Genomic DNA, 106,583 nt, shown 5'->3' on the forward strand with positions numbered 1-106,583 from the left:
ACAGCAACGCTTGTCTGGCAGTGCACGTGTGATGAGGGGTTGGCTGCAGCCTGAGTCGACACCCAAGGCTGCGCATTGGGCTTCGACACCCCGTGCTCCTTAGCGTTCCTCTTGCAGTCGGCCACCATATAGCCCAGGCACCAGCATTCAGAGCAATATGCAGGCAGGTCCTCAGGCACAAGTTTTTGCCAGAAGCCAGACTCTCCTTCCACTGCCACCCAGACTCTGGAGCAAAGCGGTTTTATCAAATCCACTTCCATGTAGACCCGCGCCACGCTTGGCCGCGTTCCAGAAGCTGTGGCTGCATCCTAGAAGAGTGGCTTCCCCACAGGACTAACAATCGAGTAAAGAGAATGTTTGTCGAAGTAATGGACCGGCAACGAAGGCAATGAGAATCACACTGGAGCTAGGGAGGACTCCTTATGAACGTGGAAGTCTCTCGTCCATCGGAAAACTTGCATAGGAAATTTGCCCAGCTGCAAAATCCCTCGTGTCTAGATTCTGGTAAAGTCCGATTCTGCCGTGCATCTCAACAACACATCACGATAGTCCAACAGGCCAATGGTTACCTGGTCCTTCAAGTTGAGCGTGGAGAAGAACTTCCGTATCTCCTCCAGTGATGGTCTGCCATGGGAAAATTTTCCCACTAAGGCTCATCGAAATAGTGTAGCGAGTTTTTCCGCCTTAGCTTTAGGGAAGAATACCGCTGCCTTTCCTTTGTAGGAAGTCACTTGTCGAAACTGAATGGGTGAGGCGGGTGGTTGGGTAAACAGTTGGGCAAAGGACTTCCTTGTAGATAGGAAGTCCTCTAGCCCTTTATTCGGAGGCTGAAAGTCAAGCATGGTGTCCAGTCGTAGTCCTTGGAGATGGTTATTCTATCAGCCCCTGATATGTCTTAGAATCTCCTATTTCTGCTAATTTGGACATTTTCTCAAACATGTGGAAGGCAAGGTTTTAGCTCACATGTTTCTTGAAAATTGTCCAAATATAAACCCCAAAAATTTTTGCCAGCAATCAAATATACAACAATTGAATGGGCTGAATAATTCTTTTAAGGATGATGTTGTATGTGTGTAGGTGTGGCCAGGGAGAAGAAAAGACCTTTAAGAGCTGAGGTGGCTAATGTCCTTGAGGTCCACCTTACTGGTTGAGCTCGTCAGTTTCATTCGAATATCTTAAAAGAGCTTAGTGAGGTGATTCCCACATTGTACTCCTTCAAGCAATGAATCACAACTTCACTCGTTCACTCTTGAACACCACTAATCATGAACTGAGATTCTATAAATTTCAATCCAGATCAGTGAGACTTGGACCAAGGAATCCGAAGACCCTTCCACAACCATTTGGTACCAGGATATCGCCCCTAGCTGATAAATGTCACTTCAATTCATAACCTTAATTTAACCCTAAATACGATGTTTAGTCTTAAATTCAATGAGTCAAATACATCAATTTAATGATCGTAGCATTATGTCTAAATTCATCCTCCGAACTAGTGATTCTTTTTTATGAGTTAACTTATATGTAATCCAATGTTTTTGCTGATCTTTGTTTTCTATATTTTGGTATTAAAATTAATAATAAATAAAAAAGAAATGGCTCAAAACCACTACTAAATTATGATAATCCTACTATTCAAAAAATTCATAAACTCTAAATGAATTATGTTAACATTTTCTTTTCTATCTTATAAATTTAAATCCACAATAAAATACCATCAAAAGTATCCTATCATAGTGATAAAATTATTATTATAGTTGTATACCAAATAGTAGGTATGAATATGAAAAATTTGGTACCTTTTTTCTCATAATTATACTAGATAATCTTATAATTATATAGGAAAATAAATTAAAACTGATTACACAAAGGTTTTTTTGGGTATTCATTTAAAAATGTGACCAAGTCAATATTATTTTAAGGTTTAGTTACTAAAACTATCAAATCAAAGGAGATAGGTGTAATTTTTCAAATCTCAGGGGAGTTCAATGAAATTGTCAGAAACCTTAAGAGAGGTTTCTGAAATTATCCCTAAACTATAATGAATGCGCAAGTTTAATTTTCCAGAAAGTGCTAAATGCACTTTCTGCACCATAAACTATAATGAATGTGTAAGTTTAGTTTTCCAGAAAGTGCATTTAGCACCCTCCCCGCAGATGTATATTCGGTCATAAAATTAGACATCCCCTCCTACGGTTTCTAGGCACCTCAACCTCCCTTTGGCTTCTCTCTAAACGCTCTCTAAGCATGCATTTCTCTTCATCTGTTTTCAATTGAGCTTCTCGGGCAGCTGCCTCCGCTTTCAAGCGAGCATCTTGCTCATCTTTCAATTGCTGTTCAAGTCTACGTCTTGTATCCATCAGCTTTGTCTCAACCTGTACAACAAGACCAAGACAATATTGAAATGTTTTCAAAAGTATCCATCCAACTGCTTAAATTCGTGCACCCTAATGCACGAGTCCTCGTTTCAAGCAAAGACAACTCAAAATCCATCATTTGTGTTCCCAGCGCTCAAATCGAAAGTTCAGTTAATCATATCTTTACAACAAATTTGTCAAAAACCAACAAAATATCCCTCCATAGCATTGCATGCAAAATATAAAGTCAGGGTACATACATAAACGGGGGGAAAACCCATCAAATACCGATCCTAAAAGTGAGAACACTATCACTATGTACTATTAACTACGAAATAAAAGTTATTTGAAGTACACCAGCTATACATTCATAAACAAGAGACAATCGGAATGAAAACTCTGATTACTAAAACTCCTAGGATATCTTTTAGAAGGCAACAGACTGTAGCAATATTGATTGAATATTCCAACAATCAAGGATCAAAGATAATGAAAGATAGCAAATTTTAGCTCCGATAAAGAATAGGTTTTATTCAAGGGCAAAATACAATTTGCCCCATGTGGTTTAGCATTTTTTTGTATAACCCCTTTATTGGTTTCAAAAGCTATATAGAACCCCTTCATAATTTGAATTAAAGTGTCAAAATGACGGAATTTATATTCTATAATGGAGTCAACTAAAATATCAAAAGTACTCCTATTTAAAGTTGAAAATTATTTATTATTCACGGGAGTTATGTATATATTTTGAAGATCATAAGGGGTTTATATATTAAAACACTAAACCATAAGGGAGCTATATGGTAAAATATAAAATCATACGTGGTTAGAGTATCATATATATTATATTTATATAATTTTGTCACTTCAACCATTTTGGTTTTAAATAAGGGAAATTTTGACATTTTTATAGGTTCTATTACAAATAATCATTTTTGTCACTTTAAGATTTTAATTCAAACTATGAGAGAGTTATATATAGTTTTAAAACTATAGGGGATTATGTGAAAAATTGCTAAACCACGGGAGGTAAAGTATATTTTGCCTTTTATTCAATTGAAGGACTTCAGCAATGCTTGTGATATGTTTCAATTGAAGGACTTCAGCAATGCTTGTGATATGTTTAAACAAATAGTTAGGCAGATCTTAGCTATAATTCGCATGCATAACTACGCATTTTAGAAATAGGGCTCAAAAAGTAAAGATGTATGCAATCTTCCCACATGTATCGTTGTTCCATTCCCCACTTTTATCTGCCTAAAGGTGGAAGAAGAATTGCGTACAAAACAGATACAATTTCAGGCATTTCTTATTACTTGATGGTGTACTACAAAAGTGGGAAAGGAAATGCATTATTACATCTGAAGGTTTAAATGAGACTCTAACCATATCCAGAGGCATATGATGTTTAGATCTATGGGGTGCAAACTGAAATTAAAAGAAGAGGAAAATAGAGTAATGAAAATAAAATTGAAACATGTCAGAAAAAGAACTACCATGTCAGTAATTTGTGTCAGATGTTTCTCATACGATTGATGTATCTGCAACCCCCGCTCAGATTTCTCCTCTTTGGAGTAACCTTCCAAAGAATTAAGCTCTGCAGCTTGATCATGAAGTTTTGCGGCTGCTTTCTGTTGAGAAAGGAATTTTGCAGGTGTCATATGTTTCGCAAACTTATGCGTATCCTAAGATTGGAAAAAACAAAAAAAAAAGTTTCCAGGATTGCCACCACGGCTTACCTTGAACTCATCAAATAACTCATTAGTATAAGGTTTGCCTCCGTGTTTCATCACAATGTCGTCCACTAGGGAAAGAAGTTGCTTAAGTTGTTCAGCTTTCTTGGCTGTATCTTTTGTCTTGTTATCAAATAACGCCCGCCTGTTTCCACAAAGCTCAAGCATTCCCTATATCATCACCATAATACGTTTCAATTGCACAATTACATTTCAAAAAGGATGAAACATTAGTAAAACAGATCATGGTGAAAATTGAAGAAAACATTCTCTCAAACTCATCATTCTCCACTCAAAAGATTCTGAGAGTTGCATTGAAAAATGTCAGCTTGTGTTGAAAGCCCATTAACTGGCATAAATGTTGAGAGTGTCTGAGTTCCAAGACCAGTGACAACTTTGAATTGCCTGATAAGCATTTATTCTGCATGATTTTTAGTATGCTTATTTATTTAGTTTGGGAATGTTTTTAGGGTTTTTATGGATGAATTTTGTTCTTTTAAGCTATTATTTTCATAATCTCCATTTTATAACCCAAACTTGCATTTGAGCAATTTAATGTTCAAAACTTGTTACATTTGTAGGTTTTGGCGATTAATGATCAATTAGGACGGAGGAGAACTTTGTTATGTCCTGGCAATATCCAAGAAGATCATTTGTCGGTTGTGCCAAGTTGGCATCCTGGCTGGAGTAGTCGGTTAAGGAGTTAGTTAGGAAGAATCTTTCTGTTAGCTGGAAGTTTCTGCATGCATTAAGTACAGTTTTGTAGAAATAACCGAATGATGTATTGGTTCAGCAGCTTAGAGATCAATTATATTCTCATTCTATCTCAGATCATCTTTTCATACTCTCTCTCTCTCTCTCTCTCAAATCTGCTCATTTTCTTTTCTGCATTCATCTAATACTTCCTTGCTCAGGAAGTTAACCACAACAGTGGTATCAGAGCTGGTGGTCCTTGGACTATCAGCTGAAAATAATCATGGCCGAGGGAACTAGAATGAAGAGCTTCGAAGAACAATTGCGCAAGCAGGAAGCACAGATCCAAACCATTTTGGATTCTATTTGTTTTGGATCTTGAACCTTATGACATGATAATTGGAGTTGATTGGATGAAGAAATATAGTCCCCTGACATTTGATTTTAAAGCTTTACAAATAATTTTTGACAAGGAAAGAGAACAGGTGCTGTTGAAGAGGGACTCTGATACTGCACAGGTGAAGCTCAGGAAAGGAGAGGCTACTGGCAAAGTCATCAGGCACAAGGTCAGGAAAGCTCTGCAAAAATCCTGCATGGTGAAGGTCCACAACTGCCAGGTGACTAGTGTACCTAACTCTCTTACGGAATAACTAGCTGAATATGAGGACATTTTCTCTGATCCTAAAACCTTGCCCCCATCCAGAGCTCATGACCATACGACACCTCTTAAAGTAGATGCTAGACCCTTCAAAATTGCTCCCTATAGGTACCCCCATTCACAAAAGACAAAGATAGAAAGACAAGTCAAGGAAATGTTAACCTCTGGTATCATTCAGAAAAGTCATAGTCCTTTTGCCTCTCCAGCCCTTTTGGTAAAAAAGAAAGATGGCAGTTGGAGACTCTGCATTGATTACAGACAACTGAACAGCTTGACCATCAAAGATAAATTTCCCATTCCTATAATAGATGACCTCCTTAATGAGCTACATGGAGGCAAAAATTTTTCCAAAATAGACCTCAGATCAGGTTATCACCAAATTCGAATGGCTCTTGATGATTTCCCAAAAATAGCTTTTAGAACACATTCTGGATTGTATGAGTTCCTTGTCATGCCTTTTAGTTTAACAAACGCCCCTACCACCTTCCAAGCTCTAATGAATTCTGTATTTGAACCTTATATCAGGAAGTTTGTCCTTGTGTTTTTTGATGACATCCAGGTTTATAGCCCTGACCTTACAACTCATTTACACCACCTATCCTTGCTATTGAATACCCTCAGAACACATTCTCTCTATGCCAAATTGTCCAAGTGCACATTTGGCCAGAATCAAGTAGAGTATTTAGGTCACATAGTCACTGAAACAGGTGTGAGTGCTAATCCAGCAAAGGTTGAAGCTATGCTCTCTGGGCCTACTCTTACCAATGCCAAGGCACTCAGGGGATTTCTGGGGTTGACAGGTTACTATAGGAGATTTGTGAAAAGCTATAGGGTGATTGCCATACCTCTTACTGAGCTGCATAAGAAGGGGCAATTCATTTGGAGTACAGAAGCAGATCAAGCATTCCAGAAGTTGAAAGAAGCTATGAGTACTACACCAGTTTTGGCTCTACCAGACTTTACTAAACCATTTGTTTTGGAAACTGATGCAAGCCAAGCTGCAATTGGGGCTGTTTTGATGCAGCAAGGGAGGGCCATAACCTATATGAGTCAGGTATTGGGTAAGAAGAATCACACCATGTCTATATATGAAAAGGGGCTGCTATCATTGATAACAGTCGTACAGAAATGGAAACATTATCTGTTGGGAGGGCACTTTGTGATTAAAACTGATCATGAAAGCTTGAAGTACTCACTTGACCAGAAAATCACTACATCCTTACAACAGAAATGGTTGGCCAAGCTTATGGGGATGATTATGAAATTCAATATAAAAAGGGAAAGGAGAATATGGTGGCTGATGCTCTATCTAGAAGAGTAGAAGGAATGGAACGAGAAGAAGAAAATGTGAAGGTAAAAGTGCATGCAGTGTCAGTAGTTGCACCTCAGTGGCTCTCATTAGTTGCTGACAGTTATGTTGATGATAATAGCATCAAGGAGCTAGTGGTGGCTTTGACCACAGGTACCAACTCTCACCCTGAGTACACCTACCAGAAGAGAGTCATAAGGCATAAGGACAGAATTTTGGTAGGCTCAGGATCTGACCTCAGGCAAAATCTGATTTCTTGTTTCCATGATACCTGTTGGGGTGGTCACTCAGGAATTCAAGGCACCTATCAAAGAATGAAACTTTTCTTTTACTGGCCTAACATGAGGAAGGATATAGAGACTTATGTGCAGAAGTGTGATATTTGCAGTAGGAGCAAGTCTGAGAATTGTCCATACCCTGGACTGTTATAGCCCCTACCTATTCCAGATCAAGCTTGGCAACAAATTTCAATGGACTTCATAGAGGGATTGCCTAAGTCCTTAGGCAGTGATGCCATCTACGTGGTTGTGGACAGGCTCACTAAGTATGCATATTTCATCCCTATAACCTCTCATTACACTGCTACGGGCATTGCAGAAGTTTTCTTTGATCAAATCTTCAAGCTCCATGGACCACCTTCTTGCATTGTGTCTGATAGGGACAAGGCTTTCACCAGCATTTTCTGGCAAGAGCTCTTCAAATTGCTAGGGACTAAACTCAGCTTCTCTTCTGCATACCATCCCCAATCTAATGGATAGACAGAAAGAGTCAATAGATGTGTAGAAACTTACCTTAGGAGCATGTGCATGCAATAGCCAAGCAAGTGGAAGAAGTGGCTACCTACTGTTGAGTGGTGGTACAACACCAACTACCATACTAGTCTGTTAATGACCCCTTTTCAGGCTCTCTATGGGTACAAACCTTCACAACTCACTCTATCACCTACAAACACACTGGCTGCTGCAGTGGAGGATTGGACCAGAGAAATAGTGGATTGGAATACCTTACTTAAGGAAAACTTGTTGCAGGCACAGAATAGAATGAAGCAACTAGCTAACAAGGGGAGGACTGATAGGAATTTTGAGGCAGGAGATTAGAAGTACCTGAAGTTACAGCCCTATAGACAAACTTTTGTGGCTTTGAGGAAAAATCTGAAGTTGTCTACCAAGTATTATGGACCATACCAGATTGAGCAGAAGGTTGGATTCGTGGCCTATAAACTTAAGTTGCCAGATGGATGTTCAGTGCACCCTGTGTTCCATGTTTCTCTTCTTAAGAAGTCTATCAATGGGAGCCCAATCCACCCTACACCCACCCAAGCAACTGCAGAAGGAGAGTTCAGGGTAGCTCCTGAGGCCACTCTGGACAAGAGAGTTATTTACAGGATGGGTCAAGAGGTTGAGCAAGTGTTGATTGAGTGGGAAAATTTGGATAGAGATGACTCTACTTGGGAGGACAGGTCCTTCGTTCGAGTGCAATTTCCAGAAATTGGATCCTAGAGACTAGGATTTTTGAAGGGGATGGCAATGTTATGTCTTGGCAATATCCAAGATGATCATTTGTCAGTTGTGCCAAGCTGGCATCCTAGCTAGAGGAGTCGGTTAAGGAGTTAGTTAGGAAGAATCTTTCTGTTAGCTGGAAGTTTCTGCATGCATTAAGCACAGTTTTGTATAAATAACCGAATGATGTATTGGTTCAGCAGCTTAGAGATCAATTACATTCTCATTCTATCTCAAATCATCTTTTCATACTCTCTCTCTCTCTCTCTCTCAAATCTGCTCATCTTCTTTTCTGCATTCATATGATACTTCCTTACTCAGGAAGTTAACCACAACAAATTTAAGTGACATATATGATATGGTTCACTGTCCATCATCGATCGCAAGAATAGCTGCAAATGCTCAAGTTTGAGACCTTGTGACCATACAAAGACAGAGTCATTCCACCCCTTGATAAATTATCCTCCACTTTTGTTAGTTTTCCCATGGGAGTAATGTTAAGCTTCAAGAATGAGGAGATATTAAGGCAAATTGTTATCCCTTAAATCATATTTTTATCTGTCCTTTCCTCTGCTGGCATATTGAGCATGGAAGTGGAATGAAACTGAAACTAGTAGGTCCTTTTTGCTTTTCTCAATAACTAGCTGACTCACTGCAGTACAAACTCTTGATTCTTTGAGTGATCTCGTTAACAATGTTTTTCACAGCAGCATCATCGTCAGGGGGAAAGTTAATATGCATGACACAATTTACAGAGGAGCATGGGTATAAGATAATTCAACTCTTTCAGGAATAAGAACAACTGAAGCTAAAACACAGAGCAAATGATATATAACCAAGCAGCATTGTCTATATCTCAGACATCAAAGGTATAACCCAAGAAACACATGTATGACCTCATAACTAAATCGAACAAAAGTAGACCTTACACAGGGTACACCTCCACAGAATAGTCAATGAAAAATTCATTGAAATAATAAAGTCAGATAGTTCCCCTACCTTTATGGATTCTGAATGACTCAAGTAATCGTCAAAATCTTGGTCCTCTTCAAGTTCATCGCCCCCTGTAAAAACCAAAATCATATATTCTGCGATTTTGTCTCCAAAAATTTTTTGTAAGGTCTCAATAGTTGCTGCTTCCTCCATTGAGACTCTGCTTCTAAGTGACACGACTACGAGGACTGCGTGGATGCCATCCTTCGCCATGTCAATGCATCTCACAATCTCTTTTTCAACAAATTGAGGTTCAGCCGATTTGTCAAATAACCCTGAAATCAAATCAGTTTAACATTACATAAAAAATTGTACAGCAGTCCTCTAGATATTTGTTTTTGTGAATATTTAGGGAATTTTCCTCTTAAACATTCGAATTCTAATTTTACCGCAGACATAATGAATGAGAAATACCAGGGGTGTCTATCACATTAAGGACTTGGCCATCTTCCAACACGGCCGTCTGTAGCTCAGTAGTTCTGGTAACGCCATCAAAACTACTCATTGACTTGAATGCCTTTCTTCCAAGCATACTGTTACCAGTTGTACTTTTTCCATTGCCTGTACGCCCAACCAGAACGACTGTTCGGACTTTATTTGAAGCAGAACCAAACTTGCAATTGTCAGCAATGAAACTTCCACCCATTTCTCAGGAATCAGAAAAATCCGTAACAACAATATCAAAAGTACTTCTGTCACACAAAAGGAAGAAAAGTTAAAAAATCAAAAGTCACAAGGGGGTTTTTGTAATGCAGCCATCCAGCGAACCGGGGAGGGGAGCATCCCAACCCCGCAAATTTAACCACTTAATTGCCTGGAAACGGTACCGGGTAAATGAAATAAAAACATGGACTACAGAAAAACAGTAGGGTAGAATACCCTTTTAGAACTAAAACTACTATTTACAGATTGACTGAAAATAGCTGTTATTCCTATAAATAGATAATCAAAGAATAGAATACCTCTCTGTTTTTTTTGTTTGGGCAAACCAGCAACATTTCATGGATAATAAACACAGTTACAAAATTATGCAAAGTAACGGGCAAATTAAAGGCCTGATCATTCTTATACAATCTGTGCTATCCACAGAAGGAAGGAAATGATCCATCATACTTGAAATGCTAGAATTCAATTGGGCTGACCTTTTGAATTTGGATAGAGAACTTGCAGCGACCAGAGATACATAATACGAGAACATAAGAGAGTTGGATACTAATAATGGAGGGGACAAGGAGGGTCGGGCACGGATAACTTTTGAATTCTCTAAGGTCGAAAGGCAGGAATAACTTCCTCTAAGGTCAAAAGGCAGGGATAACTTTCGGACAGAACCTTCTTTTTTTTAATTGTGTGAAAATAATCCTACTTTTAATTTAAACTCCCCGTATCTTCTATATAATCTGTAACTCAACGTGATCAACTTTTTAGATCAAGGTGCACAATTTCTAATCGTATTTTTTATTTACTTATTGACTGTGGAAGTTGTGGGAATATTATTTCTAACTCCTTAGTGAAGTTAGCCAACTTACCTGTAGAGAAACACCTCAAACCTTATAGAGTGGGTTGGATAAAGAATGTAGATCCTGTGTGAAGGAGACTATGAGGTGTAAACTGCTTTTGTCTATAGGTAAATTTTACAGAAATGATATAATTTGTGATGTGGTTAATATGGACTCGTGCAATGTATTACTTGGGAGGCCTTAACAGTATGACATGGACGTAAGTCTAAGCAGCAAGGTAATATCTATCATTCTGTCAAAGATGACAGGAAGATTACATTATTGCCTTTGAAGTCGGGTTTCAGTTTAAATCTATCAATTTTATTGCTAATAAATTAAATCTATCAATTTTATTGCTAATAAATTATCGACTATCTTGCCAGTAGAGTGTGATTTAGTTACAGGTGTGAAGAGAGCTGAGAGTGCCACCGTTCATGAAGTGACCCTTGCTAAATCTATCAAGTTTACTTAATAGGATACTGAATCCCTATCCAGAACTAAAATTTGGAAGTTTTATAATGGGATGGCTAACTAAATTTTTATAACGCATTCATGTCGAATCCCTATCCAAAGCTATAAGAAGTTTATTACCTTAACATTTTAAGAAAAAGGTTGAGAAGTTTAAATCAATCAGAAACTGTCAAACTAAGCATATTGGATTATAGTCTAATTTATTGAAGAATAGCAGGAGCATATATTTTCGTCCAGTTTTGTTAGGTTGTGTTACTTCAAAATTTTAATTTTATGGCCTTTATTTACTTTGTGTTGCCATTAAATTTTCTGTTAATGGCAACACAAAGTTTGATCATTTAAGCACGAACAATTTTTAGACATATAAATAAGAAACAACAAAATAAAGAAAGGTTTGAGACAAATTAAGGCTCCTTAGTCATCAATCGGCAAGGTATTGTGATGATTTAGCGCAAACTTAAAACATAATTCACTGGACTTAATGATGCAAATATACGATTAAACTTTTAACTTCAATAATTGCAAAATTGGAGAAGTTTTATGTTTGTTCGGAGCAACTACTAGACATGTCTAGTGGTTGGTTCAAGACTAGTAGGAAAGTTTCATATGGACTTACTAATTCACATGCTAAACGAAGTTCACTTGATATGTTAAATTAAATCAAGCGAGACCTTATATATTCACGTAGAACTCTTTTATTGATTCAAAAGTAACTATTAGACATACCTAATAGTTGCTCCGAACTGATATAAAATTTTTCCAAAATTGCAAAGAAATCGTAGAGCATGTCATACAAAGAAAATGAGGAAACGAGAGAGAAGAGTTAATGTATTTATGTTTTAACCATGCTTGGTATTATAGTCGTATGGTTTGATTGGAAACAACATTTGGTTTGGGAAAGCAATCTGCTTCTTCTTTAGCTCAAATTTTTATTCGGAATTGAAGAAAAAGGTTCCTAAAATATGGTCCATCCCTACTCATATTATGGCAACTTTCTTTTAAATTCTTAAGGGACAAAATATGTTTTTTCCCATTTTGGGTTAAAGGAACTAAATCCCCCTAATGTTTAGTGCCATTTACACTTTCCCTCTAATGTTAATTTTGTTACACTTCGCCTCATCTTTTAAATCACATTAACTTGTACCAAAAATAATTTCAAAATTTTTTATTTTGCCCTTATCTCTATTTTCCTTAATTCTTCTTTTCCGAGCCCAAGCTTCTCATATTACCCATTTCTAGCGATGCAATTAATTTTTTCATTGAAAATCAAGAACTAAGTCTTAAGAATATTCCAGTTCTATTTAAAAAACCTAACCATAATGAGTAAATTCAAAAATTTGCTATTGCTAAAAATATTTTTCATTAAATTATGAACATCAATAAATGGAGGTAATTACATGGTATTTTTTTGTAATTATTTTATGATTTTAATGTACATGAAATGATCTTATATACAAGGAAACTAAAATGAGCTATTATAAAACACATTTTTAAAGAGAAATTAAAAGATAACATGTTAACCAATCAAAAAAAAAAAAAAGAGAGAACTTGTTGGCGGGGCAGAATGATAGAGTTCAAGTTTAAATCTAATACACCATGTAGAATTTTGGAAAATTTTGGGAGGCGCCCCCTTCCTCCCCTTATGTCCGTCATTGGTTATGAGGTTGTTAAACCAGGAGGAGGAAAAGAAGTAGAAGAAGAGGAGGAGGAGCTTATTTGCGAGGTTTGCCTAGTGATGAAGACAACGAGTTCTTTGGCATATTTATTGAAGAATGGATAAACTGTATGGAGGAATTTGCAGAAAAAGGACAGGAGGAGGGAATAGATGCTATAGAATTAATCAAGTGCTTTAATATTGGTACGATGCTGAAGAGGTGCTTGAGAGCTGACCCTGATTATTGTGTCCCACTTTTGGAGGCTGAGAAGGCTGCACGAAAGGAGGAGGGGGCCACCAGGAAGGAGAAATTGGAAGAAGCAGAAGAAAGCGAAGAAGATACCGAGGAATCAGCACCGGTTGTAGGGGAAGTTTCCGATGAGGAAGGTGACGATTGAGTATAGTCTCTGATCAGCAGCAAAAGCGAAAGAGTGAGGACGAAGAGAAAATTAGTGAGGAATGCATAAGCCTGGATTGAATTTTGCATTCAGAATTTACAGCAAAGTTTAGCTCGGAATTCTAGGAAATTGCTTTATAGTGTATAAGAAATTGTGTCATTAATTCACTGCAATGTCCATCATTGTTACTCGCATAACATTTTCCTGCTATTACTTGCATGATGTATACATAAAATTAAGGGATAATTTCAGAAACATCCCTTGAGGTTTCTAACAATTTCACTGAGCTTCCCTGAGATTTGGAAAATTACACTTATCGTCCTTGATTTGATAGTTTTAGTAACAAAACCTTAAAATAATATTGACTTCATCAAATTTTTAAATGAATATCCAAAAATGCCCTTATGTAATGAATTTTAATTTATTTTTCTATACAATTATAAGATTATCTCGTATAATTATAAGGAAAATGTGCCAAATTTTTCATGTCTATACCTACTATTTGATAAACAACCATAATAATAATTTTATTACTATGATAGATACTTTTGATGGTATTTTATTATAAATTTAGATTTATAAGATAGAAAATGTTGAAATAGTTCATTTAGAGTTTATTAATTTTTCGAGTAATGGGATTATCATAATTTAGTTGTGATTTTGGGCAATTTCTTTTTGATTTATTGTTAATTTTAATACCAAAAAATAGAAAACAAATATCATAAAAAACATTGGATTACATATAAAATTAACTCATCAAAAAAATCACTAATTCAACATTTGGTTACAATAGAAACTAGAGACAATAGTGGTAGTTCTACAGTTTTATTGGTAAAAAATTAAAATAAGGAATAAGAAGGAAAAAGAATGAAAAAATAATTTTAAAACTCAATCTAAATATAAGCATACAAAATAAGGGAATTTTATTAAAATATTTAAGGGTCAAATTATCATTTTAAATGACAAGGGAGGTATGTGTAATTTTTCAAATCTCATGGGAGCTCAGTGAAATTGTTAGAAACCTCAAGGGAGGTTTCTGAAATTATCCCTAAAATTAAGTACCCTTCAATTGCCTTAATCTTCGTCTAGGATCAATTAATGTAGTTTCCATCATCTCTATTTTTTTGTTGTGACTCATAATTTTGGATTAATTTTCTATACATTGATTTGAATGCATGACAACTAATTTGAATTTGAAATCTAATGTATTTAGTTGTGATAATATATACACTTTTAATGTATATAAAATTAACTCTATAAAGAATACTTTACTTACGAAAACTGATGCTTTTCAAAAGAAAGAATGAGAAGTAATGAAAATCCAGCTTTTTGGTGTTTAACATAATTATTTGCTGCAGAGTTTGTCTCTAACTTCAAGACTTGCAAATACACACCGAGATTGAAAGAATGTGAAATTTTTGGTCAATAGAGGAAGCCATCGAAAAAAGCTCTAAGTTATTTATTTTTGGATACATGAATTATGACCCCCTATGATTTTATATAATGCCAAATGACCCACTTAAGGTTTCAAAATTGCCACAGAACCCCCTATAATTTTACATAATGTGAAAAATGGATGAAATGCACAATTAATTACAGCATTTATACCAAACTCGCATTAAAAATGCGTGTGATAAAATCTTAATTTCCACGTAACCCCCTCAGAATTTTATAAATATCTACTTTATCCCCCTGTGATTTTTGTATTTATTCACGTAATTCCTCTATGCTTTTATACAAGGTAAATAAGCATTGATTGATTTAGCATTTAAATAAGGGCGGTATTGGTATTTCAATTAATGATGTTACACAGCCTATTTTCCATCAAGTTTCTACTTTACATAAAATCATAGGAGGGTAAAGTGGACATTTTGAAACATTAAGGGGGTGCTTGTTTCACATATTGGAATCGGAAATGAAAATGGAATCATAGACTCTGGTTTTGGAATTAAACTTTTCATTCCAATATCTAGTTTGGTTCACACATTGGAATTAGCATCATTCCAATTCCTGATGCTTGGTTTGATGAGTGTTTCAGAATTAAATGTAATTAAATTCCAAATTTACCCCTAATATAACAATTTTTATAAAACAAAAGGATAATTGCAGAAACCTCCCTTGAGATTTCTGACACTTGCACTGACACTCCCTTGAGGTTTCAAAACAAACAAATTCATTCTAAATTTTGGTTTGGGGTAATTTCATAAACCAAATTGTGGTCACTTTCTGTAAAGTATCACTTTCCCATAAAAGACCAGCTTTTTATAGCTTTCCTCCATTATAACAACAAAGTACCCATTTTCCTATAAACAAATTTATTTATCGGATAAAATAAAAATAAACCCGTTTTTCAATAAAACACCAGTTTTTTATGGTTTTCCTTTATTATAAGAACAGAATACCCTTTCAAAATACAAATGGGAAACTGCAAAAAACATAAACAAGGGGAGCTTCCAAGGAGTCAGGGCGTCTGCACAGTTGAGTCCTTGCATTTGTTCTCTTCTGAAGATGGCCGATTCTCCGAGTCAGATTGCCGGACCTCTTCAATCATCGTAACTACTTCATCCATGTTTGGTCGCATATCTGGCACCTTGGCAACACATGCCATGGCTATTTGCAGCATCTGCACCATTTCTTCTTCAATATTTTGGAACCTCGTCAACTCGACATCAAAAACTTCGGCTGTCCATTCCTCCCTGACAACTTATTGGACCCACCTTGGGAGATCAACCATGTCATCCCGTCCTGGAGGCTGAATTGGTTGTTTTCCAGTTAGCATCTCCGCCATTTTTTCAAATCGTAAATTCTACCTTAGTATTAATTATAGGAGAAATTTGGGTGGAGGGTTTTCTTCAATTTTTCTTAGAGATCTTTCTCCTAGAGATTGACGGGATTTTTATATCAATGCAAGTTTAAATCCGATTTTATACCCGTTGACTGCAAGTGTACAGGCCGAAATCGTAATGTAGAGTATGTATCGGGTCGATCTCACGAGGAGCAAATTAAATAAGTACTAGACCCTTATTTTTCTCTATTATTTAGACTTACAATAAATCTGAACAAGAAAATTATAATTCTATTGTCTACAAATCTGGTTTAATCAATGTTAAATGCAAATGGAGAAATTTCACTAAAGATTGAATCTAGGGATGTAGATTCCACTTATGGCATAAACAACACAAATGAATAGATTTACCTCTTGTTATTTTTCTTGTTTAACCAGGGATTCATTTCCAATATTACCAAATCTCATTCTCATGATGAAATGGCCTAGAGCAATATAGTTTTCCCTATTTTCATGGTGAAATACTAGTTCTACTCTGTTTTCCTTCATCAAATGCTGGAAAATCCACTCAAGTGTACATCTATTTTCATGAACATACAACTCAAGCTCTACCCATGTTTTTCCATTGTTACTGTCAATTCTCATTGACTAATAACAACTATGAACATGCTATTGGTGATCAAACAATGACAAGTAATTACAACTGCACAAATAGACAAGTTAATACAAGATATAACAAGTGTAAATCACATTCAATTCATATTATTTAGCCATAAGTTTCATCTACTCCCTAGATAAAGAAAATTAGCTACTCATGAATGAAATAAAAATCAAACTCACAAGTTTATTAATGCAAAACATCATAAAGTACAATTACAAGAAAGATAAAAGAAAACTTAGCCAATTAATGGTGAAGCCCTCAAATTTCTGCTATGTTCTTGTACAAGATGATTACAAGATGAGTCTCCAATTACTTCCTCAAGAACTTCTAGTTAGAGAGAAAATGTTACCAGATGAAAAACTCCCTATGTATGGTAATCTGACCTCTCCAATGTCTCTGCATAAAAGCTGGTCCAAAACTCCTTTTTCCTGGTCAAATTTTCCACCCTTTGATTCCCAAATCTGAAATTTGTTAAGATAGTCAATAACCAATGTTTTTGACTTGAAAATAAGCCATATTGTCTGCCCTTTTGTCTTCTGAAGCATGTGCACCTAATTCCCTTGCAACTTATAGCTGAAAAGTGGTATGAACACAAGAGAAATGGCTGAGCAAATTGCAGATTTTCGGCTACAAAACGCGACTACACAAAACGCGGCATCAACTCGCGTTTTCAACTTGGCCTTGCTTCAACTACTATTTTCTCTATGATGAAGGCTGAACTAACTTTTGTGCAATCACATAAATTGTAGCCCTTTGAGTTAGCTTTGCAATGCTTCAAGAATCATCCAAATCAGAGCTTTGTAGCCTGAGATATGATCGAAATACTATCACCTGGTCAAACCCCTGTTTCGATTTTCGACCACAGAATGTAGCTTCTGTATTCTGACTTTTTGTCCATGAAAACAGCAGAATTGGATTTCGATATATTCATAACAATTGTAGATCTCTCTCTTAGCTTTAAAATGGTATAAAGATCACCTCAATCCGATAAGTGTAGCTCCAGATATAGTCAAAATACCGAAGAGTATCAAAACTGTCTTGAATTGCATTTCCTCACTTTGAACGTTTTTCACTTCATTTCTCTTTTAACCACTTGAATTCATCACCAATTATCTATTTTTCACCTCACTTGACATCCTTTGGTGATTGAATCATTAAATTTGCATAAAAATGAAGTTTTTATCACTAAAATCAATAGAAATGCAATAATAGCCACTTTTACCAAACAATGTATATTTTTACCAAAATCTATTTATTTTAGTTATAAAACTAAATAATCAAACCAAAATCAACTAATAAAATGCACTTAAAAATACGTAAAATAAACCCTTATCAAATACCCCCACACTTGAACCATTGCTTGTTCTCAAGCAACATGAAATTCCAATCATCAATGATCCCAAGATTGAAAATAAACATACGTAGTATTTCAACTTCATTTCCTTGAATCAAGGTAAATAACCCTTATGTGATCTTTCAATTAACTTCAAGTATTCATAATATCAAACAAAGAAGAGCCAAGTATACCATAATTTTACTAATTCAACTCAACTTCTCATTTTTATTCAATTTCGCAAACAAGCAACTCCTATAGTCAATAAAGATGCTAACTAATCTCATGATCAACTTCTTATTTTTCTTAAAGAGGGCTTTATTTTCTTCTTTTTTTATATATATATCTTTTAAGAGTTAAATACTACTTAAGTTGTGAAAAAATGCCTTTTGACGCGAAGATCGACATTTTTAGATGAAGATTACCGGTTACTCAACATTTCACATACTCAAGTTGCTGTTCATACTCTTAATTCAAGTACCGTTTTACGCGAAAGTCGACATTTGTAGATGAAGACTCCCGGTTACTAAGTACAAGAACCATTGGAGTAGAATATTTTTTTTTATAAATATATATATAAAGAAATAATAAAATTTCCTCTAAGAATAATCATGAGAAAAGTATAACACTTATTGACCATATTAATTTCTTAACTTATAAAATCAGATAAAAATAAGAATTTTCATCAAATATGCAAAATGTAGGCATAATTTTCTCCACTTTACTAGATATACTTTCCTATAGATGTAAAAATTATAATCAAATAATAGTCATTTTCAAATTAAATGAGAAAAGAAGTTTCAAAACCACATATACTTATTTCAAAAGGATAAGTGATAAAATTTTATTTATTTATTATGATTATTATATATATATGTATAAGGTTTTGGAAAAATTTTGACAGAGTCTCCCCTTAAAAGTGGACTAAACTCCCTGCCAGCAACCACAAGAAACAAATTTGAAGCACAAGAAATATAACCAACATCAAACACAACTAAAACCACAAGTACTACACATATTTCTCCCCTACACTTAAAATACACATTGTTCGCAATGTGTAGGGAAGGAAAGAAAAGAAAAGAAAAGAAAGAAATACTTCCCAAGGCAATGGCTGAGATCCTTATCAGCCATTAATCACGAACCACTGCCAAAATACAAGTACCTACCAAATAGAAAACAGAAAAATAAAATGAAGTTAAACAACTTAAGTTCCACAAGTTAAGACAATCAGGCAAGCAATCTAGAAACAAAAGATGGCATCTTCAGTGTGCCAAATCAGTCAGCCCCCTCGGCATCATCGTCATCCTCTGCATCACGATTGGGCGGTGGATGAATGCCCAAATAATTTTCAATTCGGCTTAGACGATTCCTAATGTCAGCAAACTGGTATGCAAAGTTGTCGATATGGTCAAAAAGTTACTGCCAATTAGTCTGTGGCGGAGGAGGAGGTGGTGCTGCAGTAGATGGTCCAACTTCATCGCGACCATGTCTAGCCTTCTGTCTCTGCTCCTGAACAGAGCGTGGAACGTCCCCCGTGCCAATTCCAAGCCGGCGGAGAGTAGTGATAGATAATTCAACTCCCGGTGGAACATACTCCGGCCGCATGCCTTTTAAGCGAACCTCAAAACGCGGGAAGATCAAGGTTAGTAGACGAGGGAATGATAATTTGAAAAAAGTTGTCTTACGCCTCGCCGTAGACCGAATGTGGCTAATGATAATGTTAGGCAGTGAAATGCGAGCATATGGAGACGTCCGGTTATGGAACATGTAATTCAAGAAGTAGATATCACTCTTGCGAACCTCCGTATGCCCCGTCTTCTTAGGAATTACATTGTGAGCCATCATATAAATGATAAGACGATGACGAGGTTCGAAAACATTCGCCACTATGGTCTCTTTCCTTGTAGAGATAAAATGTTGGTACTCGAGACCAAACCTAGCAATGGCCAACGAGGGATCCCACTTCCTATTTGGGGTCCCAAATTCCCAAATTCCTTCTTCAAATCTACTGGACGTCCGTCATCCATACACCCCAAAATAGCGGCCAAATCTTGACGTGACAAGACGATTCGTCTTTCACGCACCTAGGACTCAACCATTTCTTCACTATGGCGCGCCTTACTCTCAATGTTGGCGTAAAATTCTCGCACAAAGTCGGGGTAGTAATGGTTTGGTAGGGTGAGAATCGAAACCCATCCAAGTTGAGCAAAAGCCTCCGAGATGTTGTACATCATCTTAACTGGTGGACTCATGTGCATTTCAAACAAAAACTCCAAATTAGCATGCTCCTCATGCCACTCCTGATTCCTGCGATTGTTGAACCTAGCACTGTTAAATACCGATTTTTCAGCTCCACGAGAGGTGCCCTCACCAGGTTGTCGGCTAACTGGTGGAGGAGAAGGTGACATTTCCTCCTCAGTTACCTCCATTTCCTCATTCACCTCCCTCTCATCACTACTAGAGGATGAAGGTATCACTCTTCTTCCCCTTGGCATAGTACCTAAAAAAAAATTTCAATTAACCACATGTACTAGGACATGAATCATTATTTGGCAACAAAAATCCAGAATTAATCCAAATAACCGCAAATACATTTCCTCAAGTTCTAATCATTCAATGATCATACAAAAAGAAACATATTTTCTGCTTAAAATTGCCCAAAATCACCAACTTAAACAAGATATGTATCAATTATAATTCAATCAGTGAAAGTAGCATCAATCATGATTATAGCAATCTATAATTAATAATAATAATGTGCAATTAGCTATAACCATGATTAGGCAAAAATTAAACTAATTAACTCACAAAGTGTTAATAACCAAATTGTTCACTATATATAATGCACATGCTAAAACATCATCAACTAACCATTCTTAATCATAATTAATAATCACCAATGACTCAAAAACATCCTAAATCCATTTTCTAATTTCTTCTAAATATAGCAATTGTGAATTTTTAAAGTAATAATGACCAACAAATTGCTACATTTAAACATATAAACATGCTTAAACAATCTTAATAAGCATGAATAACTTCAAAAATAGTCATATACATCATCAAATTTTCGAAATTAAAAGATGTCAGAAAACTCAGGATAAAAAAATGAACTTCTAAAATCAAAAGATTTGACGAAGAAACTTACCTCAATCTCGTAGAAGGATGTTTTGGTGATGCTAAAAATGTGAAAAGCCCTATGAAACAACCTCCAATTGAACTCCAATTGAAAAAATTAGAATTCACAAACCCTAGCCTTCAATTCCTTAAAAACCGAATTTAAGGTGATTTTCTTGGATTTTAATCGGTTAGAAATGTTGTTTGATGCTCAAAAGGTGTTGGGTTGATATTTTCTAGCAACATTATGGAACAAAATTGAAGATTTGTGAGTTGGGTAGAACAGAAGAGAGAAAACGCGGTTGAAAGTTCAAGAGAAGAAGGAAAATGAACTGGAAATCGCGTTTTTGGAAACTTTATTCGGACACAGAAAACGCGACTCAAAACGTGCCTTCAACTCGCGTTTTTTAAGTCGCGTTTCCTTCCCAAATCTTGCAGCACTGAAAACACGGTTTAGTGAAGAAACGCGACTTAAAGTCACGTTTTCTATATCGCGTTTTTGCGATGGCCTTCAAAACGCGACTTTGAGTCGCGTTTTGAAGGCGCGTTTTCTGTTCTGCTGGTGCAGAATTGAAAACGCGATTTTGCACAAACACGACTCTGAAGTGCATTTTTGTAAAAAATGTGTTTTCTGCTGCAAATTTTAGTAGAAATTCAACTTTTACAAAATTACAAATGGTACCCCAATCACTCAAAATTCATCATAGATCATTTATTTGCCAAATTTACCAATGTATGCACATGTAAAACACTGAAAACATGCATTTTACCCCTTTTTAGCGAATCAAAAACACCTTTAACGCAAATCAAGGGTTTGAGTTGTTTGATCAAAGTTCGCCTTTTTCACCTCAAATGGTAACCTTTGCTTCCATATGTCAACACTATAACACAAAAATAACAAATCAATTAAAATACATATATTAAACACAAAATCACTACAAATTAACACATATAACTTAAACATTGGGTTGCCTCCCAATTAGCGCTTTTGTTTATAGTCGTTGGTTCGACTCTCTTATAACTTTTTTAACTCTCCATTGCATTTTCTAAGGAGTAAATTACTCTTTTAGGAACCTTTTCTTCGACCAAATAGGGGTTCAATCTTTGACCATTTACTTTGAATGGGGCACCATTTTCTCCTTTTATTTCTACTGCTCCATAACGAAACATGCGAACCACTTCAAATGGCCCGGACCATCGAGACTTAAGCTTTCCAGGAAATAATTTAAGTCTTGAGTTAAACAATAACACCTTTTGCCCTTCTTCAAAATGCTTAGGGAGAATGTGTTTATCATGCCAAAATTTCACTTTTTCTTTGTAAATTCTGGCATTCTTATACGAGATTAATCGCGATTCCTCCAATTCGCTTAACTCGAGCATTCTCTTTTCACCTGCAGATTTAAAATCAAAATTAATAGCTTTAATGGCCCAATAAGTTTTATGTTCTATTTCTACAGGTAAATGACACGCTTTTTCATAAACAAGTTTATATGGAGACATTTCCAACGACGTTTTAAATGCCGTTCTATACGCCCACAAAGTATCTTCAAGCTTGTTTGTCCAATCCTTTCTCGATTGGTTGACAGTTTTCTCCAAAATGATTTTAATTTTTCGGTTGGCCAACTTTGCTTGACCATTAGCTTGAAGATGATAGGGAAGTGACTTTTTATGCCTGCATCCATATTTAAGCAACAAGGTGTCAATAATTTTATTACAAAAATGCTTACCTTCATCGCTTATTATTGTTTTTGGGACTCTAAACCTACAAAATATGTTCCGTTTAAGGAACTTAAGCACAACTTTAACATCATTAGTTTGTGAAGGAATGGCCTCCACCCATTTAGAAATATAATCAACTGCTAAAAGGATGTACTTATTATTATATGAGTTAGAAAATGGCCCCATAAAATCAATGCCCCAAACGTCAAATAGCTCAACTTCCAAATATGTAGTAAAAGGCATTTCATTCTTTCTCGAGATATTACTGATTCTTTGGCATTGATCACAACTTTTAACCTAATTTCTAGCATCTCGGTACATAGCAGGTCAATAAAATCCAGATTGTCATATCTTTGCTATGGTTTTAGTTGTACTAAAATGACCTCCCGTTTCAAGGGTATGACAATGCTTTAAAATACTATATACCTCTTCTTCCGGAACACATCTTCTAATTATTCCATCTGCACAATGTTTGTAAAAGAACGATTCTTCCAAAAAATAATGTTTAGTATCATTTAAGAATTTTTTCCTTTGATGAGAATTCAAATCATTTGGTATCACTCCACTAACTACAAAGTTAACTAGATCAGCATACCATGGTGACTTATAAATTGCCATTAAAAACACATTTGAAAATTTTTCTTTAATGGCTGAATGATTTTCTTGAGATATGTTTTCCAGTCTAGAAAGATGATCAACGACTAAGTTCTCGGGTCCTTTTTTATCTTTGATCTCCAAATCAAATTCTTGCAATAATAAAATCCATCAAATTAGTCGAAGTGTTGCATCTTTCTTATTTAAAAGATATTTGAGTGCTGCATGATCGGTATAAATGATAACTTTAAATCCTACTAAGTACGATCGCAAATATCACTACTAGCAACTCCTTCTTTGTAGTTGCATAGTTAACTTGGGTTTCATTTAACATTTTACTTGCATAATAAATGACATAAAGTCACTTATCATGTTTTTGCCCAAGAACAACTCCAACTGCAAAATCACTTGCATCACACATCAATTCGAATGGTAAGCTCCAGTCCGGTGATGCTATTATGGGTGCGGAGATAAGTTCCTTTTTCAACCTATTAAAAGTAAATAAACACTCATCATTAAAGTGAAAAGAAACATCTTTTGCAAGTAATTCATATAAAGGTTTAGCAATTTTGAAGAAATCCTTAATAAACAACCAATAAAATTTCACATGTCCAAGAAAGTTGCGAATGCCTTTCACATTGATAGGTGGAGGCATTCTCTCAAGAACCTCTATCTTGGCTTGATCTATCTCAATACCTTCTGAAGAAATTTTGTGGCATAGTACAATACCCTCACAAATCACGAAATAACATTTTTCGCAATTCAATACAAGGTTTGTTTCTTCACATCTCTGCAAAATTAGATCTAAATTGTTAAGACAATGATCATAAGTAGATCCAAATACAGAAAAATCATCTATGAAAATTTCCATAATTTTCTCATTAAAATCAGAGATAATTACCATTATGCATCGTTGGAAGGTAGCCGGTGCATTGTACAGTCCAAAAGGCATTTTTCGAAATGCAAAAATGCCGTAAGGACAGGTGAATGTTGTTTTCTCTTGATCTTCCGGTGCTATGACTATTTCATTGTATCCTGAAAAACCATCCAAGAAACAATAAAATGCATATCCGGCCAATCTTTCTACCATTTGATCAAGAAAAGGAAGAGGGAAATGATCCTTTTCTAGTGGTTGTATTCAGTTTTCTATAATCTATACAAACTCGCCACCCAATTACAACTCTAGATGGAATCATTTCATCATTGTTACCATATACTATGGTTATCCCCCCTTTCTTTGGCACTACATGAATAGGAGAAATCCATACACTATCAGAAATTGAAAAAATTATACATGCACCCAGCTATTTAAGGATTTCTACTCTTACCACTTCTTTCATATTTGGATTTAACTTTCTTTGAGTTTCAACCACCGGTTTAGAGTTTTCTTCCAACAAAATCCTGTGCATACAAATAGTTGAACTAATTTCTTTGATATCAGAAATCGTCCATCCTATTGCCTTTAAATACTTTCTCAAAACACGTAAGAGTTTGCCTAGTTGTTCCTCATCTAGTGCAGTATTTACAATCACCGGTAATGTCTATTTTTCTTCAAAAAAATGCATATTTGAGGTGTTTAGGCAGTGGCTTAAACTCAAGCCGTGGTGCTTGCTCACATGACGGTGGAGATAGCCCTTTGCTCAGTCCTAACTCCTCATATGCATTTCTCCTTTTGTAAGGAATCTGTGCCTGCAAAAATTCAGTCATTTCTTCAACTTGTTCCTCTTGTAAACCTATACCATTAAGACAAAATTCAAGAGAATCATCATCAAGATTAACTTGACTCATTTCTAATGCCAATTCATCACATATGTCAATAGAATAAACATGATCGATAAAAGAGGGATACTTCTCCACTTTACTCAAATCAAACTCCACTTCCTCTTTACCAATTTGGAACTTAAACTTACCACATTTAACATCTATTATTGTACCTGCGGTGGCCAGAAATGGTCTACCAAATATAACCGGTATTGACATCCTCCTCCATATCTAAAACAACAAAATCAACAGAAATAATGAATTTTTGTACTTTAATGAGCACATTCTCCAATATACCCATTGGATATCTAATAGACCTGTCAGCTAATTGCAAGGAAATGTTAGTACGCTTTAACTCTTTCAACCCCAATTGCCTAGCCACAGTTAAACGAATTAATGAAACACTTGCACCAAAGTCACAAAGTGCTTTAGAGAATTCTACATTAGCAATAGTGCAAGGAACTGTGAAACTCCCCGGATCTTCCAACTTTGGTGGCAATTTGTTTTGTAGGATGACACTACATTCTTCCGTTAATGTAATTGTCTCGCAATCTATTAACTTCCTTTTCTTAGTTATTATTTCCTTAAGAAACTTTGCGTATGAAGGAATCTGCAAAATAGCATCAACAAAAGGAATGTTAATATGTAATTGTTTGAAAATGTTGATAAAATTTTCAAATTCTTTGTCATTTCTCGAAAGCTTCAATCTTTGAGGGAATGCCATCGGTGGAGGAATTGGTGTTGTATCTCCCATTTGTGGTTCATTTTCCTCCATCTTTTCTTTCCCTTTGATTTTCTTGCCGTCCTCTCCTAACTCACTCAACTGCTTGTTCTCTCTTCTTTCACATTCAACTACTAGTGGCTCACCTACTTCCTTAACACTACGGAGGGTTACAGCCTTCACATGCTCCCTTGGGTTTACCTCAGTCTTACTAGGTAAATCCCCTTAGTTGTAATTGTTAATCGCATTTGCTATTTGCCTTAATTGGACCTCGACATTCCTGTACATATTGGTGAGTTGATCCATCCTTCCTTCAATTCTTTCAAACCATTGAGTAGTGGCACTGGCTAACTTTTTAATTTTATCATTTGATACATTTGTCAGTTTCTCAATTGCCAATTCTCAAGCTGATTTGGATTCCGGAAGTGATTGTTTTGGTTGAAAACCCGATGGATTACTTAGTCTTTGTTGGTTCCCTTGATCCTTCCATCCAAAATTCGGGTGATTACGCCATCCTGAATTGTAGGTATTAAAGTATGAATTGTTTTGGAGTGGACGGTTGTAATTATTGAGGTATTGAACATGTTCGCTGCTAGAACATATAGAATCATCATGATCTTCGCCGCAAGTAGTACAACATGCAACAACTACTCCTTGATTAGAGTTAGAACCAACGTGTCTATTAAGTATCTTAACCACATTATCCATTTTTGCACTTAACATATTCAAGGTATCTACTTCAAGCATACTTGCGGTTCTCCTTGTATTACCTCGTTCATTGGTCCATTGGTAGTTGTTAGCAGCCATTTCTTCAATCAATTGTTGAGCTTCCTCAGCTGTCTTTCCAATCAATGCTCCTCCCGCTGCCGTATCTACATGCATCTTTGTTGGATAGGTGAGACCATTGTAAAATGTTTGGACTACTAGCCAATCTGGTAGACCATGATGAGGACATCTTCGTTGCAATTCCCGATAGCGCTCCCAAGTTTCATACAATGTCTCTCCTTCCTGTTGAGAAAAACTAGTTATATCCATTCTAAATTTAGCAGTTTTTTCAGGTGGAAAGAATTTATTGAGAAACGCCTTAACTAATTCAGCCCAATTAGTAAAAGTGTTTGGATGATGAGATTGTAGCCAAACCTTGGCTTTGTCCCTTAGTGAAAATGGAAACAATCGAAGTTTAATTATATCATTACTAATACCATTAAACTTAATTGTATAACAGATTTCGAGAAATGTTGACAAGTGAGAATTTGGATCTTCGGTGGCATTACCTCCATATTGAGATTGTTGTACCATTTGAATCAGTGATGGTTTAATCTCAAAATTATTAGCATTTACCGTTGGCCTTGCGATGCTAGTTTGAGAATCTTGTGTTCCCGGTAAAGCAAAATCTCGTAAAATTCGCCTATTTTGGTCATTTTTCGCCATTTCTTTTTCAAATGGTAATTCTATCAAGATTTCTTCTATCGGCTGCCAAACCTCTTGTTCCTCTTGATGCGGTGTATTCCACCTTTGTCTCTGTAGTGTCCTCTCAATTTCAGGATCAAAAAGTGCAATTTCTCGATTTGATCGGTGCATACACTACAAATAAAAATCAGAAAAATTTTACAGTTTTAATTATTAAAATCAACTATAATCAGCTTGAATAAAAATAATAAAAATATCTAAATTAATAGAGATGATTAGGCCCTAATATTGCCGCTCCCCAGCAACGGCGCCAAAAATTTGACGAAATTTTTATATCAATGCAAGTTTAAATCCGATTTTATACCCGTTGACTGCAAGTGTACAGGCGAAATCATAATGTAGGGTATGTATCGGGTCGATCCCACGAGGAGCAAATTAAACAAGTACTAGGCCCTTATTTTTTTCTATTATTTAGACTTACAATAAATCTGAGCAAGAAAATTATAATGTTATTGTCTACGAATCTGGTTTAATCAATGTTAAATGCAAATGGAGAAATTTCACTAAAGATTGAATTTAGGGATGTAGATTCCACTTATGGCATAAACAACACAAATGAATAGATTTACCTCTTGTTATTTTTCTTATTTAACCAGAGATTCATTTTCAATATTACCAAATCTCATTCTCATGATGAAATGGTCTAGAGCAATATAGTTTTCCCTATTTTCATGGCGAAATACTAGTTCTACTCTGTTTTCCTTCATGAAATGCTGAAAAATCCACTCAAGTGTACATCTATTTTCATGAACATACAACTCAAGCTCTACTCATATTTTTTCATTGTTACTGTCAATTCTCATTGACTAATAACAACTATGAACGTGCTATTGGTGATCAAATAATGACAAGTAATTACAACTGTACAAATAGACAAGTTAATACAATATATAATAAGTGTAAATCACATTCAATTCATAATATTTAGCCATAAGTTTCATCTACTCCCTAGATAAAGAAAATTAGCTACTCATGAATGAAATAAAAATCAAACTCACAAATTTATTAATGCAAAACATCATAAAATACAATTACAAGAAAGATAAAAGAAAACTTAGCCAATTAATGGTGAAACTCTCAAATTTCTGCTATGTTCTTGTACAAGATGATTACAAGATGAGTCTCCAATTGCTTCCTCAAGAACTTCTAGTTAGAGAGAAAATGTTACCAGATGAAAAACTCCCTACGTATGGTAATCTGACCTCTCCAATGTCTCTGCATAAAAGCTGGTCCAAAATTCCTTTTTCCTGGTCAAATTTTCCACCCTTTGATTCCCAAATCTGAAATTTGTTAAGATAGTCAATAACAAATGTTTTTGACTTGAAAATAAGCCATATTGTCTACCATTTTGTCTTCTGAAGCATGTGCACCGAATTTCCTTGTAACTTATAGCTGAAAAGTTGTATGAACACAAGAGAAATGGCTGAGCAAATTGCAGATTTTCGCTACAAAACGCGACTACACAAAACACGGCATCAACTCGCGTTTTCTCAACTCACATTTTCAACTTGGCCTTGCTTCAACTGTGATTTTTTCTATGATGAAGGCTGAACTAGCTTTTGTGCAAACACAAAAGTTGTAGCCCTTTGAGTTAGTTTTACAATGCTTCAAGAATCATCCAAATCGGAGCTTTGTAGTCTGAGATATAATCGAAATACTATCACCTGGTCAAACCCCTGTTTCGATTTTCGACCACAGAATGCAGCTTCTGTATTCCGACATTTTGTCCATGAAAACAGCAGAATTGGATTTTGACGTCTTCATAACAATTGTAGGTCTCTTTCTTAGCTTTAAAATGGTATAAAGATCATCTCAATCCGATAAGTAGCTCCAAATATAGTCAAAATACCGAAGAGTGTCAAAACTGTCTTGAATTGCATTTCCTCACTTTGAACGTTTTTCACTTCATTTCTCTTTTAACCACTTGAATTCATCACCAATTATCTATTTTTCATCTCACTTGACATCCTTTGGTGATTGAATCATTAAACCTGCATAAAAATGAAGTTTTTATCACTAAAATCAATAGAAATGCAATAATAGCCATTTTTACCAAACAATGTATATTTTTACCAAAACCTATTTATTTTAGTTATAAAACTAAATAATCAAACCAAAATCAACTAATAAAATGCACTTAAAAAAACGTAAAATAAACCCTTATCAAAGATCTTGTTGAACAATTTGCCCACTGAAAATATTTACCCACTATTAATCTATTTAGATCTACTTTAGATCTTCTTTTTTTCAAGAGATTTTGAATTACGTATGAAGACTATATGATGAAGAAGAAGAGATAGGAAAACTGATGAAGAAGAAGAACAGAAAGAACGGCGTGTAATGGAGAGAAAGAGAGGGTAGAGGAGTTTTGTATGTGATGGGTAGGTCCGTCATAAATGTTGTCCGAGCTAGGGAATAAGTTGAGGGTTTTGTCCAAAACCTCCCAATTTGTTCGGGAATGGGATAAGTCCCATTTTTTAGAAATGATTCCAAAAATTGCATTCCAATAGGCTTAACCCAAGCAACAACTAAGGGGTTTATTCCATTCTGTAATTCCCAAACCCTTTAACCAAGCAGGCACTAAGGATTTCATGTAACAATAGATGAAACTATATAGGGGTTATTTACCCTCTATTTTTTAGAAAAAGGGCATTCTGGTACAGGTTTGCTACTCCTATTGGGCTATTACTGGTGGTAATCCAAAGTCCATTAACCTATCGGAGATGAATCTGAGTTGGGAAAGTAATCTTAATTATATTGATTCTTCCATCTTCTTAGAAAAGGGTAAATTACAAATAACCAGTTGTAGTTTCATCTATAGTTATGTAAACTCCTAATATTTTAAAATATTAGGAGGTCATGCAGCAATAGATGTTCACCCCTGCGATTTTGTGCAAAATGGAAATTTGACGAAAAGGTGAAATACTAATAGTGCCCTTACTTAAATGTTAAATGAAATAACGACTTAATCACCTTATATAAAATTGCAGGGGATTATGTGAATAAATGCGAAAATCACAAAGAATAAAGTGGATATTTATGCAAAACCATAGGAGTTTAGTGGATATTATAATTTTACCACACACCCTTTTGAAACGCGTCTCACGTAACCGTCGTAACTGATTGTATATTTCATCCATTTTTCGCTTTACATAAAACTACAAGAGGATTATATGGCTATTTTGAAACCTTAAAGAGGTCATCCGACATTCTGCAAAACTACAAAAGGTTTATATATAATTTACCCTTAAAAGGCAAGGGAAATAGTTACCAAAAACTCTAACTCTTAATCCCGAAGTCCGGTTGGTATTGCCGTCAACGTCATCAAGTATTTAATATCTAAGAAAACCATATTCAAATTTTGATTCTATGGACAGCAAGAAACATGACTTATAATTTGAACGGTACAAGAATAATTTGCACATGTGAAGCCGTTGTGGAATGGGATTGCCCTAGAATCAATTTTTTTCTTTTGGAAAGCTAAAATGAAAATGAAAAAAATCCCTAAGGTAATTTGTTTCTATTGACCAATTCGGGACAATTTTTAGAAAAATACTTGCACGAAAGCAATATGAAATTTATGAGCTGTTTGTGTTCAATTTTTTCCCTTTTTTTTGTTTGGAGGGTAGAAGAGTAATTTGCACAAGTGAATCCGTTGCAGAATGGGATTGCCCTGGAATTAGTTTTTGGAAAACTAAAATGAAATTGAGAAAATCTCCAAGGTAAATTGTGTCTATTGACCGATCAGGACATTCGTGAGAAAAATATGTGTAGGAAAGCAACATCCTTTTTTTTTGGCACTTTGGGAAGCCTGGAAGTCAATGCATGGTTGCTATTTGTATCTCCCTCCAGTGGAGTTACGGCGCCAGGATATGCAAAGATTGGAGACTCTGAAATGGCATCATCCAGAATTTCGAATTGATCGCGTTGATTTTGGATGAATTTAATAAAATAGGCTCGGTTTGGATTGGAGTGTTTTTTAGACACAAGTTTTTCAAATATAATACTACACTAACACACTTCAAAAACACCTATAATGATTATAATTGAAGTAGTTTTGGTGTTTTGTTCACAAATTTTTTGTTTTGAAATCTTCCTGAAGAGTAGTTAGAGTATTGTCATGGTCTCGTAGCTGATGCAATGACATTTGTACCCTACCACACCAGCCATGTAGCCTGTCTCCTACAATTGTCAGAGAGAGGAGGGATAGATTGAGCGGTTTAAGGAAAGACAGTATAAGTGAGAGGTCTCGGATTCGAACCTTCTCATTTACACTTAAAAAAAAATAAGAAAAAAAATGCCACCGCAACCCCTACAAGTGTCAAATATGCAATGGATTCAACTATACAGCAAAAGATTATGCAGTGAATTCCACTATATAGAAAAAGTTCATCAAGATAAGCTATAGGTAATGAAGTAGGCGACAGGACCACAATGCACAAAGCCAAGCTGCAAACTTCAGTACCATAAACATTATAATGTGTAAATTTAGTTTTCCAGAAAGTGCATTTAGCTGCACTTTCTGCACCATAAACTATATATAATGTGTAAGTTTAGTTCTCCAGAAAGTGCATTTAGAACTTTCTGCACCACAAACAGTAATATGTAAGTTTAATTTATCCAGAAAGTGCATTCAGCACTTTCCGCACCATAAACTATAATGAATGTGTAAGTTTAGTTTTCCAGGAAGTTGCATTTAGCACCCTCCCCGCAGATGTATATTCAGTCATAAATTTGGGCATATCCACGACCACGGGCTACGCTCCTTTTGGCTTGCCGCTAAACGCTTTCTAAGGTCGCTTATCTCCTCATCTGATTTCAATAGAGCTTCTCGAGCAGCTGCCTCTGCTCTCAGCCGAGCATCTTTTTCATCTTTCAATTGCTGTTCAAGTCTACGTCTTGTATCCGTGATCATTTTCTCAACCTGTACAATAAGAGCAAGACAGTAATGAAATGTTTTCGAAAGTATCCGTCCAACTATTAGAAGGCAACAAACTGTAGCAGTACTGATTAGCAGTACCGATTTGAGTATTCCAACAATCAAGCATCAAATACAAAGAAGGGTAGCAAATTTTAGCTGCTACAATGAATAGGTTTTATTTAATTGAAGGACTTCAGCAATGCTTGAGACGTTTAAATACAAATGATAGGCAAATCTTATCTATCGTTTGCATGCATAACTATATTTCTTAGAAATAGGGTTCAAAAAATAAGGGTGTATGCAGTCTGCCCTCCTGCATCGTTGTTCCATTCCCCCCATTAATCCACCGAAAGGTTAAGGAAGAATCACACACAAGACACATTCAATTTCAGGCCTTCCTTATTACGCGCTTGTTTACCACAAAAGCGGGAAAGGAAATGCATAATTACATCTGAAGGTTGAGAGGCATATGATGTTTAGATATATGGTGTGCAAAATGAAATTAAAGGAAGAGAAAAATAGAGTAATGAAAACAAAAAAGAAACGCGTCGGAAAGGAACAACTACCATATCGGTAATTCGTTTCAGATGCTCCTCATATGATTGATATATCTGCACCTCCCGCTCAATTTTCTCCTCTTTGGACAAAGAATTCAGCCCTTTAGCTTGATCACGAAGTTTTGCAGCTGCTTTCTGTTAAATAAGGAATTTTGCAGGTGTTTCCCAAACTCAAGCATATCCTGAGATTGAAAAAAAAAAGGAAAAAAAAAATGTTTCTCGATCGGATTGCACCCACGGCTTACCTTGAACTCATCAAACAACTCATTAGTATAAGGTTTTGCTCCATTTTTCACGACAACGTCGTCAACTAGGAAAAGAAGTTGCTTAAGCTGTTCAGCTTTCTTGGCTGCATTTTTTGTCCTGTTATCAAATAACACCCGCCTGTTCCCACAATGCTTAAGCATTCCCTATATCACCACCATAATAAGTTTCAATTGCACAGTTCAAATTCAAAAAGGATGAGAGATTGATTAGTAATACAAGGGCAAAACATATCATGGTGCAAATTAGAGAAGACATTCACTCAAAACTCATCATTCTCCACTCAAAAGATTCTGAAATTTGCATTGAAAAATGTCAGCTTGTGTTGCAAATTAACTGGCACACATGTTGATCAGAGTCTTTCATCGAATGCAAGAATAGTTGCAAATGCTCAAGTTTGAGACCTTATGAAAAATCTAGACCGCACAAAGTCATTTCACCCCTTGATAAATTATCCTCCACTTTTGTTAGTTTTCCCATGGGAGTAATGTTAAGCTTCAAGGTGAGGAGATATTAAGCCAAACTGTTATCCCCTACGATCATATTTTTAGCTTCCCTTTCCTCTGCTGACATGTTGAGCATGGAGGTGGAATGAAACTGAAACTGGGCGGTCCTTTTTGCTTTTCTTAATAACTAGCTGACTCACTGCAGCACAAATAGAAGAGATCAAATTCTTGATACTTTGAGTGATCTTATTAACGATTTTTTTCATGTCAGCATATATCATCATTAGGAAGAGAGTTAATATGCGTGAAACATTTTAGAGAGGAGCATGGGTATAAGATAATTGAATTCTTTCAGGAATAAGAACAACTGAAGCTAAAAACACAGAACAGATGATATATAACCAAGAGGCATTATCTATATGTCAGATATCAAAGGCATAACTCTAGAAACACAGGTATAACCTCATAACCAAATAGAACAAAATTAGACCTTATACATAAAGTACACCTCCACAGAATAGTCAATGACAAATTCATCGATATAACTAAGTCAGACAGTACACCTACCTTTATGGACTCTGAACGACTCAAGTAATCGTCAAAATTCACTTCCTCGTTTTCAAGTTCATCACCCCCTGTGAAAACCAATATCATATATTCTGCAATCTTGTCTCCAAAAATTTTTTGTAAGGTCTCAATAGCAGCTGCTTCCTCCATTGAGACTCGGCTTCTAAGTGACACGACTACAAGGACTGCGTGGATGCCATCCTTTGCCATTCCGATGCATCTCACAATCTCTTTTTCAACAAACTGAGGTTCAGCAGCTTTGTCAAACAACCCTGAAAGCAAATCAATTTAACATTTCATAAAAAATTGTGCAAAAGTCCTCTAGATATTTATTTTTGTGAATATTTTGGAAAATTTTCCTCTTAAACATTCCAATTCTAATTTTGCCGCAGACATAATCATTGAAAAATACCAGGGGTGTCTATCACATTAAGGACTTGGCCATCTTCCAACACGGTCCTCTGTAGCTCTGTAGTTTTGGTAACGCCATCAAAACTACTCATTGACTTGAATGCCCTTCTTCCAAGAATACTGTTACCAGTTGCACTTTTTCCATTGCCTGTACGCCCAACCAGAACGACTGTTCGGACTTTATTTGAAGCAGAATCAAACTCGCGGTTGTCAGAAATGAAACTTCCACCCATTTCTCAGGAATCAGAAAAATCTGCAACAGTAATATCCAAAGTACTTCTGTCACACAAAAAAGAAGAAAAGTTAAATATCAAAAGTCACAAGGGGGTTTTTGTCATGCCGCCATCCATCGAACCAAGGAGAGGAGCATCCCAACCCCGCAAATTTAACCACTTAATTGCCCGGAAACAGTACCAGGGAAATGAAATAAAAACATGGACTAATACTACTACTTACAGATTGACTGAAAATAGCTGTTATTCCTATAAACAGATAATCAAAGAATATAATACCTCTCTCTCTCTCCCTCCCTTTTTTTTTTTTGGCAAACCAGCGACATTTTTGTAGATAGTAAACAAAGTTACAAAATTATGTATAAGTAACAGGCAAAGGCTTTATCATTCCTATACAATCTGTGCTATCCACAGAAGGATGGAAATGACCCATCATACTTGAAATTCAAGAATTCAAGTGGGACTGACCTTTGAATTTGGATAAAGAAATTGCAGCGACAAGAGATAGATAATACGAGAACACGAGTGAGTTGGATATAAATAATGGAGGGGACAAGGAGGGGTCGGGCATGGATAACTTTTGTATTCTTCAAGGTCTAAAGGCAGGGATAACTTCCTTTAAGGTCGAAAGGCAGGGATAACTTGTGAAGTAGAAGAAGAAGAAGAGGAGGAGGTTTTTGCGGGGTTTGCCTAGTGATGAAGACAACGAGTTCTTTGGCATATTTATTGAAGATGGAGAAACTGTATGGAGGAATTTGCAGAAAAAGGAATGGAGGAGGGAATAGATGCTGTAGAATTAATCAAGTGCTTTAATATTGGTACGATGTTGAAGAGGTGCTTGAGAGCTGATCCTGATTATTGTGTCCCACTTTTGGAGGCTGAGAAGGCTGCACAAAAGGAGGAGGCGGCCACCAGGAAGGAGAAATTGGAAGAAGCAGAAGAAGGCGAAGAAGATACCGAGGAATAAGCACCGGTTGTAGAGGGAGTTTCCGATGAGGAAGGTGACGATTGAGTATAGTCTCTGTTCAGCAGCAAAAGCAAAAGAGTGAGGAGGAAGAGAAAATTAGTGAGGAATCCATAAGCCTGGATTGAATTTTGCATTCAGAATTTACAGCAAAGTTTAGCTCGGAATTCTTGGAAATTGCTTTATAGTGTATAAGAAATTGTGTCATTAATTCACCGCAATGTCCATCATTGTTACTCGCATGACATTTTCCTGCTTTTACTTGCACGATGTATACATAAAATTAAGTACCCTTCAATTGCTTTAATCTTCGTCTAGGATCAATTAATGAAGTTTCCGTCATCTCTATTTTTTGTTGTTTCTTACAATTTTGGATTAATTTTCTATATATTGATTTGAATGCATGATAACTAATTTGAATTTGAATTTGAAATCTAATGTATTTAGTTGTGATAATATATACACTTACTTTCAATGTATACAAAATTAACTCTATATTGAATGCTATATTTACGAAAAGTGATGCTTTTCAAAAGAAAGAATGAGAAGTAATGAAAATCCAGCTTTTTGGTGTTTAATATAATTATTTGCTGCTGAGTTTGTCTCTAACTTCAAGACTTACAAATACACACCGAGATTGAGAGAATGTGAAAATTTTGGTCAATAGAGGAAAGCCATCGAAAAAAACTCTAAGTTATTTATTTTTGGATAAATTAATTATAATCCCCTGTGATTTTATATAATGCCAATGACCCTCTTAAGGTTTCAAAATTGCCACATAATCGCCTATAATTTTACATAATGTGAAAAATGGAATGTGTAATCAATTATGGCATTTATACCAAACTCGCTTAAAAAATGCGTGTGATAAAATCTTAATCTCCATGTAACCCCTCATGATTTTATAAAAATCTACTTTAAACCCGTGTGATTTTTGTATTTATTCACGTAATTCCTCTATACTTTTATACGAGGTAGATAAGCATTGATTGATTTAGCATTTAAGTAAGAGTACTATTAGTATTTTAATTAATGACGTTACACAGCCTATTTTCCATCAAGTTTCCATTTTATATAAAATCATATGAGGGTGAAGTGGACATTTTGAAATGTTAAGGGTTTCATGTGGCAATAGATGAAACTATATAGGGGTTATTTACCCTTTATTTTTAGAGAAGGGCATTCTGCTACAGGTTTGGTACTCCTATTTGGTAATCCAAAGTCCATTAACCTATCCGAGATAAATCTAAGTTAGGAAAATAATCTTAATTATATTGACTCGTCCGTCTTCTTAGAAAATGGTAAATTACAAAGTTTCATTTATCGTTATGTGAACTCCTAATATTTTAAAATGTTAGGAGGTCATGCAGCAATAGATGATGACCCCCTGCAATTTTGTGCAAAATGGAAATTTGACGAAAAGGTGAAATACTAATAGTGCCCTTACTTAAATGTAAAATGAAATATCGACTTAATCACCTTATATAAAATAGCAGGGAATTATGTGAATAAATGCAAAAATCACAAAGGATAAAGTGGATATTTATGCAAAACCATAGGGGTTTAGTGGATATTATAATTTTACCACACACCCTTTTGAAGCGCGTCTCACGTAACCGTCGTAACTGATTGTATATTTCATCCATTTTTCGCTTTACATAAAACTACAAGAGGATTATATGGCTATTTTGAAACCTTAAAGAGGTCATCCGACATTATGCAAAACTACAAAAGGTTTATATATAATTTACCCTTAAAAGGCAAGGGAAATAGTTACCAAAAACTCTAACTCTTAATCCCGAAGTCCGGTTGGTATTGCCGTCAACGTCATCAAGTATTTAATATCTAAGAAAACCATATTCAAATTTTGATTCTATGGACAGCAAGAAACATGACTTATAATTTGAACGGTACAAGAATAATTTGCACATGTGAAGCCGTTGTGGAATGGGATTGCCCTAGAATCAATTTTTTTCTTTTGGAAAGCTAAAATGAAAATGAAAAAAATCCCTAAGGTAATTTGTTTCTATTGACCAATTCGGGACAATTTTTAGAAAAATACTTGCACGAAAGCAATATGAAATTTATGAGCTGTTTGTGTTCAATTTTTTCCCTTTTTTTTGTTTGGAGGGTAGAAGAGTAATTTGCACAAGTGAATCCGTTGCAGAATGGGATTGCCCTGGAATTAGTTTTTGGAAAACTAAAATGAAATTGAGAAAATCTCCAAGGTAAATTGTGTCTATTGACCGATCAGGACATTTGTGAGAAAAATATGTGTAGGAAGTAATATCATATTTATGAGACTCCTTTTTTTTTTTTTTTTCGCACTTTGGGAAGCCTGGAAGTCAATGCATGGTTGCTATTTGTATCTCCCTCCAGTGGAGTTACGGCGCCAGGATATGCAAAGATTGGAGACTCTGAAATGGCATCATCCAGAATTTCGAATTGATCGCGTTGATTTTGGATGAATTTAATAAAATAGGCTCGGTTTGGATTGGAGTGTTTTTTAGACACAAGTTTTTCAAATATAATACTACACTAACACACTTCAAAAACACCTATAATGATTATAATTGAAGTAGTTTTGGTGTTTTGTTCACAAATTTTTTGTTTTGAAATCTTCCTGAAGAGTAGTTAGAGTATTGTCATGGTCTCGTAGCTGATGCAATGACATTTGTACCCTACCACACCAGCCATGTAGCCCGTGTCTCCTACAATTGTCAAAGAGAGGAGGGATGGATTACGTGGTTTAAGGGGAGGAAGTATAAGTGAGAGGTCTCGGATTCGAACTTTTTTACTTACATTTAAAAAAAAAAAAAAACCACCGCAACCCTTACAAGTGTCGAATATGCAATGGATTCAACTATACAACAAAAGATTATGCCGTGAATTCCACTATGTAGCACAAGTTCATCAAGATAAGCTATAGGTAATGAAGTAGGCGACAGGACCGCAATGCACAAAGCTAAGCTGCAAACTTCAGTGCCATAAACATTATAATGTGTAACAGTTTTCCAGAAAGTGCATTTAGCACTTTCTGCACCATAAACTATATATAAATGCACTTTCTGCACCATAAACTATATATAATGTGTAAATTTAGTTCTCCAGAAAGTGCATTTAGAACTTTCTGCACCACAAACAATAATACGTAAGTTTAATTTATCCAGAAAGTGCATTCAGCAGCGTCCCTGCAGATGTATATTCAGTCATAAAATTAGACATTCTTTGTCTTTAAGCCGCTGAATCTCCTTTTGGCTTTCCGCTAAACTCTTTCTAAGGATGCGTATCTCCTCATCTGATTTCAATAGAGCTTCTCGGGCAGCTGCCTCTGCTCTCAGCCGAGCATCTTTCTCATCTTTCAGTTGCTGTTCAAGTCTACGTCTTGTGTCCGTGATCATTTTCTCAACCTGTACAATAAGAGCAAGACGGTAATGAAATGTTTTCGAAAGTATCCGTCCAACTATTAGAAGGCAACAGACTGTAGCAGTACTGATTTGAGTATTCCAACAATCAAGCATCAAATACAAAGAAGGGTAGCAAATTTTAGCTGCTGCAATGAATAGGTTTTATTTAATTGAAGGACTTCAGCAATGCTTGAGACGTTTAAATTAAAATGATAGGCAAATCTTATCTATCGTTTGCATGCAAAATATATTTCTTAGAAATAGGGTTCAAAAAATAAGGGTGCATGCGGTCTGCCCTCCTGCATCGTTGTTCCATTCCCCCCATTAATCCACCGAAAGGTAAAAGAAGAATTACACACAAGACAGCTACAATTTCAGGGCTTCCTTATTACACGCTTGTTTACTACAAAAGCGGGAAAGGAAATGCATAATTACATCTGAAGGTTGAAAGGCATATGGTGTGCAAACTGAAATTAACAGAAGAGAAAAATGGAGTAATGAAAACGAAAAAAGAAACGCGTCGGAAAAGAACAGTTACCATGTCAGTAATTCGTTTCAGATGCTCCTCATATGATTGATATATCTGCATCTCCCGCTCAATTTTCTCCTCTTTGGACAAAGAATTCAGCTCTTTAGCTTCATCACGAAGTTTTGCAGCTGCTTTCTGTTAAATAAGGAATTTTGCAGGTGTCATGTGTTTCCCAAACTTAAGCATATCCTGAGATTGAAAAAAAAAAAAAAAGGCTTCTTGGATTGCCCCCACGGCTTACCTTGAACTCATCAAATAACTCATTTGTATAAGGTTTGCCTCCATTTTTCACGACAACGTCGTCCACTAGGAAAAGAAGTTGCTTAAGCTGTTCAGCTTTCTTGGCTGCATTTTTGGTCCTGTTATCAAACAATACCCGCCTGTTCCCACAAAGCTTAAGCATTCCCTATATCATCACCATAACAAGTTTCAATTGCACAGTTCAACTTCAAAAAGATTCTGAAAATTGCATTGGAAAATGTCAACTTGTATTGCAAATTAACTGGCACACATGTTGAGAGTCTTTCATCGAATGCAAGAATAGTTGCAAATGCTCAAGTTTGAGACCTTATGAAAAATCTAGACCGCAAAAAGTCATTCCACCCCTTGATAAATTGTCCTCCACTTTTGTTAGTTTTCCCATGGGAGTAATGTTAAGCTTCAAGAATGAGGAGATATTAAGCCAAACTGTTATCCCCTAAGATCATATTTTTATCTTCCCTTTGCTCTGCTGACATGTTGAGCATGGAGGTGGAATGAAACTGAAACCTGGCGGTCCTTTTTACTTTTCTTAATAACTAGCTGACTCACACTGCAGCACAAACAGAAGAAATCAAATTCTTGATTCTTTGAGTGATCTTATTTTTCATGTCAGCATATATCATCATTAGGAAGAGAGTTAATATGCATGACACATTTTAGAGAGGAGCATGGATACAAGATAATTGAATTCTTTCAGGAATAAGAACAATTGAAGCTAAAAACACAGAACAGATGATACATAACCAAGAGGCATAACTCTAGAAACACAGGTATAACCTCATAACCAAATAGAACAAAATTAGACCTTATACATAAAGTACACCTCCACAGAATAGTCAAAGACAAATTCATCGATATAACTAAGTCAGACAGTACACCTACCTTTATGGACTCTGAACGACTCAAGTAATCGTCAAAACTCACTTCCTCGTCTTCAAGTTCATCACCCCCTGTGAAAACCAATATCATATATTCTGCAATCTTGTCTCCAAAAATTTTTTGTAAGGTCTCAATAGCAGCTGCTTCCTCCATTGAGACTCGGCTTCTAAGTGACACGACTACAAGGACTGCGTGGATGCCATCCTTTGCCATGCCGACGCATCTCACAATCTCTTTTTCAACAAACTGAGGTTCAGCAGCTTTGTCAAACAACCCTGAAATCAAATCAATTTAACATTTCATAAAAAATTGTGCAAAAGTCCTCTAGATATTTGTTCTTGTGAATATTTTGGGGAATTTTTCTCTTAAACATTCCATTCCAATTCTAATTTTACCGCAGACATAATCAATGAAAAATACCAGGGGTGTCTATCACATTAAGGACTTGGCCATCATCCAACACGGTCCTCTGTAGCTCTGTAGTTTTGGTAACGCCATCAAAACAACTCATTGACTTGAATGCCCTTCTTCCAAGAATACTGTTACCAGTTGCACTTTTTCCATTGCCTGTACGCCCAACCAGAACGACTGTTCGGGCTTTATTTGAAGCAGAATCAAACTCGCGGTTGTCAGAAATGAAACTTCCACCCATTTCTCAGGAATCAGAAAAATCTGCAACAGTAATATCCAAAGTACTTCTGTCACACAAAAAAGAAGAAAAGTTAAATATCAAAAGTCACAAGGGGGTTTTTGTCATGCCGCCATCCATCGAACCAGGGAGAGGAGCATCCCAACCCCGCAAATTTAACCACTTAATTGCCCGGAAACAGTACCAGGGAAATGAAATAAAAACATGGACTAATACTACTACTTACAGATTGACTGAAAATAGCTGTTATTCCTATAAACAGATAATCAAAGAATAGAATACCTCTCTCTCTCTCCCTCCTTTTTTTTTTTTTTGGCAAACCAGCGACATTTTTGTAGATAGTAAACAAAGTTGCAAAATTATGTAAAGTAACAGGCAAAGGCTTTATCATTCCTATACAATCTGTGCTATCCACAGAAGGATGGAAATGATCCATCATACTTGAAATTCAAGAATTCAAGTGGGACTGACCTTTGAATTTGGATAAAGAAATTGCAGCGACAAGAGATAGATAATACGAGAACACGAGTGAGTTGGATATAAATAATGGAGGGGACAAGGAGGGGTCGGGCATGGATAACTTTTGTATTCTTCAAGGTCTAAAGGCACAGGGATAACTTCCTTTAAGGTCGAAAGGCAGGGATAACTTGTGAACTTAACTTTTAATTTAAACTACCCCATATCTTCTATATCATCGTGATTGGAATCAAAGATAGGTATATGATCGTGATGATTGGAATGAAAGAGAGGAATATGATCGTGATTGGAATGAAAGAAAGGAATATGATCGTGATTAGAATGAAAGAAAGGAATATGGGTCCGTTTATGTGATCAGTAAACGTTGAAAAGGGTGATACAAACAATTTTTTTTTGGAGGGCTAATATCAATTCTCCAGGTTAGTTGAAGAACAGATTAATTAATTCCCATCCACTTTATTTATCTATTATTTGGTTCATGGGAGAATTCAAGCATTTCAACAGGCCAGGATGGGGATGGAGGTCGTGAAAGGACTTAGATTCAGTATCCAATTCTCACTGTTAGTTTTCTAACAATTAGAATAGGAACTTTGTTGAATTTCATTTCCATCTTTTGTGTAAATCTATTTTGTTCAAGGAATTATCAGCCATGTTTAATTTTTTTTTTTTTTTACCGAAATGGATGGCAAGTTCAAATCCAAGAAACTTTCATCGACATCTTTCACCATCTATTTCCTTATCATTACGATATTTCAGTCCTTGAACTGATCAAGGAAAGACAAGAAGCAATTCTGATTAGTTAAATTTAGGCGCGTGTTTCAAACCCCATCAAGGAAGGAGAACTGAACTCTCCATCGTCATGATAAGCACTTCCATCCATTGTCCTGCGAATCAGATCACCTCTAACAAGAGTAAAAGTTTTCTTCAATATATGCATATTTCTGCTGAAAATTTTGAAAACTTCCAAGACAAGAATGGGTCCATTCCTCATACAACTTTGCAATAGGACAAAGGAGCACACTAACGTTCGGTGACTAATTTATTGAAAAAGCAGGAGCATATATTTTTGTCTAGTTTTGATAGGGTATGTTACCTCAATTTTCGACCAACAGGCAACACAAAATATAATCATCGCTGCAAAAAAATTTACTGAAGCTAATTTATTATTATTATTATGAAAAGTTTGGACAGTTTCGACTTTAGTTATTCATCGGTACGACTCAGAACATGTCTTTGAAACCATAAATGATCACTTAGAAAAGGTACTTACAATAGATTACTCTCCAACCCGATACTCACACCGAAAATGGAGAATTTGAACGTGCGACCTTCTACGAGAAACTGATCGTCTTTATCATCAATTCAGCTAACATGAGATGGTTTGGAAATGCCAAGTAGAGCAAGGATTCCACTATATAACAAAATACCACAATGATGGACAAAACACGCATAGGCGATGATAAGACAACAGATCGAACCACCACAGTTCCATGAAGATGGGCACAGCTAAGTTGCAAACTTCAGTGCCATAAACTAATAATGTGTAACAGTAAATTTTAGCTTCCCAGAATATGCATTTAGTCGCCCCCCAGATGTACAGTATCTAGAATATCCAGTCACATAATATGACAACCCAAATTTTTACCAAACTTTTTGAGCTGCTCAGCCAGCCTTTGGCTCGTCTCTAAATTCTGTCTCAATTTACAGATCTCATTATCTGATTTCGCTAGAGTTTCTCGCACAGTTTGCTCTGCTTTTAAGCGAGCATCTTGCTCTTCTGCCAATTGCTGTTCAAGTTCATGTGTTGCCTCCCTAAGCTTTGTCTCAACCTGTACAACAAAATTAAGACAAAGAAAAAACTACTGATAAATATTCTTGATAGGTTCTGCTAATTAAGTTTACAGCTTAGCACCTTCGTTTGCCATGGATAGAAAATACAACTGATAAATGGCACCAAGCCTCAGTAAATGACAGCATCCATCAGATAAAACTTCTTAAAAAGATATAAATATGCTTCAACAATAGCTATGACATAAAGAAATAGCCAAATTGGAATCATGACAAAGAACAGGCCAAGTGGAATTTACTGCCTTAAACTAAGAAGTATATGTGTAGCTAGAAGCACCAAAGAGGGTCAGAACAGCAAGTATGTTTAAATGGGAACCTGAATCAAACAACACAATCTCAGAATTACTAGACATCCAGTATAGAATGTTTTGGATGATACCTTTCTTTCCACTCGAGAAATAAAGAAAGTATTCTTCTTCTCATTAAGTAAAAGATCATCTAGAAATCCTCATCCAGCAGGAAGGTGTCACCAGCAAGAAAGTTGTATATGATGCTTTTCTTTGCACTGGAGAAAAAGGACATGTATGTTCCCATTTCACACTAGGTGAATGGAAATACTAGGAAGAGCCCATAGCACATTGTTTATTTTCTTCACTAAATACATAGCCACCACATCTAGATTATAAGAAATCAACCGTACTGTCTTTTTTATCCGGCCAAATTCTGATCTAAACCAACGCCAGAACAATAGTTATTCAGGTAACTGTTCTTTAAAGGGTGAAACAATCAAGGCTCCATTGTCATGAAGAAATCATGCCGACAGGAAGAGACAACTTAATATTGAGAACAGTATCACTACCCACCAATTAAAAGTTCTACAAAATTCAACCAGCTATACACATAAAACATGAGACAATCTAAATGAATATTCAGATTCCTAAAACTTTGTTAGGATATCTTCTAGAAGGCAGCAACATTCAAGCATCAAATATGGACAAAGATAGCAGATTTTAGCTCTTACAAAGGATAGGTTTTAATTCATTGAAGGAATAATCAATCGATTGCACTCATTAGTATATTTCTTGGAAATAGAGTTCGCAAAATAGAGGTGTATGTAACCAGCCCTCCTGCATTGCTCATCGTCTCCCCCCTCCCTTTTAATCTGCCATAAAAGAAGAATTACATACACGACAGATTGAATTTCAGGTCTCTCTTACTACATTCTTGTTTCCTGCAAACGTGGAAAAGGAAATGCACAATCACAGCTGAAGGTATAATGAGACTCCAACCACATCCAGAGGAATATGCTTAGATTTATTGTATGCAAATTTAAATACGTGAAAAATATAAAGTAAAATTAAAGAACCAAAAAATATAGTAATAACAAGAAAAAAGTAAGATGTCGGGGAAAAAAAAAAACTACCATATCAGTACTTCGTGCCAGATGCTCCTCATATGATTGATATATCTGCACCTCCCGCTCAATTTTCTCCTCTTTGGAGTAACCTTCCAAAGAATTCAGCTCTTTAGCTTGATCTCGAAGTTTTGCAGCTGCTTTCTGTTAAACAAAGAGTTTTGCAGGTGTCATGTGTTTCCCAAACTTAACCTTATTCTGAGACTTAACTCAAAAAAGAACCCAAAAAAAAAAGGTAGAAGTTTCCAGGATTGCCACCAACGCTTACCTGAAACTCGACAAATAACTTATTAGTATAAGGTTTTCCTCCATTTTTCTTGACAACGTCATCCACTAGGGAAAGAAGTTGCTTAAGTTGTTCAGCTTTCTTGGCTGTATTTTTTGTCTTGTTATCAAATAACACCCACCTGTTTCCGCAAATCTCAAGCATTCCCTATATCATCACCATAATAAGTTTTCATGATACAGTTCCACTTCAAAAAAGGTGAAAGATTAATAAAACAAGGGAAAACAGAACATGGCAGCAAATTAGAGAATCTCAAACTCATCATTCTCCACTCAAAAGATTCTGAAATTTGTATAGGAAATACTTCAGGTATATCAACTTTTATTGCAAGCTCATTAACTGGGAGTCTTATTAAGCCACTCTTGTTAGTTTTCCCCTGGGAGTAATATTACAAGCTTCAAGAATGTGGATATATTAAGCCAAATTGTTATCCCCTAAACTCATATTTTTATTTACCGTTTCCTCTGCTGACATGTTGAGCTTGGAGGTGGAATGAAACTGAAAATAAGAGGGCCTTTTAGCCTTTTTCAATGACTGGCAGACTCACTGCAGCACAAACAGCCGAGAACCAACACTTGATTCTTTGAGTGATCTTATTACCAATATTTTTCATGGCAGCATCATCATTAGGAAGAAAGTAAAAATGCATGACACATTTTACAGAGGAGCATATGTATAAGATAATATAAATTCATTCAGGAATAAGAACAACTGGAGCTAAAACACAAAACAAATGATATATAACCAAGCAGCAATATCTATATCTCTGACATCAATGGCTTAACTCTAGAAACACAGGTACAACCTCGTAAGCAAATGGAACAAAATTAGACCTTATACATAAGAGTACACTCCACAGAATAGTCAATGACAAATTCATCAATATAACTAAGTCGGATAGTACACCTACCTTTATGGACTCTGAACGACTCAAGTAATCGTCAAAGTTCACTTCGTCTTCTTCAAAGTCATCACCCCCAGTAAAAACCATTATCATATATTTTGTAATCTTGTCTCCAAATAATTTTTGCAGGGTCTCAACAGTAGCTGCTTCCTCTAATGAGATTCGGCTGCTAAGTGACACAACTACAAGCACTGCGTGGATGCCATCCTTTGCCATGTCAATGCATCTCACGATCTCTTTTCCAACAAGCTGAGGTTCGGCCGATTTGTTAAATAAACCTGAAATCAAATCAATTTACCATTTCATATAAAATTGAACAACGGTCCTCAAGATATTAGTTTTTGTGATTATTTAGGGAATTTTCCTCTTAAACATTCCAACTCTGATTTTCTTTTTCAATTTTTTTTTTTTTTTTACCGCAGGCCTAAACAATCAAGTTAGTCAGGATGAGAAATACCCGGGGTGTCTATCACATTAATGATTTGACCATCTTCCAACACGGCCGTCTGCAGCTCACTCGTGCTGGTAATGCCGTCAGGACTATTCATTGACTTGAATGCCTTTCTTCCGAGAATACTGTTACCGGTTGCACTTTTTCCATCTCCTGTACGCCCAACCAAGACGACTGTTCGGGCTCTGTGTGAAGCAGAACCAGACTCCCAATCATCATCAATAAAACTTCCACCCATTTCTCAGGAATCAGAAAAATCTGTAACAACAATACCAGAAGTACTTATGCCACACAAAAAGAAGAAAAGTTAAAAATCTAAAGTCGCAGGGGGTTTTTAATCATGCAGCCATCCATCGAACCATGGAGAGCACCAGACCAACCCCGCAAATTTAACTACTAAATTGCCTGGAAATGGTACCGGGGAAATGAATAAAAACATGCAGTACTAAAAAAAATTAGGGTAGAACAACTAAAACTACGACCTACAGATTCACTGAAAATAGCTGTTAATCCTTTAAATAGATAATCAAAGAATAGAACATCTTTTTTTTTTTCTTTTTGGTTTCTTTGGCAAACGCGCAACATTTCATAGATAGTAAGCAAAGTTACAAAATTATTCAAAGTAACAGGCAAAGGCCTGATCATTCCTATACAATCTGTGCTATCCACAGAATGAAGGAAATGATCCATCATACTTGAAATTCAAGAATTCAAGTGGGACTGACCTTTTCAATTTGGGTAAAGAAATTGCAACGACAAGAGATACATAATACTAGAACATAAGAGAGTTGGATATAAATAATAAAAGGAAAGAGGAGGGGTCGGGCACGGATAACTTTTGTATTCTTTAAGGTCTAAAGGAAGGTATAACTTCCTCTAAGGTCAAAAGGCAGGGATAACTTGCGGACAGAATTTTTTTTTTCTTTTTAACTTTGTGAAAATACTCCTGTTTTTAATTTAAACCACCCTGTACCTTTTACATCATCATGATTGAAATGAAAGAAAGGAATATGGGTCCGTTTATGTGATTTGAAAACGTTGAAAAATGCGATATAGACAATTTTGGGAAGGCAAATATCAATTCTGCATATCAGTAGAAGAACATGATTAATTTCTATCCACTTTAGTTTTATTTTTTATTTTTTGGTTCAGGGGAGCATTCAAGCATTGCAACAGGGAGAGGAAGTAAAGCGGATGGAGATCATGATAGGATTTAGATTTAGGATCCAATTCTCACTTAGTTTTCCCACCAATTAGAGTAGGAGCTTTGTTAAATTTCATTTCCATCTTCTGTGTAAATCTATTTTGTTCAAGCAATTATCGATGGCAAGTTCAAATTCAAGAAACTTTCATCAACAGCACAAACACCATCCTTGGCTAATATCAGGTTCATCAGACCCCGCAAATGAAACTTAGCATTTAACTTTTGTATCAAGTATCCAAAAAAACAACGTCGATTTATGGAATTCAGTTCTTATGACAATTCAGCACCATGAGAAATGAGAATTGCCTGGTGTATGTGTCGATCGCATTGATGACATAGCCATCTTCCAATATAGTACTCTGTAATTCACAAGTCTTTTTGTTACACAGGAAAGATCAGCCATTTACTTGAATGCCTTTCTCCTGAAAACACTATTACCAGTTGCACTTTTACCTCTGCCTACAACCCCAACAAGAACGATATTCCGAACCACATCTGAAGGAGAACTTAACTCCCCATCATCATGAATTGAACTTCCAGCCATTGTCCCGGCAATTAGAGAATCTCTAGCAAGAGTAAAAGTTTTCAGTGCATGTATATTTCTCTGCCAAAAGAAATTAAAAACATCTAAGACAAGAATAGGTCCACTCCTCATTGAATTTTGCAGTAAGATGGCTAGGTACTAATTTCTTTTGACGCTTGGATACTGAATTCCTATCCGTAATTAAGAATTTCCTTTGGAAAAAATTAAGAAGTTTAAATCAATTAAAAACAGAAAAAAGAAGCACATTAAATCAGGAATCAGGCAAGAACATAAACTTTTGTCCAGTTTTGTTGTTAAAGTATGTTAGTTCAATTCTTCAAATATCGTGGCTACTATATACATCATCAACAGGCAAGACAAAATAAAATCATGTCTGCAAATAAGTTTTAAACGTGTAAAACAAATTTGCAGCACAACAGCACAAATCCCTCCAAAAGCACAAAAAGGGACAAAAAAAAGGCATAACATCCAGGCAACCTAACAAGAGTACTCGAGTTAAAAAGGTGCATGGAAAAATTCAGCCATATAAGATACACCAAATGTCATTGGTCTCATGGTGCACCATTACTAATTAAATTTTACACCACGTCTAATTGTCACATGATGCACCATAATTAATTAAATTTGAATAAGTATTCCTCAAGGTCCAACTTGGCTTGTAGAGAGATTAGATAGACGACAGTGAGATCCCTAGTTTGCCTACCAAATCCTCTCCGCTTCTCCATTTCTTGCATAAAATCTGGAGTCTCTTAATTTTCCTTTTCAAATCCTCACCCTTTTCTCCATTTCTTGTATAAAGTCAAATTCAAAATATATAACTAGATACAAATCAAGAAGTTAAAGAACGACGAAACAGCTTGATACTAGATAGCTTTAAGACAAATTAAGGGTCCTTAGTCATCAATCAGGAAGGAGGTGTGTATCGGATTTACTTGTAACGCGAATTTAAAACATAACTGACCGAACCTGATGATGCAAATACTCAATTGAGCTCTTAACTTCAATAATTGCAAAGAGGCAAAGAAATCGGAGCGAAAACAAAAAGATGGAAACATAGAGGAAACGAGAGAGAAGAATTAATATTGTATTTGTTAGTTAAACTAAGTTTGGTATTATAGTTAATTTGGGTTGGGAAAGCAATTTGCTTCTTTCCTTTAAATTATACTAAAGTTCCTCGACCCTACCGTCTATATCCTGCGCGAAATATGGCGCGACTTGCCTTTAGACTTTTAAAAATATGAAATTATGTAAAATTCATTCTACGAAACCTACCTCACATTCCAAAATTGATAAGAAAATTTAGTTGTAACATGATAGCATTAAGCATTAACTCACACTTTGAGATAAAATTTTTTTTTTTGAAAGAATTGTAGTTTTAGTCCCCAATATTTGACTGGTGTATTAAATTGGGTCCCTAATGTTTCGTCTAAAACAAGATTAGTCCTTAACTTTATGAATTTAGGCACATTTAGGACAGCTAGCGAAAATTCAAAAGTGAGTCAACAACTTCGAATTTATACTTTTTGCTTCTATATAGATTTTGAATCATTATACTCTCCTAAATTTTAAATAGTGATATTATGGGTTTTAAAATGAAATGAGATGCAAACTAGAATGAAATAGTATTAAATGGGTAATCGAAATTCTAATTAAATCAAATTTTCTTGAGTGTCCCATGAGTTCTCGGTTGCGTCTTGGTACTGATGTTAGCCGTAAATTTTGTAACCTTAGACATAATTGAAGAGGAGGGTACTTGGCGAGGATTCCACTACATAGCAAAAGTTCATGAGAAAATTTGAAGTTTCGAAACCAGCCTTTTCATTGACTTGGAAAATTTGTTTGATCAGAGATCACTAATTCAATTGTTGGGTCAACCGTAATTGATTTGTGATGTCATTATTATGTATTAATTATTAATTATTAGTTGTAAATATCTATATTATGAAGAAGATAAATGGAAAATAAAACTATACCGATTCAACCATCAGTTTAACTAGATTAAATGCCATTGTTGATCATTCTAGGTTTAAAGGTCTAACTAGATCGGACAGCAGATCGGATCTGACCAACCAATAGGGCTATCAATAGGGCTGAATTGGCCTAATCTTGGCTCACTTGACCCAAAAGAAGAGGGGTCGAGTCTTTTATAATTCTAGGTCAGGCAAAACTTGGGTCTAGGCTTGAGATTCGATTAAAATGTGAGCCAAACTTAGACCTCTATAGGGTCAACCCCATTAAAGCCCAACCCATTATTATTATTATTATTATTATTATTATTATATATATACATACATACATACATATATATATATATATGTATATACACGCACACCTTGATATATATAATTATAAATGTATTATTTTTAAATATGTAATGTATAGTTAATAATTTGCAGAAAGAGAATTAGATTCATTAAATATATTTAGAAAAAGAATTAGTAGTGTATTGACTAATGACTATTATTTTCCGTGTATTTTAAAAGAATTGGATACAATTATTGTTAATTTTTTTCATTTATTTACTTTTAATGAACTTTTTACTAGTTTATGGGTAGTTTTAATGTTGTAGATTTCAAAATAACTTTATTACTTAATGATTATAATAATTATATTAGGGAAATTAACGAGTAATAAGCGAGTTTAGATTGAATTGAATTAGGTTCAAAACTCAAATATATTGTGAGTCAAGTATTAGGTAAACATGTATTAGTCCGATGCTCATAACCCGAAATCCGAATGTCTTACTAACTAAGTGAGTCGAATCTAGATTTGTTAAAACTCGATTCACATAGCCTGATTGACAACCCTACCAACCAATCCCAATTGAGTTTTAAATAAGAATGTCAACGGGATTGGGCCAACCTGAACTCGACCTATTCAACTCTAGAAAAAGTCTGATGAGCCCATCCTTTTATTGAGCTGGGCTGAGTTTACTTCTAAATATTAGGTCCGAATTAAATATGAACCAATTTTAGGACTTATTAGGCTCAAATCTGATATAGGACCAGTCCATTAATCCGCATCTATAAAGATAATTATATATAATATATTTATATTTTAATATATATATATAATTATATATCTAAATATATAATATTAACACTTTATACTTATGTGTCAAAATATATTAAAATATATAAGAAATATTAAATATACAAAATTATGTCAAAAGATTCATAAAAACAAATCTTAGTATGAGCAAATTGAGAACCTTTGAAGATGTATTAAATGTTGATCATGTGTTATTACTATTTTCCATATACTTAGAACTAATTGGATATATTATTGTTGAAAATTTCTTGGTTCATATACTTTTTAATATATTGATTCATGCGTAGTTTTAATGTTGTAGTCTTGTGTATGTTAAATTAGTTTTAAAACTTAATACTTATAATAATTATATTAAGGAAATTAAGGAACAATAAGTAAATTTGGCCTAAGCATGAATTAGGCTTACAGTCCAAATATTTTATGAGTCGAATATGAGTTTCACATTTATTAATCCAAAACTCCTAATTCAAAATTTAAAAGTGATACTAACTACATGAGTCGAGTCTGAACTTATTAAACCCCAACTCAAATGGCTCGATCGACAAGCCTAGTCTTAAAACCATGGAAAATACCTCAAGTGATGGATAGGTGACAGGACCGCAATGCACAAAGCTAAGTTGCTGCTTCAGTGCCATAAACTAATAATGTCTTAACAGTTTAGTTTAGTTTAGTTTTCCAGAATATGCATTTAACCTCCCCCCAGATGTACAGTATCTAGAATATCCAGTCAGAGAATTTGGCAACCCTGGTTTCTACGATGCCTTCTGAGCTCCTCCGCCGCCCTTCGGCTTCTCTCTCAACTTTTTCGGCTTCTCTCTAAATTCTCTCTCAACTTACGGATCTCATTATCCGATTTCGCTTGAGCTTCTCGGGCAGTTTCCTCTGCTTTTAAGCGAGCACCTAGAGCTTCTCGGACAGTTTCCTCTGCTCTTAAGTCAGCATCTCGCTCTTCTACAAATTGCTGTTCAAGTCTACGTGTTGTCTCCCTAAGCTTTGTCTCAACCTGTATAACCAGGTTAAGACAATGGTAAAATGTTTTCCCAGGTATCCATCCAACTGCTTAATTCCCTCCTAACGCACGAGTCCTCATTGCAGGCAAATCAAGACAAACTCAAAATCCATCAAATATGTGTTCCCCAGCACTCAATTGAACATACAGGAAAAGATAATAACCATCGACAAATAATTTGTCAAGCAACCAACAAGACAATCCTCCATGGCATTGTATGGCAAAATAAAACCCAACCCGCCTTTAATCTGCCGTAAAAGAAGAATTACATACAAGACGGATTCAATTTCAGGCCTTCCTCATTGCATGCTTGTTTCCTGCAATAGCAGGAAAGGAAATGCATAATTACAGCTGAAGGTATAAATGAGACTCCACCACATTAAGAGGCATATGTTTACATTTATAGGATACAAAGCGAAATTAAAAGAAGAAAAAACTATAGCAATAACAAGAAAGAAGAAACATGTCGGAAAAGAACAACTACCATATCAGTAATTCGTGTCAGATGCTCCTCATGTGATTTATGCATCCGCTCCTCCAACTCAGATTTCTTCTCTTTGGAGTAACCTTCTGAAGAATTCAGCTCTATAGCTTGATCATGCAATTTTTTGGCTCCTTTCTGTTAAACAAGGAGTTTTTGCAGGCGTTATGTGTTTCCCAAACTTAACCTTATTTTAAGACTGAACTCAAAAAAGAACTCCAAAAAAAAAAAAAAAATGTTTCCAGGATTGCCACCAAGGCTTACCTTAAACTCAACAAATAACTTATCAGTACAAGGCCTCCATTTTTCATCACAACATCGTTCACTAGGGAAAGAAGTTGCTTTCTTGGCTGTATGTATCCTTTGTCTTGTTATCGAATAACGCCCGCCTATTTCCACAAATCTCAAGCATTCCCCATACCATCACCAGAATAAGTTTCAATTTTACAGTTCCACTTCAAAAAAGATGAAAGATTAGTAAAACAAGGGAAAACATATCATGGCATGTTGACTTTTTCAACGCCCACCACGGTTGAATTGGTGGCAAAATTTTGCATCCCACATCGACAAAGGCTTGAGGAAAGTCTTCTTTGGTTTCCTATAAATAAGGAAGCCTATTGAAGGAATAAAATTGCACCACTCAAGAGAGTTATATGGGCTATTAGCTTCTTGAGTCATCTAGCCCATTTAGTCAAATATTTTAGGCTCTCTTGATTTGAGTTTAGGAATATTTTCTAAACTCTTTTGTAAGTGCCTATTGGCCTAGGAACCACTTTCCTACGGTCTTTTGTATTTCTTCTTCATAGTAGAAATATTGCTCCTCCCTCGTCCGTGGACGTAGGTCAATTTGACCGAACCACGTAAATCTTCTGTGTCTTTTATTTGCTTTGTTATCCGTCATTATATGGTCGATTTTACCGCCTAATTATTATATGGCTGGTATCTACCGCCTATCTATTATATGGTCGGTTATACCGCCTAATTTGTGCTAACTTGAGTTTGTCTATTTCCTGGCCCGGTCCTAACAAACTGGTATCAGAGCTGGTTATTATATTTTGCAAGACAGGTTCATCTGGTGGGGTCCGTTCATCTAGTGGGGTCCGTCCATCCTGTGGGGCCCACTCATCCTGTGGGGTCCGTTTATCCGTGGGGCCCGCTCACCTTGTGGGGTCCGTTCATCCCCGTGGGGCCCGCTCACCCTGTAGGGCCCGCTCACGAGACTTGCATATTTGTTTGGCCAGTTTTTTGAGACAAACTTCACGTTACAAATTTTGTGGCAACAATGACGATAACAAAGACGGTTGTCGAGAAATTCGACAGGAATGTCAACTTCGGAATGTGGCAGCTCAAGATGGAGGCCATTCTTGTTCAAGACGGAGTTGATTTAGCGATTCACGGAATCGAGAACAAACCAGAAGATGTAAAGGATGCGGATTTCGCCGATATGGATAAGAAGGCCAGATCCAGCATAATCTTAAATCTCTCCGATGAGGTATTGCGTGAGATAGCAACGGAGACTTCGGCCAAGGCGATGTGGGATAAATTGAAAGCTTTGTATATGAAGAAGACAGTCGAGAATCGGCTATATTTGAAGCAGAGTTTGTACATGCTTCGGATGTCTGAAGGTACATCTATACTCTCCCATCTTGATAAATTTGATTCCATTATTATGGATTTAGGGAATATAGATTCGAAAATTGATGATGAAGATCAAGCCCTATTGCTTTTGTGTTCCCTTCCCCAATCTTTTAAGCATTTCCGCGATACTATGATTTATGGAAAGGAAACAATTTCGTATCGGGAAATTAAATCTGCATTAAAATCTAAAGAGCAGATAGATAGGGACATTACTGGGGAAACTAGTGGGAGTCAAGCCGATGGCTTGTTTGTTCGGGGTAGATCTGAAAAGAGAAACACAGAAAATAGAAGTAGATCCAAGTCCACACATAAAAATGTGGTGTGCAATTATTGTAAAAAGAAGGGCCATGTTATCTCTGATTGCTTTAAATTGAAAAATAAAGAAAAGCAAAAAGGGAAATTTGTTGAGAAAAATACTGAATCCGCTGAAGCTAGTATAGCAGCTGATGAGAATGATGGAACCATTTTCTGTGCAACGGAAAATATTTTTAGGTCTAACAATGAGTGGATTTTAGATTCGGGTTGTTCATATCATATGTGTCCCAATAGGGACTGGTTTTCAACATATGAATCAACTGAAGGTGGAGTTGTCTTAATGGGCAACAACGCTGTTTGTAAAGTTGTTGGCAAAGGCACAATCCGGATTAAAATGTACGATGGTATTGTGAGGACGCTCACAGATGTTAGACATGTTCCAGATTTGAAGAAAAATCTCATCTCTTTAGGCACTCTTGAGTCTATTGGGTGCAGGTATTCAGGTGGAGACGGAGTTCTCAAAATTACTCGAGGAGCTCTTGTTGTTATGAAGGCACACAGATCTGGTACTTTATATATTTTGCAGGGATCTACTGTTACAGGTGCTGCTGCTGTTTCTACATCAACTTTGTCTGATTCTGATTTTACCAAATTATGGCACATGAGATTGGGGCACATGAGCGAGAAAGGCTTATCTATTTTATGCAAACGAGATCTTCTTGGTAGTCAAAGTATTGGAAAGATGGGACTCTGTGAACATTGCATTTTTGGAAAGCAGAAGAGAGTTAGCTTCCAGTTGCCGGCAGTTCACAGGACAAAAGGAACTTTGGACTACATTCATTCAGACCTCTGGGGGCCTTCTCGTGCTTCTTCTAAAGGAGGTGCCAGGTACATGTTGACTTTCATTGATGATTATTCAAGGAAAGTTTGGGTCTATTTTCTTAAGCATAAAAATGATGTTTTCCTAACTTTCAAGCAATGGAAAGTTTTGATTGAGAAGCAAACAGGAAAACACATTAAGCGGTTGAGAACAGATAATGGCATGGAATTTTGTGAAGGTGAATTCAATGAATTCTGCAAGAATGAAGGAATTGTTCGGCATCACACCGTCAGGATGACGCCTCAACAAAATGGTGTGGCTGAACGTATGAACAGAACTCTTTTGGAGAGAGCAAGATGTATGATCTCCAATGCAGGGTTGACAAACGACTTTTGGGCAGAGGCGATCAATATGGCCTGTTATATTGTCAACCGTTCTCCTTCTGCATCTCTTGATTTTAAAACTCCTGAGGAAGTTTGGTCAGGTACTCCTGCTGATTACTCCAATTTAAAAGTTTTTGGGTATCCAGCATACATGCACGTGAATGATGGAAAATTGGAGCCTAGGGCTAAAAGGTGCATTTTTCTTGGGTATGCTTCTGGGGTGAAAGGATACAGATTATGGTGTCCTGATCCCAAATCCCCAAAATTTGTAATCAGTAGAGATGTTACTTTTGATGAATTGTCTATGTTATCTTCCAAGAAGGAGTCTTCTAGTCCTTGTACTACTGATAGTACACAGAAGCAGGTGGAGCTTGATATTGGCAGTTCTGGTCCTTCTCAGTCCAAATCTTCTATTCAACAAGTGTCAGTAGATGCACCTGAATCTACTGTTGAAGATAGTTCAGAAGAAGAGGAATATTCCATAGCCAGAGATAGACAAAGGAGAGACATTCGACCACCACAAAGATATGCAAATTTAGTTGCATATGCTTTGTCTATTGCAGAAGAAACTGATGCAGTTGGTGAGCCTTCCACCTATTCAGAAGCAGTTTCTTGTGATGATTCTGCAAAGTGGTTGATTGCGATGAATGAAGAAATTGAATCTCTTCATCGTAATGAAACTTGGGTTCTTGTAAAGCCGCCGTCAGCTAAGAAAATTGTTGGATGCAAATGGGTTTTCAAGAAAAAGGAAGGTATTCCAGGGGTTGAAGATGTAAGGTATAAAGCACGATTGGTTGCAAAGGGCTATAGTCAGGTACAAGGTGTTGATTTTAATGATGTGTTTTCACCTGTTGTTAAACATAGCTCTATTCGTGTTTTGCTTGCTTTAGTTGCTATGTATGATTTGGAGTTAGAGCAGCTTGATGTTAAGACAGCTTTCTTACATGGCGAACTTGAAGAACAAATTTATATGAAGCAACCCCAGGGTTTTGAAATTGAAGGTAAGGAAGACCATGTTTGCTTGTTGAAGAAATCCTTATATGGATTGAAACAGTCTCCAAGACAGTGGTATAAAAGGTTTGATTCCTTTATGTTGGGTCATGGTTATTTGAGGAGCATGTATGATAGTTGTGTTTACTTTCGGAAGTTAAATGATGGTTCTTTCATTTATTTGCTGCTTTATGTTGATGACATGCTCATTGCTGCCAAGAATTTGTCAGAAATTCACACTTTGAAACTGCAGTTAAATAGTGAATTTGAAATGAAAGATTTGGGAGCAGCTAAGAAAATTCTTGGCATGGATATCAAAAGAGATCGAGGAGTAGGGAAGTTATTTTTGACCCAGAAAAATTACCTTGAGAAAGTTTTGGAGCGTTTTGGCATGAAAGATGCTAAACCAGTATCTACTCCTCTTGCTAGCCATTTTCGGCTATCTGCTGCTCAATCACCAAAATCAGATGAAGAGGAAGATTATATGGCACGGGTTCCTTATTCCAGTGCAGTCGGCAGTATTATGTATGCAATGGTTTGTACTCGTCCAGATATTGCACAAGCAGTCAGTGTTGTTAGCAGATATATGTCTTGCCCTGGTAAAACACATTGGCAAGCTGTGAAGTGGATTCTCAGATACTTGCGAGGTACTTCAAATGCATGTTTGGAGTTTGGAAGAAAAAATAACACTTTGGTTGGTTTTGTAGACTCAGACTACGCTGGGGATCTTGATAGGAGAAGATCACTTTCAGGCTATGTATTTTGCATTGGCGGTTGTGCTGTTAGTTGGAAAGCTACTCTACAACCTGTCGTAGCTTTGTCTACTACTGAAGCAGAATATATGGCTGTGACCGAGGCAATCAAAGAAGCCTTGTGGTTGAAGAGTTTATTTAGCGAGCTAAGTCTATATCAAGGTGTTACTGATATTCACTGTGATAGTCAAAGTGCCATACACTTGACTAAAGATCAGATGTATCATGAGAGGATGAAACACATTGATGTGAAGTATCACTTCATTCGGGATATCATTGCTGAGGGAAAAGTCCTTATTCAGAAAATCAATACCAAGGACAATCCAGCCGATATGTTTACGAAGCCTCTTCCAGTTTACAAGTTCAAGCAGTGCTTGGACTTGATTGGTGTTCGTTATTGGTGATTTAAGCCCATTGGGGCTTATGTGAAGAAGGTGGAGCAGTTTTTGGGTGGAATCCAAAATTATGCCAAGGTGGAGATTTGTTGACTTTTTCAACGCCCACCACGGTTGAATTGGTGGCAAAATTTTGCATCCCACATCGACAAAGGCTTGAGGAAAGTCTTCTTTGGTTTCCTATAAATAAGGAAGCCTATTGAAGGAATAAAATTGCACCACTCAAGAGAGTTATATGGGCTATTAGCTTCTTGAGTCATCTAGCCCATTTAGTCAAATATTTTAGGCTCTCTTGATTTGAGTTTAGGAATATTTTCTAAACTCTTTTGTAAGTGCCTATTGGCCTAGGAACCACTTTCCTACGGTCTTTTGTATTTCTTCTTCATAGTAGAAATATTGCTCCTCCCTCGTCCGTGGACGTAGGTCAATTTGACCGAACCACGTAAATCTTCTGTGTCTTTTATTTGCTTTGTTATCCGTCATTATATGGTCGGTTTTACCGCCTAATTATTATATGGCTGGTATCTACCGGCTATCTATTATATGGTCGGTTATACCGCCTAATTTGTGCTAACTTGAGTTTGTCTATTTCCTGACCCGGTCCTAACATGGCACAAACTAGAGAAGTTCATTAACCCTGGGCCAAAGAGTGCTTGAGAGTGCTCAAGCTCCAAGCCCGATGAGAGGCTTAGCGAGAACTTTCAATATCACTGTCCATCATGGAGTGCAAGAATAGTTGCAAATGCTTAAGTTCAATACCTTGCCACATATCTAGACCATACAAAGATCTTTTCAAAGCATACAACGTCTTTCGACCCCTTGAAAAATAAAGCTACTTTGGAGTTCTAATTCCTCAACAAATTAGATACTTGACTTTACCCTCCATATTTATTAGTTTGCCCATGGGAGTAACATTGAGCTTTCAGAATGAGGAAAATGTTGAGCCAAATTCTTAGCGTTTAATATCATAATTTATTTGCTACTTCCTTTACTGACATGTTGAGCTTAGAGGTGGAATGAAACTGATTAAACTAGAAGGTCCTTAAAACTTTTCAGTTACTAGGTGATTAACTCCAGCACAAAACGTGGACAACGCACTTTTGATTCTTTAATCCGTCTCATTAATAAGATTCTTCATGGTAGAATCATCCTCAGGAAGAGAGTTAAAGTGCACGAGATGCATTTGAGAGGTGCATAAGTACAAGATCATTCAATTCATTCAGGAATTAGAACAACAGAAGCTAAAACACAACTGATATATAACCATGGTTCAAAGACTCGGGCGAGTCTCGGGCCCTCCCGATACGATACCGGGACGATACGATTCCGAAATACTTGACTCGCCGAGATGTCACCGTAAAGGGTTAAAACGGTCGAGTCACACCGAGTCATTTCGAATCATCCCGAGTCAACTCGAATTTTATTATTTTTAATTATTTTTTATTATCATATTTTTTACAATTTTTAGAATATTAAATATTTCAAAAATTCGCGTCTCGCCGAAACCGCGATCGATATGTCGAGACCGATGTGGAACGATCCGAGCCGCGACCGCGACTTTGAACCATGTATATAACCAAGCAGCATTATCTATATCTCAGACATCAAGGCATAGGTCTAGAAACACAGGTATAACCTCATAGCCAAATCGAACAATGGTAGGCCTTACACATCATAATAACAAATGCATCGACATAATTGAATGATCACACCTTCCTTTACAGACTGAGAACTACACAAAGTAATCGTCAAACGTCACTTCATCCTCTTCAAGTTGATCGCCTCCCGTAAAAGCCAATATCATATACTCAGCAATCTTGTCTCCAAAAAACTTTTGCAAGGTCTCAATAGCAGCAGCTTCTTCTATTGAGATTCGGCTTCTAAGCGACACAACTACAAGCATTGCGTGGATGCCATCATTTGCCATGCCAATGCATCTCACAATCTCTTTTCCAACAAACTCAGGTTCAGCCAATTTGTCGAGTAACCCTAAGATCAGAGCAATTTAATTTCACATAAAATAGAACAACGGTCTTCCAGATATTAGTTTTTTTTAATAAAGGGAATTTTCCTCTTGAACATTAAAACCCCGTATTTTTTATTTTTTTTACTGCAGATCTACACAATCACCCCGTGTCTATCACATTGATGATTTGGCCATCTTCCAACACGGTCCTATGTAGCTCACTAGTATTGGTAACACCATCAAGACTGCTCCTTGACATGAATGCCTTTCTTCCAAGAATACTGTTACCAGTTGCACTTTTTCCATTACCTGTGCGCCCGGCCAGAACCACCGTTCGAACTCCATCTGAAGCAGAACTCCACGTTTCGAACTATTTTCTCTAATGAAGCTGTCTACAAAACAGCTAGAACAAAGAAATACGTGATAAAGATTCCACCAAAAAGCTTTAACTACATTACATCCAAAGAATTATTACAATTTCCCAAATGTCCATTAAATATCAGTGAAAATTTATGCATGACTAGAAACAGAAAGGGCTAAAATTATCTGATAATGTATCTACTCAAACATAAAACATAATTAGAATTAGGCTTTATTCATTTCAAAATAATGGGTAGTACACAGACAATCTTATCATCAGATTCAATATTAAAATCTATGCTACTGATTTTGATGCATTTGCAGAGAACTGAGGCCAATAAAATGTAGGTAGGAAATTATCAAAGCTATGACTTGGAAAATATATCACTTACAGAATTTTAATTAGCAAAATCCAAAGAAAAGCATGAAAAGAAATAATTATTTCATCAACCTAAAACTCCAAATTTGAAAGGTCCTGCTAACCTATTAAGATGGTGACATCAACCAACTTCGTCGGCATGGTTAGACACTATTGTTTGGATTGTGTATTATTTGCAAAAATTTATTTGTTTATATTATCAACACATTTTTTAACCACCTTTTATTTTACATACATTATATAAAAAAAAGGTGCTATAGTATTTTTTCAAAAAATTATTCCAAATAATCATCAACACATTTTCTGTGAATTCATTTCTCAATTGCCATTTGAATCTCATATATATTAAATTGTTACAATGCATTTTTCTACAAAAATTCTAGAAAATAACAATCCAAATAGTGTGTGAAGTGTGAACGAGGCTGATCCATTTTTGGAGAAATTGAGTGTGTTTGGATAGAGTATTATTTAAAATATTATTTGGAATAATTACTGTAGCACTTTTTGTAATGTGATGTATGTGAGATAAAAAGTAATGGAAAATATAAAAAAGTCAAATGAACAAAATGCAAAACGAAACTTCTTTCCTTTCAATTGGAGGTCTTGAACCAAGATCTCTTATCAACTATCCCTTCCATCTTATTACCCAACCCAACCCTCTGACTTGGAAGTATGGATCTCAGTTCCTCTAATTTTTTTTTTTTTTTTGTTTTTTGGATAAGAAGAGCACCAATAACATCCTTGGACTAACATAAACTAATCAATACACAAATTTGTTAACATATTTTTTCCTTTTTAATCTTTTTAAGTTTTTAGTCACTTAAAAAGACATTCATGCCCCTATTACGACGCAGGTAATAGCCTGTGCTAGTGAGTATTTCTGTACTTTCACCGTCAGTAGAAAAGCTCGAGGAGATTGTCGTCAACGTTTGACAATTCCCCTTTGGACTTTAATACCGACAGATGAGCGAGCGGACCTCGTCGGCTTAAATTCTCCAACAGTCTTCTCGTCTCCTCGAGTTCTATCTCTTTTCAATCTCAATCTATCTCGCCCCTGCAATTTCTCCAAGGTTCATCAGTAAGTCCCAAGATCTTGAAAAATTCGTTTATTTCTATTTGAATTCGCACTGTTAAGAATTATTGTGCTTATATGAGTATTTGTTTTACGCCTTACTTCAATCAATCTGTGATCAGTAGTATTATTAGGGTTTTATTTTCATTTTTTTGGGTCACCGGTTTGATGGATGGCTGCATGATGAAAACTCCTATGACTCGGATTGTGAATTTTGCTATTTTATTTTATATGTGCCCTTTAAGGTTTTTGTGATGTTATATTGGTATTAATGTGCCTAAACCTCAAGTATCCTGCAAATTAAAACAGAAGTAAATCGGTAAGTTCGTTAATTGTGGATTTTTCCCCTTGTTTCTGCACAAGCAAGTTGAGATGGAGCTGATGTTGGTGACTTTGTACAATATGTCAAAATCTAATCTTGGTCTTTATTCTTGGGTGCTTAGTTATTGACACAGTAATGTATTATGTGCACAAGCACTAACTGAGAGTGGGGTTTAGTGTTCATGATATTCTTAACTATCTTGGATAATAGGAACGCGTGCTACTTTTATTGGTTTATGATTGGTTTGAACTGATTTAAGCAATATTGGTATCTGTTGTGATCCTGTTTCATCTACCTTTATCTTGAAAATCATGACGATATTGTTGTTAATGACATAAGATTTTGCTATGTGTGCTACATAAATTTTGGATTGTTATTGTCCATTGAATTGCTATGACTTGGTCTATTTTGTGACAGAAAGATTTTTGACATTGTTGGTACAGATTCGCTGATTCCTGAGAGAATGGGTGGAAGTTTTATTGAAGATGATTGGGAGTTTGGGTCTGCCTCAGATGGAGTTCGAACTGTTGTTCTGGTTGGGCGTACAGGTAATGGAAAAAGTGCAACTGGTAACAGTATTCTTGGGAGAAAGGCATTCCAGTCATTGAGTTGTCTTGATGGTGTTACCAAAACCAGTGAGCTACAGAGCACTGTTTTGGAAGATGGCCAAATCGTTAATGTGATAGACACACCGGGTATTTCTCACCCAACTAACTTGATATTTGTGGCAAAAAATTGTAAAGACAATTACAGCTAGAATGTTTAAAGAAAAATTCCCTAAATATTCACAAAACTAATATCTTGAGGACCATTCTTTTGTTTTATATGAGATGTGAATTGCTTTGATTTCAGGGCTCTTTGACAGATTGGCTGAACCTCAGTTCGTAGGAAAAGAGATTGTGAGATGCATTGGCATGGCCAAGGATGGCATCCATGCAGTCCTTGTAGTTGTCTCGCTTAGAAGCCGAATCTCAATCGAAGAAGCTGCTGCTATTGAGACCTTGCAAAAGTTTTTTGGAAACAAGATATCTGATTATATGATATTGGTTTTTACGGGTGGTGATCAACTCGAAGAGGATGACGTGACTTTGGACGATTACTTGAGTCATTCTAAGTCTGTAAAGGTAGGTATATCTGATTTAATTATTTCTATGAATTTGTAGTGGGTGTTACGTATCATAATGTGTAAGGTCTAGTTTTCTTCAATTTGGTTTTGAGGTTGTACTTGTGTTTCTAGAATTTTGCCTTCAAAATCTAAGGTATAGATACAGCAGCTTTTTAGATTCTATTGTTGTTATTCATGAATGAACTGAATTATCTTGTATTCATGTACCTCCATGAAGTCTGTCTCTTGAATTTTAACTATATGCATAAGGATGATGTTACCATGATGAACATTGTTAATAAATGGCCCAAAGAATAAAGAGCATTTTGTCCACCTTTTTGGCTGGAGGGAATCAGCTAGTTAAGTAGAAAAACTAAAGGAACTGGTAGTTAGTTTCATTTCACCTGCAAGATCAGTCCGTCAGTAAAGGAAGCGGCAAATATAAATATGATATTAGTGGCTAGGAATTTGGCTTAATTTTTCTTCATTCTTGAAGCTTAGTGTTACTCCTATGGGAAAACTAACAAAAATGAAGGGTATTCTGAGGGATCAGAACTTGATTTTATCTATCAATGGGTGAGATGATGTCATAAATTGTGATCTGAAAAGATCTAAGTGTGTTCTGGATTTGTGATCGGGAGTGGACCATAAGCTTTTGCAACTATTCTTGGACTGCCTGATGGCCAGAGATTGTTGAAAGTTATCACTTGGTGTCTCGATGGGCTTGGACCTGAAACACTTTCAAGCACTTTTTGTCCTAGGGTTATCAGATCAATGTTTTCCAGTTAATGTGTCTGCAATACAATTACAAAAACTTAACATTTTGTGAGCATTTTCAGTGTCAGGATCAGTAGGTGAAAATGATGGGTTGGAGAGAATTGATTTCTCTAATTTGCACCATGATCTTTTCTCCTTGGTTTCACTAATCTTTCTCTAATTTGCACCATGATCTTTTCTCCTTAGTTTCACTAATCTTTACCCTTTTTGAAGTCATACTGCATGATTGAAACTTTCTATGGTGATGATATAGGATATGCTTGAGATTTGTGAGAATAGGCGGGTGTTATTTGATAACAAGACGAAGGATGCAGCCAAGAAAGCTGAACAACTTCAGCAACTTCTTTCTCTTGTGAATGATGTTGTGATGAAAAATGGAGGAAAACCATTTTCTAACAATTTATTTGTTGAATTTAAGGTGAGGTTTGTTGGCAATCGTAGAATGTTTGTCTTCACTCTTACCATAAAGCTTGTGAAACCCATAACACCCTGCAAAATTCATTGTTTTAACAGAAAGGAGTCACAAAACTTCATGATCAAGCTGCAGAGCTGAATTCTTTGGAAGGGTACTCCAAAAATGAGAAATCTGAGTTGGAGGTGCAGATTCGGGCTTCATATCAGGAGCATCTGAAACAATTTACTGATATGGTACTTGTTCTTTTTTTGACATGTTTCTTTTTTTTTTTTTGTGATTACTATTTTTTTTCTCTTCTTTTTGTTTTGCATCCTATGAATCTAACAATATGCCTCTAATATGCTTGGAGTCTCATATATACCTTACAAGTGTAATTATGCATGTCCATTCCCTTTCCCGCTTTTGTAAGGAACTTTCCCACTTTTGTAAGGAAACAACCATGTAAGAAGAGAGGCCTGAACTTGTTTCTGTTTTTGCGTAACTTTTATTTTGCCTTTGGGCAGATTAAAGTGGGGAAAAGAGAACTAATCAACAATTCTGTCAGGCAGATAACATGGATCTCTACTTTCTGAACTTTATTTCAAAGAAATATATAGTAATGCATGAAAATGATGAAAAGATCTGCATAATTGTTTGTTTAAACAGCTCAAGCATCACTTATGTCTTCCAATGAATCGAACCCTATTCTTTGTAGGAGCAAAAATTTTCTTTCTTTCTTCATATTGATGCTTGGTTGTTGAAATACTCTATCCAGTATCCAGACTGGTAGTATGATCTGTTGCCTTCTAAGAGAGGTTTTATATGGAGTTTTAGAATTCCGAAATTTTATTTTGGTTGTCTGTTGTTTTTATAGAACTTTTAGTTTGTTGTTATTAACAGATGGTGATGTATTCCCGCAAGGTTGCTAGGAATTCTCTTCTTGTTGGCATGATGTTTTGTGACAATTGGAGCCTTGAGAAGCTTTTACCGTTTTAAAATGATTTGAATAACTGTTGTCATGGTGTTGGTTGGGATCAGAATTTGGGCGAATCAAAAATTAGTCTGGGTGATGGAGTTCTTATCATTTAGATTTGGTAGCTATTCATTTAGTTAACAAAATGAGCAATGTGCTATCTGTTCATTCCAAGCATATTTATGCACCTAGTATGACAGTGAAAAAAGTACACTTTTTTTTTTTTTGGCTCCAGTGGAAGGAAAAGCATCATATACAACGCTGGATGATGATTTCTAAATGATCTTTTCTGTAATGTAAAGAAAACAAGTTATGTTATTTCTCGACTGGAAAGAAAAGCATCTACAATCTTCTGTGCTGGAAGGAATTCTGGGTGATCGTTTAGCAATTTAGTAATTTTGAGTATCTTTGTTTTAAATCTGCTATTCAGGGTTTCCTTTTAAATATAGGTGGCAAACAAATCCATTTAGTTAAATTTACCCATACCCGCCAATGAATAGATGGATATGGGTATTTTAAGTTTATTAAATGGGTATTATTAGATAACCTATCAAACTCAATTAATCCATTTAGAAGTGTCTTCCCCAAGCCTCCTCTCTTCCCCCACCTTTTTTTTTTCAAATTTTTCATTTTGTCATGATGTTCACTACTTTTGTTTCATTATTATTATTATTTGTTGGTTTTATCTTATCGTTTTATTTTCTCTTAGTTTATTAACTTGCTCATTTTTCAGCATTACCAATTTATGACAAGTTTTAGCCTCTTTTCCTACCTTTCCAAAATGAAATTTTAAATTTACACATGAAAAAAATGCTAGAGGTTTAAAATTTTTGGATTAAGTTTTTATGTTTACTTTTATAGTACTTAGTTCAAATTTTTATATTCTTATTGTTCAATTATTAAATAGTATGTAATTTTGCGACAGAGAGTACGGATGGAAAAAAAATTGGTAATTAGGCTTATTGAGTATTATTAGTAAATATTTAAAACTAATGATGGGTGCAAAAGGTGGTATAAATTGATAACTTAGTTTGCAAAAATGCATTTAAATGAGTTTACAAAAAGTTAAAATGAATGGGTTATAAATGGGTAATTGGGTTACCCAATTCATTTTTTAACTTATTCATTTATACCCATTTAATTAGATGGGTATAAATGAGTTGACTCACTTATACCCATTATCCATTTTAACCAACACAAATCCGTTCAAGTCATCCATTTTGACACCTCTACTTTTAAATATACTGTGCTTTTTAGAGTTATTTGTTTTTTCTGGTTAAATATTTTTTATTTTTTAAGCTTTAAGCAGTGAACATCATCCACTTGGGCCTACAGACACTTCTCCAGCATAATCTATATCTCTCTATGTGATTGCTATTGTTGAAGCATATTCGTATCTCTTTAAGAAGTGTACTATGTGATGGATCTTTCAGCTGTCATTTGCTGAAGCTTGGTGCTATTTATTAGTAGTATCGTCTGTCAATGGTTTATGAACGGTGCTATGCAGTAAACTCAATTAGTAGAACCTATCAAGAAAATTTTTTCTATTTGCTAATGTTTTCTACATATTCTGGCTTGATTTTGCCATACAATGATATTGAGGGTTGTGATGTTGGATTTAAACAATTTGTTCATGATTATGTGTTGATGTATGATACAAGGATACTGGGGAACACATTTCGGAATTTGAGTTGTCTTTGCTTGACATAAGGTTCTGTGAATTAGGATGCAATTAAGAGCGGCTAATATGGGTACCCTTTCAACATTTTCTTGTTGTATTCTTCTTGTCCAGGTTGAGACAAAGATTATGGATGCAACACGTAGATTTGAACAGAAACTGACAGAAGAGCAAGCTGCTCGCTTAAAAGCAGAGGAAGCTGCCCAAGCAGCTCAAATGCAATCAAATGATGAGATCCGTCTGTTGAGAGAGCATATAGAGAGAGTCGAGAGTGAGAATAAGGAGCTCAGAAAGCATGCCGAACGTGGGGGTTGTCAAATTTTATGATGGGATACTTCAGATACTGTGCACATCTGGTGGGAGGGTGGCTGCATGCACTTTCTGGAAAAATAAAGACATCTTACGGTTACACATTATAAATTTTTAGTTTGCATTTTAGTTCTGTTCATTGTGGTCCTGTTGCCTACTTATCACTGTAATGTTATATAGGTGCCCATCTTGAGTGGCTTCCTCGTAACCTATTTGCTAGGTGTGGTGGTATGAGTCGTATCCATCCCCATATCCTCTTTTGCTGTATAGTGGAATCCGTCCGTGTTCGACACTTGCAGGGGGCTGGCAAATACAAATTTGACTTATAATATGGAGGCTGTGTCCCAAAGAAAAAGTTTCGCCGAACTAAATTTTGAATACAAATCTAGGTTTGGCAAGAACAAGAGAAATCTCTCTGTTTACTAGAAAAACCAACAAAAGCTTGGTAATAATGATGAAAGGAATGATAAAAACATTCTAGGGTTGGCCTATTTATAGGTTACAACTTTTATTTGGAAAAGAAAACGAAAATAGGACGACAATGGCCTGCTCAATGACCGGCCCCGATCTTCTTCTGAGACAATAAAACACGACCAACTTTTGGCGATGTCCAGACCAATGTACCTGCTGATGTCCCGCTCCGGTATTGGTCTAATGAAGCTCTACTTCGTTCCGTATCAATCCCCCCCCCACTTGAGAAGAACTCGACCTCGAGTTCCCAGGGAAATTCACAACAGAAGCATGAACAAACACCCCAACAACCCTCTTGCGAAACTTGTAAGGTCGCCAGATCATCAAGAACTGGAGTCTTGCATGAAAGTGTAACTTGTTTGGATCCACTTTTGCCGCAAACTCAATTGTAGAAATTGAGTCGTTCATCAAGGTTAGGATGAGCTAGCAATGGAACTCTCAAACAACTCAAACTTCTATTTGTTGAGCTCCAACAACATCATGGGTTGAATCTCCTCCACACCTTTGTCAAGAGACATTGCCTCAAACTTAGTGCATTTGTGTTTATCTGTACCTGCAAACGAACCATCCTTTACAGACAAGATAGTTAACAATTTATTTGCTGCAAGATTATGAGACTGTGACCGAGACCCCGGTTTCATAGGCAACAATGTAATTTTTCGTCCATCCTTGACAAATCAGTGTATGTTGTCTCGCCCACTTTAAACTCGCATCCATGTCACACTGTCAAGGCCTACCAAGCAACATGTGACATGCGTTCATGTTAACCACATCACAAACTATCTCATCCTTGTAAAACTTTCCTATGGACAAAGGCACTTTACACCTCTTGGTTACCTCCATGGGATCTACATTCTTTATCCAACCCACCCTATAAGGTTCAGGATGCTTCTCTATAAGCAATTTCAATGAACTAACCAAAGCTCTAGAATGATGTTCTCAGTACCACCGCTATCTATTATCAAATCAAAGATGTTACCAAAAATAGTGCACCTAGTTTTAAAGAGTTGATCACATTGAATTGCTACCTCCTCAGCATGCTTCAATTTACACACCACATAGGCAAGCTACACGTAATTATCATCTTCGCCGTCTGGGCCACTCATATACTCTTCTTCATCTTGTGGCTCCTCTATATCTCCAATGTGCTCAGCCAAGTTAATTTGTCTCCGACAATTAGAGGATAGTTATTAGACATGTGTCCAGACTGTCTACACCTTAAGCAATAGTCACCCCAAGGTTTGGAATATGAATTGTTTGCCGAATTATTTCTATGGGGAGGTATCAAATTGGTATTCTGATGCCTAGGAGCTTCTCAGGTTTTAGCCATAGGTCTCTTATCGGTTTTATAGATCCACGTGGTGGCTCCAGTGCGGCACATGGCTTCTCTTTATGAGGAGGTTCTACCTGGCCTTCAACGTACATGTGGGACACACTACTCCTCGAATTTCTCTTTCTAGCTAACTTTATTTCAGCTTTTTGGGCCATATTTTAAGCCTTAGATAAATCAAAGATAGTTTTACAGCCAATTTCATCACTAATACCCTTATTCAGACCATCTAAATATCTCGACACTAAATGATTTTCTAACTCCATAATATTATTTCTGGACATTAATCATAAAAATTCAGAATTATATTCAAGAACCGAACGAGTACCTTGCACGTAGTGTTGAAATTACAAGAAAAGATATTGCTCATAGTCCGTGAGCAAGAAACGTGCCTTCAACTATCACTTCATCTTTAACCAGGATTGAACGAGCTATTTCCTTGCCTTCGCCTATTCGTCTGCAATTGCTCCCACCAAGAGGAGGCACCATTTTTTAACGTGTAAACGATCAATTTAACTTGCTTCTCTTCTGGTATTCATATAATCAGAAAATCACTCTCTCTCTGCTATCCAATCTAAAAAATCTTCTATGCCCAAATTTCCATTGAAACTCGGACCATCAACATTTAATTTCAACTCGTCGAATTAATGATTTTATTGAAACTTAGGGTTAGGGTTTTTGACATGAGTGCCATCATCCGATGAACTATCATCATAGGAAAAAATCTTCTATGCTCAAATTTCCATTGAAACTCGAAACATCAACATTTAACTTCAACTCGTCGAATTAATGATTTTGTTGAACCCTAGGGTTAGGGTTTTTGACATGAGTGCCATCATCTAATGAACTATCATCATAGGGTTGTTCCCCGTGGGATGGCACCTGATCTTGGCAAATCAATGGTCGCTCATGGGCCACTTCCTTCTATGCCCAAATTTCCATTGAAACTCGGAACATCAACATTTAACTTCAACTCGTCGAATTAATGATTTTGTTGAACCCTAGGGTTAGGGTTTTTGACATAAGTGCCATCATCCGATGAACTATCATCATAGGGTTGTTCCTCGTGGGATAGTACCTGATCTTGGCAAATCAATGGTCGCTCATGGGCCACTTCCTCACCATGATCATCTCTTTTATCACGACCTCTTCCGCCTTGCAATCCACTCTGTCAAAACATATCGGCTATTTCATTAATTGTTCCCTCCATATGATCAACATGAGTGGTTAATTCTCACAATTCTATGGATGTTGCAAAATCCCCCACTCCATCATTGGGATTAGGGTTACAGTTCGCATTACTAGCTGCCATCCCAAGAGAAGTCTGCTCTAATACCAACTAATATAGAAGCATGTCCCAAGTAAAAGTTTCATCAAACTAATTCCTGAATACGAATCTCAGATTAGATAAATCCCTCTGTTTATTGGAAAGATCAACAAAAGTTTGATAATAATGATGAAAGGAATGATAAAAACGTTCTAGGGTTGGCGTATGCATGGACTACAACTTTTATTTGAAAAAAGGAAACAAAACGAATTAAAAAGCTAAAGTTCCACAATGACTGAAGACTAGTGCCGGTGTTCTAAGACAACAAAACATGACCAACTTCTGTCGATGTCCAAACCAATGTCCATCCTGATGTCCTGCTCCAGTCTTCGTCTAATGAAGCTCTACTTCATTCTGTATCAACTTAATTGCCCTAGATTAGTTTATAGGACATAATATGTTTTATTATTTTTTTGTTTTATTTGTTCTACAATAGTATTTTTCTATTTACATGAAATTTTGATATTTTTGCTTCAAAAATAAATGAGAATTGATATCAAATTTAATTGTAAAAGTTGATGCATTCTAATATATAGATTTTCAAGTTAAAATTTTACATTTACTAGCAATATAATTAGCAACATAAAATATAAATTACATGAAGTCCAAAAATTATAATTTATTTTTAGTCTATCTTCCATTTTGATATGATTCAGGAAAAATTTTCTTGCATAATTGCTCAAAAGTCAAAAAGTAAAGTATCTTCAAACATTTGTTTTCTTGTATAAAAGAAAAGAGTTATTTTAAATACAATGAAAATTAATTATTATGAAAAATTACATTCAAATATTAATTAAGCTTACACATGGTCTAAGACATCATGATACAGTATAAAATTTTATAAGGATAAATTTTATATCCTACTATTTAGGCATTCTAAGATGAAGTTAGAAAAGCCTTCCATTGGTTTTTTTAAGGAAATGAGCATTCTAGAGGGAAAGGGTTTTTCCACTTAAATGAACCATACTGAATGTTGAAGGGTACATTTGGAATAACATATAATGACACAATTTTTTAACATCTAACCCCTTGGTCATACTTTGTACAGGGATAAAATTGGAAAATCAAAAAATAACACAAAATTTTAACACCAAACCCTCTTCTCATACTTTATACATAGAAAGATGTATATACTAGTAGGAATATCATACCCTACGTATGTGCAAATCTAAAAGGAAATTTTTTAAAAATATATCAAATTGTTTTTGTAGTTGTTGGAGCTTTTGTATTAGAAATTTGGATGGAAAGTTTGTATTTTTCTTTCTTTCTTTTTTTTTGTTTTCTTGAAACTTTTGTATTTTTTGTTGATAGGAAGTTTTGTTAAGCTAAAAAATGGGATTTGTATATGTGTTTGTGTGTGTTTATTGCACTAATAGTTAATAGTGGAGGACTAACATGGTAGTTAGTAGTGAAGGACTAACATGGGAAGAATGTAGTGATAGTTACGTAGGAGTGAAAAATTTAGTAGATAAGATGTGCATAATGGAAAGGTATATTTGGCAAAACAAATAATGACACCTTTTTTTACACCAAACTCTGCTCATGCTTTATATATACTAGTGTTAAGGGCACACCTAATGTGTGTGCAATTAGAGAATAAATAAAATGAACTAATTTTGTATAAATTTTATTTTATACTAAAAAATTTTATAAAATTTTCGTGAAAAACTTTGGTTTATATATTTATAGTAATTTGTTAGTTATAATATTTAGGGCGATTATGAGTTATAATGGCAAAATGTGATTGGGTGCTTAGCGTAAAATTTAATTTTTTTAAGGATAAAATTGGAAGTTCAAAAGATTAAAAAAAATTTACACAAACTGTCATTGCTCAGGCATTATATAAGTTTAATCCATATAAGGCCAGATCATCACAACAGTTTTTTGAGTAGAGGTTTAGGGTGATCATCTAAAAAGATTAATCCATCTGAGGCCAGATCATCACAACAGTTTTTTCTTTTTTTCCCTCCCCTCATCTAGTTAAGTAATTGCGTTTTAAAACAAAAGGAGAAAAAGTAAAAGAAAGGGCAAAAAACTGCGGCGGTCCACAAATTTTCAACTTTGCGCACTTTTAATCCTCCAATTAATAAGTGCGTAAATGTAGTCCTCCAATTAAAAAAATTGTATATTCGTAGTCCATCCGTCCAATGTGGCTGTTAAGATGGACAGAAAAGACCTCACAGACTACTCACATGACATTTATTGGGGGTAATCTCGCCAATATGGTACAAAAAACAAGAAAGCCCCTCGAAAGCTTCAAACGTCGGATGCACTTTGAACTTCTTCTTCACCAGCCTCTGCAAAAACCCTAAAATACTCCTTCCAGTCATGAGATTTACAATAGGGAAAAAGATCGGTCTGGTTTGAAGTCTACCCAGAAGAACAATATAATGGAAAATTAGGAGAAGGGGCATCGACTTCGACCCCCAGTTAGTATATAGTATATGCGCTTAAAGTGTACAAAGTTCTGCAAAAATTTTCAACAATTTATGGATGTGTGTGTTATAGTGATTGCTAATGACATAGGAAGTTTTATTTTGGTTGTGGGGTTGAATATGAGGGTGTTTTATCTTAAATGTGAGAGGAAAGTGGTCTCATATATGGGTTTTTATGTAGCTCTCATTGTTTATAAATAAGCACCAGTGATCCTGAAGCATATTAAAAACATTACTGGGCCATGGCTATTTTGTCTTGTTGAGCTAGCCTAATTATTTAATTTCTATTGTTGATTAGTTTAGTATATTTTATTTTAATTGTGCCTGTTGACCTAGGTTTGGGATTAAGGTTTTTTATACGAAATTAATGAGTTAATTAATTAGTTACCAAATTAATGATTACTCGCAATTGTTAATGTAGATGCAGGATCTGAATGGTCTCCTATAAGAATGCATCACGGGGGAAAGATTCGTTGGGAAAGTTACATAAGTTATGTTGGTGGTTATGTGGACCATGTAGACTTATGTGATTGTGAACGACGTCAATTCATGAACTGAATGAAATGGTAGAGAAACTAGGTCATATTGAGGAAACCATAATGTCTTACTATCTTGAACCAACCAAAGATCTTAATAGTGGGTTAAGGAAATTGTGTACAGATGCTGATATAAACAAATTTTATACTGGGCTTATGAATACAAAGTGATGAAGGCTTACTGTAACCACTTAACAATTGAAGAAAGTGATCAAGTGTTGATGGAGTCTGGTAGGGGTAATTCAGAGGCGCAGAAGAAATGTGGTGTGGTAATCGAAGAACTAAATGATGAAGTAGGGTGGTTGCGGAACCTTGTCTTGAAGTAGTATGTAGTAGAATAGGGCCATCACAGTCAACTTGGCAAACTGTTGACAATGGCACAAGTACTTTAGCAAAACCATTAAGAGAGAATGAGGCAACAGTTGAAAATGTAAGGAATGAACAAAGCACTACACATGAGGGGCCTACAAAGACAAAAGGAGATATTGACGGTGAAGTTTCATCTGACTCAGATGCTAAAGTAAAGTGGTTTCCTTGGGATGTTGATTATTGTGGAGATGAACAGCTTCTTTATAATCTCATTAGAGAAGGAGACCAGCCGCAAGTGAATACAAGAGGTGAACAGCAGCATGATACACCTGAGTCCTCTCGGTAGGCTAGAAACAAGAATTAGCAGTCTAAAAACCAATTAGAAGCTGACCAATGTTCAGTAGAGAATGAAAATAACAACCAACATCCACAACAACCCTCAGTTCTGGAGAAAACCAACAATCAGCAACCATAGCAACCAAAATTAAGGAAGAAACAAGTAAGGAGAAGAAGAGAGAAACCTGTAGATGAAGTTTCACATCCTGAGGGGCAGACAAATGCATTGGATGAAGACCATGTAGCTGATCACTTAAGCAATGATTACGGATCATCAGATAAAGATAGGGACCAGTTTGAGGGAGATACAAGAGATTTGTATGGGATAAATTCATGATAGACCCCAGATTTGAATTAGGGATGAAATTTGAGTCAAGGCAACAATTTAAGGTAGCAGTGACCAAATATGATATCAAAAAAGATACACCAGTCCGGACATGCAAAAATTATCATCAAACTTGACTATTGGATCCCTTTTGACTGCTATGTTGGCTTTTATCCAATTGTAAATGAATGAATATAACAGGGCATTTTATTAGTTGTTTCTGTTATTTTTAGCATTCATTAAATTGTTCCCATTCTACTGTCATCTTCATGTGGCTGCCAGCCTGCCACAACAATTTCAAAGCTACACTAGTTCAAATCAAACTTCATTCCATTACTTCCATTCTTCCAAAAGTATAAAGTACAATTCAACTTCATATTCGTTAACCTAGCTAACACTACAAAAGGCCAACACAATATGGCAGGATTACAACACAATTTTTACATGAACGCAATAAACCAGATTACTCCATCATCATCTTGAGGAACACAATTTTCACATGAACACATTTTTCATAGAGCTCCTTCAATTTGCAGCATTCCAGAAGTCCATCTTTCATCTCGATGCCAAACCACCATTAATAAGATTAAAACCCAAGAGAGTACCAGTAGCCTTACAAGCCACCTCCTAATATGCTTTTGCCTCGCCAATTTTTATTCTAGGTTCTTCACTTTCACCTTCAACTTTGCAACTTTTGAGTCCAATTTGCTCAATAAATCTTGCAATTCATCCCTTTGTTGCTCAGTTGCATTCACCCTTCTTAAAAGATCGGGTATCACCTCAATTGACCGACGACACATTTTCCCGTCGATCCAATCCCAAAACTCGTAGCCCCCCATCTGCGCATACTGCATACCTCCTGCCAGGATTCCGAGATGTCTACGAAGTCACCATCTTTGTCGATTTACCGCAGGGGAACACAGAGAGAGTTGGAGTGTTCAATCTCCTCATTTTCGGCTCAATTGAGAGCCTCTCAATCTACTGCTACCAGTCCTACAAGCTTCGGATTTCGATTGGAGTGAAAAAGGAGAAGAAAGAGATTTAAGGTAAGTCTCTCTGCTGTGCTGACGAAATTGCTCCCAATAAATGTTATGTGAGTAGTCCGTGATGTGTTTTCCGTCTATCTTAACAGCCAGATTAGACGGATGGACTAGGAATACACAATTTTTTTAATTGGAGTACTACATTTACGCGCTTATTAGTTAGAGGACTAAAAGTGCGCAAAGTTGAAAGTTTGAGAAGCACCACGATTTTTGCCCTAAAAGAAATGTAATTCCTTTTTTTGGATAAAAGCTATACATATAATGCCTAATGGGACTTATGGGATTGCATCATTTTCTGAACTACCAACTTTTGCATGGCAAACCACAGCATCCTAATGGCTAAAAAACCTGCAGGACTTTTGTGGCTACAACTTACTAGAGAAATCATTTTCAGTTACTTCTGTCTAATTTTTCAAAAAAAATTTATCCATGTTCGATGAAAGAAATCAACTACACTAATTTTCTTTTATAAGTTTTAGAACTTAGTATATAACTAGTATTTATAATTTTCTATTATAAGTATGAATAATATGCAAGAATATATTAATCAATTATGAGTAAAATATAAAAAAGTCTTCTGTGGTAAATCTAATACACAAAAAAGTCCCCCGTGGTTTCAAAATATACAACACAACACCCCGTACTTTGAACTAAATTGTAAAGGTGACGGAATCTATTAAACGTAATGGAAATGACTTATTGGAACATAAAAAAAAATTTATACCTAATTTTTAACAAATATACCTGTTCTACCCCTTAACCCTCAATTCTCTCTATCTAGAGAGTAAAACAAATGATTTTTTGAGCTGTCTTTTGCTTAATTATATCATGGCATTTTTGTCATTTCGTTTATTTCCGTTAAGTTTAACGGATTCTGCCACATTTACAATTTAGTTCAAAGTACGGGGTGTCGTGTTGTATACTTTGAAATCACGAGGGACTTTTCTATGTATTAGATTTACCACAGAGGGTTTTTTTTTTTTGTTTTTACCCATCAATTATTTATACATTGCATCAATTCATAACTGGCAGGAAAAACTATTCCGTGCATTAGAATTGCCAAAAATTTCATTAATATGCCAAACGTTTTTTTTTATTAACCACCCACCTGATCAAAAATAAAAAATCAAATTCAGTAAATTTGTCGACAATGGATGGCTATTATTAGCACAAGCAAATTTTTGAGTTATTAACACAACAACAATAATAATTTTTAGAATTTTACGCTAGGCATTTTGAATCAAGTGGGATGTGGTTAATTATACTTCATTAATTATCTTGACAAAATTGGATAAAGGCAATGTTGGTCAGCAGTGGATTGCTCTTTAAGCATTTCTCTTTCTTTTGCCTTTCCCCAAGTTTTCTTCATTCTTGTTCACCTTCTTCTCTCTCCCATTTATCTCTCTCTTTCTCTCTCTCTCTCTCTCTCTCTCTCGGTAATTTACAACTATTAATAGTAATAGGATTTCAACTTGCTTTTAGCTCAAAAAGAGAAAAGAAAAAAAAAACCTTGCTTTGAGCAAAATTCTCAAGTATTGTTCTTAAGGTTTTCTTTTCTATTTAAATTAATTTCCAAATTTAATCCTAGTGAGACCCACTCAACACAACAATTGTTTTCTTTCTTTCCCTCCAACTTGAATATTTCCGTTTTGACAAAACTATCCTCGTCTTCTCATTTATTCTTTTTTCTGCCCCGTTGGTCATGTATTTTTTGACTTCAGGACCTCCTTCATTTACAATCAGCCAAGAGCGATCTTCTTCAAGTCTTCATAGCTCTGCTTCTTCTCTCGCATCCCTCCATTTCTACTCCTAAGCCTTTACAGTCGAATATGGCCACTAATTTCAATAATTTTGCTTTCTTGATTCCCTGCTTCCTTGGACAAACAAAACTTTAACATAGTAATTCTGCTCAATTACTCGAATTATTAAAACACTACTTAAATATGTAATTCTACGCTTCTAGAGAATATTCGAGCATGATTAATGTTCGATTAAAATACTAAGAAGATTCATAGAAAATTATCTTTGTTTGTTAGAAGACGGAATTTATATTAATGGCGAACTTCACCTATCCTTTTACTTATTCTTATTGTATTCTGTTAACTCTCATTGACTTAAAGCCGGCAATGGATCATCAATTCATCATTCATCAGCAATTCAAGTCATTGTTTATATTTTATTCCATTTCTTGGTAGGTTCTTACAGAGGTAAAAGGTACTCCAAGAAAAAGTTAGGAAGTTGAAACTTGTGTCTCTAAGATCTTGACTAATTAAAACTTTATAGTATCATCATTATGATCATGGCATGGTTCGAAGACTCGGCCGAGACCGAGACGTCTCGGCCGAGTCGTAACCGTCTCGGTCTCGGCCTAGGCCGAGACGATACCGCGACGAATCGCAACCGAGATACTCGTCTCGCCGAGAAATCGGCCGAGACGTCACCGCAACGGGTTGTCACGGTCGAGTCACCCCGAGTCATCCCGAGTCAAGGTGAATTTAACAAAAAATCTATAGAAAAAAAGCAAAAAAAGAATTAAAAAAGGGAAATTCGAGGACCTCTCTACTGCCTATATCGAACCATGGCTAGTACTGATGATCCTTCATACGGGGAAAGAAATGCGAGTGATGGGAAATAGAAACAAATTTGCCACAGTACTATCACGTGAAAAGATGCGTTTTCTTTTCCACCTTGGAGGTGTACTACCTTCACTTTACTTTGAAGGTACTACCTTGAATAGTCCACGTTAAACATACTACCTTCACTTTACTAAATTATTGGACTAGTAGTGTTGCAGAACGTAGTAATCCTTTCCGTTTCCTTCAATTCTTCTTCATGGTAACTTAACTCTGTCTTCTTGCCGAGCTTTGGATTTCCGCCCTCTGAAACAAAGTAGAATGTTGCAAAAAGATAGTGCCCAATGGAGTCATTTGGCCATACCTTCACAGAGATAACCCAGATGGTTGTGATTCATGTCCTTTTTGCCTTGTTCTCCCTTGCCTTGTCAAGCTTCAGCAGGTAATTGATTTTCTTATTGTACCTTTAGATATTCTGCTTGTAAGGTGCTCTAAGACATTAGAGTTATTAAAAGAAACTGATCCATTACAAGGGCCAACTGTAGCTTTCCCAGAATGAGGTGGTGGATTCTCATCTGAGGGCAATCACGACATTATTGCTTTACTCATGTGTTGTTCAGTTGATGCCAGTAGGGAATTCTTGGGGGCCTAGGTTGTTGAATAGCTGGCCGTCCTGCTCTTCCCTCCTGCTGATAGGTATCCCCAGGTGGAAATTAGCAATCTGCATTCACAAGTGACTCCAAAGCGTGAGTAAATCGCGTCTTTTTACCGGCTTTTTAATGGTTAGCAATCTTGGAGGTTGGATTTGTACTTTGCTTACTAATCCATTGCGATGCTTACTAAATTATTCTTTTTTCCAAGAATAATTTTTCCTCTATAAATTTAGTAATCCTTATGTATAAAACAAAAACTTTTGTAATTCTTGGACGACTAGGTTGCAAAGTGAGTGAAAAATCATGTGTAGTTATATATATATATATATATATATATATGATGATGGTTAACAAAGAAATTGGAGAGATATGAGAATTGCTTCCACTGTACGTGTATATTTTTGTGCTAATAGAGAGGGACATTTAGTATTATCTTCCAACTTATTATAATACATAATCATCCTGGTGATCATGATCATGAACTAAAAACTATAGGAAGATGGAGAGCTAAATTATATGTTTAAGTTAATCACCCATCAACAAACAAAATGCCGAAGTTCTTATAATAAATGAAAAAATGATCATTGTTGCAGGTTTACATTATAGATTAGATGTTTAACTTACTAATATAATAGAAATAAATTATTATAATTATAAAATGTTAGAAACTGCTTGTTGTATTTTTTTCATATATCTTTAATTATTTTGTGATGTATTAACCATTTATATTGATATGTGTAATAGTTACAATGACGAGCAAGGATATTGGTTGGGAACATGGTAAACCCGTGGGAGGGAATAGAAAAATTGTGAGATGCAATTATTGTGGAAAAATAATGCATGGTGGCATTACAAGGTTGAAAGAACATGTCGGTCATGTCATAGGACAAGTTGAGCCTTGTCTAAGGGCCTCAAGTGAAGTTAGAGATTTAATGAAAATGCATCTAAAGATTGGTAAGATTCAAAGAGCTACAATAAAACAGAAAAAAGAAGAAATATTGAATTCTTTCCAACAAGAAAGTATGCATGGTAATTTCAACATGGTTGGCGACGAGGAGGACGAAGTCTTTTTTGAAATTGATGAAGAAAGTCGGATGGCGTTGGAAAAAAAACAAATGAAGCAAGCAATTAGAGAGAGCCAATACTTGCAATTTTTAGACGAACAACGAAGGCATTCGGTATCTGGGAGTCGACCTTCTATGTTTATGTCAGGTATGATTTGTAAACTAAAATATTATAACAAATTTGATACTATTTTATTAAATATAATTACATAAAGTTGCAATTTAGTCATTCATTTTTTATTTGTTAAATATTGTGAATTTTAGGGAATATGGGTGTTGGCACTTCAAACCCAACGACTTCTGAAAATAAAAGAGGATTGTCACGTAATTTCAGTGTCAGACAAGCAGATGAAATGACAAGCAGAGGAATTGAATCACATATGTTTCCTTCGAAACAAAAATCAGTCAAATTAATGTTTGCGAAGGAAAATATAAAAAGAGTTGGTAAGGCAGTTTCAAAGTTTTTTCATTTCAATGCTATACCATTTCATGCAGCTGACAATCCTTATTATCAATCGATGATTGATGAAATTGCCAAAGCTGGTTCTGGTATTAAAGGCCCTTCAGCTTATCAAATTGGAAATGAATATTTAGATGAAGAATTTGAAGAGCTTGAGAAATATCTTCGAGATATTTATGATAAATTTTCAACTTTTGGTTGTACACTTATGTGTGATGGGTGGAGCACTCGTACAAAACATCCAATAATAAATTTTATGGTATACTGTGATAGGCACATGATATACCATAGTTCAGTTGATTGTACCAATATTAAGAAAACTGCTGAATATATTTTCAAGTTAATGGATGAGGTAGTAGAGGTTGTGGGGGAAAAAAATGTTGTGCAAGTTGTGACAGATAGTGAATCTAGTATGAAAGCTGCTGGACAACTGTTGATGAAAAAAAGAAAAAATCTTTTCTGGTCACCTTGCGCTGCGCATTGTATAGATTTGATGTTGGAGGATATTGGCAAAATGGATAATGTAAAAGAAACTATTGCTCAGGGGAAGAAGATAACAAGTTTCATATATAACAGTGACAAAGTAGTGAATCTGATGAAGACATATACAAAAAAAAAGGGAACTGCTACGTCCAGGTATCACTAGATTTGCAACTGAATTCATTTCTATGGAAAGTCTTCTTCGGCATTGTACAGAACTAAAAAGAATGTGCACCTCAGATGAATGGGCAGAGTTTAATAACACTACCAAGAGAAAAGCAGAAGCTATTAAAGTAGCTGAGTTGATATTGTCAGAGAAGTTTTGGAAAAAAGTTAGAAATGTGTGTGCAATAATGGAGCCTCTGGTCAAAGTTTTAAAAACTATTGATCAAGATAATAAGCCAACATTGCCAATTATTTATGAGGCAATGGATAGAGCAAAAATGGCTATTCAAAAGTCGGTGAAATCTTGGAAAACAATTTGGGAAGTGATTGATAATAGATGGTACAATCAACTTCATCGGGATTTACATGCGGCAGGTAATTTAAAATATTACATCCAATTTAAATATGTAATATTTATTTATTTATTTTCTAATTTTGTTATTTTATTGTATTTAGCATATTTTTTGAACCCGATTCTTCAATATTCTGGAACTTGTGAGTTTAATCTGGATGAAGTTCGAAGAGGGTTAAAGAACGTCATTGCAAAGTTGGAGCCAAATTTAGATGCACAAGTTGATTCAATAAATGAGGTATTCTTTTGATTATTTTATTTATTTATATTAATCAACAAATTTTAAAATTTTAACACTTGTGTATACATTATTTTTGTAGATCAAAATTTTTGCAGACAAAAAGGGAGGCTTTGGAAGTGCTATTGCAGCAAGAGCATTACCAAAATCTTTACCAGGTTTCAACTTAATTCATACTTACATAAACATCCAAATCATATAAATGAAGTTAATATTTTTATAATATTAAAATAATAATAATAAATGAATGTTATTATTACTTTGTTTGTTTAGCTGAATGGTGGCTTAACTACGGTGAAGATGCGCCAAATTTAAGGAATATTGTAGTGAAAATATTGAGTCAAACCTGCACATCCTCTGGTTGTGAGCGAAATTAGAGTACATGGTCATTAATTCATACAAAACTACGCAACCGTTTGGCAGTTAAAAAATTGCATAAATTAGTTTTTGTGCATTACAATATGCGATTGAAGGTGAAAAATTTGATGCATCAAAGAGATACTGATGATTTCTACAACCCAATTGACTTGAATCACATTTTTCACCAAGATGATATATTGGATGATTGGATAAGAGAAAATGAACAACCCACATTGCCTGAAGATAATCTGGATTGGTCGGATAAGGGCATTCATCAAACTGAATCAGAAAGTAGTGAATATCAAGAACATGACAACGATGGTTTTGGTGATACATTGTCCCAATATATTACCAAAAGAAATAAGAAAGGTCTTGTTGCATCCTCAAGTAGGAAACAAAAAAGTAAGACTAAAGAACCAGTAAGCAGACTGTTCCGTCATCTTCAAATAAAAGTGACAGCAGTAATGATGATGATGACAATGGTGACAATGGAGATGGAGAGAACAATTCTTCCAGGCATAGTGGTTACAATCGAGATAGCCAACAAGCAGGAGGTATGTCATGGGCTCAAGGACAAGATAATTATTATGCCACTCAAGATACTGATCATGGCTATCGTCCTGGTATAGAAGCACAACGTCAATTCCTCAATGATTTAACTCAATTTTCAAGTGAGGATACTTTCTCTCACCATTCAGGGTCACAAAGATATAGAGGAGTCAATGATCAGATGCAAAATTTGGGTATATACTCAACTTATGAGCATGAATCTAATCAAAACCGTAGTACTAGTCAATTGGGATATGGCTATAACCAATCATATGGAATCACTCCTGACTATTACAGTGGATATCGGCCATTTGACAGACCTGGACAGGTTGAAAGGTCTACTAGCATTCATGGTAGTGGATACTATGAAAAAGAAATAGATAAGTCTCATGATGGTTCTTCTTTTGATTCCAATAACATTGGATTTTATGGTCATGATTCTACTGCATCATATGGTACCAGCGATAGTGTTAACTATCGAGGGTTTGGATACTACCATCAACAAATCATCTCCAATTCAGAAGTTCTTCCGTCCAATGATTATGGAACATCTAGTCAATCCTCACATCCAGTAAATACACCAGATAACTCGTTTACACTACCTACTCAAGGTCCTATGCCACTTCCACATCTGTTTTACCATTCATCGACCAATCACGATGATTTTGAACCACATCCTCATTCTACTTGGTATTAACAGGTACGAAAATATAAAGTACTAGTATATCTTTTTACATATTTACCTTTTATCTAATATGATTTCTTTTTATTTTTGGCAGGAGATTGATCAAAATATTCCAACTTTATGCTATAAATAAATCTTTAGTTTGTATTGTTAATGGTTGATATTACTTTTACAATTATTAGTTTTAAAATTGTGGTCTATGTTATTTTGATTTTATTTGTGATGCCATTGTTTTAAATAATTAAAAGTACTTATCGTGTGTAATATGTATAAAAATAGTACATTTTACAAATTTTCTTTTGTTATTTTTTATTATTTTTGTTTAGCATACTTTTTTTTATATTATTAACAGTTTTTAGAATATTAAATGCTTTAAAATTTGCGTCTCACCGAGACCGTGACCGATATGCCGAGACCGATGTGGAACGTTCCGGGCCGCGACCGCGACTTTGAACCATGGATCATGGACGTTTATAGACAGCAGTCTAGCACCTAATATTGATCCTTCTTTGTAGTTAAACATCTCCGCTCATACTTTAGAGTGAATCATGGCCACCGAATTCAATAGTTAAACAAAATCTGAGTGTTTTCTGGAGTTATGGATCAAGTCCTAACTCTAGCCTCTCTTCAGATAGATTTGAAGGAGATTCTTCGTCAATGGGCTATAATTGGATTTTCAGCTGCCACAGTTCAGTGTGTTGAAAGACACACACTCGAATCATGGGAATTTAGTTCAAACCTTGATATTACAAAGACAAGCGGGAGAAAAGCAAAGGAAATTGGGTTAATTGTAGGCTTGACAGCAGCTGGAGCAATCTTACTTGCAGGTGGAGTAATAGCAATTGTAGTTTTAAGGAGAAAAATACAATCTGCAAAGGGGAACCCAGAGATGGCTGCCAACTTGACAAGTTCTATTAACGATGATTTTGAAAGGAGGACAGGACCAAAAAAGTTTTGTTGCAAAGATCTTGCTTCAGCTACTAATAACTTCTCAAACGAGAGAAAGTTGGGTGAGGGAGGATTTGGAGAGGTTTATGAAGGTCAATTCATTGATTTGAATAAGTAGTCTGAGGTGGAGTAAAGTTCACAAGTAGTCTGAGGCATCGAAATTTGGTCCAGCTTATCGGCTGGTGCCATGATCAAAATGAGTTCTTGCTCGTCTATGAATTCATGCCAAATGGAAGCCTGGATACTCGTCTATTTGGCAGGAAAAATCTTCTGAGTTAGGAGCGTGAGATACAAAATAGCAATTGGGTTGGCATCTGCTTTGCTGTATCTTCATCAAGAATGGGAACAATGTGTGATACACAAGGATATCAAATCAAGTAACGTAATGCTAGATTCAAATTTTAATGCCAAGCTTGGAGATTTTGGCTTGGCTAGACTTATGAACCATGAACTAAGCCACAAACAACAGGTTTGGCTGGAACGTTTGGCTACTTAGCCCCTGAATATGTAAGCACAGGCAGGCCTAGCAAGGAGTCCGATGTACATAGTATTTTAACATGGGCTCAACTGATTGTATAAATGTTTACCTCAATAGAAGTATCTTTGTGTCTAGTCATGGCTCAACATTCTGTTAGGATCCTGATGGTTTGTTGCTATGACATGTATGACTCGTTAGAGGTTGAAATTGAAGGGGAAAAATTGACAATCGAGGAGAGTAACTATAGAACTAGATGCCATTGCTAAATCAACAGTAAGACATGGTAATTACTAATAGCTAATTAACATATTTTTTATGCTCAATTATGCTCTTTCTTCTGTCAACATAGAAAGAAAACTTTTTAGGAAATTTCATATTTCACTCCTTATGTACGTTAACATAGACTTGGGCCCTAGTACTGTGAAAGTTTGATTCAACAAATATGTGCTCATTTTTTAAAAGATTTTTTTATTAATATGTGCACATTTTAAGATGCACATACATTTAAGTACTCGATTAATCACTCCATGTTTTCAATTTCAAATCAAATCGTGGCTGGAGTTATTGGGACCAATTTAGTACTTAATTAATATTTTAGGATGCACATAGATGTAAGCACTTGATTAATCGCTACACGTCTTGCTTTTATTATTATAGTGGGAGTTATTCCATATATTGCCTAATGTAAAATAGATAGTGAATTTGTTTCTACCTTTTGTTGAATCTTTTTTCACAATGTGATAGATAATTTGGTAAGTTAATGATTTTTTTCATGATGTAAAATATGATTAACCTTAGAAAGGATGAACACCACTACATTAAGGAGCGTCTCCCACAAATTCTGCAATACAAAGAAGGAGGAACAACCTGTATTGCAATAACAAAAAATCAGAAAAAAAAAAACACAAATGAAGAACAAAATCTTTGAAAAAACTAAGGAAGCTGATACACTGAAAAACACATGCCAACAATACTGATAAACACCTCTATTTGTTTAGCATTTGACATTTCTTTCCACTTCAACCCACAAAATAGCACATAACCTATTACTACCGCCAATGTCGAGAAATTTCTAAATTTATGATGAAATTTAAAATTTTTCTACAAATGGGGCTTTTTGAGTGTAGCATTCCGTCTAAGTGATGTTCGCATTTGCAAAATGTGAGTTCACTAAGTTCGCATTTCGCAAATGCGATTTATTATTGAATTTCTGATTTTGCAAAAATTAAAAAAAAAATTTACTTCAGACCTCGCATTTGTCAAATGCGAGGTTACCTTGTCAAAAGGTTAGGCAGCCCCACATTTGACAAATGCGAGGTCAGCACTGCATATGCGAGATTTGAAACCTTTTAATGTTTTAATATTAATAAATTCAAGCTCATTAGAAAGCTTCTGTCACTGGACAATAGCATCTTCTTCCGTCACTAGCATTTCAGCATCTTCTTCCGTCATTGGACAATAACATCAGAAAGCTTACCTTATTCACCGAAAGATGGCTGTAGCTTCAACATTTTCCGGTCTCCGTTTTGCAGCTTTCCGGGGATTCAAGTTTCTGGCTAGAGCTTCTGAAATGACCAGAGTTGGACTCCTTCCCTCCAACAGCTGCACTCGTGATGAATGCTGCTACTTCCGAGGATTTCAATGACGGATTTGGGATGCAATTTCCCCTCAATTTGTATTTCCCAATTTTGTCGTTTATTAGGATTTTCTGGTTAAATGAGTCAAAGAAAGGACTGAGGTTGAAGGAGCTGGGTTTCGTTTTTGACCGACAGACAAAGGACCTCGCATTTCTCAAATGCAAGGTCTATTTAAAAAAAATGCTACCTGGCTTTTTGTTAGCTCGCATTTGCTGAATGCGAGCTAAGCTAGTTCGCATTCAGCAATTGCGAACCACCTGATTTTAGAAATCACCCTACAAATAGTCTCTCTTGTAGAAAAACTTTTTTTTCATAATAATTTAAGAATTTCCTCCGCCAATGTCACAAGAAGAAGTATACTTGGTGGAACAATAGCATATTCAATACTCAGCCAAGCAAGACATAGGATAGAGTCAAAGTTTGCAGGAGGTAGATAAGGGAGGCGGAGAGGATGTTGGAGGTGGGAAGAAAGTTGTTGGAGGAGCAGACAGGTACATTAAGGGTAAGGGAAAGGGGAAGGGTGGTGTAGACACCAAATCTTTCCCAAAAATTTTGTAAATTTTTATTATTTCTTTGTTTAGATCATTGTTTAAATAATCATTTTTATTTTTATTTTTGCAGGAAAAAGCTGAAAATAAAAGAAGGAAAAACAGGAAATGAAAAATATGGTTTTGGCAAAAAAAAAAAAACTGTCTTCTGCATTTTTTTTGTACCAGCACATGAATGTTGCAGCTGCAAATTTTATCCATTTCCACTCTTTTTTTTTGGCATTTTTCTTTCCCTTCAAGCCCCCCAGTACAAGGCCACCTAACCTTAATCCGAATCATTAAGAATCTTCCGGAGTCAAAGCCATCTAATGTCTCTAAAATTGCAGCAAAATCTGGTTTTTTTGGGAGCCATTGATATGAGGGTTCAGCAACCCTTGTTTCATATAAAAAGGCTTCAAAAACTTAGCATTGGGGTAAGAAAACAAGTAGAGAGCGGTGGGGGGAAAGGAAAAACAGCAAAAAAGAGAGAAAACAGAGAGAGAAGAAGAAGAAAAAAGAGCAAAAAATTTTGAGCCAGGGTTGAGCGTCCTACCTCCTTCATGAACAAAATCCAATCTCGATTTTAGTCCTTTAGGTGTGTTCTTTATTTCTACACAATCTATGGTAGTAAAGGGACAAATTTCATTCATACAACTTTCAGAGAAAACCTCTTTAAGATCATCAAATCCGGGCTTGAAGTCTCAGCATTGTAAGTTCTTGAAGCCAGTTTCCAAGAAACTTTCAACTTCATCTTTCTGATCTTGGATCCATCTTTCTTTGAGGTTTACTGCTTTTACTCATTTCCTTGTCAAAGGTGGTTCCTTTTTACTCATTTCCTCTTCATATTAGTCTGAATTCTCACCCAATATGTTAAAATTTTTCTTACACTTGTGCTTGTTTTTTCTTCTCTTGATGTTTTTCTTCCTTTTATGAACCACTAGTTCAGGTTTCTGTTGTAATCTTGAGTAGAATATAATATTTAGATAAAGATTGTGTGTTAATGATGAGGTTTGCATGACCTTATATATTTTGAATCTGAATCTTCTTAGGAAATAATTTGAGAACGTTTGCAGTGCTTGAAGAGTTGTAGAAGAAAATTGCCGAAAGAACAGGCTTCGAAGCTTGCATGGATAAAATCTGGAAAATTACAATCCGACCCTCATTTTTCATATAATTGTACTATGGCCCCAAATCTGGAAAAATTGAACCAATTTTGCCCATCTTAAGTTTTAATCCTCTTTTTCATGTTTTAAATGTGTTTTTGAGCAAATTATTCCTGGATTTTAACACATAATGAGGCCTTAATAATTTTTGGAAAGATTTATTGTCTTGTTGGGTTTAGTAAATAGTTTAAGAATTTGGGTAATGTTATTTGGTTGTAGAGCTGTTAATCGAACCGGGCAACTCGCGAGCCGAGCTCGACCCGGCTCGATAAGGGCTCGGCTCGGCTCGTTAACAGAGAGAAACGAGCCGAGCTCAAGCTCTAATGAGTACTCGTTTATTAAACGAGCCGAGCAAGCTCGGCTCGTATAAGCTCGGTAGGCTCGAAAGATAGGGACATTTTCGTCATTTCAGCGTGTATGTGGTACACTAACTCACTAAGTCATCTCCCGTCTGCTGTAGCCCTAATTCCTCTTTTCCTCTTTTGGTATTTCGTTTTCCCGTCCCACAGGCCAGAGTCGTCACCCCGCAGCCGCACCCCAATCCCCGCAGCCCCCATTCTCACCGCCAAGCGCCATCCTCAATTCTCACCCCACCCCGCAGCCTCCACTCTCACCATCAGCCTCCATTCTCCTAATTTTTTCTTTTCCCCTTTCTGTCAACTTTTTTCCCATTCCACACCTGCAGCCGCAGCCGCAACTGCACCCTTTTGACAAAAGCAGCCCACTGAATCAAGCGACTGAATTCCTTCCTTGGCCAGTAGCTCGCCTGATTCTTGCCACCGTCACTGACTCATCATACGGAGCAGCCATACGGAGCCACCTCGGTAGAGCCAGGGGCCTCTACCATACCCCGATTCACTGCATTCTGGTAAGTAGTGACCCCGATTCTTTTTTTCTTTTTTTTTCCTTTTCTTTCTTTGTTTTTGGGTTCAAGAATTTAAATTTCAATCAATTTAACAAGCACACATGTATCGAGCAGATTAGAATGTGCTTGGTGATTATATACTGATTGTTGTATCTGAAAAAGATGGTATTGAAGACTGGCAAATATACTAGTAAATTAATAGTGAATGTCGAAATTGTCTTCAAGTACTGTTTTTTTTTTCTGGAGTGTTTGTTACAATATTTATATAGAATGATTATTGTTCACATTCATCGAAATTGTTCTATTTTCTATCGCTGGAGTTGGATGTTGACGTTAATAAACGAGATAATGTTTTTGGCCCTATGGTTGTTTCCAAGTTTTGCACTAATTAATTGGCCAAGGATGGTAACATCTGCATCAGTAGGTTCCTGCTGATTGCTATTTGGGTCATTAGTTTGTTTAATTAGTTTTTCTTTTTGTGGTAAGAGATGTGTGTTTAATTGGTACCAGTTCCTCTGATTTCCGTCTACTTAATTTCTTTTTTTTTTTTCCTTTTCTTGAAAATTAGCTAGCAAATTTAGTATAGATATCCACACACACACATATACTGGGACCATTATATGAAGACGTGGGAAAAATTGCAACTCCGATTGCTATTCGATTATTGGTCTGGGCAAAGCCTGAGCATAGCAAATTTTAACAACCTATGGCTTGATATGCATCACTCTGTACATCATTCATTGAATTAGCTTGATGAATTTGGTCAAGTTAATTACGATTAATCATAAGTTCCTTTAAGAAGATGAATGAATGGCAATAATTAATGCCACTGCCACTTAGACACTTACTGTCCAATATGTAAAAATCTTGGATAGCTGTCCCCATACAGCTCTGGGCTAGCCTGCTAGAATTAAATGAATTTAGGATCTATATATGGCTCCGCAGTCTTCATGGCCTAAAGAATAAGTCTCGCGTAAGTAACTAATTGGATGTTTTTGTTGTTGTTACAGTTTCCTTATATCTGATTTTGAAGAATTTTATAACTTTCTTACTTTTGTTTTGTAGGAATCACTTGATGCGGCCGAATCAATCACATTTGAGGAAGTTGAACTTCCTGAATCATTCACGAGCTGATTTGGTGGCTGTTGATGTTGCTTGGTGGCTTCTGATATGTTTGGTGGCTGTTTATGTAAACTTTTGATGTTGTAATCTGATATTTGGTTTGGACATGTTATCTGATATGTTTGGGGGCTGTTTATGTAAACTTTTCATGTTGTAATCTGATATTTGGTTTGGACATGTTATCTGATATGTTGGTGCCTGTTTATGTAAACTTTTCATGTTCTAATCTGATATTTGGTTTGGATATGTTAATTGATATGTTTTGGACATGTTGTAATCTGATTTGGTTTGGATATTGTAATCTGAGTTTTTATATTCGACCTGGCTTGCAATATTTGTCTTCAATTCGAGCTTGTGGAATTGAAGATGATATATTAAGGAATGTGCTCTTCTTTTGTCCGGCTAAATATGAGTTTGCCAGGAACTGATATGCTCTCACCCGTAAACGAGCTCGAGCTCGAGCAACTCGGCTCGAGTTCGTCTCGAGTTCGAGCTCGAGCTTCGAGCTCGACAAGACCGGCTCGATCTCAAACTCGTGTTCGAGCTCGAGCTCGAGCTCTCTACCTGTATATCGAGTCGAGCTCGAGCGCCTTGTGAAGCTCGAATTAGTAATAGAGCGAGTTCGAACCGAGCTCGATTGTCCTATGCTCGAGCTCGACTCCGCTCGTTTAACAGCTCTATTTGGTTGGCCTTTAGAGTGTGGGTTTGTTTTTATTTTCTTTGGGTTTTAATGTGGGCTTGAGAGGCCAAAACCCCAAACTTTTCGGTTGGGTTTGTTTGGATTGGGAGCTGGGCTGAACCCTAAACTTTATAATAATTATAATTTGACCCCAAAAACTTGTCTTAATTTTTGCAATTAAGTCCCTAACAGTTTTAATTTCTTAAATACAAGTTACTTTTCTTCTTTAATTGTTAATTATACTTCATTTAAGTGTTTTTATTGGTAGATTTCATGATTATTTCCATTTCTTTATAATTAAATTGGTGTCTTGATTATTTTGTTGATTTTGGAGCATAAATATGACAAATTTCACCCCATTTTGTTGATTTTGTTTATGTGCTCCAATGTGTTTTTTATGTGTAATTGCATGTTTTAAGTGCTTTTAATTACTCATTTTATTCATTTTAAGTAACAATTTTGAGAGGCATTTAAATGCCAATTTGTAATAGATAGATGTTCAAGACATGTATTTAACTAGACTATATAATAGATATATTTTAATTTTGTCAAAAATGTAATAGTTAGATAAATGTAATAGTTAGGTTATTATTTTTTCATATTCCCCCTTAAATTGTAGTTAGGATCCCAAATGTAATAGTTAGGTCTTTATATGCGTTTCTTTGCTTGTATGCTTGCAGGCTTGTATGCTTATATGTTTATTCACTTTCTTTAGGATCTTTGCATCTAGATATCATGTCTACGTGTTATGTGCTCTATGTGCTTTACATGTTTACTTACTTTAATTATGTTTTATATGATTTATTTAGTTATAATAAATGCATGAAATCACCACACTAGTCCAATGCTAGTTGTGGCCTTGTTTCCCGATTTCTCACTAGTCCAACGCTAATGAGGACTTATAGAAATGGGTTAATCAAATGCAAAACCCTTCAGATCGTTTTTGCACTAGATTCACATTTTTTGCGTGACATTCATCACATTTCATACATGTTTTTCATTTTTAAGCCATTTTCTCATCTTACATGATATTTCTTCTATATATTATCTCATTTACCCCTATGTGCATGAAACATAACATTTAGACTTGCATTCTATTTAAGAAAATAAAAATAGGCTAATCCATTTGCTTGATTAAATTAGGAGAGTCACTTTTTAAATATGGGAAATGAACAAGTGTGCCTTCTTAACCTTAGCACGCTCTCATCCCCTTTATAAAAAGAAAAATTGAGTAACAAATCTTAGTTCTCCGTACCCGTTATATTGCATTCCTCTCTTTTAGATCATGTATATTTATATATTATAATTTTTCTTTTCTTCTAGTCTCATCTTTTGCATATTCGTGACATCTTCTAAGAATCATTCTAGGCATTACAATTAATGTGATTTGTACCAATTAAACTTTGAAGAGATATTTCAACCCTCTCGATATCCTTTAGATCTAGATTTGCAGCAATGTAGAAACATCCAAATGTGATAAGTTTTATAGACTACATTAGAAAAATTTTCGACTAAATCTCGCAACTAACCTTGGTTAGGTTGAAATGGTGCCTTAAGTTTGATCCTATCGAATCTTTGCCTCCCCTTTCTTCAACCGTGACTCCCGAACCCTCTTCTCTTGTTTTCAAAGATTTGGAGTCGTCTAAAAAGGATTTTATCTATTTTTTATTAAAAATATATTTTTAGATGACTTGTTACAGATAAATTCAATATCAAGTGGCGACTCCTTTTTTTTCTTAAAAACTCTTTTTAAACTATTATTTTGGACTCAAATCGTCGCACTTTTTAAGTCCCATTTTAAGCCCTCTTTTTTCTTTTATTTTTCAAAAACTCATTTTTTTAATTCATTCAAAATTAATCAAAAATTCTTTTTTTCTAACGCCATAAATTTTAGTATTTATTTTCAAAAAATGGGGCACGATAGGTGGAATGGAGAAAGGGAAGGAAAGAGGGGGTAGGGCTGAGAAATGGCTGGAGGTGGGGAGGAGATTGGTGGAAAAGGAGCGGGCGAGTAAGGAAAGCAAAAGGGTGGTGGTGGGGGGTGGAACGGAGAAGGGGAAGGATACAGAGAGCACGGCGGCAGAGGGAGGCACAGAGAAGGTTGGAGGCAGGGAGTTTGTTGGTGGAGGAGTGGAGAAAGATGGGATAGGACGTCGGCATCTTTTGGCTTTTTCAAATGCGTCAAAAAGAAACAAAAAAATTAGGAAAGCATTACATATCGAGACACAGCAAACCAATTTTTTTTTAATGCAAGGCAGAATTAGTGTATTGAGACTACCGCCTGTCAAAAACTTTTTAACAATCTATTAATTCATACAAGTAGGTGGGACATAGTGAATTTCTCTTTTATTTTCTTTTTCGAAGCAAATCGCGGTTGCCTTTTATACTCTTTTTAACTCATTTCTTCTTGGTCGACTTAACTCCTCTCGATTTTATCAATTGTATATTCAACTTACTCTAACATATTATCCTTACCTTTACAAAATTAGTAAGATTAAAATGAGATCAATAGTCATTATCTTTTGTTTTGTAAACCATGGCGAGATTATTATGTGTTTACCAATCACCTATCTACCTATTTATCTATAATTAGTTTCTTTACCAACGACAATATATAAATTAAATGGTGGGTACAGGTCGAATACCCGTCCTACAAGATACATATTTAACATGGTAATTTGTGTGTTAACAAAAGCCCATTCATAATAAATAGTTGTCAAAACATTTGCTCCAGATACATAAAAATAATTGCAAATGAGCTTAAACAAACAAATGTTCATGACTTCATTCATGGTGCGTATAGACAATTATATTATAGGACATGACATCAATTTAAAGGGAAGTAGGTTATTTGAGATAAATCTTGCTTGTTGTTTCAATATCATTAGAAAGTCTAGAGCTACTTTCAGAAAGAGAAAAGGTAAAAATTGGATAAGCTTAATGGTTATAAATAAATAAATAAAACACACACAGAGATTTAAATCGAAAGAACATAACCACTTATTTATTTCTATTTTGCTTTCCCTCTTAGTAGTGTACAACAAAAGAAGGGTTCTTGCAAAGATGGCGGAAATGTTCGTTGCCACTAACCTCAGAGATGACATAGTAGAGGAGGCATAGGCACAGAGCTGTATGTAGCCTGAAAGCAACAAGGCATTGCTGTGTCTTTCTTGCTTTGCTATTACCTCTAGTAGAGATGCTCCACGCAGATAGTGTAATTAATCTACTAGTGACCATTTTAGCCCCTGGTTGTAATTCCAGAGTTTGCACTTTGTAGCAAATATTGACATTAAGCATAAGAAATATTAAGGCGGTAACTGTACTTTAACATGTTTTAGTTTTTTCAAATTAAGTCATCTAGAAAATATTTGAAAAACCAACGTGAAGTAATTTAACGCTAATCGAAATGGATCATTTGTTTTTTGTAATGTTCTTGCACTTCACTCATTATTCTTCTCATGGTCAACCATTCCAATGACTTTTTTTTTCTTTTTAAAGATTGAATAGGAGAAAAATTGGTTTTGCTCACTTGCTTGGTGACTGGTGAGCTTATCGAGTTTGAAACAGAACCCTTTTCTAGATTCGTCTTCCTTCATTTGAATCTTGTAACTTTTACATTAGTGAAGTTAAATGATGAATGGAGTTCAATTCCGCCAAATTAAATTGAGTTATTAGTATTATTGTTAGCTATTGTGACTTGTGGCATTCCAAGGGTTTTGTTAACCCTAAAATTAGCCTATGTCAATTAAGTACTTTTAGTCGGTTACATTAAATTAATGCAACTCCTCATATGCTTTCTCGCGGATAGGGCTACCTCAAATTATCTAAGTTGTCATAAACATCAACTAAAGACTACCCTTTTTTTTTAATCCTTGGGAAGGTCATAGACCCTTACAAAGAAACCAAGCGGGGTGTAGCAACTCCATTACATCTAAGGCAAGTAGGGACCTCAGAGAACTTTGTGGAACTTCAAATCTTGTAACACCTGCCTGCATTTGAAGACTCATCTTGGGTAGATTGTCAGTGTACGAATTGCTCTCCCTCTATGGAAGGACCAATCTGCATTCCCAATCTCTGTATAGCCTATCTTGCACCATTCTGATTAAGTTGTAGTGGGGGCTTTCCTTAATCAAATGAATTCCTACTTTAGAATCAGATTCTACCAATATCTTCTTTGCACCCTTTTCCCATGCTAAATCTAGCCCATGAATTATTGACCAGAGCTCTGCCACTATGTGACTGGCCGTTTCAATATTCACAAGAAAACCACCTAGCCAACAACCCAGCTCGTCTCTCAGTAGACCACCTGCTCGAATTACCAAGGTTCCCTATCGCCACCCCATCTACATTCAACTTTATCCAACCCGTGAGTACTTTTCAGTGGTTGTGTAGAAGTTATCAAGAAGTTCTAAGCAGGGAAAAAAGCAGTATGTAACTAAAGTGAAGGTCATAGTAGTTTGAGAAATCGAATTTAGTCCAGCTCATGGGGTGGTGCCATGATCAAAATGAGTTCTTGCTTTTCTGTGAATTCAAGCCAAATGGAAGCCTAGATTCTCATCTATTTGGCAGGAAAATCTTCTAAGCTGGAGTGTGAGATACAAAATAGCAATTGGGTTGGCATCTACTTTGCTGTATCTTCTTGAAGAATGGGAACAATGTGTGATACACCGGGATATCAAATCAAGTAACGTAATGCTAGATTTTTTTTTTAGTTCTATTTGGAGGGTACGTAATGCTAGATTCAAATTTTAATGCCAAGCTTGGAGATTTTGGCTTGGCTAGACTTGTGGACCTTGAACTGGGACCACAAACGTCCGACTTGGCTGGAAAGTTTGGCTACTTAGCCTTTGAATATGTAAGCACAGGCAGGCCTAGTAAGGAGTCCGATGTATATAGCTCTGGGGTGATTGCTTTAGAAATTGCCAGTGGAAGGAAGTCAACCCATCCAATGTCAGACACATGAGAAATCCAAAACAGGACTCCTAGAATGGGTTTGGGACCTGTATGGATCACCAAAACTTTCATCAGCTATGGACAGGAGGTTAAAAAAGGATCTTGATCTTAAACAAGCTGAGTGTTTGTTGATAGTAGGCTTGTGATGTGCTCATCCAGACCGCAGTCTAAGGCCATTCATAAAACAGGTTCAAGCCCTCAGTTTTGAGGCAACACTTCCTAAGCTTCCACCCAAAGTGCCAGTGTCAATCTATGATGTTCCAATTATTAGTTCTTCAGCGGAGCCTTTAATAACTTGCAGAAGCCCTTTTCAGCCAAGATTTGATGCCCGATTGCATGCTTTTTTTTTGTTCTTCATTTTCCGTTGCTCTGTTTCACTATTTTTTTTTCTCCCGAATGGGTATATTCAACTTGGTATACTTGTGGCTTTTTTGTTTTGTCCGCCATTGATGCGTCATTCTTGGGTCGATGTGACTTGGTTTCTTGGTTGTGTTTTTTGGGGTTGCATGGTGGGTGAATATTGATGCTTGGTACTTGGTAGTAGTAGTTATGTTGTCATTTATCAACCGATTAATTCTCGTCTCCCTCCCTGAACCCGCCCATGAGAACCCTTCCGACGGTGGTGGAACCACTAACGGCAAAGGCCGTTCTTCTTTTGCGAAGAGTTTAAAGGTGGATTTGGTGAAGCTTACCACCTTCCAGGGCAGCGGTGGCGGAGAACTATGAGTGGTCACAGGGCTGAGGAGTAGTGGCGCCACCACCGCTACTACTTCTCTGAGCAATGAGAAGAAAGGAAGAGCAGAATTTTTGGTATTACACTGCAAGAGGTCGAGAGGATTTCTTGGCTACTTCTGGTTGTATACCACCTCGTAGCCCTCCTTACATATTTCTACTAATTCTTGAACTTCTTGAACTTATGTTTTACTGTATAATCTTTGGGACATAGGTATGCAATTTTTTGAGAAAGAGTAAATAATTTTTATCCAATTGAGTTTTGGGTCCTCTTCAACCATTTTGATCTTCTATTTTTTTCCTTTGCTTGGTTCGGTGCAGTTTTTAATTTATTATATTTTAATTCTTCAATTTTGGTTTCTTGGGAGGGCTATTTGATTCGATTTTGCTATTATGGGCTGCATCATATCCTAGTTTATAAAAGGAACCGGGCTGTGCAAGCACAGCCTCGGCCCACTTATAAAATTCTAGCTAAAATTCATCACATTATAATTTGCTTTCAAATGAAGAGCAATAATAATTATCAAAAAATGAGTCTAAAATATAAAGTTTGTTTTTAGTGGAATGTTCCAAAAGTTTGTTCCAACTTGCTTATCCTGATGCAGTAGAGATTTATCTTACAGTATTGCATAGACAATATCTTGCTGTATTATATAAACAAATAATAGCAAAGAATTCAAAAATCAAATACATGAGAATTGAGAAATGCAAAATCAGTTCAATGTTAACATAAATGATATATGCTTCATAAAGCTCAAATATCATGTTATTATAATTACAAATACATAAAATTTCACCACTATTTCTTTCTCAAACAAGACACCATCACGTAAAAACTTCCATCTTACAAATTCACAACAAAACTTGCAAGAAATTCGAACGGGAGGCTTTTCAATACATAAAAAGGGTACAAAAATTCAATACTAAAGAATTACTAAAAAAAGTGCAAGATTCAATTATACATTGAAAAGGAACTATAACACCATAATTGCAAAATACAAATTTTGCATTTAGATTTAAAACAAACCTCACAAAAGGAGATTCAGCTTGCAAAACTAAAATAATGGAAGCTTAATGAATATCAAGGATATCAAACTAAAATAAAAATATGCACCATGGTAATAGGATAAAGAGGCAAAAAAAAAGAAAAATGATAAAGGCTAAATAAAATACAGTTAACGAAAAGAAACTTAAATCCATATTTGGTAACGTTAAATGGGAAAAAAATAGGAACATACCAGACAGTAGGAGTAGTGGTGGCAAAAGATCTATTGCCTATGTTTCTCTTAAAAAATAGAGATGATTATAATCATGATTTTTGAACAAAGGAAGAAAAGAAACATCCATTCTCGTACAAGAAAAAAAATACATTCAATTAATTTTAGAGGAAAAAGGAAAAGATGCATCGATTGAGTGGAAGAAGGAAATGCGGAGAAAAATTAGGATGAAGGAAAAAAAGAAGGGGAAAAGCAAAATATTGGATTAAAGAGTTAAATTGATGGAGGAAGAAGTGACAGTAAAAATCAGTTGATTGTTGCAATACTGTTATGAAACAATTAAATGGGAGTGAATGTCCATTAAACTCTCCTATGTTTATTAAGCTTATTTATTTCTATTGAATACGTCCAAAGATAAAAGAATATGGATGATAGTTTGATCTCCCTATACAATTAATTTGTAACCCCTTAGTGTATCTATAAATAGAGGTGCATTCTTGATCGTTTTTGAGTGAATAGAAGAAATAATAGTTCTATACTTTATTGGCTTCTCTCTATTTTGTTTTATCCCACATCTTGTTATTTCATTAGTTTTATAACACGTTACCAGCATGAGACTTTATTTCTAGGCAATTGTGAATCACAAGACTCTATCGAGATTCTGCCAATATCAAATCAACAATTGGGTATTTTTCCGAACAACTTTTGACTACATATTGAGGTAAATTTCTAACTTATAAATCTATTTCAATTTCTTATGGCTAACCTTACAAAACAAGAATTCGTACCTCTTGATATTTCTGGAAAAAATTATTTATCATGGGTATTGGATGTTGAAATTCATCTTGAAGCAATGGGTCTTGGTAACACTATTGTTGAAAAAAATGAATCGTCAAACCAAGACCGTGCCAAAGTTATGATTTTCCTTCGTCATCATTTAGATGAAGGATTAAAAATAGAGTATCTTACTGTTAAAAATTCTCTTGTCTTTTGGAGAGATTTGGAAGAAAGATTCGACCACCTGAAGTTGGTCGTTCTTCCAAAAATCCGATATGATTGGCTTCACTTACGGCTACAAGATTTTAAATCTGTCAACGAATATAATTCAGTCATGTTCAGAATTACTTCTCAATTATCATTATGTGGCGAAAAAATCACCGATGAAAATATGTTGAAAAAAATATTTTCTACTTTTCATGTCTCTAACATGCTCCTGCAGCAGCAACATCGAGAGAAGGGATTTAAAAAATATTCTAAACTCATTGTATGCCTTCTCTTGGCTGAACAAAATAATGAATTATTGCTGAAAAACCATTATTCTTGACCGACTGGTACAAGTCCATTCCCTAAAACGAATGCGACTCAATTTCAAAATTCTGGTCGAGGTCGTGGACGTGGTCGTAGAAGTGGCCGTGGACGTGATCGTAGTAGATTTGTGCCTCGTGAAAATTATAATCGTGGCAAACAACAAAATATTCCCCAAAAGAGGAATAATAACTATGATCAGAAAAATGGAGAAAAGAAAGTTTATGAAGAAAAATGCTATCGGTGTGGCATGGAAGGTCATTGGTCCCGTACCTGTCGTACGGCTGACCACCTTGTTGACCTTTATCAAGCATTTTTGAAAAAGAAAGACAAAAATGTCGAGACAAATTTTATCGACCAAAAGAATGATTTTGATGATGGGGATGATGTTGATATGACACACCTCAATGTAACTGATTTCTTTGAACATCCTGAAGATGTCAACAAATACTCTATGATTGTTTAGATATTTTATGATGCTTTATATCTTTCATGTAATTTTCTTTTTATTTAATATTTATTTTCGCATCTTTATTAATATTTATTTTTGTTTGAAATTTTCTTCCTGAAGAAGAAATGGATGTCAAATATTTGGGATTAAATAATAATGATGATGACATTTGTCTCATTGATAGTGCTACTACGCACACTATATTGAAAAATAAAAAATATTTTTCAAATAGGAGAGACAAGTGTTAATACCATTAGTGGTAGTGCAAAATTGATTGAAGGTTCCGGAAGAGCCATTCTATTTCTCCCTGAAGGAACTAAAATTGTCATAAATAATACACCACTCTCTCCCAAGTCTCGAAGAAATTTATTGAGTTTTAGAGATATCCGCCAAAATGGATATCACACCGAGACAATTAATGAGATAAATGGTGAATTTTTATTAATTACAAATACCATTTCTGGAAAGAAATGTGTATTAGAAAAATTACCTTCACTTTCTTCTGGTTTATAGTATGCACAAATTAGTGCAGTTGAAATTCATCATCTAGTAGACCAGAAGTCTATTCATCTCAATGATTTTATAATTTGGCATGATCGTCTCGGACATCCTGGATCTATAATGATGAGACGAATAATCGAGAATTTGCATGGCCACTTATTGAAAAATCAAAAGGTATTAAAAGCAAATGAATTCTCCTGTGTTGCTTGCTCCCAAGGAAAATTAATTATTAGACCATCACAAGTTAAAGTTGGGACTGAATCCCCTACATTTCTAGAACGAATTCATGGTGATATATGTGGACCTGTAGATCCACCATGTAGACCATTTCGATGTTTTATGGTGCTAATTGATGCATCAACTAGATGGTCACATGTATGTTTATTATCTACTCGCAACCTGGCGTTTGTGAGATTGCTCGCTCAAATAATTAAGTTGCGAGCACAATTTCTAGATTATCCAATAAAGAAAATTCGTCTAGATAATACTGGTGAATATTCGTCACATGCTTTTGACGAGTATTGCATGTCCATTGGAATAACTGTTGAACATCCTGTAGCCTATATGCACACACAAAATAGTCTAGCCGAGTCATTTATTAAAAGGTTTCAATTAATTGCTAGACAATTGTTGATGAAATCTAAGCTTCCTTCATCTGCTTGGGGACATGCTATATTACATGCAGCAACACTTGTGAGAATTAGGCTGACAAGTTATCATACTTATTCTCCCTTACAATTGACTTTTGGTTATGAGCCAAATATTTCACATTTACGAATATTTGGTTGTGCAGTTTATGTTCCAATTGCACCGCCCCAACGTCGTAAATTGGGTCCCCAAAGAAGATTGGGAATATATGTCGGGTATGAATCACCTTCTATAGTTAAGTATATTGAGTCATTGACAGGTAATTTATTTACTGCAAGATTTGTATATTGTAATTTTGATGAATCACATTTCCTGACATTAGGGGAAGGAAAAGATCAACCGAAAAAGGAAATCATTTGAGAAAATTTCATTGAATTTCCCGGATCCTCGTACAAAAGAATGTGAACTAGAAGTTCAAAAGATCATACATTTGCAAAATATTGGAAATCAATTGCCGGATGCATTTAGTGACTCCAGAAGAGTCACAAGATCACATATTCCTGCTGAAAATGCTCCGATTAAAATAAATGTCCCTGAAGGACAAATCACAAGTGCTAATGAATCTAAAACACGCCTGAAACATGGGAGACCTCTTGGGTCCAAAAATAAAAATCCTAGAAAGAAAAGAGGATCAAATGAATCCATAATTAGTGACAAAATTCAACCTCCTGAAGAGGTTGCTCCCGAAGAGTCAACTCCTGAAGAGAATGAAATTATAGAAAATTCAATAAATTTTGTCACTACAAGAAAAAGTTGGAACCGAAGAGAAATAATTGTTGATGATACTTTTGCATATAATGTAGCACTTGATATTATGGTAGAGGACGAGAATCATGAGCCTACATCGGTTGATGAATGTCGACGTAGAAATGATTGGTCAAAATGGAAAGATGCGATAAAATCTGAATTAGATTCACTGGTTAAAAGGCAAGTTTTTGGACCTGTAGTTCAAACACCTGAAGGTGTAAAGCCAGTTGGATATAAATGGGTATTCGTGAGAAAAATGAATGAAAAGAATGAAATTGTGAGATATAAAGCAAGACTTGTAGCCCAAGGTTTTTCACAAAGACCTGGATTTAATTATGATGAAACGTATTCACCTGTAATGGATGCAATCACATTTAGATATCTTGTGAGTTTTACAGTGCATGAAAAACTAGAAATGCATCTGATGGACGTTGTCACTACTTATTTGTATGGAAATCTTGAAAATGATATTTACATGAGAATCCCTGAAGGATTCAACATGCCTGAAGCATGTAAATCAAATCCTAGAGATGTGTATTCTATTAAATTACAAAGGTCTTTGTATGGGTTCAAGCAATCTGGACGTATGTGGTATAACCGCCTCAATGAATGTTTAACTAAAGAAGATTATATCAATGACCCAATATGTCCATGTGTTTTTATCAAGAAAAATGGGTCAAATTTTGTGATAATTACTATATATATTGATGACCTAAATTTGATTGGAACTTCTGAAGAGATCCAAAAGACTATCGACTATTTGAAGAAAGAATTTGAGATCAAAGATTTTGGAAAGACAAAATTCTGCCCTGGTTTGCAAATTGAGCATTTAGAAGGTGAAATTTTTGTCCATCAAACTGCTTATACCCAGAAGGTATTAAAGCAATTTTATATGGATAAAGCACATACATTAAGTACCCCAATGGTCGTCAGATCACTAGATCCTAATAAGGATCCTTTTAGACCATGAGAGGAAGATGAAGAGATACTTGATCCTGAAGTGCCATATCTCAGTGCAATTGGTGCACAATGTATCTTGCTAATTGTACAAGATCTGATATATCATGTGCGGTGAATTTATTAGCAAGATTTAGTTCCTTGCCTACAAGACGACATTGGAATGGTATTAAACATAGTTTTCGCTATCTCCAAGAAACAATTGATCTTGGTTTGTTTTATTCAAATAAATCCAAACCTGAATTACTTGGTTATGCTGATGCTGGGTATTTTTCTGACCCACATAAAGCACGATCTCAGACTGGCTATTTCTTTACTTGTGGCGGTACAGCCATTTCTTGGCGTTCTACAAAACAATCCTTAACTGCCACTTCATCAAATCATGCTGAAATAATAGCAATTCATGAGGCCAGTCAAGAATGCGTTTGGTTAAGATCAATTACCCACTACATCCGGAAGAGCTGTGGGTTATCCTCCGAGAAGGAAAATCCTTCAACAATTTTATATGAAGATAATGCAGCTTGTATAGCTCAATTAAAAGGAGAATATATTAAAGGAGATAGGACGAAACACATTTCACCAAAATTTTTCTTTACTCATGATTTACAGAAGAATGGTGAGATTGATGTGTTACAAATCCGATCAAATAATAATTTGGCAGATTTGTTTACCAAGGTATTGCCGACTGCTACATTTGAGAAACTGGTGAAGAATATTGGAATGCATCGGCTAAAAGATTTCAAATAATGTTTGCATCAGGGGGAGAAATTATTACACAAGAATAGTGTACTCTTTTTCCTTCACTAGGGTTTTTGGTCCCACTGGGTTTTTCCCTAATAAGGTTTTAACGAGACATATTCTTTGTGTAATGGACATCCAAGGGAGAGTGTTATGAAATAATTAAATGGGAGTGAATGTCCATTAAACTCTCCTATGTTTATTAAGCTTATTTATTTCTATTGAATCCGTCCAAAGATAAAAGAATATGGATGACGGTTTGATCTCCCTATACAATTAATTTATAACCCCTCAGTGTATCTATAAATAGAGGTGCATTCTTGATCGTTTTTGAGTGAATAGAAGAAATAATAGTTCTATACTTTATTGGCTTCTCTCTATTTTGTTTTATTCCACATCTTGTTATTTCATTAGTTTTATAACAAATACCTCTATAATTAACAATAATCACCTAAAAAAAATAGTAAGAAAATAATCGCAGTGTAATTAATTATAAAGAAAAAAATTGAAGGGGAAAAAGGAAAGATGAATAAAAAAGAGGGAGATGAGGGTTGAAGGCAAAGGCAGAAAGAAGAAGAAGAGAAAAATTAAGAGGAGTGATATTTATGATTTTTGACTAACCGAAGAAAATAGTGGAGCAAAAATTCAACTAAAAATAAAATTTGCCACTTGTCAAAAATATAGTCAATACATGTGTCAAAAAGATGGGTTGATGTAGTAAATTGACTTTTTTCTTATATACAAGGTAGATATAGATAAGGTATGTATGTTGAAAGTAGATAATGACATACCTTCAAAAGTCACTTCTACCGCAAACTTACAAATTTATATGTGGAAATCTGATTACAAGATGCCATCGTCTTAATGCAGTGATCTATTGTGTGGAAAATGGTTCAATAGGCATTGTTAATCATGTGGGCTGTAGTTGATTATGCTTTGTATATTATCTTGACAGAATTGGACAGGAGTGGGTAGTTTGTTATTCTTAGTTTCAATGTTTTAAAACCTAACTCGGACCGCCTAATCGAACCAGTTGAACTGTTGACCGGTCTTCTTTCCGATATGGGTTTATTTAAAAACCAATAAGTATTAATTTACATTTAAACCAGTTGAACCGTCCAATTCAACCACTGACCAATTGACTCGAAACTGTTTTGTGACAACATTCAGTATCCAACCTTAATTAAGCCAACAACTTTGAATTTGATCAACTAATTTCATTGGTGACATTCCAAATTTAATAGTTGACCAATTACCCATGCATAATTATCTCCAATTATTAGGCAATAACAATTATTGTCTTATTCTATTCATTTCTCTCTCTCCTCCATAATTACATATTAACTCTTATTTAACATTTATAACATATAATTGACTGTATTAGTTTTTTTTTAAATCTTGAATGCATTTCATTTTTTTTTGTTAATGCCTTTTAAGCGTTTCAATCTTTATCATATAAACTAGTACTCATATAATTTAGAAAAATTAAAAATATATGAAATAATACTATTTAAAATCCTTTAACTTATAAAAGCTATTTTTGAGTCTCAAACAAATAATATACTACTTAGAATAATAGAATAAGAATTGAAGTGATTATATTTAACAATATGCCTTAAGTTTCCACAAATATTTGTTTGTTTTTTAGATGTTTAATATTTATTAATAATATCTATGACATCACAGATTAATAACGATCAGTCCAACGGTTGAACCAGTGACCTTTGACCCATTCGTTTTCTGGTCAATGAACAGTCTGGGTTTCGAACCTTGCCTAATTTGATTAGATAAAGGTTTGGTTCTGTGGAAAGTGCTACTTCTAGTTTCTAATTGGTTTGAACTTGTGACCTTGAGCATTGATGTTGCTTATTGTTTAACCTAGCCCCTTATCTTGAAATCAGTAATGGTCTTGTTCTTAATCAAAAAAAGACGTGGCTGTATTGCTAGATAAATTTCAGAATGTCATGCTTTATAGATTTCTGTGATTGGATGTGTATTTTGACCAAAATATTGAATTCTTGGGGTGGTAACAAGTCTTGTGGGCTTTTCTTACAGATTTTCTATGACAATGAGTGGAAATTTTGGAAATTCTGTTGATTATGATGGGGAGCGTGGCTTTGCTTCAGATGGGGTACGAACATTTGTTCTGGTTGGGCATACAGGTAGGGGAAAGAGTGCAACAGGTAACAGCAAACTCGGAAGAAACGCTTTCAAGTCATTGTCTCTCTGTCAAAGCGTGACAAGAACTTCTGAGCTACAGAGTACTGTGTTGCAAGATGGTCAGATTGTCAACGTCATAGACATACCAGCTATGCTAATGATTACAATTGAAATGTGAATGAGGAAAGGATCCCTTAAAAATTAGAATGGTTAATTTTTTTTTGAAAATGATACAGGTTTGTTTGACATCATGGTTGAACCTGAAGTCATTTGGAATGAGATAGTCGGATGTTTTGGCATGGCCAAGGATGGCATCCATGCCGTCCTTGTAGTCGTCTCAACCAGAGCAGGTTTTTTAAGACGTGAAGGAGCTGTTATTGAGACCTTGCAGAAGTTTTTGGTAGCAAGATAAGTGATCATATGATTGTGGTTTTCACGGGAGATGCTGAACTCGACGGAAATGAGCTCACCCTGGACAATTATATAGGATGTTCAGAACCTCTAAAAGTAAGTGTGCTATCTGATTTCTTTCATTTTATATTAATGAATTGGTCACTAAGTGTTTCAAAGAGATGTATCATGATGTGCAGGTCTTTAACTGTGATTTAGTTATGAGGCTATTGGATGTTTCTACATTATGCTGCTTGGTTTCCTTGTGTTGTTATAAGTATTTTTAGTTGTGAATCCTAACATGTTAAACTTTATTTGTGGACCTTCAATAAGAGTATCTTATGCATCGCATTTGAACAATTATCTTGACAGCATTTCAAATTTTATACAATCAAACTGAATCCTCACAAAGCTTGACAATTTCATGTCATAGTCGACTTAGCTTTTTTCCATTTGGTAATCATCTGTTTTCCAACATTGATTTATATGCTTTTTTTGTTGCTGAATTTTAGGAGTAGCTATGAGATAAGTTCATTGGCTACCTAATAAAGTTGTTATAATCGTGATCAATGAAAATAGGCGAATTTGCTTAGCACCAAGTCAAATTTGGGATCAACTCTTTGACACTTTCTGCAATCTTTTGCACTTATGGTTTGTCACTTGCCAACTTATGAGATAGATTTACTTGCAATTACTAACAATGTCTAGAGGACTTTTTGACTGGCATTTTTGCTACTATCAGCCTGTTTGATAGCAAAAACTTGACGGGTTTTCACTTTAAGTGCAAGTTTAATTCCGATTTTACACCCGTTGGACTGCAAGTATACAGGTCGCAATTTTAGTACAAGATGCGTATCGGGTCGATCCCACGAGGAGCAATTTAAACAATTACTAAGCCCCTGTTCTCTCTATTATTTAGACTTACAATTAATTTTTGAGCAGAGAAAGTCTAATGCTGTAATCTACAATCTGATGATATACAAATCT

At 35.6% G+C, this 106,583-nt stretch overlaps 6 protein-coding genes, 1 non-coding gene and 2 pseudogenes across 11 annotated transcripts; 4 read left to right on the top strand and 5 right to left on the bottom strand.

Annotated features, from left to right (window-relative positions):
• Window positions 1–2,057: 2,057 nt before the first annotated feature.
• On the bottom strand, window positions 2,058–10,464 carry LOC113750078 (immune-associated nucleotide-binding protein 9-like). Its single transcript, XM_027293998.1, has 6 exons — window positions 10,385–10,464; window positions 9,657–9,934; window positions 9,249–9,517; window positions 4,097–4,261; window positions 3,854–3,988; window positions 2,058–2,375 (listed from the first exon to the last, which is right to left on the bottom strand). The coding sequence occupies exons 2-6, from the start codon at window positions 9,886–9,888 to the stop codon at window positions 2,169–2,171; spliced, it is 1,008 nt and encodes a 335-aa protein (XP_027149799.1). The 5' UTR covers window positions 9,889–9,934; window positions 10,385–10,464; the 3' UTR covers window positions 2,058–2,168.
• Window positions 10,465–26,889: 16,425 nt separating this feature from the next.
• LOC113750953 lies at window positions 26,890–26,996 on the top strand. The gene has a single exon (XR_003464718.1). It is a non-coding gene; the product is annotated as a small nucleolar RNA R71 (small nucleolar RNA).
• A 4,872-nt stretch (window positions 26,997–31,868) lies between these two features.
• On the bottom strand, window positions 31,869–35,372 carry LOC113750173 (immune-associated nucleotide-binding protein 9-like). 3 transcript variants are annotated; one of them, XM_027294128.1, is made up of 6 exons: window positions 35,290–35,372; window positions 34,590–34,867; window positions 34,178–34,449; window positions 33,146–33,310; window positions 32,910–33,035; window positions 31,869–32,346 (listed from the first exon to the last, which is right to left on the bottom strand). In XM_027294128.1, the coding sequence occupies exons 2-6, from the start codon at window positions 34,819–34,821 to the stop codon at window positions 32,149–32,151; spliced, it is 993 nt and encodes a 330-aa protein (XP_027149929.1). In that variant the 5' UTR covers window positions 34,822–34,867; window positions 35,290–35,372; the 3' UTR covers window positions 31,869–32,148. The 3 variants fall into 3 exon arrangements, with proteins under 3 accessions (XP_027149929.1, XP_027149931.1, XP_027149930.1); XM_027294130.1 differs by having other exon boundaries at window positions 34,590–34,841; window positions 35,290–35,363; XM_027294129.1 differs by having other exon boundaries at window positions 34,590–34,864; window positions 35,290–35,313.
• A 3,360-nt stretch (window positions 35,373–38,732) lies between these two features.
• On the bottom strand, window positions 38,733–42,054 carry LOC113750172 (immune-associated nucleotide-binding protein 9-like). Of its 3 annotated transcripts, none has more exons than XM_027294125.1 (6): window positions 41,982–42,054; window positions 41,282–41,559; window positions 40,865–41,136; window positions 39,963–40,127; window positions 39,731–39,856; window positions 38,733–39,195 (listed from the first exon to the last, which is right to left on the bottom strand). In XM_027294125.1, exons 2-6 carry the CDS (start codon window positions 41,511–41,513, stop codon window positions 38,995–38,997), a joined length of 996 nt encoding a protein of 331 aa, XP_027149926.1. In that variant the 5' UTR covers window positions 41,514–41,559; window positions 41,982–42,054; the 3' UTR covers window positions 38,733–38,994. The 3 variants fall into 3 exon arrangements, with proteins under 3 accessions (XP_027149926.1, XP_027149927.1, XP_027149928.1); XM_027294126.1 differs by having other exon boundaries at window positions 41,282–41,533; window positions 41,982–42,037; XM_027294127.1 differs by having other exon boundaries at window positions 41,282–41,556; window positions 41,982–41,997.
• Window positions 42,055–43,367: 1,313 nt separating this feature from the next.
• On the bottom strand, window positions 43,368–47,588 carry LOC113749483 (immune-associated nucleotide-binding protein 9-like). Its single transcript, XM_027293239.1, has 6 exons — window positions 47,556–47,588; window positions 46,837–47,088; window positions 46,386–46,657; window positions 45,458–45,622; window positions 45,199–45,333; window positions 43,368–43,816 (listed from the first exon to the last, which is right to left on the bottom strand). The coding sequence occupies exons 2-6, from the start codon at window positions 47,066–47,068 to the stop codon at window positions 43,604–43,606; spliced, it is 1,017 nt and encodes a 338-aa protein (XP_027149040.1). The 5' UTR covers window positions 47,069–47,088; window positions 47,556–47,588; the 3' UTR covers window positions 43,368–43,603.
• A 4,837-nt stretch (window positions 47,589–52,425) lies between these two features.
• LOC113750382 lies at window positions 52,426–61,198 on the bottom strand (annotated as a pseudogene).
• An 829-nt stretch (window positions 61,199–62,027) lies between these two features.
• On the top strand, window positions 62,028–67,981 carry LOC113749139 (immune-associated nucleotide-binding protein 9-like). Its single transcript, XM_027292805.1, has 6 exons — window positions 62,028–62,135; window positions 62,895–63,146; window positions 63,304–63,575; window positions 64,587–64,751; window positions 64,847–64,981; window positions 67,493–67,981. Exons 2-6 carry the CDS (start codon window positions 62,915–62,917, stop codon window positions 67,703–67,705), a joined length of 1,017 nt encoding a protein of 338 aa, XP_027148606.1. The 5' UTR covers window positions 62,028–62,135; window positions 62,895–62,914; the 3' UTR covers window positions 67,706–67,981.
• Window positions 67,982–83,976: 15,995 nt separating this feature from the next.
• LOC113750384 lies at window positions 83,977–101,756 on the top strand (annotated as a pseudogene).
• Window positions 101,757–105,114: 3,358 nt separating this feature from the next.
• LOC113750385 (immune-associated nucleotide-binding protein 9-like) lies at window positions 105,115–105,618 on the top strand. The gene is made up of 2 exons (XM_027294364.1): window positions 105,115–105,325; window positions 105,443–105,618. Exons 1-2 carry the CDS (start codon window positions 105,115–105,117, stop codon window positions 105,616–105,618), a joined length of 387 nt encoding a protein of 128 aa, XP_027150165.1.
• Window positions 105,619–106,583: the final 965 nt, after the last annotated feature.

This window comes from Coffea eugenioides, chromosome 10 (genome assembly GCF_003713205.1).
Source record: "Coffea eugenioides isolate CCC68of chromosome 10, Ceug_1.0, whole genome shotgun sequence".
Taxonomy (NCBI): domain Eukaryota; kingdom Viridiplantae; phylum Streptophyta; class Magnoliopsida; order Gentianales; family Rubiaceae; genus Coffea; species Coffea eugenioides.

Excerpts from the sequence above, each read along its gene's own strand:
- LOC113750078 (XM_027293998.1), bottom strand. The coding sequence starts at position 9,888 with ATGGGTGGAAGTTTCATTGCTGACAATTGCAAGTTTGGTTCTGCTTCA. Across the intron at positions 9,518-9,656 it reads TAATGTGATAGACACCCCTG|GGTTATTTGACAAATCGGCT; the intron begins GTATTTCTCATT and ends ATTTGATTTCAG. Across the intron at positions 2,376-3,853 it reads TGACACAAATTACTGACATG|GTTGAGACAAAGCTGATGGA; the intron begins GTAGTTCTTTTT and ends CTTGTTGTACAG.
- LOC113750173 (XM_027294128.1), bottom strand. The coding sequence starts at position 34,821 with ATGGGTGGAAGTTTCATTTCTGACAACCGCGAGTTTGATTCTGCTTCA. Across the intron at positions 33,036-33,145 it reads AGTTGTTTGATGAGTTCAAG|AAAGCAGCTGCAAAACTTCG; the intron begins GTAAGCCGTGGG and ends CTTATTTAACAG. Across the intron at positions 32,347-32,909 it reads TGAAACGAATTACCGATATG|GTTGAGAAAATGATCACGGA; the intron begins GTAGTTGTTCCT and ends CTTATTGTACAG.
- LOC113750172 (XM_027294125.1), bottom strand. The coding sequence starts at position 41,513 with ATGGGTGGAAGTTTCATTTCTGACAACCGCGAGTTTGATTCTGCTTCA. Across the intron at positions 41,137-41,281 it reads TAATGTGATAGACACCCCTG|GGTTGTTTGACAAAGCTGCT; the intron begins GTATTTTTCATT and ends ATTTGATTTCAG. Across the intron at positions 39,196-39,730 it reads TGAAACGAATTACTGACATG|GTTGAGAAAATGATCACGGA; the intron begins GTAACTGTTCTT and ends CTTATTGTACAG.
- LOC113749483 (XM_027293239.1), bottom strand. The coding sequence starts at position 47,068 with ATGGGTGGAAGTTTTATTGATGATGATTGGGAGTCTGGTTCTGCTTCA. Across the intron at positions 46,658-46,836 it reads TAATGTGATAGACACCCCGG|GTTTATTTAACAAATCGGCC; the intron begins GTATTTCTCATC and ends ATTTGATTTCAG. Across the intron at positions 45,623-46,385 it reads GTCGTTCAGAGTCCATAAAG|GGAATGCTTGAGATTTGCGG; the intron begins GTAGGTGTACTA and ends GTGATGATATAG.
- LOC113749139 (XM_027292805.1), top strand. The coding sequence starts at position 62,915 with ATGGGTGGAAGTTTTATTGAAGATGATTGGGAGTTTGGGTCTGCCTCA. Across the intron at positions 63,147-63,303 it reads TAATGTGATAGACACACCGG|GGCTCTTTGACAGATTGGCT; the intron begins GTATTTCTCACC and ends CTTTGATTTCAG. Across the intron at positions 64,752-64,846 it reads ATTTATTTGTTGAATTTAAG|AAAGGAGTCACAAAACTTCA; the intron begins GTGAGGTTTGTT and ends TTGTTTTAACAG.
- LOC113750385 (XM_027294364.1), top strand. The coding sequence starts at position 105,115 with ATGAGTGGAAATTTTGGAAATTCTGTTGATTATGATGGGGAGCGTGGC. Across the intron at positions 105,326-105,442 it reads GAGTACTGTGTTGCAAGATG|GTTTGTTTGACATCATGGTT; the intron begins GTCAGATTGTCA and ends AAAATGATACAG.